The sequence below is a fragment of the Aulonocara stuartgranti genome (assembly GCF_965226115.1).
Source record: "Aulonocara stuartgranti genome assembly, chromosome: 14".
Classification (NCBI taxonomy): Eukaryota; Metazoa; Chordata; class Actinopteri; order Cichliformes; family Cichlidae; genus Aulonocara; species Aulonocara stuartgranti.
The window spans coordinates 10,327,173-10,462,264 of NC_138950.1; the positions used below are offsets into that span (position 1 = coordinate 10,327,173).

A 135,092-nucleotide genomic window follows, 5' to 3' on the forward strand; every position below is an offset into this window, starting at 1 on the left:
AGCGTTACACTAGTGGCATCATCATAAGCATGTTATATGTTTTAGAGAAACTGGTAACACAATTTCTATCAAAGGGTCTTGTGCTAGTATAATTATTTTATACCCATGCCAGCTGTTATATTTTCATGGATTTATAAATTAGTCAAACAAGCCATGTGAAGCATTAAAAGAGCATTGAACCCTCTCAGGGTTCACTGGAGGCCTTACTTTCTCAGGACACCACCATAACCATAGTAACTGCTTTTGATTTAACTGCTTTGTCAGATTTTGGGTTGGAGGAGGGCTGGAGCCTATTTTAGTGAGGGGTGGGATAAACCCTGGGCACATCACCAATCTATCACAGGGCTATTCAGCTGATTTTAATCTCTGCAATCAACCTGACACGTGTGTCTTTGGACTGAGGGAGCAAGCTGTTCGCCCAAGAACAGGGAGAATATAGAAGCTCCACACAAAAAAGCCTCAGGTGCTGACTGTTTTGAATGAAAAACCCTCTTTCTGTGACATGACAATGATGACCACTATATAAAAGTTACTGTCACATCACGGGTTCGTGAGGTCCCATTTTGGACCCTCTATTTGAAAATTATGGGCATTACCATTTAGGCTTTTTGGAGACAAAAGTGACAACATTAGGTTCATTCATAGATCTATAATTAACCTTGCATTACAGATACCTGCTAATTAGTGCAGATACCCAGTCTCATTAAGTGAGCAATGCGTCTTTAACACTTTAATACCTCTTGCATAAGTCACAGTGCATTTTAAATGGGTGAGCCATAAAATAATAAGAAATAATTCAAATATATAATAAATCACCCTGTAAATGGGAATTTTTCCCATAGAGACTTAAATGGTTTATGAACCAGGACGAAAACATGTTTATTTCTGCTCAAAAGTTGTGTTTTTCAACAGTCAGTCTCAAGTGGCTAATTAAGTATTCAAGGAAACTGCAAGTAACAGTTTTTGCTGCTTAAATGATCTGTATGTTTATTTCATCACTTCACTATTTCGTTTCGTATCAGTAAATTAATTGATTCTTTTCTGGAATGTGGACATTTTAAATTTTCCTGCAACAATAAGACATTTCTTAAGCAACAGCGGATAATATTTATTTGTTGCTTGTTGATATTAGTTTATGAACACCTTAAATAAAGGGGAAATAAAAGTTGCTGTATAGAAATTAATCTGTATTTTATTTTTTAAAAGAAGAACTCAATAGTGAACAACTGAAAAAATATCATTATCATAAAATATATAGATTTGACAAAAGAACTTCCCACTTCTTGGGTGAGTGGAATAACTTTCACATAGCAAGGGGAGAAAGTCCATAAACAACAACTTTATCAAAGATTTAATTCTACTCACAAAAAGGTTTGTAATAGGAGATGAAATCTCAAACATTCCTGGAAATATGAGAAACTTTTACAGAATCTGATAATACTGGATTATTCCTGTCCTAACCTGGAATAATCTTTATGCTATTAACAGCATTTCATGCTGTCACCAAACCTTCTGAAAAGGTCTGCAGTTATATGGTTTTGCCCATGATGAGAAGGCTCATGAAAAACACCATAATGAAAAAAATCCACATGAAGAAGCGGTCTAAAACTTTGGCCACCTTCTTCCACTCTCCAGTCCTTTTCTGCGTGGCCCTCTGATCTCTGTGGCAGTTGGCTATATACTCTATGTTACGCAAGAGCTGTGTTTCATTGCTTTGGATGCTGCAGGAAATCTCTCTGTCTTTTTTCTCTCCATCACTCACTCCTCCCTTCCTGCATCTCCTCCCCTCCCCTGAGTCACCACAGTCCAGGCTTGCAAAAATGCCATTCTTCCAAGAGCTGTAGTTGCTAGTAGGGTTCTTCCCGATTGAGCCTATAGGAGACAGCATCTGATCCATGTCTTCTTTTTCCTCTGTGGGCATAGGTCCCACTATCTCTTGTCCTCTCTCCATTCTGAAGATGCAGTCCTCTCTGCCCGGTCCCGCCTGACCATTCATGGTGCAGTTGGTGTTCTGTACAGGAGGAGGCTCCTGTTTCTCTGGCTGAGGTGACATGCAGTTCTCCCCAACTTCATACACAAAGCACATTCTGGCCATGTACTGCAGAATGACTTTCTTGGCCCATTTGGGAACAGGCTTGGCATCAGGGCCACAGTGGTGTATGTTCATGACAAATATGGTCAGAGCAGTGGAGGCTGTAATCATTGTCATTGTTGCAATGTAATATTTTCCTGTGGAAGGAAATAAGATGAGAAAATCTGTGAACAGATTTGTAGTGCATTACTATCACGCATACTGGGATTTGATTCTTACCAATTAGTGGTACATTCTCAGAGGGGGGCATGATCTCTGCAACCAGTAACTGAAAGACAGTGAGTGCCAGCATCACTGTGACACCCAATGACACCTTCTCTCCAGAGTCAGCAGGAAGGTAGAAACCAAGTGGTGCCAGAAAAGAGATCATCACACATGGTATGAGCAGGTTGAAGACATAGAAGGATGCTTTCCTCTTAAGTTTCAGTGTGTAGGTCACATCTGGGTATGGGTCAGCACAGCAACCATAAAGAACAATGCTCTTCTTAGCTGGCATACCAAGCACCTCCCACTCAACGTTTTCCACCAGGTCAGCCAGGTCAGCACTCTCCATTGCATTAAGGATGTCAAGCTGGTTACCGTTGTAGGTCCAGGAGCCGTAGGTGAACCGGCATTGCTGAGCATCAAAGGGGAAGAAAGACACATCCACTTTGCATGAGCTCTTAGTGATTGCTGGAGAATCCCACATTATCTGTCCATCATGTCGAATCACCACATTGGTGTCCATGGGACCAGTGAAATGATCATCTGCGCTAAAAAACAAAGAAATCATTGCTGAAAAAACAATGTTCAACAACACTGTAAATTCATACTAGGAGCAAATTTTGAATAGGTCTTTTACAAAAACAGCTTTGATTAGTTTCAAACTGGAAAGGCACAAGTACACTAGGTAAGGATCGTGTCTGTTTTTATTGCTTTTCAATAATATAACATGATTATGTTTAATGTTTCAGCATCCTTTAGTTTCAATGACACTTTTAAACCATGGGAGGCATCATTATATGGAATTACTTTACACCTACTTACCTAATACTTTCTTGCACTTTCAATCACTTTTCTAAAATTCTAATTTTATGGTTTTGTTTTTATAGTTGCCTAGACTGTTGTATATGCTGCATTATTGGACTATAAGAAGCAGTCGGCATAGGCCTGTACACCTACAAATGACAGCTTCAAAGCATGTTTAGCTTGTGTATTTCATATTGGGCAGAATGTCGTCATACAGTATTGAATTTGTGAACTCTATGCCCATCCAACCTACCTGTTATAGAGAACTATATCAGGTCTCCATACATAACTACCCGGTATGCGGATGGTATCAAGGCCGTCATAATCATCTTTATTCCATTTAAGGTGTGCATCAAACCACACTTGCCGTATCCATAAATATGCAGTTAGAATTTGGTTTCGCTCATCCTGTAATATATTGAGAAAGGTGATCATAAAAGGGGAATATTACAGTTAAAACAGTAAAAATAAAAAATAAAACACAATAAAATAAAATACAAAACAGCAATACAGATATATGTGTATCTGCATGGATCAATTTCACTCATACGGTTATGTGCACTGTGGGAGTTTACCATGTCAATTATCTGGGAGAGTGTAACCTGTAGAGTTACATTCAGGATGGTGTTTGTGTCCTCTACAGGCCTCAGTGCGCTAGTGTAGTTTGTGAACAAATCCTTTAGGAGTTTCTGAGCATATCTTCCATGAGCACACCAACAAGCTAGGGCAAGGAACAAAACAGTTTAAAGCTATGTTAACACAAAACATGTGATGCATTTCAGTATTCATGTATTTCCATTTTAATCGAGAAAAATATGTGTTTGCTATGAAAGGCATGCTGGTGTGATCACGGATCATTAGATTTTCAAGCCAGTGACATGCACAGCAAAGGCAGTGCTGTGGGTTTAGAGGGTTGCAAGAAAAGGGAAAAACATGTGGGGCATGTGAGACAAAATATGGATGGTACAGCAGATGGTGGTAGGGAACAAAGGGCAATGGCAATCTATATTTCCCTTCTATAAGGCTCTAGAAATAGACCAAACACATCTGCCAACATGTGCCAACAGTGACTTTCGCTGCTAAAGCTCAGTATATAGAGTGCAATATGCAACATTAATCCAGTGAACAAACAACAAATAAAAATGAGCCTAAACCTGGAGGCAAAGTATTGGGAAATATTCGTCAAACGCACGAAGCCATTATTCACGCATTAAAATAAAATCTAATTAAAATAATCACTCATCAATCAGGAAACGAGCAGGAAGAGTTTTCAACAGGAAACGTAGTTTATAGCACTAAATTTATTCCCAGTGTCAACAATGGATTTGGACTAACCAGATGTTAACCTCGAGTCCTGTTTCAATAAAGCCTCTGAGCTGGATGCAAAGAAGGTCTACAGGATTATGATGACAGCAAAATCCCCAAACAGCTGGCAACAAGTTTGCGGATTGCGGGAAACAGCTTGAGGGGGAGAGGAAATATGAGGTGAAAAGGATGTTCTATAAAATATAATAGATGCAATGAAATACAGATGACTGGGATCACACGTCCAACCACACTTTATAGAAAAATGTTATCTAAAGCTTTCTTCTCTGCTAGGACAGTTTTAATATAGTTCCCTTTCATATGATATTAAACCAACCTAAATAGGAACGCAAAACTGATCGACATACCGACATCGTTTTAGATTATACGAGGTAAACAGAAAATAAAACGAAAGTAAACTTACTCGACAAAATACCGACACACAGCAGCCAGCGGAATAAAGTCTTCGCCATTCGCCATTGTTTCATCTTGCTGAAGCAAATGCCCTCCATCCGAGAACCATTTGAACTGCTCTGTCCCCAAACACGTTTTATTCGCCGAAAATAGTCTTTACAAAAACACACCGATGGGGGAAGTCAGCAGCGATGTAATCCGGTGCTGTACAAGCCCAACAAGCGCTCAGGAAGGGGCGGGACAGAACGAATCCAGCTGATACGACCACGTGTACACCTTGCACAAACACGGCGAGTTAAAGGTGGTGTTGTGTATTATCTTTGATGGGGTTTTGGTGGCGAATTAATGATAATAAGAACAGTCCCCTGTTTGCTGTGATTCAGCACCACGGAGAGCTACCGGCAACTAACAAACAAATAATAACACATTTCTCGCTCCTTGTCTTCGGGCTAAATCTGGCCAATGATTTTTTTTTTTAAAGATAATAATTACATAATACATAATTTGCATTATGTCGAAATATATATGCTGTAGCAATCACAACACTGTCCTCCTCGACTTTCTCTTCCGGGTGCTGGTGGTCCCCACCTACTCGTTTTACACGACAAGGATGCTAAACCCGCAGGCCCGTTATCATCTCATCGGAGCATTCATCTGAGGTGCAAACAACAAAACAAACAAAACAAACACCCCCTAAAATGCGGGAATTTAAAATGACTGGATGAGCCGAGCAGTGTTTTAGGCGATCGACGATAGCTGATTGAGAAATGCACGTCCACCGCCCTGCATACTTAAATATTATTGTTACAGCGTAGGTATTGTTGGGAGAGACCACTGGCAAACAGTAAACAGGGTGAAGGTAGGATGGATTTAGCCATTACATGTTCAGTAAATTCACGCGAATGTTTTAAATCTGAAATGTTCCCGAGTGGTTCAAGATAAATATTGACCTTATGGATGTACTTGACATGTTTACTCATCTCCAGTCTATTTTCTTCTTACCTAGCATAGCTACAGATGCCAAGAGCGTTATATCCCGTATGTGATCATCTTTACACGATTGTTTCTTTTCCCGCTGTCGCAATCTAAAATGCTACAAAGTTCAAATATTTTGGGGCATGAAAGACCCCTGGTTATTAGGGTATCCTTCGCCACCTGTGTTCTGGCGACTGTGTGCCTACCCCTGCTCGGGCTCATCACTTGTGTCTTCATATCCTCTGTTTTTCATTTTGAAGATGCCACTGGTACACACTGCCAGGTAATGTGTATGTTTAGTTCTATGGTAGTAGTTGCAATACCTTATTATGTATTGATTATATATTTTTAACCTAAACAAAATTCTTGATGTGTGTTTAGGTTCCTAATTACCTGCCATCTATAAGTGCCTCTATCAGCTTAAGTCCTGAGTGCCACATTTGGCGATTCTGCATTGGACTACACTCAGCACCAAGGTTACTGGTGGCTTTTACCTACTTCAAGTTTTACAAGGCTCGCTTTGCTACCAGGTTTCCAGAGAGTTTACTCAGCTGTTTAAACCTGGGCTTTTCTATATCTGAAAACATTGGACTCTTGTTGCTCACATACGTATCATCCACTGAAACTTACTGTGAGTATTCTGAATTTAGTTTGCATTTTTGTACAGGCCTTGTCTGCACAAATATAGTGTAATACTATAATAATAATACTGATAATACTATTACCTATTCTTGTACATTAAAAACAAGCAGTTTCAGTTGTGCTAAGTATGATATGACTGGTGGTTGGTGCATTTATGTAAAGTTTAATAACATATTATCACAAGTTCTCCCCATTTGTTGGTCAAATTTCCCTTCCTCTTTGTGTTTTTGCTCCTTAGTTGTGCATAAGGAAGGTTTTGTCCTGTTCATTGTAAGTTCTCTAATCTACATGTTGATAACCTGCCGTTTATGGAAATCTATTAAGAAATATTCCTTAAGTCCTGAGGTAAGAAATAGCAAATGAGGCACTAGAACTTAAAAACTGCCATATCATTTGTAGAATTACAGTCAATTTCAGTATTTGTTTACTTTGTTGTGCCCTCACAGGATGCCAAGTCTCACCACTGGAAAGTGCGTTTCTTACTTCTCAATGTATGTTTCTGTGCTTTTGCCGGATTCTTTTACTGGAAACACAACATGTACTGTGAATCAGGGAGTGAGTATTTAACCCATCCTTATGTTTCTGTGTGGATTGTGTGCTGCTTTATTAATATTAATCATCAACCATCATATTTACAGTAATGCAAATATTCACAATATTCTGACCAAATTATATTTTTTCTGTACTCTGTTTCTTCTTTTATCAGGTTACACATTCTTTGCCCTGTTTGAGTATCTAGTTGTTTTCTCCAATATGGCCTTCCATCTTACAGCCGTGTGGGACTTTAAGAGCCGGGAGGTCATGCTCATTTCATCTTCAGAGGATAAAGACTTCTGACTAGAAAGTCAAGGACTAGGTACTACATGTACCACCCCCCAACCACCTGATGATAGCAGCCTTGATCCTGCTGAAGCGGAAGAGTGGGATGAAGGCCTTTTCCATATATTTCCATGATGACCAGTCACAAATCCTTAGTGAGTGATGATGTCTGACAAATGAACATAAGATATGCACATGTGCTACTGTAGGGGTATTAGGATAACTTTAAGTGCATTCTTTTGCCTCAGTGTCTCATTCATGGATGCCTTCACCAACCTACATGATGTTATGTAATGTGACATTTTAACTTTTATACACTGCACAGCAAATTTGTGGTCATACCAGAAATGTGCCAAAGTAAAGTGATAGTTCTTCAAGTATGCTTGGCTTTTATTTTGAAATATAAACTCAAGGATAGGAAATGGATGCATTCTGAATTCTAAGCCTTAGTGTCCAGCTTCAGAAACACTGCACTCTATTTAGAGTCCTCAAAAAAGATTGGCACCGATACTCACTTTCATGTAATAAAATGCAATATTCAGGTTGCTGTTGACAAAGCGCTTTATTCTATGTTGTTACTTATTTATGGTTTATTTTTTAAGGGCAAGTATATTACATGAACCACATTACACACCAGAGTATTTTTAATCTTAGCTAGTTTGCCATGCCCATTCCTAGTCGGGCTTTTAAAACACAAACAGAGACATAATAAAGTTCAGTAAATCATAACTTTAAATACTTCTGCAATACTGGCAGTTGAAATGTTAATTTAACACTTTTCAAAACAGATTTCCTCAGTAATATGTGAGGAACTGTGCACACTATTGTGTCCTGATTACCTAACTCTTCGCTGTGCACCAAAATTAAATCCCCCAATAAAAACCTGTAGATTTAAAGATTTTAAAAAAAGCTATATAATACTGAAACCTATGAACCATGATGTGATGACAGTAATTTTCTCCAATATTAATTATTTTATTTGCACTCAAACTTAAGGATATTTACCATAATATACTGGCATGACTTGGAAAATACCTCAGTGTGCAGGTTTACTCTACAGGAAAGCTACAGGACCCTGTGTTAGCCCAAACAGTCAACATTGCAGACATATACTCTGCAAAGTCTGTACATGTGTTTAATAACAGGAATTCTAAAAAAAAAAAAAAAATGAGTAAGAAAAGTAACAACAAATAATATATTTTTCTTTTTAATTCAAGCACCATTATTCTTTTAAATAGAGGTCTCTATCAAACAGTCAAGGTTTCCCTTTATAGTATAACTCTGAATTGATAACCAGATCAGTAACAGTCAAATAAAATTTTTGGACACCTAAAATTTCTCAGCAAAAGCCATAAACCTTCTTTAAATGTATCTTAGTTCAACAGAGCAGCATGTTTTGGGGCATTAGATCCCCTTTACTTCAAGGGGTGTCCTGCCAACCTTTGCTGGTGTGCATGCAGGAACGTATTGCACTTCTTGGATTTCCACCTCGACACACCCTTTGGACAGAGGTCACACCATTCCAGCCTTTCACAGTGAAGCAGCAGATGTCCACACCTGTCCTAACACGCATCTAGTTGTGTTGTTGCTGTGAATATCCTGGGATGTAGCCTTCCTTTTGAAACAACACATGTGGTGGAGAATATGATTACATTTATCCAGCTTAAAATGCTGGCATGTTGACTTGCTTAAAATTGTGAGCAACTGCCAAGCAAAACCTGGATTGGTGTCTCATTCAATAAGACACAGATGAGCCAGCAATCTGAGATGCACAGGACGAGGATGTATCTAAGCAAGGCAAGGCAAGGCAAGTTTATTTATATAGCACGATTCAACAACAAGGTGATTCAAAGTGCTTTACAGAGACATTAAAGAACAAAAACAAATAAAAAGCATGATTTAAAGTTGATTAAAAAAACTGTAGATAAAATCAGAACAGTTGATCAGCTGAAACACTCAGTTTATTTAAATCCAGGTTGAAGACTCACCTGTTCTCAGCTGCATTTGAATAAAGCACCAAATCCACACTTTAAGCTTAAATTTCAAAACTTACATTTAACTACTGATTTTATCTACTGTTCTGATTTTATCTGTTTTGATTTTATATACTGTTGTTTGTTTGTTTGTTTGTTTGTTTGTTTGTTTGTTAATTAGTTAGTTAGTTTATTTGCTTGTTTTAATCAATTTTAAATCATGCTTTTTATTTGTTCTTGTTTCTAATGTCTCTGTAAAGCACTTTGAATCACCTTGTTGTTGAATTGTGCTATACAAATAAACTTGCCTTGCCTTGCCTTGCCTTGATAAAATCAGTAGTTAAAATGTAAGTTTTGAAATGTAGCTTAACAGTGTGGATTTGGTGTTTTATTGAAATGCAGCTGAGAATAGGAGAGTCTTCAACCTGGATTTAAATAAACTGAGTGTTTCAGTTGATCTGAGGCTTTCTGGGAGTTTGTTCCAGATATAAGGAGCATAAAAGCTGAATGCAGCTTCTCCGTGTCTGGTTCTGACTCTGGGAACTGATAAAAGACCGGATCCAGATGACCTGAGGGATCTGGAAGGTTCATACTGGGTCAGGAGGTCACTGATGTATTTTGGTCCTAAACCATTCAGAGCTTTATAGACCAGCATCAGAACTTTAAAGTCTATCCTCTGACGGACAGGCAGCCAGTGTAAAGACCTCAGAGCTGGACTGATGTGGTCCACTTTTTTGGTCTTAGTGAGGACCCGAGCAGCAGAGTTCTGAATGAGCTGTAGATGTCTGACTGATTTTTTAGGTAGACTTGTAAAGATCCTATTAGAGTAATCAAGCCTACTAAAGATGAATGCATGGACTAGTTTTTCCAGGTCCTGTTGAGACATCAGGGCCCGTATCCCTAAAGAATCTTTGTGCAAAAAGTGGCTCCTAGCGGCCAAATTCTAAGAAAATTCTCAGAGTCATGACGTTTTCTTAGAATTTCCCCTAAAAGTGGCACGACAATCCCAGTTAATATAAAAGCTATTCCTCAAGATTCCTAGCGCTTAAAAGGGCTCCTAAGGCGAGATCTGCTAAGAGCAGGGAAGAGGACTTTTAGTGGCTTAGGAGTTCCCCTAAGCAGCTGCACAAAATGGCCAACAGAAGAGGCAGGAGAGATGTCCTGCAAACACTGGATGACTGGGAATTATTGAGACGCTACAGATTGGATCGTGCAGGAATCATGTTTGTGGTGGATCTCCTTAGAGATGCAATTACTTCACCAACTCGACGCCACAACGCTATTACACCGGAGACGAAAGTAATCACAACCCTGAGGTATTTGGCAACTGGGAAAATGCAACAATGCAGCAGTGATGACTTGGGTCTGTCCCAATCCTCTGTCAGCAGAGTCATCACCCAAACACTGACAGCTTTGTCACAACCTAATATTGTGACACAATTTGTTTCATTCCCGCTGGATGCCCGCACTTTACACACACATAAAAGGGCATTTATGGACATTGCAGGATTCCCTGGCGTTGTGGGTGTAATTGATGGAACACATGTGAGAATAATTGCGCCATCAGAGGACGAGGCTGTCTTTGTTAACAGGAGGAATTTCCACAGCATCAATGTGCAAATAGTCTTCAATGCGGCCTGTAAGATTTTGGACATTGTGGCTAAACGGCCAGGCTCCACACATGATGCGAGAATGCTCTCCGAGAGTGGCATCAGACAGCTTTTTGAGAGACGCTATGTGCCAGCTAATTGCCACTTGTTAGGGGACAGTGGCTACCCATGCAAACCATGGCTCCTTACACCTTACCTCCAGCCATGCCAAGGGCCCCAACTAAACTATAACAGGTAAGCCAAACAATACAAAAATCATGGAAATGAAATGCAAGCAATATGTTAGAGCATCCAAGTAGTGCAATATTTCCATCAAATAATTAAAGGTCTCTGTATTCTATTGTAGGGCCCACAAGACAACAAGAGCGGTGGTGGAGCATGGCATAGGCCAGCTTAAGAGGCGCTTTCATGTTCTCCACGGAGAGGTGCGGCTGAGGCCTGAAAAAGTCAGCAAAGTCATCATAGCCTGTGCAATATTACACAATATTTGCAAGGTTAGACAGATTGCAGAACCTCTGGAGGATGGCGATGAGGATGAGGACAACGATGAGGATGGTGGTGAAGAAGATATTTACATTCCACAGGGGAACCTAGCCCAGAGTGGACTGCCTTACAGGGCAAACTTCACAAATTTACATTTCAGGCAAGCTGTAGCCCCATGTCTTTTGAGAACTTGTGATGGTATTAAGAACTACCACAGTTTTACTGCACATCACCTGCAATTGTTAAATGCAAGACACAGAACACAATCTGTAAATGGTTTATTTTTTAGGTGTTCAATTTTAAGGTGGTAGTACTCCTCCTGAAGGGAAAGGACTTCTTTTTGTTTTTCAAACACATCAATTGTGAGTTGCAATCTGCTCTCCTGCAGGGGTGCTGACGGAGCAGGTGCTGCAGATGGGAATGGTGTTTGATCCGCTGGGCTATCCTGATATTGTGTCCCAGGCGCGCCTCTTGCCTTGGCTAGTGACAGTTGGGCCAAATTTTCCTCGTAACATACCTTTATGTTCGTTCACCAACTGGGCCAGCAACAAACCTTGCTCCTCAGTCCAGTTCGGCTTGCGAGTCCTTTTTTTTCCCTCCATTTTCTGTGTTTGTAGGATATTTGTTAACAAGCCTTTATAAATAGACCAGCCAGCAATCACAGACATTGATAAAAACTGAGCCGTGTTACCCTCGTTAAGACCACACTGGACTTGTAACGTTGTGATTTCCACTTCATTAAGGACAGCCCCTTGAGATAGGCCATCTTGTTTTCAATGGGGTCCATATGGGAGTGAAAGTACAAAATATGCCAGCTAGGATATTAATATGAGCAAATAAGACACGAATCATTATTTGAACAGGGTGTAATGAGTTTAAGTTTTCACATATTTTAGATTCTAATGTTAGGCTATAACCCCTACAGCTTACTATTCATTTTCCAGATATTTTCTTGAATGTGAAATATTATTTACAATTACAGTCAGCATAAGATTAGAGTGTATAATTATGTTTATTGATTTGAGGGTACATCCTTTGCTCATTATCACCAAAAGCTCATTTCCATCAAACTTGTAGGATCAACCAATCACGGCTTTTGAAATGATGACTCATACCTAGCAACGGGGTCAACCACACCTCCTCACTAAGATAGGATTTCCCAACCATTCCTTGCTCAGAGTTCAATGAAAATGTTCTGGAATCACTTCGAAGCTAAAACTCCTGGCAAGGAATTTTTAGGTTAAGTTAGGAGCTCTCTGAGAGGATTCTCAGAATCTTTAGGGATACGGGCCCATATCTTTTGTCCTTGAAATATTTTTTGTTTTGTGCACTTTATGTTCAATATATTTATTTTGTTGTGCCTGAAATGAATGAATGAATGAATGAATGAATGAATGAATATTAAGCTTTTTTTGAAAGCAGGGGAAAGTGCCATCGCCTTGACCTTGCTGTTGTCAAGACTGACGACCTGTCCAGGGTGAACCCCACCTCTCATCTCATGGTATCTGGGATGGACTCCATCAGCCATGACGGCTTGTGTAAAATCTGGTTATAGCTTATTGAATTCAGCTGTGTAACTCTACAAAGAGCAGAGATTGAAAAAGTCAGAGTTTTTGTTTTAATCAGCCGGCGAGCACTGTGAGGGTCATGTTTTTTGACTTTTCCAGTGCTTTCAACACCATCAGGCCGACCCTCCTGGGTGATAAGTTAGCAGCGATGCAGGTGGATGCTTCTCTGGTGTCCTGGATTGTTGATTACCTAACAGGAAGACCACAATATGTACGTTTCCCACAGTGTGTGTCTGACAAGGTGATCAGCAACACAGGGGCACCACAGGGGACTGTCCTCTCCCCCTTCCTCTTCACCCTCTACACCACAGACTTCAGCCACTGCACAGAGACCTGCCATCTTCAGAAGTTTTCTGATGACTCTGCAGTGGTTGGATGCATCAACAGGGATGATGAGACAGCGTACCGGGCTGTGGTCGACTCCTTTGTCACGTGGTGTGAGCAGAATCATCTGCAGCTCAACGTGGCAAAGACCAAGGAACTGATTGTGGACTTCAGGAAGACCAGGAAACACTTGACCCCTGTTTCAATCCAGGGGGTCAGTGTTGACATTGTGGAGGACTATAAATACCTTGGAGTATACATTGACAATAAACTGGACTGGGCTAAAAACACCACAGCACTTTACAGGAAGGGCCAGAGTCGTCTCTATTTTTTGAGGCGACTGAGGTCCTTCAACATCTGCCAGAAAATGCTCAGGATTTTCTATGAGTCTGTTGTGGCCAGTGCGATCCTGTATGCTGTTGCATGCTGGGGGAGCAGGCTGAGGGTCGCAGATGCCAACAGACTCAATAAACTGATCCGTAAGGCCAGCAATGTTGTGGGGATGGAGCTGGACTCCCTCAAGGTGGTGTTGGAGAGGCGGATGCTATCCAAGATAAAGACAATGTTGGATAACACCTCCCACCCACTCCATGACATGCTGGTCAGTCACAGGAGCTCATTCAGTGAGAGACTGAGATTACCGAAAAGCACCACTGAACGACACAGGAAATCTTTCCTGCCTGTGGCCATCTCCCTGTACAACGCATCCACTTAACACACTGTTTGCTGCTATAACTACACATGTTTCTTTTTCAGCTATTTATTTATGAGTGACTTATGTATGTATGTATGTATATATATGTATATATTGTACTATTCTTAGTTAGTGTATTGTCTGTCTTGTCTTAATGTTGGTTTATAATGGAGCACTGTAACAAAAAATAATTTCCCCCAGGGATCAATAAAGTATCCTCATTCTGATTCTGATTCTGATTTAAATGTTGTATAATATTCTATTATAGTAAAAAAAAAGGTGATAAAGAGACTAAATATTTTTTTCCCTCATTATTGCAAAAATACTCGATGTCTTAATGTCTCTCTTCAGCTTGGACGCTTGGATCAAGTATAGCCTATACTCCAAACGCTAGGGGGCGACATTAGCCGATGATGACTATACGGAGGAGGAGGGAGTACTAGTGCCTTTGCACTGTAGAGGAAGACAGTTCACGTCTGTCCACATTCTGCGGCTTTTTCGGTTCGGTCTCTCGGTCGGTGGAAGAGCGAGACCTCTCACAGGAGGTGGAGTTCGCCGTGCTTAAGCTACGCGGGACCAGTCGTCTCTTGCGATGTTAACAGAGAGCTGAAAAGACAGACCTGCTTGCTCCAATACATGACAGGTAACTTTATCCTGTGTTGTGGTGTGCCTGTAGTAGCATCCAGCGTAGATTAAAAACTACAATCCCTCGTCGGTAGCGCTCTCTCTTGTGGTTAGCTAAACGTCAGCAGTCGCTAATGTGCGCCTGTAGAAAATGCAGCAAGTCGACAGTGAAATAAACACCTCCATCTGAAAACTATAGAAGCGTCTATATGAGGCGGGTTAGACTGTTATTTTTCCATTGGAGGCTATTACACCCAATTGTCGAGTTAACGGAGATGTCGAGCTAGCTAGCTAGCACGCCAAGCCCTTTTTAGACATCAAACTACGAGACGGACCAGACTTCTGTCACTTTCTCATAATCTTTTTACTTCTCTTCCTGAAGTGATATTTTGGGGAATTATAGGGATAAAAAGGCCACATACCAACTAAACCAGCATAGTAATGGCTTAAAGGTTACCTTAGCTACAACCAGGTATTAGTAAGCTAATGACTGTTCGATGGCTCATTCAGGAAGAAGAGTCACACATGACAAGTGAGCTTTATGTAACAGCATTTCTTGGTGTGCTATAAGCTGCTTAACATAGTTCCCTGTCCCTGGGAAAGCGGTCATATGTTGTAATATACCACCACTACACTCCGAATGTGTTATGCAAGAGTTGTCAGAGTGTTTGATGGACTCTTATCTTATTTCCAGCGTACACAAGTCATGGAGCTCCACAGATCCTTGAGCTTGTGGATATTGTGTTTGTGTCTCGTTGGAGAAAGTTGGACTGAAAAGCCAAGTTCACCTACACCGGTGGACAGTCAGCTTGCTGAAAATGGAATGCGAGGTGAGTAATCAATCATGGCAATAATTTGTTATAGCAAACCGTGAAAGATGTAATTGTATCCCTCTTGACACACACTATACCGCCTGTTTGAGGACAGCAGTCTGTGTCACAACATTGCGATTGTGTGCAGGCACTAAATGTAGCCATGCTGAGAATAGTCTGGCTGGCATTTGCCATTAAGCCCTGTCCTCCTACTTCGATCTAGCCACTGAGTCAAACAATAAGCAGTTCATCAAAAAAAAAAACATTAGTGGAAAGAATGACTATTGGGTGAATGTAGGCATTTTATTTCCAGTAAATAATAGATTAGAATAATTATTTTCCAACTACTTGTAGCACAAAAGACAAAGGCGCACCAGCCAATTATAACCTTGTTATTTAGAAGTCCGCTAGTTTAATGATTTTTTTTTTATTGGATTACAATGGATTTTTTTTTTTTTTACCTTGTAAATCGTTTCTATACTTTTTTGAATAGCAAACCAGTACCACTGAATTAATCATTTCTGCATTTTTATTATTGAACAGTGCAGTGAAATGGGAAACTGCCCAAATCGTCTACACGCATCAGTAGAGATGATGCACTTCAAATGTATTTTTCTCCTAAAAATTTCAGTGTGCCATATAATTTATTCTTGATGTGACAGTGATTTTTAAAGCTTGACTGGTATTCTAAATTATCATGGGAGACCGTGGAAGAAGGATTTATGGGGTGGAAAAGCTATGGGTGTATTCTTCATCTAAATGGAAGCTCACAGATTGACGTGAGTAACCTGAGCTCTTTTTAAAAAAAAATATATATATATATATATATGCAAATATCTTATCTTGTGTCTCTGGAGGTTTGCAAGCCAAATGAGAAAGAGAGAGAAGGCCAAGTTTGGCATTTGAGAGTGTTGCAGGTGGTAGACTTTTTACTAGAATAACTGTTTTTTTTTTTTGTTTTTTTTTTTGTTTAACGCAAAGTGTGTTAACGTTGAAAGTGAGTAATCACTTTGTGGTATGTGGCTTTGCAAGTTTGCTAAAAGTTGAAAGCGTGCATGCTCACAAATGAACTTATAACTACACGGAAGTTCACCCACACTATCCTTCCTATTTCTATCTTTTGTGTTGTCATGTAGACCATAAGGTACATTTTGCAAGTTAAAAAAGTTTTATAGGCTTACAGACACAATATCATGGACAGAAATTATTTCAGGTATTAATCTGTGACATTTTTACTCTCTGTTCTCTGTCCTTAATTGCTAAGCCTGCATGTCAAAACATCCAGTTCTGGGAATTAACAAAACATGGATTGGTATGATGTGTTGATCAGTAGGAGGGGGCATTACACTGTAACCTCCGGCACAATGCAAGCCAAATGCCTGCAGTCTGTTATAGTTGAGAAAAAAACAAAAAAAACAATGTGGGTGTCATTGATTAATGATGAAGCTGCATGAGCTCATTTATGAAAGGGGAAGTGAGGTTATGTTTGCATACTGCTACACCATGTTATGGGAAAGATGGTACAACAAAAAGAAGAATCCTTGCCTGATAGTCAACACTGCTCAGTTTTCAACCTAGAATCAAGGTTTTTGTCAGTAATCTGTAGTGTGATTAAAAAGTTCCATAAAAATGTTTCTCCAGGAGTATGTTGTTGCTGTAAAAAATCCAAGTTCAGACCCAGAAAGGAAGTCTTGACCACTATTTCTTGTTGGCATGCAGGCAAGGCGTGCTTCCCTTTTAACTCTTTTCTTCATCGTTTCCTTTTGTGGTTAAAATTTAGTCAATTGTGTAGCAAAGCTTACTGCTTTAATATATGCTTCTTAATCTTACTTATGTTTTCTAAACTTGTTGTTTTGTAATATTAGTCATTCCCTTCATTGGTTAAAATAGTGTCTGAGATATACCTGAGATCAGAGCTGCATATAGTTCATACAAGATAGATTTAGAAGATAGATTTGAAATCAATAGAATATGAAGCTTTCATGAGTACTATTCTTGTAAGTTTACCTGAACTGTGCTGCATTCAATCAAGGAATGCACACACACTCTTAAATCTGCCATTGCTGCACACATGCAAAAATGTTTTCCTCTTAATGGGAGTGGCGTCATCATCTCATATCTAGCAGAGGATCAGTAATCCCTCAGGAAGCAAAGTGACACAGGAAAACAGTGGGCACGCAGGGACATCATAAGAGATGTCCATTTTGATTTCTGTATAATTAGAGTCCTACATACGGATATTTTTATACAATACTAAAGCCTGTAGAATAGCAAACCTGAGTTTCTTGACATTAAACAGAATAGTGACAATGACATCTAAAATTATGATGCCTCTACACTCATCGATTCAGTTCAGTGAATGGTCTGTTTTTGGTCTACACATAGGTGTAGCAGATACAGTCAAAAGTACCTGCCTTTGTAACAGCCCGCAGTAAGTGAAAGGCCTTATATAAACAAGCCTTCCTATGCAGCCAAGGAATGTTGCAGTTCAGTTATCTTTGCTAAAGAGAGTGCTGTGGGGAAGCCAATTCAGCAGGGGACATTGAGAAGGTTTTCTGTCTTTTCTGCAGGAAAGTGCACACAAGATTAAAAGCTATTAGCCTTTATTGCATCACAGTGTTGCAGTGTTACAAATGAAGTGCTAAGCGCAAAAAAGAACATCTTAGACATTATTTTTTACAAAAACCTCTAATGTTATATAAATGTTTTTTGTTTATCTGTGCATAGTTACATCTACTCTTTATCCAGTTGTGCTTTTTTTGTCTGTTTTTGTTTGTTTGGTATTTTTGGTGATTGTAAAAAGTAAATTAGTAATTGTAGAATAAGGAAAAAACTAAATATTAGTCGACGAATTCGTGGACCTTTGTCACTTAACAACTTGTGGATATGACTTCTGTTTCTTCACCAGATTTTTGTCGCATTGATGAGCCACTATGCAAGGATGAAAATGCCTTTCTCACCTTTGAAGCTATCCGTAATATCCATAAGCAGATGGATGATGATGCAAACGGCAATGTAGATGTCGTAGAGACAGATGGCGTAAGTAACAACCTGAAAAGCCCTCTAAGTTAAACAAGACTGAAGTGTTGCTATACTCTAACAATATCAATTCTGCCCTCTGTGTTGGAGAAGTGAAGTGATATTGATACAAAGGGTTATCTTTTGTGTTTTATCTCACTGACACAGTTTCTAACTTGCTCTAAGAATAAGACATCCTTCTTTGGTGGGGTTTTTCTTTCTTTCCCTCTTCACAATTCAAAAGAGAGCTCTTTCTCCTGAAGTCTGTGAGTGAGGGGCAGGGATACAACCAGCTGAGATCCTGCTCTTAGTGAGGGAGTGTTCTAAGGCTTGGACACACTTCACTAGAGCTGAAGCTGACAGTGCTCGGAGCCTTATATACTCATTGTCATTCTCAAAATGCTAGTTTGAGAGGATTTGAGCTTTCAGACATTGCACATTGGAATGTGGGCAAACTGTGGTTATAAAGGTACTATTAACAATACTTAGGTAGGCTGTGACATATAAATTACACTCAGTTGGTACTAAAGGCCACAAACTGTGCCAAGAAACAATCACCCACACAATTACACCACCAACAGCAGCCTGAACCACTGATACAAGGTAGGATGGATCCATCCTTTCATATTGTCTCTGACAAAGTCAAATATCTAAATCACAGTAGGAATTGCGACTTATCAGAACAGGCATAGGTTTTCTTATCATGGTTTTTCTGTCCAATTTTGGTGAGCCTATGGGACCAGTAGCTCTGCATAAACACCACTGAAGTTGCAGCATTTTTACAAACCAATTCTGGTTCATCCGTTTCACTCAACGATCCGCTTTCCCCTTTCTCATTCTCCGTTGCCGCCATGCTTTTTCGGCCATGTGCGTATGAAAACAAAAGCATTGCGCATGCACGTTTTACCCATATTCTATCGCAATATTTTATTTTCTTATCGTTGCCTAACATTGTACCGGCATTACCATGAACGGTATGATATGGCCCAGCCCTAGTTGAATGAGTGTACCTAATATAGTGGCTATGCTGTTACTTTAAACCCTCTGTCATCTAAAATTTTGTAGATTTTGCTCCAAAGGTGGCCAGATAATGACTGTCTAACTGGTAGGTTCATCCTGTTGCACGCCAGTGCTCTTGCTGATATACCTTTTTCCCTTGTCAAATAATTAACCTGGTGTATTTACTGGCTTAGAAAGCATAGCTGGCATTCTTTCTACCCTTGCCTGTCAGAGTTGAATCAAAGGTATTTTTGAATACTCTTGACAGCTTTTGTCATTACAGTAGAATCACAACCATGGAAAAGACAGTCCTAAAACAACACATGCAAATGAAGGCCTAGTATGAAGATGGGTGTGGTGTGGGAGAGTATTTCTTGCACTAAATCCTGTTGTAACTTGCATGTGATTTGTAGACAATTATGCTGCAGTTTCTTTAAAAAAATGTAGCACAAAGGGGATTTGTGAAGCCACAATCTGCTTTGTGCTTATGGTAGAGTAATACTGCACAGTACAGTAGTTCTCTTCAATAGCATAAATTATAAGCAAAACAGAAAAAAAATACATATGCATATGTACAGTAGTGCAATGTTGCACTGTAAGCTTTAGTGTAAACTACAAGTTTTGGCCTCGAGAAAGCCGCCTCTGGTGACTTGATTCAGGTATGGTTCGGGCTCAGTCTGTGTTATGCAGCTGAGGCCAGATCAAAGCAGGTGGCACGATCACTGCTTTTAAGAGGGGCACTTGGCATGCAACCCCCCTAAAGCAAATAATGAAGAGAAGCACAGTGAGCAATCGTATGTGTAGTGGCTTTTAGCCAAGAAATGGAAAGCTCAAAATGATGATGAAGAGTACTTCAAGACAACCCTCTTTTTCTTGTTAATCATACAGTGATTAAATAAGGTGGGGAGTTGCTTTCTTTACGAGCAAGATGAAAGTGTACATCTGGTCTCTTAACAGTAACCTTGGTGACTCTGTCACATTATACAGGTCCTGCTAATTTTCCATTGAATATGTTCGGGAGTGCTGTATTTCACCTGCAGCAGAGACATCTTGCTGCACTGTAGTGAAATCTTCCCACACAAATCTATCAAGAAAGAAAGGCATCATGACTTATTACTGTCTTTCACCCATGACTCTGCTTTTGTGGGAGTGCTAGATGTTATGTAGGGTTCATTTTTAAAAACCTGGTGAGTGGGTTAGCCTACAATACAGTGGGCAATCAGCAATGTGGTTCCAAAAGCAAGTGAGGGACAATTACCATTTCAGTGAGAGTGCAAGTGGAATTTACATTACGATCAGTCTTTGGTACAGTTTAGTGAGCATGACACTGTCTTATTCTAAAAGGAATACAAAAAAAGCTGTTTTTATGATTAAATGTATAATAGTTTTGAACAAAAGTGAGAATGGCATTCTGTGTTGCACAATTAAATAATGAGGGGAAAATCCCTGGTGAGGTATTTATTAGGTTTTATTTCATGTTAAGCGAGTGAAGGCAATGGATATATCCCACAGGAGTTGCATTTAATTGCACTAAAACGATGGATTAACTATTACAGCAGTGAAATGGGTCACAGTGCTCACAATCAATAGAAACCCTAAACACCATTTACAAATGTGGTCTTTCCGCATTGTCACAAAGCAATGCACCTCTTTGTAGTAATGGTTTCATTAGAAGTGATCATGTTTTGTGGTGTCACAGCTTTGCAACATGAGAAGTTTGCCCTCATGGCGTTCTGTCTGAAAGGCTTTTTTTTTTTTTTTAACTATATGGCTAATGTTTTGTACACAACTCATGATATCGTTCTAAACATAGCCAAGTACTTTTACTGCCTAAATGTAAACAAACCCTAACTGAGAGCTCACCGTTTTTTCCCCACAGCCTCATCTTCATATGGGGTTTGTGACTTAACGTTTTCACTCTCGGTGTGAACCATGCATTTGCATTTTTTTTCCAAGTTCCAAAGCTATCATATGACAACATGGCGATACCTTAGTTGTAGTGATTGCCCTACAGCAATATTGTATTGTAGGAGCAACATCAACAAGGTAATATACGGTGACACTCCCTTTCCTTTCACTCTTGATGTCACTCGCCCCTTTTAGCAGCAACATTTGTTTAGATAGTTTGGAGAACATGGCACCGATTACAATGGGTCTGATTTTTGTCTTACAAAGTTCACACCACTTCAATTAAGCAACTAAGTTTGATATACAAAGGTATCATCTTTCAAAGCCAACTTTAAGGACTTAAAGATGTGCTCAAAGTTTGGTCAGAATACGCTAGCCAAAGTTTTGAATGCACTGTCAGTTTCAGTGGTGAAATTGCAGTTGTAAAACAAATGTTTTAACAGTGTAGCTATTTTGTCATGCAAGTCTTGTAAAAGGTTTTTGTTTGTAGCCATTACAAATGTCTTTGTCATACTGCAGTTCCTGAGAGAAGATTTAAACTACCATGACCCTAAGGCCAAACATAACAGCTTCCATGGGGATGACCAGTTCATCAGTGTGGAGGACTTGTGGAATTCATGGAAGGGCTCTGAAGGTACAGTTTTGTTGCAAAAAGGGCCTTTCTTTCACATCCATTTCTATGTAGAGTTGTATGTTGTAAACCTTTTTCTGCATACTTGATACCTCCAAACACTACTTAATGTTTGATATTGTAGCAGTGATTTTCATTTTTAATGAAGCAGTCTTAGTGACTTTGATTACCAGTCAGAGAATGGCAGAGCTTTTATATGCCTGTAAATAAAGGTTTATGTGCTTCCCTCTGACTGAAAGTGTGTGTTACAGCTTATCCATGCTTGACCCTTTCACTCAATTAACAAAGGCACAAAGTAGTTGATAAGATTGCATGCCCAGCAAAGTGCACTGTTCTGCCAGAGTGGCCCAGAGTTAAGATCGTTGAAGCTGTCAGCACAAAATTCAGTCACACTTCTTTCTGACTATGTCTAACCATACTAATGTATTCTATTATACTCACTCAGAGCACTTTCATGTGCTGTATCTGGCACTCACCTTTTAGCATCCTTTCCTCTGACTGCTTTTACCACAGTTTTGTTCACAGTACTGACTTACACTGCATTGCAGTTTCTTGACAAAGTTTTAGAGGTTCTGAGCAAGGAAACAGGGTTATTGTACAAGGGAGCAATGTATTAACTTAGTCAACTCACAGTTTTGACTCTCTGCCAGGTGCTGGGGATCAGATTTGCCTTCCCCAATTATTCCTGTCAGCATGTTATGCTGCGGGGATCTCGTAGATCATTCAGGATGTGTATGCACACAGTCAAACAATGCATTTTGTGTCAACCTGTATTATGCAGTTGCAATAGTGATGCATTTTTTCTCGGCTGCAAGTGTTAGATTTGAAATGAATTGATGTTTATGAGGTTACAGCTGTTTCTCAGATAAGTTTTTACAGTGTAGCTAGAAAGGAGAACATTGGTTAAATTACTCCAGCCTTTGCTACAGTAATAGTTAATACTTAGTTTCAGATGTTGTGACTGCCTGAGGTCTATGAATCAGACATCAGGAAACACTTGGTTTCTTCCCTCTTGAATCTCTGCTGCCCTATATTCAAACATGCTTTAATTATTTCTGGTTTCAGAATTATATATTTTTTGCCTTCAGTCTGTTTTTAAGCAAGTGAAACATTTTCTATCTAGTCGAGGTCATCTAACCAACTGCTGGCGTGAGAAAGGAAGTGTAATTCCCTTTCTGGATTGCTTTGACTAACTGTTGTGCTACACGACTCTTAAATTTGTCGCTGGAAAGCTACAGCTGTCCACATGATTCCTTGAATCTTTAGAAGTTGTGTATCATCTGCATAACAGTGGAAGCTAGCACTGTATTTGTGGATGGCCCAATGGAAGGCCTGTGGGGAACACCACATGAGAAGAGGGCTGAGAATGAGCTGAATCATCCATTTAGGAAATAAAACAATCTAACTGACAAGGAGGATTCCTTGAACATCCTCAAACACAGTGAAAGATTACAGTCAAAGTTTCTCTTTTAAAACAGTTGTGTTAGAAAATAGCAAGACAGTAAAATATACTGCAGCTATTTATTGAGTTCTCTCTATGAAACGTGAATAAATATGAATTCTACTATTATAAAATGAATAAAAAAACAGAACGAATGAGGCTGGAGGACAAGCTGGCATGTAATTTGGTCTTTATATCTGGAACATTTGTGATTATAGAAATCCTTTGTCTTATATGTATTCACAGCTAACACTAGTGACAAACACTGCTATAATGCCAGACATGCTTTTATGGGGTATTTTAATTTAGAAGCAGGAAGTTTTAGAAAGGAAATCCTGTTGAGTTACAATTGATTATTATCTGTGAAGACTGATTCAAGTTCTGATGTTGTCTTAAATATCAATCATGATATTTGTTAGCAGAATGTCCATCCATCCATTTTCTGTCATGTATCTGGGTCTTAATCCTGGGGCAGCAGTCTGTGCCAAGATGCCCAGACTTTCTTCTCCTCCACCTCTTCCAGAGGGACACCAAGGCATTCCCAAGCCAAACCATAAATCTAATCTCTCTTGTGTCCTGGGTCTGCCCCGGGGCCGCCTTCTAGTAGCACATGCATGGAACACCTCACCTAGTAGGTGTCTGGAAAGGCATGCTGGTCAGCTGCCCATAGATTCCTGACTTACTGTGGGGAAGTAAGTTTGACTCCGAGCCCCTCCTGAATGGCCGAGCTCCTCACTTTCTCTTTAAGGTTGCGTCGGCCAATCACTGGTGGAAGCTCATTTCCATCGCAGTTTAACTCTTTTGGTCACTACCCAGTACTCATATTCATAGGTGAGGGTGGAAGCAAAGATCAACCGATAAATCAGCTACACTCTCTTATTACTAATACACTCGTCTTACCAGCAGAATGTATTTGTCACATTTTTTTATTGTTTGTAGGTTGTTATAAGAGTTGAAGGAAATACTTTTCATTGTAAATAATTGATCCATTATCTGTAGTTTGATTGGATTTTTTTCATAGTGTTTATATTTTGGGCTACAGAAAGAATAATTGTCGCTTTGGGAACAACTAATGTGGTGCAAAATAAAGACTGAGAATTGTAATTATAGTGGATATTTTGTTTCTTCTTTTTGCCAACAGTGTATAATTGGACAGTGGACAAGGTGGTGGAATGGCTCATCAGCTATGTGGAGCTGCCACAGTATGTGGATGCATTTCGCAAGATGAATTTCAATGGAAGTGCCATGCCAAGGTGTGACATCATCATGACTTTATTTTCCTTTCTTTCTTTTTTCAAACTGAACCGATCTATGAACCCTACACATCACTGTGTGTGATAAAGTGTCTTGGTTTACTGATTACTGTGGAGATATTTTTATGTACTTAATACAACTTTTTAAAGTCATTAAATTGGCTGTCTTTGTTAACCTGTTTTATTTTGATATGGGTTACTTTAGTTTACCTTTGATGAATTAAGGACTTGTCAAGCGATCGCATTACAATCTTTGTTGTGTCTGTGTGTGTGTGTCCCCCGCTTTCTTCCTGCGAAATGAATGCACGTCTGGTCTCTTTCAGGCTTGCTGTAAAGAACACCACTCTGACACTCTCTATTCTGAAGATTTTGGATCGAAGCCATGTGCAAAAGTTGCAGCTCAAATCGTTGGACACCGTACTCTTTGGAGCACCACTGAGTATGTAACTTTATTTTTTGCAAGTCGTGTCTGACTTTTAGAAACACGGCTTCCCCAGCAGACAGTCTACTATATGAATCTCTTGCGTTCAAATGTTTTACTGTGGAAAATAAGTTTCATTACCAACATGACCAACATCCTGCCCAATTTGGTCTACTGCTCTCATTTTCATTCGCTCTTTGTCCCTGTGAAGTGTTGTGGCCAGAGTCACCAGGTCTATGCAATGCTTGATTTATAGTACTGCACTAAATCTTAACTGTAGCTATGCCATAGCACCTTTCCAGAAACGCTACACATCACAGCAAAGCAGATCTCAATAACTCTTTGGTAATGAAATGTGGCGTATTGATTAGTGGAAGGATTATACCTCTGTGAAACATAATGTAATAGACTGTAATTGTGGCTAGCTTCCTCATTAGACTGAAGCAGTAACTCATAATTTGCCAGTTTAGCTTGTGTTTGTTTCTTCTGACAGGTGTAACAATCTGTGTATAGACTCTGTAAGTCCTACAGTCTTCTCCCCATTCTGAATTCCAGTTAATTTAACTATTGTTAAAGATTAATTGGCTTTCACTCATGACTCATGTTAGTAAAACGCAGACACAACAGTGTACGAGTATAAACAACATAACCCACAATTGTGAAAGGTGTATGCTCATTCAACCCAGTGCTATCATTTAAGCTTAGGAAATCCTGTACCACCTGTATCAATTTCAGGGACTCAGGAAGATTTAGACTGTTAGACCACACTACTCTGTATTCCAGACACATCACTCTGCGTACAGAGGCAAATAAACACTCCACTCATCCTCTTCTTCTCCACTATCTCTGCTCCAATTCTGCACTTGTAGATTGTAATCCTTTAGGGGTTTCTCAGTTTTTTTTAGCTCCTTAGGGATTTGTAACATCACAATGGATAGGTTGTCTTCGATATCATATGTCCTGTCAGCAGTTTAGATGTTTTTTTTAAAAAATTGTTTTGATACTGGAGAATTATTTCCCAGGAATTTCAAAGTAGAGTAAAGGTGTGTATTTAGAAGAGTTTATGAGACGTCAAAAAGAAAAAAAGAAAATCTAATAAACAGTCAGTGGAACCAGGTATTTGCTTTAAGCACACAGATACACACACACACACACACACACACACACACACACACACACACACACACACACAAAAAAAAAAAACAGGAAAGGGGAAGAGTGTGTAGTGGTGTGTGTCTGGCATGTGTCATTGTGAATGTGTTTTGTAAGAGTCACCCGCAGGAAGACATTAGCAAGGGCTGTCTGGCTTTGACAAGCTCTCAAAACCAGGGGGTCCCACTAACAGCCAGACTGACCAACTGTGAAGCGTAGCAGCATTTTAAGACACACTGCACAAAAGGTTGCACCTAATCTGGCCAACAGTTGTGTAATAATTAACCCAAGCTCGTTTGGGTCCTGTTATTTCCAGTTCTGCGGCTAATTACCTGTCACTTGATGCGCTCTTGGTGGTATTCCTGAAAGAAATTGAATGTTTTGTTCACTGTATGTAAAAGGAAATTGCCTACAATAAATAGCCCAGCAGAGGAGTGGCATCAGGAAATTGCATTCTCAGAGATAATGCCCTGTTTTTCATTTTGGCGTCTGTGCTCAGTGAAGAACTATGATGCACTAGACATGCATTTCAGTAAGCATGACTCATTTTGGGTTATTGTGTTCCAGGTCATTTAAGAGGTAAAGATCTGTTACTCAAGGTCACATTATTGGAGGAGCAACCACCAAAATAAGGTTTTTCTTCTGTTGCCTGTCAGCTAGACGTTATTGACCCATTTTGATCAAAACGAGGTGAAAAACCTATCTGTGTGCTTTTATTCTTACATCAATGTAAAAGGAGTTATTCTGTACATTATCTATGTATGGCAGGGGCAGAGAGTGATTAAAATTCTGTGGTTACTATGCATGGTTCTCAAGTGCCCACAACTTGCTGTTTATTCATCTTATTCTGACAGGTGGTCTAAATATTTGGCCTGGAATAGGTAAAAAACTTACAGGCTTGTACTTCTGGATTGTCCAGTGTTGGCCTTCATTTTAAAAACTGTGTTTCTGCCCTCCAAGGCTACATGCAGGTCAGACTAAAAAGATATGGATATATTGTATGCAAAGTGCATTCCTGTTATTCTTACTTATTCAGTGGAACTGATAAGACTTGAGCTGTACAGGTACTTGAGATTTACAGCTTGTGTTGTAGAAGTTCTGTCTGTCGAGCTGGCACGATCTACTGATATATTCATTTTATTTCCCTTTGTCTCACTCCAGGAAGTATACTGTTCTTTCCTGTATACTCCTACTCAGGTTTTGCAAGAAAAACTTGTGTAACTTGCAAAACTTTGAGAAACTACGCTAGCTGCTACATACATGTTATTTCTTCGACACATCAAATGACAAATATCTGTTGTTAGTTCCCAGCTTGGGTTTAACTTTAAGTTATTCTGTTAGTGGTTGTAAAGGGATCTGAATATGGGATGTGTTCTTACAAGTAGGATACTTGATTCCAAGCTATTGTGACTCTGAAAATCTATAAAACCCTCACAGTGATAACGTCAATGAATACTTATAGTTGCAGCTAAAGTTTGAGCTTTAGCTTCACATCTTCCCCAGATTAAAATAGGTCGTGTTAAGCTGTCTTTATCGTGGTCTTTTGCACTGGGTCCCTCTCACCGCAACCTGAAATTGTGCTGGTGAGCCTTCTATTTGTGTCACTCCACAGCAGTTGCAATATGACTATGAGATTCAAGTTTCACACCACATTCTTGTAAAATTTCTGTGTTGTTAAACAGCTTTATCCTATAATACATGTTGCTGACCAAAATGCATCTCCTCATCTATAGGCCTGCTTAATGACTTAGTTTCTTGTCTTACTAAAATGTAACCTCATGTCTTTTTATTTCATTCAGTGAATAGACATAACCACTTGAAGGACTTCATGCTGGTCGTGTCAATAGTCATAGGCATGGGTGGATGCTGGTTTGCCTACATCCAGAACCGCTACTCTAAGGACCATATGAAGAAGATGATGAAGGACCTAGAGGGCCTGCAGAGAGCTGAGCAGAGTCTGCATGACCTACAAAAGAAGTGAGGGTTTTTCCCAACACCAACACAAGCTCTATTGCATTTAATTGTATTTTCTGCACATGGCGTTCATTTTAGATTTAATATGAAACTGTTATTTTTGTCTTCACATGAGAACTTTTGAGCTTTTAATACATTTAAACTCATCATCCACTTGTCTGAGGATAACTCTCATACATTAAACTGTGTGCTATAATAATCAGCTGTAAACGGTTATTTCTGACATTAGTAGCTTATTAGCTTATTGAGCTGTAAACCTCCAACATTTACTGATTCTAAATGGTGGAGGTCACAAGTGAACAGAAGATTTTTAGTTTCCACTTGAACATTCTGCTGATATCCAACCTTGAATGACAATCAAAGCAACGGCCTGACTCGTTGTAGCATGTTTGCAGGGTTACTCCCTAGTTCTTTTGCTGTCAACTTTCAATGTTTTTCTGGTTTGATTGTTTGGATTTGTATATAGTTTTTCCAGGTTTGCACACAATCCTGGGAAAGGTTTGATTAATGGCATTCATTGTTCTCAAATAGGAACTTGTGTTATGTTATAAAAGACTGGCAGACCTGCTCTAGCACCGGGCACTTATGTGTTTATACTTAGTTATCATCAGGCCTCTATGGACCCATTCCACGGAGCGTTTTTATGTTCAAGCAGGTGACTAATTTAGTGAAGCCAAAGTCTTTGGATCAATGGTGGAAGGTTTGCTTCATGCATTCGTGAAGCTGTCTGATTGCATGAGGGGTTTTTTTCTGCTGTTTTATTTATTTTTCTGGCTTCATACACGAGCATGTCACAGCAAGTCACACATTAACTGGCTGCAGATGCATGTGATCAAGGCATGCTTACTTCTTTATTTAACAAACTAAAACACTGCTTATTACTGGTAGCATTGGCTGCAGTTTTATAGCCTCCATATCTGCGTAGTCGTAAAGGTAATTCTTAATTTAGTCTCCAGCCATCACTTCTGACTATACTCTGACAAATTGTTTAAAAGTACACATTGTAAGTACCAGTGATCAAAATCACACTTTTCTTTTAGAAGAGAAAAATCTTGGGAATTTGTAAAATGGTGGCCAAACCTCAGGGCTAAACCTTTTAGAATTTTAGAACTCTTTAAAAAACAACTTTTGAATCGCACGTTTTATACTTTGCCCTTTCTTATATCTTATAATGCAAAATATTTCATACTCTGAGGAGTTTTTTGGCCATCGGATCATTCCAGTCTGTCTTGTGATTTAAGATTTGAAATGAGATGAAATTTCAGTGTTTTAAAGTAAAGCTACATGAATTGGTGAATAAAAGAAAGGCTAATCTAACTATTTTAGTCCTGCTAATACCTGAAGGAATGCTCAGAATGTGCTTTGAAGTGCATATCCTATTTTGCCTTTCAAGGAGACTTGAACTCAGTTTTGACGTGATACATGAACCAAAGGTTTTTGAGCTTGAAGGTGCAAAGAGATTCCCATTTTATGGTTTTGCATCTCTAACACAGTTTATCCACTGGGGGAGAGGTCATCTTCAGGTAAATTTAAAAAAGGAATAAGCTCAGGCCACTGGAAAGAGCCACATAACTGCGTAACATTCTTGTCTTTATTCTTGAGAACAAAGGGAGAGGTGAACTCTTGTTGCAAATTTTTCTTTGACTGCCCTTATTACCCACATACGTTAATGTTTGTATGTTAAATGGGGGATAAATGGGCTGTTCAAGAGACAGGCTTTTGAAATATTCATTTTATGCTTTGTCAGTGCTTACTGACTGAACTGAAACTAATGTTTGTGTCTGTCATGGATTCTTGATTTTTTTACAGTTGCACCTTTATCTCCTGCATCAGCATATTTTTGTAACAGACATGTTCTTTGTTAGTTCCTTTTCCTTTCAGTACACTAGGTGGAGGGAAAAGTGTTTTGTGGGAGTTTCCTGCTGAATTCCAACAAACAGTGCAACTGATGGCTTAAATGGGGACAAATCAGTGAGGTCAAACTCTGTCCTTCTGACGCTGCCAAGTTAGTCTTTGTGTTGACTCTGTGGATTTATACTTTGACTGTTTGTAAAACACCTGCCACTAGCATCTTTGAAGTGGATTTTGACTTTCCTTTTTTTGCTAAGCTAAGTACGCATAGTTAATTCTCCTCTACAGATCACAGTGGCAAACCTCAAGTAAATATTAAAGGCCAGCAAGTGCAGACATAATTTAGTATCCCATGCAAGTAAACAGTCTGCACCATGGTTGTGCGTAATACTTATTAGTAGTTTGTCTGTCTGCAGATAGTAGTATAGTGCTTTACAGGAACTGCTCAGATCCCTGAATTATGCTTGTTTGTTCAGCACTGCAGTAAAATTTGCCTGTTACAATTCAGCAGTGTTTTGTTCAGCTGCATTTTAAACTTCAACTCAGTTCATTTTGGCCATAGAGGTCATTTAAATTCTATTTAATTAAAAATATCTGAAATGCAAGTTGAGAGCTTCAGTGGGAACTGCAGCTGCCTCAAATCGGTGTGCTTTGAGCTTTGACCCTCTTGCTTTATGTGTAGTTGGCTCAGAGGATTGTGGGTTAGAGTGGCAGGAAAAGCATGCGGGCTTGTGCAAAAGTGTGACTGCATGCAAAAAGGGCGTTCTATTTTTGGCAATACTGCATGCGACTTTTTCTAGCATAATAAATGCTATGACAGAAAAGGCTAGACCACGGGATCAAATACTTTTGTTGAGTCAAGTCATTTCAAAACCAATAGTATGAGGTCATGAGGATTATAGGGCTGCATTACTGTGCAAGCATGGGTATTGTGTGCATTTCTGAGGCAATATGAATGCCAAAGAATATGCAGGTTCTGGTATAATAGGCTATCAGACAGGCAGCAGGTTTTTCAGGCATGCTTGTTTCAATAAGACCGCCACACAAAAATCAGCAGCTTGAGAGGTTTGTGCTCTGTCTTTAGTTGTGTGTTTCCTACTGATCCCTGCAGCCAGCTGCTCTCTTTCCATACCTTTAAGCAGATCCTGCGATGCTGTCAAGTAGCCTGGTCCAAACATGGCTTCACTGTTGGGAGACAGTGTAAGGAGGTTGTGACGAGAGCTGGATTTCCTGGGTGACTTTTACAACACTCTTTGACCTGGCCTCCCCCTTCACTGGTGGGCGAGTGTTTTAAGCATGACTGTTAAACATGTCAGCTCTGATGCAATTCACCCACATTTGAATTTGGGTGTGGTGTGCAGATGAAAGGCCTGAAAAAGGACAGGTGACAGGGACAGCTTGTATTGCATGTGAAAAAAACTTAAAGGTTGGGCATATAAGGCTACGTATGTCTTATAATATCAGTGTGTATTCAGTAACATTACCTGCAAAGTCTGCAGAGACGTGTCTGCATTCTTTAAGCTCTGTAATTCAGGTCATTTCATTCAGGAACAGAATTTGGCATCTACTCTGTGGACACTGTTACTCAGCCAGTGCTTTCAAATTTTAGCTAGAGAATGGCAGAGGTCAGGGTCGAAAGCATTAGCAGGACTGCCCACCAGCAACATTTTCCATAGCTCATGGTCTGGATCAAGTTTCAATTCTCTGCACTTGTGTACTACTTCTGCTGTTGTGTTCAGCCTCAGTGGGGGAAAGTGCTGCTCCCTGGTGACTGAAATGTGTTTGTACGTTCTGCCCTTGTGCCACATGTTTAACAAAACAACAAAACAGAAATTTGAAAACAACAGCATTTATTTTGTTGTATCACAGTATATGTAGTACTGTAGTTCTGGGACTTGTCATATTCATCAGGCTATCAAGCCCAGTGACATTTTTCAATTGAAAAATATTACAAAGTCCTGCATAAATGTAACCACATCACGGGTTTAGTTGGACCTGAATGGTTACAGATGAGAGTATATCGGAATGGTGTGTGTCTCAGTGAAAACAATCGTGTTATTGGTGACAAGCCCGCTTTCAAAGGCTTTTTTTTTTCCCTTTTTTTGTTTTTGTTTTAAAGGCTAGTCTAATTATATCCACCACTTGCATGTTCAGAACTCTACAGGAGCACTGGGTGCCACACTGTACTGTTCTAAACTTAAATCCTGACAGCTGTTCTCTTCTTGGCTCTGCTTCCTCTGATGTCAGATTATTGTGAGCTGCCTAGCAGCTGACCACAGTCCTTTGCTCTTCTACATGTTAGCTGTTTCTGGTGATGCATGGCTGATGCAATGCCTACTATGGCATGCAATCTAGGCACCCCTAGTAAACATTTCTGTTGATTTCAGCACAAGATAAACTTTCTAAAATAAATAATGTCAGAGAGAAAACTATCTCCTTAATGTGTTTTGCAATTGTTGAGTAAAAAAGAACAAGAAACACAAAAGATTTAAAATTTGATTCCAGGTACCTTTTACCAAAAGTCAAAGCTTTATAAATCCTCTGCCTCTCTAATACTTGTCATAACAACTAGCACTCAAGGGCTCCTTTAAGCCGGTGCAGCACTGAGCACTGCCCAGAAGGCAGGAAAAGCCTTTTTTGAAGACGCCAAAGCATTTAACCTAATTAAGAAATGGTATTTAGCAGGATCGGTGGTGGTCAAGTTAAGGTCTGGAACACTGAAAAAAACTGATGCTACTAGGATAGCTGGAAAGGTAAATCAAAATTTCTCTTTGACTAAAAAAAATCCTTGGCAGACTGATGGTGCATTTTTTCCACTGTGCAGTCTTCAAAATCCTGCTTGCTTATCACAAAATTCAGCATTAAAGCCATGCATATAAACCTCTAAACAAGCCTGATACAGTCTAGAAATTAATCCTGAGGTTGGAGGATAAGATTAAAATAGAACTTATTTGCTGTGATGAGCAAAGGTATGTTTGGAGATGAAAGGGTGCTACAGTTACACAAAAAGAACTTTCCAACTGTTAGTACAAGGGTTGATTGATCATGCTTTGGGCTTGTGCTGCAGCCAGTGGTACATGGAACATTTTCACTGATAGAGGGAGGAATGTACTAAATAGCTGAATAATATAAAGGCAGTTTATTCTGGGAGCAGTCTGTTGCTAAAAGCTGAAGATGACAAGAGTCTGGATTATACAACCGGATAATGATCCTAAATATACCCTAAAAAATGCACCATGGACTACCTCAAGAGGATCGACCTGAATGTTTTGCCTTGGCCCTCTCAATCCACTGATTTAAATATAATCCAAAATTTTTGATTAGACAACAAAAGAGCAGTGACTGCTAGACAGCCAACAATCTGTAACAGAAATTTTGACCAGGGTTGCTCAAACCTAAGCACATCTCCATAGTTCATAGAAAATAACAATAGCTCCAACACGGCTTCAGTTGCATGGGCTTAGTAAGCAGCCACTGACTAAAAATTGAGCATGACCTTTGGTCCTTTTTTCCTTAGGTTGCAGATTGCCCAGGAGGAGCATCGAACAGTTGAAGTAGAGAAGGTAAATCTCGAGCAGAAGCTGAGGGATGAGATAAACGCTGCTAAGCAGGAGGCCCAACGATTGAGAGAGCTGCGTGAAGGCACAGAGAATGAGCTGAGTCGCCAAAAGTATGCAGAAGAAGAGCTCGAACAGGTAATGGTTGCAGTCTGATCAGTTACATTTAAACGCAATCTGTAGTCCACAAAGTAGAAGCAGTGAATTTGAGTAAATAGAGAAGAAGACTTCCAAGGTGGCATCGGCACAGTATGTTTAGGTCTTTCAGATTCACACTAGCTATAGTGTAAATACACCCACTCAAGTCTTTGTCCTTTGGAATTTGGCAGAAGCAGCACAGTTCAGCCCACGTACATAAGTGAAACTGTTTGTGCTTGGAGGATTATCACAGTGCACTAATTCTGATGCTTTTGTCACATTTGACTGTCCTGCTAATTTGGGATTAAGCAGGGCTTCTACAGTCCATATATGTGCTGTTTTCATTAAATACAAGCCTGAACTTTACTAGATTTGAAACCCCTGCTGCGTAGTACCAGTTGTACCCATTTAAAGAATAGTGCAGGTAATCGTGGATATAGGTAATTAACAGGTAAATGGTGGCCAAACCTGCGTGATGCCGAGACTCTCCTGATGTGTGCAGTTGAGAAGGGGCAACTATGGAAATGTTCGGACTTGATTTTACATAAATTGTCCAAAATTCATGTTTGAAAATGGGGGGCCATTTACGTAGACACCTTTATTCAGGTTTGAGGTTACATCTGAGCTTTCAGTGTGTGGGATTGGGTTATTTGTGGATATGGAAAAGGCTAAAAATTGTTGGCAGATTGTGGGTCCATTTTTCCTTATGTGCTCATCTAGTATGGCTAATAGTTGAAACTTGTTGCAGGTGCGCATGGCATTGAAGAAGGCAGAGAAGGAGTTGGAGTCACGGAGTAGCTGGTCGCCACCAGAGTCTCTACAGAAATGGCTGCAGCTCACCCATGAGGTGGAAGTGCAGTACTACAACATCAAGAAGCAAAATGCCGAACGGCAACTCCTGGTGGCCAAAGAAGGGGTTAGCATGAAAAATATATATACATTTCCTTGTGTATGTTAAACAAATAGAATATCATAAAGATAGAGCTTTATGCTAATAATTTAATATCCAAAAATGGTAAACTTCCACAAATTCTGTATTCATTACCCATGAAGCTTTTCCTGTTCTTAAATATTTGGTCAGTTGTTGTAACCTGGGCACCACTTTCCACTTCCTCCTGCTTACCTTGATAAGTCTTTGGTCACTTGCTTTCGCAGGCAGAGAAGATAAAGAAAAAGAGGAACACTCTCTTTGGGACTTTCCATGTGGCTCACAGCTCCTCCCTGGATGATGTGGACCACAAAATATTAGCAGCCAAGTAAGTTAGAGACTCTTAATTGTGCGTTGATATGTTGTTAAAAAATAAAAGCTGAGGAAAGATGATTTCATACATACATTTCATACATTCTCCTCTTTGCAAAGTTTTCTTTTAAATACTTTCTTCTGATCTTTTGCAGACAAGCCCTTGGCGAGGTGACCGCTGCTCTGCGAGAGAGGCTGCATCGCTGGCAGCAGATAGAGATTCTAACGGGTTTTACCATCGTCAACAATCCAGGCCTCCCATCACTGGCCTCGGCCCTCAACCTCGACCCCACTTTCATGGGCGGCAGAGCTACACCTCAGCACTTCATCATGTCTGACGACATGGACGACATGGACGAGGATATCGTACCCGGAACTCTGCCATGTAAGAGTTCCTCCGAAACGCTCAGCCTTTCAGTGGGGATTAGCAAAAAAATCCCTAAACCTTCCTCCAAGGCTCTGCTTGGGAAATCCAAAAATCAGCTCACATGACAATTTGGACCTAATGCTACATGTATTATTGTTGCCTCCATGGTGCTGACGGTAGTGGGGGTTAGACATGTCGAAAATGAGTATTGAATGGTGTTTTACACTTCACACTATGTAAATTCAGATAATTGTCTTGTTGTTTTACACACGATACCACTTGCCTTTTTGTTAACTGTTATTTTGGATACATTTGTTTATTTCATTCAGTAAATTATTGAAACTGAAGATTGCCATGATTTTCCTCTGGAAACTGAAACCCAAAGAAAAATATACTTCTTAAAGAGAACAATTTTTTGTGTTGACCGATTTGTAGTGCTTGTGTCATGTTACGTGTTATAGATATGTTGGATCAGTTTTTTTTTGTTTTTTTTTTCGAAGGATGCCAAAAAAGGAAATACTTCAGATGTAGTCACTGCCAGAATTATATTCCTATTTAGGACCAAGATAGGAACACCAAAAAACACAACTCAAATTCTTACACACCTTACAGTTCTTGTAGAATTCATACATTTTTATACATATGTCAGTTTCAAACCATATTTGACTTTATATGTTAGGTTATGGGTTTAGGTAACTGGAGCTCCAATTTGCTGCACAAGTGAACAAGTGTTTAATCAACATTAATTACACTGCCTGTCTCACTCCCCTCTCTCCCTCCACCACTTCTCTGGTATTTGGCTCCCACTGCTGTCTCATTGGTCCAACTACAGATGGCAATCGACTGTTGGAACGGCGAGCTAGTGACCTGTGGTCCATTGGTTCAGACTGTCAGCCCGTGTGGAAATATCCTGGTTGGCCATTTATTCATGCCCCACTTCAGTCCTCAGTCTGACCTTCCCATCTCCACTTTTGCCTAAAAAGAGTTTTCATACATTTTAACTGGCAGTATGCTCCAGATGGACCCAGCTGTAATAAAAAAAAAAAAAAAAAAACACCTTCTCCATGCTGCCTTCATTTAAAAACACCCCTGACCTGACCTTAGTTGCTTGCTTGGTATTGAAATCCTCCTCCTAAATGTTGCCCCTCCTCCAGACAAACCCCTTTTTTCTACTCCACTATTGTTTTGTATTTGTTTTTCTTTTTTAAAGAAACAATTTTTTCCTATTTAAACTTATTATATTCTTATAATTTGCCTTTATTAGATGGAAAGATTAAACAAGTGTTGGGATTTTACTGATATGCATCACTATTGTGGAGTAAAGAGGCTAAAATTTGTGTATTTTTATATTTAATAATGTGTAACGTTTCCAAAGACTAAAGCATCTTTTCAGTAATTTTCTCATTGTTCTCACTTTTTCCATCAGCCATTTATTTTATGTTAATGTTACTACCGCTGTTATTTTGTGCCAACAGCTCCCAGTATGATGTCTCTGCGCCAACGCCACATTGATCCCCAGCTGGCCCTGGGCTCCCAGAGGTTGGTAGAGAGTTGCCTGTTGGCAGGGCAGCAGGGCGAGGGAACCCCCTACCATTCGAGGCCTAGGGCTACCTTCAGACATTCACGCAGCCACTCGTTTGGGCAGCTCGATTGTCTCCCTCTGCCTCCCCTCTCCTCGGCCGTTTCTCACCCGTCCATAATCTTTACTTCCAGCCAAATTCCTCAGTCGTCATCATCCTTATCCTCATCTTCTTCCTGCTTACCCAGCTTTGTGGGTGGCAGTGCAACCCCTCATTCCCATGCATACCATGCTTCTTTCCAGCCCATGGATCCTATTCCTGATTTGTCATTCTCAGATGTCTCCAAAGTGCACTCCTCGTGCAGCGACAGTTTCGGGTACCCATCTGTCTCCATTCTCCACACACTTTGCATGTGCGTGGGTGTTTTTACACCACCTGTCATGGTTTTACCTTGATAACACATGTAGAGTAGATACACTTCCCTTAGTATATTCATTTTGTTATGTTTCCATTTTATTTTGTAATTTTTTTTCTTTTATAAAATTTCTCATCCTTTGCTGTTTTTAAGCCATTACAGAGACTTTGCATTTACTCTCTTTCAACCTCTCAGTGTTCCTCCTGTTCTTTGCCTGCTCAACTAACAAGTGTGGAGCCGCACTATCCAGCCTGTGCCCTGCGTGTCCGTGACTTTCAAGGCATAGTGTAGATAAACTCAAGCATGCAAAGCTGCTTTTAAACATTCCTTGGATCTGATTTTTCCTTCTCTAACTTGTGAATTTTTCTTCCTGCAGGGATCTAAATCGCTCCGACTCAGACTCCTCTTTGTCCCTTTCACAAGTTGGTGATCGACTGTCTGCCTACAGCTCCAAAGGCCACCTAATCAAGCCCACTTCTCTCATGCACGGCCTGTCCAACCGAGCAGATGATGCCGTCTCACTGCATGCTCACACCCCCAATGGAGGGACCCGTGTTCATGAGGGAGGTCCCGACAGCCCCATACTCATGAAGAAGGTGTACAGCCTGGGAGAGATCAACAGTCTGTCTGAGTCATCTCGCTCACTCAGCCCAAACTCCACTGAACCTGACACACCATCACCAACAGGAGGGCAGGTAGGAGTGGTGGGAGCTAAAGCCAACAGCCGCATCCCACAGCTGTCCTCCAAGAAGAGCCCTCTAGAGGAAGATAGTGGTTCAACAGGAGAAGACACAGATTCAGCTGCCAGCCGTAAGAAACATACCTTCAAGATCTTCAAAAAACAGAGGAAATAAAAGCTAAATGAACTATGGGCTACCAAAGCTGTCTGACTGTATTCCTCTGTCTAACCTGTTTTTGTTATGTTTTTTTTAGTTTCTAGTTTTGGGGGTTCATTAATGGTCACATGATGGCAAGATTTTTTGTCATTGAATCTTTTTGTAGGTTACAACACCTACTTTGAGAGACTGTGGACTGTTTTACCCAGCTTTATCTGCTTACACTTGGTCAATGTTGAGTATGTGGGGAATGGGCAGGTTTGTATATTGGAATGTAAAGTATTATTTATTCTGCAGGAACTTGTGCCAGTGTCAAAGGGAAATATGTCTCCCACTTGTTGTTTCCTTTTTTTCCTTCTTGTTCTACAATCTATAACATTTTGCATGTCTTCACTTTTGTTTGACAGATACTCGAATGCTCTAAGTGTTTGCTTGGTTCTTGTTGTTAACCTGCTTAGACAACACTTGTTTCTTTTATTACTATCAAAACACCTACAAGTCCAAAGTGAATGCGCACTCCTGACTATTTTCTTTTTAATGATGGGTACACTTTGTCTGTTTTCTTTTTGTTGATGTCTTGTTTGCGGAGAAAATGACACATTCAGGGGATCTTCAAATACAAGAGGTGTATTAGAATGCTCCTGTATATTACCTTTGGCTGTAAAAACAAATGTTGCGTGTTGCTATTTGAACTCAGTATATTACGATGCCTTCTTAGGGCCATTCTAGGGAATAATAATAATAAAAAAATAATAAAAAAGGATCAGGGAGGGGGTGATACTCTGAAAAAGAAAAAATCCTAACTTTTATGATGTCTTAGGTGGAAAATTTCTTTTTAAAATGAATGCAAAAAACTCCAAAAACTATAGTCTCACATTGAAGTCACAAATATAGAAAAATAAAAATGTTCCTCTTTTTGTAAAGCAATCTCATCACACTAGATGGTGCTTTGCCTCTATTATTCCTACTGACATTATTCAGATGCAGTCAGCAACTATCTGGGAGCCCATAATATCACATTAAGTATAGCTGTTTATTGGGTTATTCAGAAGAAATATACTGATTTGCATGAGATGCTTTTGTGTAACAGTTATTCTTGCATCACGCCTCAACTTGGCCATTTTCTGTTTAGCAATAGAAACCACATTTTTAAAAAGATAAAATAAAAGATAATTATTAAGGGTTTTAATGTTTTTCTCAGAATATTAATCAGTTATCTTTTTTCCACATAGAACAGCCCTAATAAGCTGTCCTACTGTATCAGCATTAACTGCTGGGTCTAAATGTATTTATATTGCACCCTAGAGGTAAATTCTTGCAAAGTATCTAAAGGACCAGCATCAGACCTTTTGCGGTTTTGAGTTTTAGTGCATTTGAAAAATGGGAGAGTGAAGAATGTCTCTTCTCTTTGCTGAAATATCCAGCTTATCTTAAGGACTATCACTGATTAAACTGGGGGTTTACACACACCCTCACTGAACCATACGGTTATCAGGTGTTTGAAGACTAAAAATAGGGTGTATATAGAAAAAAAAAAATTTATTAGGCAATAAATTACCAAAATGTTTGAAGTGGCAGCCATGAAATGCAATGGTATCTTTAGGTATTTAATTTTAAAGTTAGGATACACATTGTGAAAAGAAAATGCTAGAGATGCTTGCTTTCTACACCTGTATATCATAAGAAAATGTACACCTTTGGGTTTGTTTTGTAAGAATAGCCCCTTGAAGGTTAACCAGGATCCCACAATTTTCACGTAATGTGGATTGGGCTATGCTGTCCTGTCTTTTAGTTTTATTATTTTGTTTGTCTTTTTAGTGGACATTAAAAGATCCACAGCAGTTTTTCAGTGAGGATTGGTTGTTGGTAAGGGCTATAATTAAGGAAAGTATTTTGCTCTGTACAAGACTGAAAATTTAAAGTTGTAACCACTTCTGGTTAACGTTTTATGGAGGCAGGAAGTCAATCATGTAAAAGTGCCAAATTGTGATTTCTGTCAGAGGCCTTTGTATTTGTAGTGTGTTCTAAACCTTGAGCCCCTTTTGCACAGAAGACAAAAGTGCATGATGTATACAGTAATGTATATTCAAAGATGAAATGCTGAATGTCCGAGGGTATATCCTGTATCAGTACCGTATGTTTACATTTGTAACAAATAATTATTCTCAGATAAGTACAACAAAAAAAAAATACCTTGTGCCAGTTTTAATGTTGATTGCTTCATTTGAGCACAAAACTATGCATCTAGTTGTAGGTAATTACTAAAGTAGTAGGGACGCCAGTACACTTAGGGTGCTCCTGACCAACGAACAACCAAAAAGTGCTGCAGAAGACACAAGAAGTCTCCCCCAGCCTCATAATGTAACAGGTGGTTTGGATTTATAAGACACGTTTAAATATTTTATTTTAAAAAATAAGACGAGCTTAAAAAAAATAACAATTTCCTACTGGTACTTTTTTTAAAGTGTCATTTGTACCTTTTTTGCACGACAGAGCTGTAAATTGATTATGCCATCTGAATGTGTGAGTGTGTCTGTCTGCTCCCGGTATAATGCACTGTAACGTTGATGCATGTCAACTGTCATAACGAAACCTATATTGGGTTAAAAGAGTGGATCAGCTTAAGCTCTTAAGTCCTTCACCCTACTTTTCTCGTTGTCTTTATTTTGAGCTTCTATTTATGAAAACCTACAGTATATTTGTACAGGGAAAAAAATCATTTTGCATCTAATGTTGTGGTCTAAACTTTGATGGCACTCCTGCATGAAAGCAATAAACTATTTTGAATGAAAGGTGAGCTTCTTCTCCTAATACACAGCACTTTGATTTCCTGCTGTAGATTCTTTTTGAATTTTTAGATTTGACTCTAAAGTTCGCACCAGCACAAAGAATTCAAATGTAGGTTGTGAAATGTAGATTCAGGAAACGGTGAAAGATACTGGGTTACCTTTTGTTATATTATCAGCAGTGAAATGCAACCAAATCCAGAGAGCTCCACGGAGGTGTATATAGTAAGTGGGTGGAGCTTTGTGCTGTCAAATATTTACCTAGGAGAGTAGCTGAGTTAGAGCAGGATAAGATCCGGGTCTTGATGCTTCTGTTTCACTGCAGCAAGATTATTGCTTGGGCAATGGATTTTCATACACTGTACAAATATATCTATCAGCTTTGCCTCACGATGCAGGTAGGAGAAGGTTTGCCTTCATCAATAATTCACTAATACACTGGTTCCTTCTTGTGTAGTCTTCTCAGGAAAATGTATGCTTGTCTTCTGTCACATACAGGTTGTTTGGGGTTTAGATGAGGTGAAAATCCTGAATCCTCCAGAGGAGGCTTTGCCAGACCATCTTTTGCAAGTACTCTACTCTTGTGATGAACCTGCTACAGTACAGCTGGACTGTGTTGTATCCTTTGAAACTGGCACCATAAGCACATTTCTGCTAAGACAGTGGAACTGTGTCCCAGGTGTCAATAAAATAAGGACTGTGAAGCTGAATCTGCCAGACTGGTTGGTGTATCAACCTGATGGGATTGTTCCAGACTCTCAGTGGGTGCTGAGTTGTATCCTTCGAGCCTCAGTCAGACACACTGGATATGATGATACTGAGAAGTCTGTCAGAGCTCAACATGTGGCAAATTTGAAACCTAAGCCCTACTTAAGTCGACGTGTCAAACAACATCAGCTCTGTATTGCCTGGGGCACACAAATGCTCCAGCTAACTAAACAGTTTATCCAGAAACAGTGTGCCTTGGAGCAAGGTGAGGTTGGAGAAGTACGAGTAAAAGTTAACTCTATATGAAGTTAAAGTGAAGCTATGAAAAAAAAAACATTCTCTCACCGTATTTGACAGCAATATTCTGTGAATCTTAAAGATTTCAGAGAAAGATGAAAAAACTCACACAGTCCTCGTTTTTTAAACTTTGCAATAACCATGCTAAATTGTAGGCTTCCAAATTTCATTTAGAAACGCTTCATTTGCTGTCTTCAATCTATGCTTCAACTGGAGAAAGCTTTGGTATCACAAAGACACTGAATCCCCACAGGAATGAGGTTCTGGAGTATTTACGTGTTAAAGCCATCTCTTTCCCATGGTATGATAGACTGTTTACAGTATATCTGCTAGTTTTCCATTCTGTCATTGAAGTTACCATTTAAGGTCATTTAAACAAGTCTTTTTTTATGGGGGGGTTTCTAGGTGTACGCTTTCCATCTGGATATTTGTAACCAGACACTGCCAGGAAGCCTTGTGTGGCGTGTTTCATCATATAAATTCCCAAAATAGTTATATCACACCAGCAATACTCCTCACAAAGTCAGGTATAGTTAATTTTTCTTACATATTCTATTTATCGCATTATCTTGACTTCCATAAGGCTCATCTTCATTCACATTAAACACAGGTCACCTACACATCCAGACGAATGGAGAGTCTCAGGAATCCTCTGCATTTCTCTCTTCATTCAAGGTCCCTTTAAATGTGTGGTGCAATCTTATTGTGATGGTGCAAGGTAGAACAGTAAGTAGTCTTTTGTTGACACAGCATACCGTTTATCATGCACATCATCATCATAATGAAAAAAACATGCTCATTGTCATTGCATCTCAGGTGGCTGTCAATATGGTATGCTTGGATAACAACCAGAGAACAGTTAAAACTTCTGAATATATGTAAGTCTATTTCTAATGTGACATCATGATTCAGTTTTTACCCAGAGGAAGAAAATGCATTTGAGGTGTACTATAACACTATGTGCTCTTCTGCTGTATAACATGCTTTACAGGTTTAGATTTATTATCATGTTTGATGACACAGAGGGATATTTTGTGATTGGAGGAGGGAAGTATATACCAGGAGTGAAAGGCTATTTTGGACCAGTGATATACCACCGGAACCGAATAGTGTCTGACATTATGGTACTTCTAGTAATACTGTACTTACTTAATACTTGTAGCTACATCCAACTCAACTGTTCACTGTGTTCAAGTCTGATTATATCTTTCTTTTTCAGTCTGAGTTTTATGTTCCAGATGTTATACAGAATTTAAATCTCACCAGGTGGCTGCAGACTTGTGAAGAATTTAGCTTTGACATGAATGTCAAGATCAGTGGCTATTCAATCAAGATCCAGCAGAGGACAGAAGCCGGTAATACCAGCAGTAGGGTTTACTTACACTAGATGGTGCAAAAAATAACTTTTCAAATAATGACACTGTGAGTAATGTGTTTGTGCTGCTTTTCTTCAGAAACTTGCTCTCATGCTTTCCATAAGTGGGTGGTAAAACACAGACAAACATCAAATCCACAGTGTGCATCGTGGGAAGCAGCTGCTCCTCGCAGAAGACATGCCGCTAAACTGGCCAAATTATTAGTTTTAAAACATGGTGAGAGATGAAGTATAATATTTTCAATTGCCAGGGCATTTTAAAATATAATGCGGTCTGAATTAATGATGCTTTTCTGCAGTTGTAATAGCTGCTGTTTTGGATTCTGCATGTCATTAAACACATTAAAGTTCAATTTGTTCCTTGCAGAAGGAAGAGCAGTTGGCCTGCATGATTTGGGCAGAGCACTATACTCCTTATCACTCCATAAGCTGGGCAAAGCGAGAAGCACGGAAGTGGTCAGCAAAGTATTATCACTGCTTCTCCAAGCTGGCTGTCTAGCTGATACCCGAGCTCTGCACATGTCATCTGTGCTCTACAGTACTGGCCCAGGAGTCCAGAAAGAGCCTTTTAAGGTCTGTTTTATCAGGTCATTTATAGTTTAATTAGTTATTTGTTTTTTAAAAGCTTTTTTTCAATATATTCTCACATGTTTAAATGTATGATGCAGGCTTGGCTCCTTGGCCTGCTGGGTGCCCAAAAGGGTGATCGATTGGCATTGCTGCATCTTGGGCACCTGCACCACCTTGGACTGCATGGTCAGCCCAAGGATCATGATCTGGCCTATGCCTATTATGCTAACATTGCTCAACAGACAACTATAGACCGTCACAATCCCTCACCACAGCAGGTTTGGAAACCATTGTTTTTTTCTATATAAATAATTTTTTTATACAATGTATGACCTGCTTTACCAATACATTTAGATTACTTTTTATCATGGCTACAGTTTTTCGATTTCTGTCCTCAATAAATGTATCTTTGTTTCTTCAGTTCATAAAAAAGCAGCAGTATAATGAAAGCGGAATTATTACAGTGATCAAAATTAGTTAACATTTAATTTAAAGCAAATTTATTTTTGAACCTTAGCATTTGTCTCCTCTTTTTTTTTCTCCTTTTTAGACAACAGTTGAGGCTATTTTTGTGAACGATGAAAAGATGTTGAATATCCAGACCAATGAAAACCACCACATCTTTCAATGGCTCAAACATCAGGCCCGGAGGGGAGCAACTGAGGCTGAGGTAGTCTACTGACTTTGTTGTTGCCCTTTTGTTTCAAGTATGCTTCTCACATTTCATCAAGCCAAAGACTGAGTTAACAGGTTTGTCACAAGACTAACTGCTGATATAACTGTTGGTATAATTGTTCTTCCACAAAGACAAAAGCAGAAGTAAAATCACTGATGTTCATTAGCAAGAACTACAGAGGCTACAGAGGTGGAGCATGGGCAAAGGAAACTCTGCTGGTGTTGATCTGCATCACTTTTTTTTTTAAAACTCGACTCCTGGGGGGATTTCAACATTTAGATTTTAGTAATACTTTGAAAATTTTCTTACAGCAAGCTATTGCCCGCATGCTATTCTGGGGCCAGCAAGGAGTGACTCCAAACATCCTGAAGGCTGTGAGACACTATGAAAGGGGAGCTGTCCAGTGGGAGGATCCAGTGTCAATGTATGACTATGGGATAGTACTTCTGCAGGTCAGATTTGTGTTTGATATGCAATATGGAACAACATTGACAAATATCTTAATCTAAAGCATTTTCCTTCCACCTGTGTTAACATTTAGTCACATCTACTTGTAATATATGAATGTTTCTCTCTGTAGGGACATGGAGTGGAAAAGAACATTCCAAAAGCTGTCACATTCCTAAAGAAAGCAATGGATAAGGTGGCTAAATGTTAAAAACTTCTTTATGATGTATTTGTTATCTATGCTGTAACATCTGGAGTCCACTTTAAGTTTGCATCTCATTCTGGTTCTCAAAATAATCGGTCCTACAGGGTCATGTTCCTGCAATAAATGCCTTGGCTTGGTACTATGAGCACTTTGAGAAGGACTACAAACAGGCCATACAGCTATGGGAACAGGCCGATCTCCTCATGTGTCCAGAAGCAGCTTTCAATCTTGGTGTGATTTACTCACAGGGCCTTTATCCAGGAAAACCTGCCAACCAGGTAAGCTCAACCGTAACATCATCATCCACTGTAACGTATATTTCATGGGTCCTGTAAGTGGTAATAACAAATATATCTTATAATATAACAAATTTATCTGTCCTACAGTATATAGCCTATAAGTACTATCTGAAGTCTGCAGAGAGAGGAAATATCAGGGGAGGGATTCTGATTGCTGACATTTGGACCACTGGGATGCCTGGCTTTGTCAACAGACATCCATCCGACGCCGTTTTGTCAGCAACTTACTTTTTTATTTATTTTAATTCACATGCATTTCTATTTGTCTCTTAACCAGAATGTATTCTTAACTTACTGCAGGTGGGTAAAGTGGGCAGCGGAGCACAACGGATACTTGGGCAGCATCTTACACAAAGCTTTGGATGCCTATCTCAAGAACGACGTGTAAAGTCTTTCTCTAGTCACAGTTGCCAAAATCCTGATCAGATCACTAGAATGCAATTACAGCTATTTCATCTTCTGACTTCGCTACAGGTTCACATCACTATTATATTACATGATGGCTGCTGAAGCAGGATATGCAGTTGCACAGTTTAATGTGGCGTACCTGTGTGAACAAAATTCGGTAAGTAACAGAAATGTAAATCTGAAATGTGCCTCTATTAGCCTAAATGTTATTGTCACTTTCCTGCTTACTTCAGCTCTCCCTCTTTATTTACTACTTTTATGTCAATAGGGAGGTTTTCTGGATCCTGATTATGCATCAGACTGTATGTGGAGATATTACAACATTACGATCCAAAGTCAAAATCCTAACACTTATGGTAAGTCACTAACTTTAAATGCAACAGAACAGTTGCAGACTTGTGCACTTACTATACCTGATTTGATCTCGAAATCTGTTTTCGCCCCAGCTTTTATTAGGATGGGCGACTTGTTTTACGAGAGGCATGGTAACAGGCAGAAAAACTTGTTTTCTGCAGCACAGATGTACACACTGGCAGCACTAAGGAACAATCCCCAGGTTTACCTGCTTTTACATTACACCTTTGCTATGTTTTTGTATATATTGTGTGCGTTTGTTTATGTTTTAGTAAGTCATACCTGTCATTTTCCACAGGGATGGTATAATTTAGGTGTCCTTGGTGAAGAAGGTTACAAGCTGCCACTGTCTATACTGATTAAACTTGGCATCTCAGAGTTATACCTGGCAGACAAGGAATTGCTTCTAAATGCCCTGTACAAAAGGTTTGTTTGAATACTGTCTGTATTAAAAATGCAGCTTACTGCACGTACGTATATGCAACAAAAAAATCTATATTTCTTTCCAAAAGATGCAGAGACTCGGAAGATGCAGACTCATTCTTTCCTTGCAGCCTTGCCCTCTTCAGTGTATACGTACAGACATTTCAAAAGCACTATAGCGCTGCTATTAAGGTAAGTGTAATATCCATATCTACAACAAATCAGTGATCAACATAAGATTTAACAACCCAAAATTAGGTTCAAACACAATATGTCATAACGGAAGTACTCAGTGTCTTTAAATTATTATTCTTTGTGTAGCCTGTAACATGTTTCTATCATTATACAATATAATGACATTCACACTGATAAGAAGTCATCAAATTTTAAAACTTGAAAATATTAAAATCTAAATCTATTAGGTAATGTGGTGTAGTATAATATTTATCTATCAAATTAATATTAATACTGCTTCAATCTGAATTTTGTGTTCCTGTTCCTTTTATTTCCCACAGTTCTGCACTGCTCTTGCTGTGGTTGCAGCTCCAACAGTGTTTTTAATCATCCGTGGTATGTTCAGGAGACGCTTGTCTCTCCACTAGAACCAAGGTTGTTGTGACACTTGCCTGCAAACAAACTGAAGGACTATGTGGAAAAATCAACCTTCATTAGCACAGAAACACCACAGTAGTTTACCTATTGGTTACTTGGGACAACTGTACGGAGCAAAGCTGACATAAAAATGAATGTATTTTTTGTATATGTCTGTGTCTGTAATCTGTTTACTGCTGTTAAAAAGACTCGCTTTTATTTTATTTTTTAATTGAATAAATCATAAAGATTGCTGTTTCCTCTGTTGATTATTTCATCTTGGTTCATTTGTGAGTGAATGACCAGATGGTCAGATGGTCAACTCCACCATCACCACTTTATACTGCATCATGAGAAACACATATCTTATAGTTCAAAATTAATATTTGGATTTATATAAAGTAAACAAACTAAACACATTTGTTTAAAAGCAGTAATAATATCCACAGCCCTGCCACTTTCTGGTTTAAATGTAATATTATATGTATGTACACTCAACAAAAATATAAACGCAACACCTTTGTTACTGCTCCCATTCCCCATGGGATGGACGTAGAGACCTAAAATTCATTCCAGATACACAATATAACCATCCCTCCCAAACAGTGGTCACAAATCAGTCCAAATGTGTGGTAGTGGGCACATCTGCTATATTGAGATAATCCATCCCACCTCACAGGTGTGCCACATCAGGATGCTGATCTGACATCATGAGTAGTGCACAGGTGTACCTCAGACTGCCCACAACAAAAGGCCACCCTGGAATGTGCAGTTTTGTCTCACAGCAAAATGCCACAGATGCCACAAGCAATGAGGGAGCGTGCAATTGGCATGCTGACAGCAGGAATGTCAACCAGATCTGTCGCCCGTGCATTGAATGTTCATTTCTCAACCATAAGCCGTCTCCACAGGCGTTTCAGAGAATATGGCAGCACATCCAACCGGCCTCACAACCGCAGACCTCGTGTAACCACACCAGCCCAGGACCTCCACATCCAGCAGGTTCACCTCCAAGATCGTCTGAGACCAGCCACCCAGACAGCTGCTGGAACAATTGGTTTGCACAACCAAACAATTTCTGCACAAACTGTCAGAAACCGTCTCAGGGACGCTCAACTGCATGCCCGTCGTCCTCATCGGGGTCTTGACCTGACTCCAGCTCGTCGCCGTAACAGACTTGTGTGGGCAAATGCTCACATTCGATGGTGTCTGGCACGTTGGAGAGGTGTGCGCTTCACGGATGAATCATGGTTCACATTGTTCAGGGCAGATGGCAGCTGAGAATGTCCCAGTTCTTGCATGGCCAGCATACTCACCGGACATGTCACCCATTGAGCATGTTCGGGATGTGCTTGACCGGCGTATACGACAGCGTGTACCAGTTCCCACGAATATCCAACAACCTCGCACAGCCATTGAAGTGGAGTGGACCAACATTCCACAGGCCACAATTGACAATCTGATAGACTCCATGCGACGATGTGTTGCACTGCATGAGGCAAATGGTGGTCACACCAGATACTGACCGGTTCTGGGTCCCCAGACCCCCAATAGCGCAAAAAACTGCACATTCCAGGGTGGCCTTTTGTTGTGGGCAGTCTGAGGTACACCTGTGCACTACTCATGATGTCAGATCAGCATCCTGATGTGGCACACCTGTGAGGTGGGATGGATTATCTCAATATAGCAGATGTGCCCACTACCACACATTTGGACTGATTTGTGACCACTGTTTGGGAGGGATGGTCATATTGTGTATCTGGAATGAATTTTAGGTCTCTACGTCCATCCCATGGGGAATGGGAGCAGTAACAAAGGTGTTGCGTTTATATTTTTGTTGAGTGTATGTGTGTGTATATATACAGTAACACAATGCTGCTTACAAACAGAAAACAATCCAGAGAATTTCTATAGCAATTCATATTCTAATAATCAGAGTTAAACAAGTAGTCACTGACAACTCTCCTCAGAACAAATTAGTTCAGCCACATCTTAATTCCCCTGGTTCTATTTTGGGGAATAATTTGGCATTTGTTGGGGGGGGGTGATGATGGTATGACAAATGTTTAGTTAATTAATTTTACGATAACATTGCATCCTTTGATATTGAAATATAAAAAGAAAATTGTATTTTTTTTTATTTTTCATCGCTCAAAATAAGCGTCACACTCGCGGAAGCCGGTATACCCGCCGAAACGCCGTGCATTTATCGAGACTTTCAACCCCAGATAGGCCAATTATGGATCTTCGGATCCACATTATGTCAGCAGCTGTTCTCCACCGTGAACTATGTTAAAAACAAACACCGCTCACGCCTCATAGATGATAGCTTACAGTCCTGCGTAAAGATGAAAGTGACTTCGTACAGCCCCGATTTGCAGACGCTGTGCGCAGAGGTTCAGGAGCAGAAGTTCCATTGAAAACATATCATGGCAGACCCGCTGCTTTTCAGCATCTCTTTATTGACCACTTTTCATACACGGTTGCTGCACGCATACAGCCGGCTATAGTTTTTCAGCTCACAGCCCGACAACACAACAGCAGAGAGAGCACAGACTTTAAGGCGGCGAGGCGTGATTGCGGGTGCCGCTCAGGTGCGTCCGACTCCCATGCAGCGGAGCTGCAGACCACGCCCCGCCACACACATTAACCAGGTAAAATACATATTTAGGCAGAATTTTGCAAATATCTATTTTTCATTTTTTAGCAGCATAGTGCTTCTTTTCCAATTACTTTTTAAAAGTCAGGTCAAGGCTCCAAAAGCCCAAAGGCGATATAAGGGGGGCGGCTCACAACAGTTTTTGTTTGCTACATGGATCATTTTAGTTCAGCTGGGTGTCTTTCCTTTTGTTATATTTCTTTAAGAGTTCAAAATGTGTTAATTACATAAATAAAATATAATTTTCTCATTAGCACTTCATGGATTTAATAAGCAACACACTTTAGTTGTTCACACAAAACATAAAGGTAAAAACAATATATACAGTGTTGTCTTCATTTTTTTTCTCTCACTTGTTATTTATTCAAATGTCTTTGATGTGAATTTTTCCCTCGCTGTCTTTATTTCCTTCTTTTTTTTTTCTTTTTTTTCTTTTTTTTTAATTTTTAGTGTTATCTTCATTTTAGACGTCAAAAATTTTTTGGGGCTCCCAGTGTTTTCTTCTGCGTGGAAACCGGGTCCAAATGGCTCTTTGGGTGTTAAAGGTTGCAGACCCCTGGGCTAAGGGATTTGACCGGACAGGCTGAGCCATGTTGTTTTAAGCTAGCATTACCCAAGAAGTTAGCCAATGTTATTGGCTACTCTTAGCTCCAGAAACAAAGGAATATTTTTCCCCCTTTTTTACCCACATTGCAAAGCATAATAACATTATGACTGTTGCAATGTCGAACCTGTTGAATTAATTATTGGATAGGTCAATGCAAGCTTTTTCAGTTAGTTTTTTTTAGCTACATTTTTATAGTATTTCTCCAGCTAAGTGCAAGAAAACTTACATTTAAACCGGGTTAAAATAGACTTGAAAAAACAACAGAATTGTCTTAACTCTTCATTGGATGGATTCAACAAAGTGGTGGAAACATTGCTCGGAGATTTTGGTCCTTGTTGAAATGATAGCATTACACAATTACTGCATATTTGTCATCTACATAATTGTGATGCCACCACATCCCAAAGGTGCTCTATTAGACTGAGCCCTGGTAACTGTAGAGGCAATTTGAGTACAGTGAAAGTAGTACCTACCATATAAATGTTACAGCCTTTAAAAAGACTCATCAGCTTTTTTCCAATCGTCTGTTGTCCAGTTTTGGTGAATCTGTGTGAATTGTAGCCACTCCTGTAAGCCATCAGCTTTAAGGTTTGACAAGTTGTGTGTTCAGAGATGTTCTACATTTGTTGTAGCAAGTGGTTGCTTAAGTTTCTGGTACCTCCCTGTCACCTTGAAACAGTCTGGCTATACTTCTGTGAACCCCTGCATCAACAATTCAGAGATCCATCCAACATCCAGAGGAGCTGCCATTCACTGGATGGTTTTTCTTTTTCGGACCGTTCTCTGTTAACATTAGAGATGATTGTGTGATATAATCCGGTCATTTTGACCGTGTCTACATGACTACACTGAGTTGCAGACATGTAATTGGCTCACAAAATATTTGTGTTGACAAACATTTGAACAAGTGCACCTAATAAAGTGCCTGATAATATAGTGTCTGTATTTGTGCATCATAGGCAAATACCCCAACTAAGTACAATAATTTGACAGCATGAAAACAAAAAGTAACAATTATTTATTCACTCATGAATGTACACTGAATGTACCTTAAATTTCAGTTGAAATGCCGCTTCGTGGTGTTGGAGATTTTTTTTTTCATTTACTGGTGATGGAGGCTATGACTAATGTACCTATTGGACAGCAGCTTGCAGTCAGCAGGGAGACTGACCTTCAGCCTCCAGACCTGGATTCAAGTCCGTGCATCAGCTTATGTTTTTGAGAAAGTTCCAAAATTCTTAAAACCTGGAGCGTTTCTATTATCCAGGTGACCTCTGTTCTTACCACAGTGCTGAAAAGGGCAATGACGTGGTTACAGAGGGTTGACAAATTAATGTCATCACCTCACTGATAATGACGTGAACCCTAAAGTAATACATCAGAATTACAAACACTGCCAAAATGGTTGGTTAAATTACAGGAGCCTGTCTGTCAGTTTAATATATGTCTCAAATTCCCAATAATACCCTGAACAATAGCTGTATTATACTGTGTGAGACATTAACCTCTCCAATTGAGCTGTGTAACAGACAGAGGCAGAATGGGTAGTTGGACAAGTGCTTTTGAAATGTAGAGATGGATTTTGTGCTGTGTATTGCTTACATTATAAGAGAGTGGTGAGTTCTGTACTTATATTAGTGATGATAACTATTTTGGCATGATTTGATAAACCTCTAAATGGTGAACTGCCTGTTATCATTTTTAATTTATTCTAATTTTACTGGGTCTAGTAATTTAACGGTTGACATATATGCCAGTAACAAAGAGAAATATACATGAGAAAAGCCAGTGATGTCTGAATAGTTGGTCTCACTTGTTCTTCCACTATTTTTTGCTGCTCTGATATATTACCACTATTTCACGGCCATTTTTATCTTGCTTCTTTTGATTTAGGACAGGGACTGTTATACAAAGCATATCTGTTTTTGTTCCCCTTACTGTGACTTTAATATGTTTTCAATTACTTTGTACAAAGAGAGGTTATAGGGTACGCTGTCCAAGCTTCAATAAGGTTCTGCAATCATTGTAATTTAAGTGCACCATAGCCAGGCTTGTGATTTGAAGCTCAAAAGCTGAAATGTGGAGAGAAGTTGAATAGAAAAGGAAACGCCAGCACTTGGGGAATTTGAAATCAAATTAGTGTAACTCTGCAGCTTTTACTTTGTGCATGCTGGTTTACAATGAATGCAGCTCCTGACAATCTACATGATCAATGCAATCTGTCTCGCTTTTTCTTTTCTTCTTTTTCCCATCCACTGGTTTTGATCTCCTTTTTCTCTTTTTTTCATTTTTCCCATCTGTTTCTCTCCCTCTGTGTTTGCAGAGGTTATTTGGCTGGTGCAAGGAAAGAGAGCTGTGGCAGTTGAGTGTGTACAGATAAGGCGAAGGGAAGAAAGTCATTCAGGCGGTGAGCTTCACTCATTTGTGGGATATACAACTGAAAGGCTACACAGAGGTGCAGACACTGTGAAGGTACTGTGTTTGTTAGTGTGTGTGTATGTGGTTGTGTGTCTATTGTATTTGGGGACGAGTGTAAAGTAGTACTAACTGCAGCACTTGTGGGCATTTTTAATCATTTCTTGTTTGCAGCACTGAAGACTTTTAGTTGGATTGAAGCTTTCCTTTTCAGAGACTTAAAAAGTTAGTTTTAAGTTCAAAGGAACATGTGTGGTATTTGTCAACTGTCATTATTTTTTAAGCTAAGTCTCCACATAACTGTCTTCAAGGATATCTGCTGTCTTTTCATTTTGGGTCTTCAGCTAAAAAGCTGTCTTTTCACTTTTGGTTAATATTCTGTTATTTAATCTTACTCTTACAAGTTAGGGTTATTATGGAACATTGGTATACCGAAGCTATAGTACTGTGTGCTCAGTATAATTAACTATAGCCTTGAAATATTTTATTTCCTTTAAAAATGCGATTCTGGACTAAAATCATATTATTGTATTATTTATTCATTTTTCCTATTTCTGCTCAAATCTTAAGCAAAATAGTGATATGTTTATGAGTCACTACGTTTTTCCATGTTAGAAATTATATGCCATAATCAGTGGGCCATAGATATCATAATGTAAGTGGTGTGATAAAAGCTATTTGAAAATTTGCAGCACACTCATTTTCTGGTAATTGTGGGGATCAGAGGAACTATAAAGAAAACACTGATCAAGCATCTTAGTGCACCAATAAGGCCTTCTTTCTAATGTGGAGATATATTGAACGAAAGCCAGCGACAATATTTAAAATGTCTTGGAGGACTTTTTAAAACCACTGATGAGTTTTTTCTACTTACATTTACATGTAAGAAAGAACATTTATCCACAAACTTTGTAATGCTGAAATTTATTAAGTAAGTTGAAATTTAGTGTTATCTTCCAGTTCACACACAGGATGCAAATCTCAAGCATGGATTGGAGCTGTCACTTGAGAAAACGAAAAACAGAGGAAATCAGTTTAGGCTTAAGGGAAAGAAAGTTGATGCTCACAAAGTAAGAGATGGATAAACAAAGCTATCACGACATTTTCAAGTGTCAAGAACTATAGTGAGAAATATCATCAAGAAATTCACACAGTGCAGAACATGCCTGCCAGAGCAAACATTTCAAAGACTCTAGTCTTGTTTGAAAGAAAACTAGTGAGAGATGTGTCTTAAGACCCCAGTACAACTGGCAGCACATGAGTGAATCACTCAGGCAAGTCGGGAATTGTGGTATAAAAGAAGACAATCAAAAGAACCCTACACAAGAATGGATTCCGAAGTTGCAGTGCAAGAAAAAATTCCACTTCTGCACAAGAAAAAACCTGCAAGCTAGACTGAAGTATCCTAAGGACAATCTGGATGGAGAATCTGCATCCAGATTGTCTGACCAAGTGCATCCCTCGGTCAGATACGATGAAGCTAGAGCTAGAGCTCTTTGGCCATAAAGACTTGAAGCCCATTGAAAATCTGTAAGTTGAACTGAAGACCAAGCTCCATGCCAGCAGACCATCAAATCTGGAGGAGCTTGAGAGATTTCCCAAGGAAGAATGGGCGGATTGCTCAGGAGATGTGTGTGAGACTTGTTGAAAACTTAAAAATAAATCACTGCAGGCTGTTATCAAAAGCATGTTATCACACTTTGGATAACAGCATCAGTTAGCTGATGCTAACTGACTGTTAGCATCAGTGGGTTTAATAATTTTAACCCTGGTAGTTCTTGTTTTTTGTGAAATAATTTTATTTTTGCTTGGAAAGTAAAATAATGTAAGGATCCAAAATAAAACTAGGATGTTTGGAAAAGCTGTGTTTAAAAAAAATCCTTGCTCTATTTAACAGCACTTAGGAAATATTTGAGGAAAGAAATTTCATTTCATAGGGAATCCTAGCTAATTCTTCCTTAGCTGTACTATATGTTGCAACTTTTCTAATCCTGGCACAAGAAGACAAAAAGAATGTTCTCGTTCTTTTTCTGGATTTCTGTGAGGGAAATGAGACTTTTCCAACCCAGAAAACACACTAGTGAACATCAGAAAACACACTAGTGAACATCAGAATATGAAATTCAGAAAAAAAGAAAAAAAAATCTGCAGGTTTACTTGTGTTTATTTTTCTTGCTGACTTTCTCAGGAAGCATTGAAAACTGACTCCTTGCAGAACTTAGCAATTAGGTGAGAGTAAGTTCTCTTTTGTCAAATATGTTGTGTATGTGTATTATTACAACGTATAGGAGTTTAGGTTTCAATTATATATAACCCTATAATAGTCACAACTCTGACTATTACAAGTTGTAATTACATTAAATGTTCAGTTCTCCATTGTGGTTTTTGTATGTTGGATTAAGCAATACTCTACCAGACTGATGTGTTGTAATGGATGGTGATCAAGATTGTCTTCATATTGTTTAGTATTTGCAAGTCTTTTTTTTTTTTGTCTAATTATGAAATGGAGCCAAATCATCTTTTTCTTCAGTGTCAAGATTTGAATAAATGAGTGCATAAAAGTGTTAGGGTATTGATTTTATTCTTCCTTTGAAAGCTCGTTGTTAAATGTCAGAATGAATGATAGCACTTAGTATACCTTGCCAGATAGTGTCCATGAGTTATTAAAGTGGGAAGATGGAGCTTTGCCCACATTTTACTTCACTTCATTGCTTAGTGAAGATAGAATATGTGTCTTTGCAGATATAAACACAGTTATGAGTATGCATCGTTTAATTAAGAGCAAGTAATAATAAGTATTTAATAGTGGTTATATACCGCCCAACCTCAGCTTTATTATGTATTTATTAACACATTAATAAATCTTACACAGCCAAGTAAGTTGCAGATTATCATTTGAAGTGTCTGCTATGATCAATTATGATTATTATTGTTATTGTCTTGTACTACTGTTGTCTTTTCAAGTAACTTAGAGGTACTGCTGGATTGAAATGTTTAATCATTTCCTGATGGTCTTACATTTCGAAAGCACATTTTGTTTGTTTCAGATTTCACATTATTTTTATGTATATATTTCTGAATGTCTTAATTCATCAAACTCTACATTTTATTAAAGGTAAACTGATAGATTTTATCTGACTTAGAACAATTGTACAAGTATAAACCTATATTAATACTGTGCACCCGTGTATTATGGGCACCTTCATCCTGCAGCTGTTGTTTGTCCTGAACTGATTTTTGTACCATAAGTTAATTTCAGCTGTAATATTGTTATATTTTTCCAGGTATCAGAAGGTACCATGGTCACAAGAAGCTTCAGTACTGCAGGATGCAGAGCTCTCACAGTGTGTGTAGCGCTTTCCCACTTCAAACTTCCTCTCATTTTCTGTGGTCACTTCCTGGGTGTCCATGGTCAAGGTAAGAAAACCCCCCCAAATTAAACTCTGTTTCTACTACACTGTGCTATGAGGTAGGAAACATGAAAAGGACCAGCTTTTATTTATAGTTCAGGACCACTGTAATCAGAAGAACATCGGTGTTTCCATATACAATCATTTATATTTCTTAGTAAGGCCCTAGTGAGGCCTTTCCTGCCCTTCGACTTGCATATATCAAAAGCATAGGGAAGCATGGGAAGCATGGGAAGAACTCACCTCTCTCACACTTTCTGCTTCAATTGATATCAAATTTGTTATTTATAAAGTATCAATTGTTCTCTGGTTCCAGGTGGATGTGTTTTATTTTGCATTGTATTGTTGGAAGGTCATTTTCACTTTAATTTTTTAAAAATTCATTTTGGTCCCAAAACACAATAAGAGTAAACTTAAAGACTCTGCAACATCATATCCTAGGTGGAAGCACCAGTGACGCTATATGATGAGGTATGTAAGAATAACAGTTTGAATGTTGTTTTATATTTTGATAGATAAGTAATACAGCATGTTAAAATCTGTACATAATCTATATAATGTGCAATAGCACACTATATGAGATCCATAGTGAGCTGCAGAGCAAATTTAATCCCCATATCCTAGAGAGACAAGGCCACTATGCCCTCTGCTGTCAAGGCACTCCACTGGCTTCCATCCCTCCCTGTGACTGGTGTTATTTATAGCATGGCAGGAATAGGTACACTAACAAGTGACAAAAGCTTAAAATATACACGCACACGTATACACACTCACATATTCTGAAGAACAGACACTAGTGCACACTAGTTCCAACTTTCAGGGGTGGTAAGGGGCAGCAACAAGGTTAATGCATGAGAATCGAGTGCGGGGTATTCAGTCTTTATAAAATTAGCTCTGATTAATGGAGCTCAGCTGTGGCATGTGCCAGGGTAAAATGTGTGGGAGGACAGATGAGGACATTCCACACCAGAAAAAATAATTGATCCATCTTAAGAAGCAGATATTAAATACTTGCCACAGTTCAGTTACTATTCTTCTTTAAACTGCTTTGTCTGTCACAGTAATACTGAAACATTTTTACTTAATGCTATAATCCACACTTGCTTATCAGATGCTTGCTTATCAGACAAAGAAAGCTTCCCACAGATCTTTTGACCTTAAACCCTGAAAGTTAGTTTTATAATTGGCTGAAAGCTAAAAAAAAACAAAACGTGTTTGTGGTTGACATCTGGTTATTGGCTTCCCATGCTTCTATGCCTTCTGTTGAGGATATGGTATTCTTGTCAAGGTGAACTGCCTGCTGCAGAGACACAGGCAGGAGATTTAGCTTGTTCTCTGTGCTGCCAGTTTGCTATGCTCTTCACATGTAAGTAATGACACATCACATTATAAATAAATAAATAAACTGAAATAACTAAATCTAGTAGTTTTTACCCCTCAGTCATAAAAGGCTGATAGGGTATGGTAGTCAGCCTACTGGCCGGGCGGGCGTGTGGGCAGCGTGGACACCTAAGATTTTGAAAGTAATAACTCGAGAACAAGGCGACATAGGATTATCAAATTGATGCAATAGGTGCAGCTAATGAAAATCTTGGATGAGTTTGAATCTCAATGAACTTGACCTCAAGGTCAGAGGTCAAATTTTCTGAAAATGTTGTGAATGCACTAACTCAGTTAGAAAGTCATCTGGGCTTTTCAAATTGATACCAAAGGTTAAATCTTGGACAAGTTCGAATCACGGTGTCCTTGAGCTCAAGGTACAGGTCAGAGGTCAAGTTTTCTGAAAACTTTGTGAATGTGATAACTCGGGAGCAAGGAGACATATTTTGAATTAGTGTGTCTACTAGGAGGCTGAAGGGTAGCACTGCCAGTTGCTATTTTTTGACTATAAACATTAGACACTAAAACCACCAACATGGGTCATGGACTGCACTCCTTTCCTGCAGTTCTCTGCAACCTGCCCAGTTCTCCATGGTTATAGTTGTCTTTATAGTTGTGGCTCTAAAGTTAGTACAAAGCACAGCAGCAAAGCTATTCACCAACACTTCACTTGAGTCCTTGCAAAATTACTTTGGCTTCCTATTCACTACTTCGTCTTTTTCTAACTCGTCTCTTTAGGGGTCGCTACAGCAGATTATCTGCCTCCATCTCACCCTATCCCCAGGATCCTCTTCTGTCACACCAATGCTCTGCATGTCTTCCTTCACTACATCCATGACTTTTCTCTGTGTTCTTACTCTTTTCCTCCTGCCTGGCAGCTACATTTTCAATATCCTTTGCCCAGTTAATTATCTTTTCATTGCAAAAGCCATCTCAGCCTTGCATCTTTAACTTTGTCTCCACAGCTGTGCCTCTGATGTAGTCATTTCTAATACTGCCCAGTTTTTGTTCACTCCGAGTTAAGATTTTAGCTTCTTCAATTCTGCCACTTCAGCTCAGCCTCCTGTCTTTTTGTACACATCATAGCAGATCTCGCTACCATCTGGTAAACCTTCCTTTTAACTCTATTCTTCAGCCACAAATCACTCCTGAAATTCAGTTCACCCTGCTTGAAACCTGCTTGTACATTCTGTTGCTGTGAATTGTTGACCCCAGGCATTTAAACTCATCCACCTTTATTACCTTTGCTCCTTGCATCTTCACTTTAATCTTCACTTCAGTGCATGCTCCACTTTATTTCTCAGAACAATAACTGATTCACCCTCAGAGTGGAGAATCAATTACAAAGGGGGGACTGTGTATTCACCATTTCTTTGGAACAAACTTTCTTTTATCATTAAATCAATAAAAGCTGTTCCCCATTTAAAAAAAAGAAAACAAAAAACGCCTGTGCAATTTGATTTTTGTGCAATTTCTTATAATATTTTCTTAAAATTTTACTCTAGCCTCTTTTTCACTTGTTTGTATTTATATTTTTCTTTCATTCATTTTATGTATTTTGGAATGTTATTATGTGTTTTTGTAAAATCTTTGAAGCAACTTATAACTTACACATGACTTTGGTCAGTATTATTATTATTGTTATTATTTTAGATCTTGCTGATGATAGGACAGCCTTCATTACAAAATATGTATAAGTTAGCCAACTAGGTAAGGTTATGCTGATTACTATGAGGTCAGAATGATGCCTTTGGCAGTTCCAAGTATACAGTAAGTAGTCCTGTTGTTTGTTTTATTTATTAATTTTTTTTAAATATCCCACACACTCCAAAATTTACTATATGATGAATAAACCTCTTTTAAGAAAAATGATGAAATATGCAATATGATTCAAAATGACCACTTTGGCATTTTCCAGTGTAAACACTGTTTTGTAAGATAAGCATTTTTGTCAACACACTGTAATACTTTTGGCTGATGTAAATCAGCGTCACCCAGAGGTATGAGCTCATGTTACTGCTGCACTCATTCTTAATTGCACTGGTTAACTGCATCATCAAATAGCCTAAAATAGGAAGTGTACTGTATGCTCATCTTGTGCCATCATATAAAACTGTCATGCAATTTTAATACATCCGTTATAGTAATTCTGCCAAGTCACGATCTCTGATTAAACAATCAGTGTAAATGATATGCAAGTAATTTCTTAGACACACTGGACAACCCCGGGAACAGCACTGGAGGCACTTCAAATGCTTGTAATGTGCCAAAAGACAACTCTGCCTTATAAGTAGCAGTGGAAGCCTGCCAACCACCTTCCAGATTGATTCTTTTCATTACCAAGAATAAATGGTTATAGAATCTATGAGTAACGTTGTGACTGGCACTGAAGACGCTAATGTATTTAAGTTGAGTGTGGGAAAGTAGAGTTTGACAGCTAAACAGATTGTGTCAGGTGTAGTGTTTTACATTTACACAATGAAAAGTGCCCAAAGCTGCAAGAGGGGACATCGAAAGGCTTCACTGCACTGGCACTGCTCACATTTTTCAACCCCTTCCCGTTAGTACTCTTTGATTTGCAGTGCTATATATTTGTGGTACCAATCAGCATATATAACAGTAGCTGCTTTAGCTTTCGTGTAATATGCAAACACATTCTTAAAACATCATTGCAAGAAACTTTTTATATAATTATCCTGTTTACTGTATGTTTTATTACAGGAGAGAATTGCAGTGGTTTAGTTATTTCTTCATAGCTTACTTTCTTGCTTATATTAAGTAAACATACCAGAGGGTACAGATAGAGTCAAGATACAGCTGTGGCTGTCGTACCATTTGTCACTGCAGGCATTTATTTGATCTAGACGCCTGGGCCAACCTTCAAAACCTTGAGAGAGCATGGCAGACATTCAAAGCGGGAGCATGGTGGTGCAGAAATAAAACAGGCCTGTAGCCTTTCTGAAAGAACACCTGTAATAAGTGAAGCAGAGTCCTGGTACATTTGGCACTACTTACAGAAATCCAACTCTGTGGTAGATCAGTATGACAGTGGGAATTACAAAACTGTCAAAAGTAGTCTTTAAGCATGAGCATGCAGCATTTGCTGGGCAGGCTCAAGTGATAATTACAGGATTGTGGTACTTTAATTTCTGCTGGTCTCTAAGCTTCAGAAGTGAGGGGCACACACAGCACACCCAATCTGCTACTTGTGTTATAAACACAAAATCTCATCTCAATACAAGCCAGTAATTTTACTGCTCGAAGAAACAGGAAACCTAGTCTTACGTGTGCCTCAGTGGAATTAAATCAGAAAAATCTGTACCATTTATATTTCTTACTTTAGGTTGTTGGTTGAGGACATCAAAAACATCAGAAGGGGAAAAAAAATGCAATTTCCACACTAAATGGCTATTTTAATATACTTTACAGCATACCAGTGTATTCTCAACTATGTTAGCAGACACTAGTGATAAAAGCAGTCAAAGCAGTCAGCTGTATCGTCAGCTACTGCTAACCCAAACAAGTGCAGCAGCACAAGAAATCCACATGGAAGTTTTGATCTGCTAGTAAAGAAGCATCAATTTTAAATACTGAGTTTGACAAGCAGGCATCCCAGTTGTGTTAGCGTGTATCTTAGTTAGCAAACAAACCAGGATCCCTCATCTGCTTCTGTGCACACTGCTTCTTTTTGATTCTGGTCATCTTGTTCAAGTTTCCTGCTGCAGTGCCTGCTCTTCTTTCAGTGACCTTTTAAATGTGCTTATGCAGTGTAATTTTTCCAGGAGCTTTTTTTGGCTTTCCTAAGTTACAAAGTCCCAAAACAGGAAGTTGTAAGGTGGAAATGGAAATGAAAGTGGTTCCATACCTAGTTTATTGTGTCACATAATACATAATATTAAAAAAGGACTGTGGTGCTAAATTTCTCTGTATTGTTAATAAAGCCATTTAATTCCCCCTTATCTGCTTTTAAAGAAACTTATTGAATAATATTGATATTAAGACTCTTTGTCATCTAATAATACATGTTGTTGCTTTGAATGCTGTCATTGGCGTCGCCTGTGAAGACGTGTCCACTTTCATTAAAACACTAGGTGGCACTATTGCTTTGTTTCAAATTAGTAACTATTTTAGGTAGAAATGATGTGTCAAAAGGACAGGGATTTAATTATTTGATAAGTACTATAAGGTGACTTAGTCTATAGTGTTTATTCCTTGAAGTTGAATCCTTTCCTGAGATACTTTACTGTATTCATATTAGTTTTCATTTGAAAGGTAATGTAAATCAAACCTCTTAATATAGAGAGATTTTTACAGTTTAATGCTTGATATTAATAACAAATTTGTTTAACAGAGATGCTGTGCTGTTGAGAGTGGGGTGATTTTCTTCCTTTTGTTTTCTAGACCTCTGTGTCTGCAGTGTGTCTTATTTTTTTAATGAAAGTGTGGAGTCATCTAACATTCATTAGCCCAAACACTGGTGTTGTAGTCAATTGAAAAAGCCCACAGCTCAGCAGGGTGCGGCTCCATTACAACACAAATGACTTCAGAAAGCCATCTTACGAAAACCACTATTTAGGGAGTTCATTTAGGATGCCTGGTTGCACTTGCTTATTCTGATGACCTTAATGTCACTGAGCCAAAACACATCACGGTGGAAGGGTTTTTGTAGCAGTGTTTATTTTAGGAGACTGACTGGTGCCGCTGTGTTTTTCATCTGCTTCACTCTGATTTACCAATGTATAGGGTCATGAAATATTACGGACTATAAAAGTCATGGCACATATACCGCCCAGTACAGAACTGGGGGAGTGAAGTCTCAGTGGACTATGTCACAGTCACAGCCTGTGACTCCCTGCACAGAGCAAGCCTCATTAAATCTGGCTTTACGCTTCCCACGAGCAACACCTCTTTTACAACTGAAATTGCTGTGATAGTAATGTTTATTCAGGAATAAATGATATAAATGTGACACAGTAATTTTGTGTTATGAGGTTGCAGCCTTTAAATTGTTTTCTCGAAGAGTCGCAGCATAAAAAAAGACATTTGAATTTGAATTACATTTTGTCATTCAGCTAGAAACTCCTGCCCAGATCAACCTCAGCGACTAGTTCGTCTGCATCATATAGGAAACTAGCAGTGAGACGTTCAGGGGAGGAGAGACAAACATTAGCTGCAAAACAAGACAAAGCGAATTATTGTGGCACTCCTGGAGACAGTGTTGCTATCACACTCTAGTCATTTTCTGTCCTCTCTTTGTGAGCTTTTCTTAAATCGAATTGTATCACATAATAATGTCAAGATGGACCTCCTAAAGTTGTTATGGAACTGCAGATGTTTAGGTGTAAAAGGAGATCCAGAGACCATGTGTGAGGGATTGTGTAATTCCTTTTGTGGCTCGTGAGCTTTCTAAAAGCGGATAAAACGAACCTGATTCGATGACACCACCAGAATTTGCACATACGGGAAATGTGCAACATGGCATTTTTGGAGCCAGAGTTATTCTTGCAGATCAAATTCTAACTCTACAGCTTCAGCTTTTGTCAGTTTAACATATCTAATATAGGCCTCCTATCATAGATTTCTAATCCATGTAGACTAAAGATTCCAGCGAGATTTGTTTTTTGCTGTCTACCTTAAAAGAAGTAGTATATAATAAAATAAATCAACTTGTGGATGGGTGTTATCATTTCTATTTCATTTGATTCTTTTCTGCATTTGATAATTACTTAAATAACATTGACCAAATATTTGTTCATGTTTTACATTTAATATTTCTTGTATAAACACTAAAGTTATGGTTTATAATTCTACTGTAATGGCATCCACATAAAGGTCAAGCCCATAACCCTCTTGAGAAAAACAAGATGAAAAGTGTGCAACAAAAATAAATACCTACAGCTATAATGGAACAGGTTTCTGTAGCTTTACCTGCCTTGAGGGAAGCATTGAAGCTGCAGCATAAAAGGTCTAGTGAACCTTGTCATCTTGCACAATGACCCCTGCATTGTGTTCTCTTGTTTAATGCACCTTTTCCCCTGAGAGAGCCCGGCTTTCATTGACCCATTGTGATCCTGCAGCAGTCGTACCTGTGGGCTCAGGAATTAGGTATGTTATTGCATACTCTTGAGACACCAATTATGGAGATCTTTTGGTTTTTGAAATCATACTCAGTACTTGTGCTTTTGTGACTCTGACTGTGCATGAGGATTTATTTGTGTGCTGCTCTTATAAATTTAGCTCTGTTGCCAAGTGGGAAGACTCCAGATGTCCTCTGAGTGTTTAAATGTTTGTCCTCTGAGCATGATGGTGTTGTGGCGGGGGGTGTGGCTGCATGACTGGGCACCTGCTTTGGTGCTAGCATTGACACTGTTCTTCAAAATGACATCTGAGGGAGGGACCTTTCTCCATATGCATCACAGTCTCATCAAGTCTTGCAGCCTGCCCCAGATTAATGGAGCTGAGAGCTGATTATGCAGGGCTGTACATCATGTCTTTCTAACTGCCTGCTGCTCTTTCTGCTTGTCAATGATCCACCCTTCTAGAGTCTATGCTTTCATGGAAAATGTATTCTGTTGCTTTCAGAATGAAAAACACCTGTTGTTTACTCCCAGACGTATGATATGTTTGAGCAGTTTTCATGTAGTTGTAGATAAAACTACATGGTTGGTGAATCTTCCTACTATCCTTATGGTTGCTACTACTATGCTGGTACTATAGTCACTTGTAAAGATGTCTGCCAAGACCATACAACTTGGAAATTTTAATTGGAATTTGAAAGATGTGGTTTTTGCCACATGTGGGAACTGTAGTTTCCAGTATTTTATTGGACACCTGTTTTTACCCCCAGAATTATGCAATATTATATTCTTAAACAGTTTGTTATTAAACTGTAAAGAAAGTACCAGTTTGGTAAAACATCTCCACCTTTGTAATTGATATACATAATTGTAAAGCCATCTATCAAACACAGTTTAAATACAGTTTTTAAAGCACTTGCACCATATTGTATCCCTTAGTTGACAGGACATGGACATAGTGTGGGTCTAGGAGGTTGGCATGGCATCCTTTAGGTCATTTGGGTTGTGGGATGGAGCCTCGAAGGTTTGGTTTGTTGCAGTGTATTACGTGGATGCCCAGTCAAAATTGAGTGCAGGAAGTCTGGATGGCAAGTAAAATATCTTAGACCGTTGACATGTCCTTTGTTGATGTTGAATAGTTTGTGCACCACAGGGCACGCTGCAACTTTGACAAGTTGTGATAGTAAAAACAAGATTATTTATAAATGGCATTTTTCTTTTTGCATAAGTAAGGATTAGGGATGTTCCTTTGGACTAGTTTCTTAGTGTTGGGTCTATGCAGGGGCCTCCTCCAGGTAGGACATGCCTAGCTGGAACACTACACAGGAGGCGCCCGCTCACCCACCCCCTGCTTGGGTTTTATCATTGTCCTCCTGGGAGAGATCTTGATTATTAGGGAGTACCATTTAGGTGGCATGTGCCGAGGTAATACCAACGTCAGTGCCAGGCTTCAAGGTTTCAGAACATTGCCACATGATAATGAAATGGACGTATTATTCAAGTAGTTTTAATCGTCTGTCAAATCAGTGTACATCATATAAATGCTGGGGGATAATATGCAAAGTATTTGATGAGTAATTTGTTAAATGTGCTGCAACAAATTGTATTTTAAAATTTTGCAAAACATTAAAAGGTACGGGATGTATGGCATCTTGTAGATTTAATTCATGACAGTGTCACACTAGAAATTGTAATTAAATGGATTGGAAATACTAATATACAGACATTTTAACTCTGAAGGCCTTAACTGCTGAGTTGGGTTACCTGCATGTGTAAATTACCTCAGTCGCGGCACCCCGTGAGCCCAGCCCAGTGTGGGGGATGGATTAATCTTCCCAGCACATTATTGAATGTGTTCCCTTGCTTGGGAGCAGCCGATAAATTGTGCTTGTCACAATGGCCCTGCACCTGCTCTCCACAGCCTTGGAATTTCTAACAAAGCGTCACATTTCTGAACATAGCACTCAGGGACATAGGGAAAAAAAACAGTCACAACATGGATAGAAAATGCTTGAGGATGATATGAAGTGTGTCATTTGGAGGTTTACCAATAGAACCATAGCAAAGCCAGGTAGAGAAACCTAGTTGTTATTTTACATGGCATACTATACTTAATGTGAACATCAGGATTTTAAAATGTAATTATTTAGAGATAAATAATTGTGTGGTCTTAAAAATCAATAGTAACTGCCACTGGACTATTTTGAGCAACATGGGTTGCATAGTCAATGAAATATTCTTAGCAGTGACATTTTATATAACCATTTAGAACAAAATTGTTTACATTTTGACATCTAAATTAGCTACTGTTGTCTATTTAAAATCACCGCCGAATCCATATCTTTGGGGTTGCACAATTCTGTGTTACTCCTTTTTTTTGGTGTCTACAGCAATACTGCGTTTTAGTGTCTTGCTGAAGATATGTGTTCTGGCTGCTGATGTTATTGAATGTTAGTTTGGATGTAGACTCCTACATACACTGGCCTTTGCAACTATAATGTCTGCACATGATTCATGCAGACTTGAAATTCTTGGCTATTAACAGCTACAAACAGTCCACAGAGCAGAATTAGCCAGCCAGCTCAATCTGACACGCTTAAACACACATCGACTATGAATATATTTCATTTGGAAACAAACGCAGAAGAATGAATGGACTCCCTTTACATCATTTGCACTGCTCAATAATTGAAACAGCTCCCACAAGTATATTTTTTCCACTGATCTCCCCGTACCTCTTTTCATGCAATTATTGTCATCCAGATCAATAGTCAGTACACTCCACTGAGCGCACTAAAGACTATTGACTTTACAAAAGTCTTGGAATTTTTTTTTCCACATTGCTCTTTTTGTTTAGTTGCTGATTCAACAACTTTTCTTATATACTAAGCACATTGCATAGCTTCATTTGAGCCTGAAATGTTATGTCCATCTGTGACTTGTACTAATATGCAGTGTGGTGTAAAATTTCAGTGTCACCAATAGGGGGAGCTTGCACACTTGCCATCGTATTTGTTTCTTGCAAGCTCTCTTTCAGTCCTTCGTCGAGCAGTTTTATTCATGCCATCCCATGTAGCCCTTCTGTAGCCTTTGTTTTTCTCTCCACCCAAAAAGGTCACATGCTGTATATTTTCCGTGATAATTTTTATTGTTTTGTCACATTAGTGCTTGGTGGTTTGCAGTGCTCAGACAGCAATGCTTATTTTGCTTCATTGTGGAGTCACTAAACAAGACCACTGACACCAGTTGTCAAATGAATTTCACTACATCTCCTACTCCATCTTCACCTTCGTCATTCATGTCTCTTTGTTTTTCACTCACTTCTCTCTCTGCGTTGACTTCCTACACCAATACCACCCATCCCTATTTCCCACCCTGGCTTCACTCACGCAGTTTCATCCCCAGAGGTGAAGAGCAGACTCCTATAATTACCCAAGTGTCTGTGAAATGAATCATTGGGCGGCTGATTGAGCTGCATGATGGGAAACATCCATCCTGAGTAGTACGACTGAGTGTTCTCCGCCCTCTACCCCATCTCTCTGCTGATGCCCAGGGCTGGCACGTGTGCATACTCATTGCCACCGCTGAGAGAGAAAGGGTGTGGTCTGCAACCGCTGCATGCTGTACTAGAATCCCTGACAGCTGACAAGGAAATTTAGTAATCATGAATGCTCTTACATAAACAACTCAAGCGACACACGGATTACTGCGCTGGCATGATTGCAATTATAAAATTGTGAGACTGTGCAAAGATTTGAAATCATGCATGGCATAATTGCATGGCCCACCTAATAAGATGCACATGTGTGTTCGAGAGTTTCTTTTACCTTCTTAGTCTCTTTGGTTGTATAATTTGAGCACATGCTCCTACCTTTAGCTGTTTATTTAGAGGCTGTGCACACTGTTGTGTGACATTTCATTGTTTTGAAAAGAATATGAGGCTTATCCTCGTCCTTTTAAGTTCATTTTGATCCCTCACATTACCCAAGACTGAGTAAAGATACCAACAGTTTTTGATTGTTTTGATTAAAAAAAATAGAAAGATAAAATATAATAGATGGTTATCCAGATCAAAGAAGGTAAATTCTTGTTCACAGTTTGACTTTTCTTGTCAGACAAACATGGCAATTTCTGCAAAGCTCAACCTAAAATAAATGTTTATTTTGTTGTGGTTATTGGTCTGTACTTGTACTTTGTTATTGTTAAATTAACTATCCAAAAGCAGTTTCTTACCACAGTTACTGCTGAGTGTAGCAAACTAAATATGTTTATTTTTATGTGCCAATAAATCTGAGCGTTTGTGACAGAGATGAAACAGCATGTGCAAACTAAGTGCCTATTTTCCTTGACTGTTACCAGACTAGATACACCACAAAGTTGCAATCTCTTCCTAATGTTAAATGGATAAAAGGCACCACTTTTCAGATCTTAGATAAAGGCAGAACTGTTTACTTGGGTCAGGTGACTTGTTAGCAGTAAATGTTCTTTCAACTTGACAACATGATCAGTCTCTGTGGTGGCTCCTCTCGCAGCTTTCCAAGTCGACAAAACCAGATCATTGTGAAGTCACCTGATGATTTCCCAGGAGGAATAAATGACATGACTGTTTACATTACTGACTAGTATAAGTTCCTGGGGACTTAGTCACCTTCAGATGTAATAAAACCTGCATCTTTAAAGCTTCCTGACAGATACTCAGCACACCCTTAGTGTACACATTGGAAGGATTTTAAAACATCATCAACATTTTTTTTAAATGTTTATTTATAAGATTTTAAGTTCAAAGTTACATAACGTCACACCAGACAAAGGACATAAGATTCAAAAACAATAACATTTAAGCACAGAAAAAAAAGAAAAGAAAAACCAGAAACCAAACACGCAACAAAAAAAACCCAACAGGAAAACAGGAAAGAAAAGGAAAAAAAATTATATAAATAAAAAATAAATAAATAAATAAATAAATGAATAAAATAAAAAAATAAATAAAAAATACACCGGTTAGCCAGTACAATTCAAAAGTTCAAAAGAAACACCATTGTACAAAGAAGATGATCTTCTGTGTGAGTTTAGACAGGGCAACAGAGAGTTCACCAAGACCAAAAAATGTGGGAAACAAGTCCAGGAAGGAATCAGGGCCCGACAGAAGTGCAGTTTCACACAAACACAAAGTGCAGTCAAATGGGTTAAAGTTTATGTTGAATTCACATTAATATGATTGAGAAAAGGGCCCCAGATTCCGACAAACTTAAAATGGGTGTCAGCCAAACGATAACGAACCTCTTCAATATACAAACAAGCAATCATCTCACGTAGCCAAACCCTGAACAATGGAGGAGATGGTGATTTCCAGGCTCTAAGAATAAGTATTTTAGCTACAATCATGCCAAACATTAAGGCTTTCTGAAGAGGATGTCTGAGTTTCAATATCATCAACATTTTTATGCAGTTTACTTTCACTCTTACGTTCTGTATTTAAAGAGAAACACTCTTTAGTAAAAACATTGCTACACTAAGCCTTCATGGTTTGAAGGCTGTTGACACAGACAGTGTTGACGACTCTCTGTGTGCCAATGGAGTATATTGCATTATACAGTAGATCCAGCTGAAATTATGCCTTGTACAGTATGTTACAGTGGGGCAAAAAAGTATTTAGTCAGCCACCGATTGTGCAAGTTCCCCCACTTAAAATGATGACAGAGGTCAGTAATTTGCACCAGAGGTACACTTCAACTGTGAGAGACAGAATGTGAAAAAAAAATCCATGAATCCACATGGTAGGATTTGTAAAGAATTTATTCGTAAATCAGGGTGGAAAATAAGTATTTGGTCACCTCAAACAAGGAAAATCTCTGGCTCTCACAGTCCTGTAACGTCTTCTGTAAGACGCTTTTCTGTCCCCCACTCGTTACCTGTATGAATGGCACCTGTTTGAACTCATCATCTGTATAAAAGACACCTGTCCACAGCCTCAAACAGTCAGACTCCAAACTCCGCCATGGCCAAGACCAAAGAGCTTTCGAAGGACACCAGGAAAAGTATTGTAGACCTGCACCAGACTGGGAAGAGTGAATCTACAATAGGCAAGCAGCTTGGTGTGAAAAAATCAACTGTGGGAGCAATCATCAGAAAATGGAAGACATACAAGACCACTGATAATCTCCCTCGATCTGGGGCTCCACGCAAGATCTCATCCTGTGGGGTCAAAATGATCATGAGAACGGTGAGCAAAGATCCCAGAACCACACGGGGGGACCTGGTGAATGACCTGCAGAGAGCTGGGACCAAAGTAACAAAGGTCACCATCAGTAACACACTACAACGGCAGGGAATCAAATCCCGCAGTGCCAGACGTGTTCCGCTGCTGAAGCCAGTGCATGTCCAGGCCCGTCTGAAGTTTGCCAGAGAGCACATGGATGATACAGCAGAGGATTGGGAGAATGTCATGTGGTCAGATGAAACCAAAGTAGAACTTTTTGGCATAAACTCAACTCGTCGTGTTTGGAGGAAGAAGAATACTGAGTTGCATCCCAAGAACACCATACCTACTGTGAAGCATGGGGGTGGAAACATCATGCTATGGGGCTGTTTTTCTGCCAAGGGGACAGGACGACTGATCCGTGTTAAGGACAGAATGAATGGGGCCATGTATCGTGAGATTTGGAGCCAAAACCTCCTTCCATCAGTGAGAACTTTGAAGATGAAACGAGGCTGGGTCTTCCAACATGACAATGATCCAAAACACACCGCCCGGGCAACAAAGGAGTGGCTCCGTAAGAAGCATTTGAAAGTCCTGGAGTGGCCTAGCCAGTCTCCAGACCTCAACCCCATAGAAAATCTGTGGCGGGAGTTGAAAGTCCGTGTTGCTCGGCGACAGCCCCAAAACATCACTGCTCTCGAGAAGATCTGCATGGAGGAATGGGCCAAAATACCAGCTACTGTGTGTGCAAACCTGGTAAAGACCTATAGTAAACGTTTGACCTCTGTTATTGCCAACAAAGGTTATGTTACAAAGTATTGAGTTGTATTTTTGTTATTGACCAAATACTTATTTTCCACCCTGATTTACGAATAAATTCTTTACAAATCCTACCATGTGGATTCATGGATTTTTTTTTCACATTCTGTCTCTCACAGTTGAAGTGTACCTCTGGTACAAATTACTGACCTCTGTCATCATTTTAGGTGGGTGAACTTGCACAATCGGTAGCTGACTAAATACTTTTTTGCCCCACTGTAGTATGAGGTAGCTTCATTCAAGTTCAGTTAATAAAACACGTATTTCTGTTCCAAATTTCTTTTAACGTTGATTTAAATAATATGTTTGTGGATTAGTTTTGCATCAACTTCATATCGTCTATTTACTGTGGATGACATTGTATTGAATATGAAATAGTATGCAAGGTCCTGTTTATTCCTGCATCCTGTTATGAGTAAGTGCTGTGCCAAATGCTTAATTTCATGCATCCACACATCGAGAGAAAGTTATTTCAATACACTTTTGGAGTGGCAAGTCCGCAGTGCAACTTCAGTCACATTTGCGCTCAGCGCTTTAGCTTAAACTCAACACTAAAGCTTTGGTTTGCTCTGTCAGAGCTCAGTGCGGCTGCTGCTTTGATGCTGACTCTGTGCTCACAGAGACGAGGAGAGATAGGGGCACAAACAGTGTGTGACAACAGCCCTTCTCTCTGACTGGCATTAGACATGGGACTTTATACTGGGGAGAGGATGAGTGCTGTGACAAAGTCAATAGGACAGAAGGGGAATGGGACTGCATGGGCCTGATTGTTTAATTAGACTTTACTTCATGGCATGCCAAGCCAAATGAAAAAAAGGGGGAAAAAGTACTGGGGACAAAAGTCTGATATTCTTGGCCAGAACTCATTCTCACAGATTGTGATGGGCTCATGAGATTCTGGTGAGTTGCTGATAGTGTTGTCATTGTAGAATTAGCACTTGTGTTCAAAGCCAAGACTTTTCATATAAACAATCACATTTTTTTACATCATTTTTATTCATGCTTTATGAACTTGCTAGCATAGTCATGTAGTGTGACAGTGTGCATTTACTAATATTTCCTACACATTTCACTATATCGGACAGTGTATTAGCCACCTGGTATAACTCATTGGTAACACCCATCTCTATCAAGGATTGAGGTAGCTATTGATACTTGGAGCTCCAATACTCTCACTTTGGGCCAAGAGGACAAAGCTTTAGTTTGCTGCCACTGAAATCTACATTTTTTACCCTGCCTGGCAAGTGTGTAAATGACAACACTGTCTCGCTCTCAGTCAAATAAGAGCCAGACAAAACTAGAAATAGGATAGGATAGGATAGGATAGAACTTTATTAATCCCTCGGGTGGGTTCCTCTGGGAAATTCGACTTCCAAAAAAGCACAGCAACGACCGAAGTTACAGTTACAGAATTGTTATATACACACACACACACACACACACACACACACACACACACACACACACACACACACACACATATATAAATACAGAGACAAATATAAATAAAATATACAAAGGGGATAAATAGAATAAATAGGAATAAAAAATAAAAATACAAGTGAATTGCACATTTCAAGTATTGAGTCTATTGCACTGTTGACTATTTACAAAAAGTATTGCACAAAAGGTATTGTACAGTGAGGTGAAGAGGCACTACAGCTTAGTTGTTCCCCCCTCCTTTGTCCTCCTGTTTCCCCTCCCTCTCCCCTCCAGAGAGGAGTTAAACAGTCTGATGGCGTGTGGGACAAAGGAGTTTTTAAGTCTGTTAGTTCTTGTCTTGGGGAGAAGCAACCTGTCACTGAACAGACTCTTCTGATTGTTTATGGCCGTGTGCAGAGGATGCCCAGCATTGTCCATAATGTCCATCAGTTTCTTTAATGTCCTTTTCTCTGCCACTGTCACCAGAGTGTCCAGCTTCATGCCGACCACAGAGCTAGCCCTCCTGATCAGTTTCTCCAGCCTGGATGAGTCCCTCTTTGCTGTGCTGCTCCCCCAGCACACCACAGCATAGAAAAGTACTCCAGCAACCACCGACTGGTAAAACATCCTCAGGAGCTTCCTGCAGATGTTAAAAGACCTCAGCCTCCTGAGGAAGTACAGTCGGCTTTGGGCTTTTTTATACAGGTGCTCTGTGTTGCATGACCAGTCCAGTTTATTGTCCACCCACAGCCCGAGGTACTTGTACTTGTTGACCACCTCCACCTCCTCCCCCTCTATCTGAACCGGCAGTGGACCTTCTCTGGACCTCCCGAAGTCCACAACCAGTTCCTTAGTCTTTGAGGTGTTGAGTTGCAGGTGGTTTGTGTGACTCCATGCGAGTCACACAATGTTTGTGTTGTTTGTTAGTTCTGATGATATTCTGGCACATACAGTCAGGTCCAGAAGTATTTTGAGAGTGACACAGTTTTCTGTAGTTGTATCTCTGACACCACCAAAGTGGTGGTAGAGGTCGTCATCTACTAATCGGAAGGTTAATGGTTCGAACTTTGACTGCTTTAGTCTACATGGCAAAGTATCCTTGGAGAAGACACTGAACCCCAAGTTGGTCCTGAATTGTTCAGAGTGTGAATGTTAGCTAGGTAGCACATGGACGGAGAAAAAAAAGTTGCTTGTATGAATCTGTGTGAATGGGTGAGTGAGACCGCGTTTTGAGTGCTTAAGTAGAAAAGTGCTACGTACAGTAAGAACCAGTCCATTTTTCAATCACAGCGGATTTGAAATTAAACAACTAAGATCTGATTGATGTACAGACTTTCAGCTTTAATTCACTTGTTTTAACAAAAAATGATTAACCATTTAGGGGTTATAGTCAGTGTTTATATCAATATTTTTTTGTTATAAACTCATAGTTTATAACAGACTGGCGACCTGTCCAGGGTGTACCCCGCCTCTCGCCCTATGACAGCTGGGATAGGCTCCAGCGCCCCCCGCGACCCTGAAAAGGATAAGCGGAAGCGAATGGATGGGACTCATAGTTTATAACATGACAAACTAACATTGTACACAAGTTGTTTACTTTTAACTCAAAGGTTAAAACAAGTCCAGAGATCTATTAACAGTGATTGCCCCAGCGACTCCACAGTAGGAACAGGTACAGGTAGAAATGATGGTACATTTCTACAAGTCTGACGACTCATCACTGGTTTTGTTACACTTTGACATTCAGGCTACGTCCACATGTACCCGGGTATTTTTGAAAAGGCAGATTTTCTATACGTTTGCACCTTTCGTCCACACGTAAACGGCGTTTTCGGTCACTGAAAACCGAGATTTTTAAAAACTCCTGCCAGGGTGGAGATTTTTCAAAACTCAGTTTTTGCATTTAGTGGACGAGGAATACGGAGAAAACGCAGCGTCAAAGGTGTGCGCATTTTTTGACGTCGCACTGTGCGCCACGTTATTATTTCAGTGAAATGGATTTCTACAATGGTGGACTTAGACAAAATACTGTTAACTTTACTCTCTGCAGTGTTTACATGCTTACATATACAACACAGTTTCTGTCCCTCCACACATAGGACTCAGTTCTGCTTCTATGCGCCATCTTTGTTTACTCTTTCCCATCCAGGTTTCTAGACTTCTGATTGGCCAACATTTCTACACGGTTAGGAATATATTGCCACCTGTTGCTTTGGCATGTTCCTAGCAGCGCTTTCCTTCATTTTTGCGTTTACGTTTGGACAGGATTAAAAAGAAAAAACGAAAACGGAAAATCTCAGTTTTCAAAAATGCCCGTGTGGACGTAGCCTCAAGCTTTGGCTGCTTGTCAGAGGTCAGTATGTACTCATGTTTAACATCATTCTGGGTTGATGTTCTTTGTTACAAGCTTTGTGTTAGCAAATTGTCTTTGCATATTATTACAAAGAGTTGATGTCTTATTAGTAGACCCAGTTGTTTCTAGTTGTTTCTAGGCACGGTTTCCCATCATGTTCTTGTTCTTACGTACAATAAAAATACCACTTATGTTCATATTTCCTTAATTGAAATTTGGATACAGTTTTTCTCCTCCTTCCACATGAACTAAAATCAGCTGATTGTAGCACAAGTTTATAGGAAAAAAAAGATTAAAAAAAAGATACTTAGTCATCGGTCTGTCCACAAGTTATCTTTACTTGATTCTTCTGATTATAGACCATTACATCCACCTTTTCATAGGTGATCTTGTCACAGCGTTTCCTTGATGCCATATTTTTGTTAACTTTTAACTTAATAGTTAATAGTGTCACTATTCAAATACTTTGACCTGGAAGTGCAGTTGACACATAAAATATACAAGAAAAACAATTCTTTTAAAAGTCCTTGTTACTTACCCAGACAGCAATAAAACATAATTTTCGTAGACGGATCCAAAATCAGTAATTCACCTCAGTGTTGCAGTTTCTTTTACTGACTTTCAGAGGTGATTGGTGTATTAGCCACCTGGTTTGCCATATGCTTTGTGAGTTGACAAAAAATGACACCTGAGTAGATGAACTTTCTATATTTTTCCACGTCTTCATATGAATAAATAAATAAGTAAATAAAACAAAAAACCAATAAAGGGACAGTCCTGTGCAACTATATAATTTACAAGTAGAGAAGTGTTGAAAGATGAGATCCGTATCTCTTGTCCAGTATGCTCTGCTAATGCAGTGCATGTGCATGTTTGTGGACTTTGCTGTTTGACACAAAGAAGTCCAGCTTGTATATTACATCCTTGTTCCAAGGTATTTTTTGACTGTATTATGGCTTGTATCTCTCCGCTGAACATATCCATATAAAAAGACACTGGGTATTTCCCCACAGGCTACTCTAAATATACTACTTTTCTGAAGCACACCTGTTTTAGCACTAAAGATTGGGGAGAGAGATTCCCACCTGTCCTCGGAAATTGACAGTGCTGTGTTGTGTGACATCTCTTTGCTGTTACTGGGTTCTCTGGGTAATCCAGTGCATATGGAGCAGTACCCTGACAACTGCAGCAGCTCCCCAGCAGCCTGAGAGAGCTTGCAACTGTGCAGTTGATAGAGTATACCTGACTATTGTCATTGCAGTTACCTCCACCTACACACACTTCAACACAATTTCTGCCAGTCATCACAGCCTAAAGAAGAATGATTGAACTCTCAAATTATTAAAGTCCTTCATATGCCCTTTCTTCTTCCAAGCTTTATTATCTGCAGTATTTTCCATCATCTGGATTCAGTGAATATGCATACTTCTTTTCCAAAGGGGATGTTTAATAAGAAAAATGAAGAAAAATGTTAACATCCGCTTTTATTTTAATTATTGCCTTTGCTTCTGCTGATATGGTATACACCATATCTGTCTGCAAGAAGGACCATATATTACATTTTTTTTAATAAGGATTGTGTTCTGAAACAAACAAAAGATATTACTTCTTGTTTTTTTCCCTATGTTTAATGCATTGCTTTTTGAATATAAGTGCTTATGAGGCCTGATAAGGTCTGAGATGTGTGACACAGAGTGTAATATCACTGCTGTGGCCATCGCTTGACTAGTCTGAAATTGGGACAAAATGCCTGCAAGGATAAGCTTCACAAAGCAGTTTGAATGTGACAGCGTGAGAGAATTGGCACGGATTTATTGAATTTTCAGTAGGATGTGGAAAAAAAACACAAACTAATAAAACAACATGAGCTTTTTTCCTATAGGGCCATATTTATGACTTTTTGCCATCTCAATAAGAACTGAGAGCTACGGGTTTGTGCATTTGTCTTTAGGCTATGTTGTAATTATGAACCCCCATCACCCTGCTAAGGAAGGGGCTGAGAAAGGGCCAGTCACGCTGCATCTAAAATGACTTTGGGACTGCCTTTATTCTGCTGTCATGCTGACACAGTTATATTTAGTCTTTCTTTTCATTTGCTTTCCTTCAGTGGAGGATAATTTACATATGCTGTGCTTCAGAAAGAAAATACAGAAACAATAGAAGTCTCTTTAATATGAGTACACCAGAGTAACATGTGTGGGTGGGAGTGTGAACAGAATACAAATATTTGCCCAATTAATTGTCTGTGTATTGTGGACTATATAACATGGTCACGTTTTTACCCATTTGGCCACTTTTGTCAGTTATAAGAAGTAACTCATTGCTACCTTTTAGTTGTGGTCCTGTTTGCGTTCATGGTAAACTTGAAGTGTTAAACTACTTTATTAGACCATTATTGGGATTGCCATCCTGCATTACGTCCCACATGGGAAAATCACATTTTGGTGACTGTTAGTTGGTCATAAAGCTCTTTATGGCTTCTTTTATGTTGATTGTGGTCCACAAGGAAGCAGATTATGGACACTATTAGTTAAAACTGACTCATGTACAGTTTGCTCATTTAATTATATAGGGTAAAATCATTTTTACTTTCTTGCTTGATTATTTCTATAATATAGATAAACTAATATAATATATTTTATATATATATTATATATGTGTGTGTGTGTGTGTGTGTGTGTGTGTGTGTGTGTGTGTGTGTATAGTAGCTTTTTGAATGTGTACTAAATTTGTGCTAAAATTGCACAGATAGTATCTGACACGGGGTGCTTTGAGTGCAATCTGACCTCAGTTTTCAGTTGGTTAAACTCTGACCAAAGTTTGACTGACAGCTTGTATATCAGCATAAAATAATTGAACTAAACAAGCGGCTGCACCAATTTGATCGATATGCACTGTTAAACTGCACAAATGCAAAGTTAGATGTGAGGCAAATTATTTAAAGCAGCATCAAACATTAACATTGAAGTGTGTGTACTAGAACTTGCCTGTAATTCTCTTGATTGCAGGATCTCAAGTATTTCACATGGCACCATTATGGTGATCTACGCCATACAGAGCAAGACATTTCAATTGGATAGAAAAGCCTCTTCCTTTTCCACATTTCCTCTTTTTAACAGTGACAACTCTAATCATCAGAAATTGATATTTTAAATGCCAAGTCTTGAGCTTCATTAAAGTGGTGTCAGGGGCAATAATAAATATCTTTAAAGTAGAAAGAAATGTGTTTAATAATGACTTTAATCTAATTCATATCAGCATGTTCTCTTGGGGAAACTGTTTAATTTTTATGATTTACACATAGTTCCTTGTCTGGAGGCGAAAATGAGCAATGGCCCATATTTTTGTTAGCATGATATGAAAGCATTAATTTTCACCCACAAACCTGACAGAACAGGGCTCCTAGAGGCAAGTTAATACAAAATGATCACATTTTCACTCATAATCAATATTGGTCAGTGACAGTAGTCTCCTATTTTTCATTCCACCAGTTGTCTGGAGAGAATGATATGTGGCTCTTTCCTGGTAAAGGGCCCTCTCAGCGACTTGGAGATGGAAATGGCGTTTTTAACAAGTGGCCTGGGAAGCTATTGATTATAGTGCCATTTCTGGAGCTGCAGTTTCTACGCCCTGAGAGCCTCTCCAGCCTTCTACGCCGGTTGGTTCTTAACAGTGTGAAAGTAGGAATGTTGAAACTGTTGCCACTGTTGTGTGATGCTTTATTTTCAATATTTGCTGTGCAAGTTGGCTTTGTGGATTTGTCAGTATCTCCAGTATGTTGTTAGTTGAGGTGACCACTTATTCATTTCTTTCATTTTCTGGTTTTTGATTTTCTGTTTTTTTTGTTAGTGGGATGAAAGTCATTTTTAGTGTTTGGAACTATTAAATTGATTTATACTATTTTCCTTAGCTAATTACTAATTACTAATTACTAATTGACTTTTCTAATGACTTTTACTACCATTGAGCTTCCAGTTGTGTATGTTACTGTGGCATGTACAATCCACATAAATGTTGTCGTAAACCAACCCTAGGCCCCCAGCCCCAAGGGAACAATGGTCCTAAGCAGCAGCCAGCTCCTCTAGCAGAAAATGCTGAGGGCCACCTCAAGGAACAAAACAAAGAGACCTAAACTTTGATGTGCAATCTTACGCTGAGAGGCCACAGACACAGCTCATAACATCCACAGCTACCACTTTTAACAAGGAACCTCAGAGGTGTCATTGTCGTGCTTGATGGGAAAGGCACACGGAGGACCTAAACATTATTAGGTAGATACTGATCAGTATATATGTCAGGATCTTGGCACACCTACTTAGTACAAAACTAATATTGCTAGATTATTTTCATATTTAAAAAAGATAAAAATATCAAAATAAAATGTCATCAGTGATTCAGGATATAAGAGATGGTGATTTTCAGCCCATCCTTGTACATGCATATAGTAAGGCTAAAATAGTTTTTCTCTTGTAACTTGGGCGTAACATGTAAGTAGACCTCAGGGCCTTATTATTGACCATTATTAGCTGTTTGGCATTTATAACAACTGAAAAATGAAAAATAAACTAAAAGGAGACAGGAGAAACATCCTTCAACTGTGTGTGAATATTGATGTTGTAATGTTTGTCCACCAGATGGCACTCTGCAACTTCCCTGTTGGAAACTCATGTGTTGGGAACTGCTGATCCGGGTAAACAATTTTTTAAATGACCAAATAGAATAAGTCTTAAAAATCCTATATCAGCCTGGCTCTGCATGTAACAATACAAGACAACACTTAAGACAGAAATGGATATCACAGTTTGTTGACAAACAAACATAACATAGCAGAAACAAACTTCAAAGTAATAGTACTACTTAGTGATAGATGGGAGGAATAAAGTAATTTGTAAAAGTATATAGTAACTACTGATATGTAAATATACCAGAATATGAAGTGCATCACTAAGAGATGAAAGCATAAAGCTCCTCTTAATTTAAAGCGTAGCTTGTCAGTGTCTTTCTGGACCTCCATCCATTTTTGTCTGCTTGTTCAATTCAGACTCCCAGAGTAAGGGTGGAGCTCATTCCAGCTTTCATAGAGAGGGAGGCAGGATAGACGCTGAACAGGCTAACACAGAAAGACTGACTAAGGCCAGTTTAGAATCACCAACTAAGCTAACGACATGGATGTCCTTGGACTGTGGGAGGAAGCTGGAGGACCTGGAGAGAACCCACGACCTTCTTGCTGTGAGGCAACGGTGGTAACCACTGCACTGCTGTGCCGCCCACAATGCAAACATACCGTACAAGACTGTAAACATGTCTGAGTTAGCTTGTTGAGTCTCTTGATGCAAAGAAGGACCCCCGAGGTGTTGAGGAACCTTAATGCGTGGGAGAAGAAGCTATTGCAGTGTCTCATGGTGGTGGCTGAGATGCTCTGAAACCTTTTTCCAGGCAGCAGAAAAGTGAATGCTTCTCACACACGAGGGGTCTGCAACAATGCTGGTAGCTTAGCGCACAGAGAGTGTTGTTCCTTAGGGGAGCTTAGAGCCATATAAAAAAACAAACACTATCTTCCAAAATTGTTCTCTCATCAATGTCTGGGTACAGGTTTTCTTCGCTTTTGTTAACAGATTAAAATGGTTAGTCTTTTAATATGGGTATTACAAATCTGTTAAGATTGAGTACACACCAGAGGATATGTGAAAACCTCTCCACACGGTTTAGTTGCTGTATCCCAACCTCTCCCAAGCTGTGCATCTTAGGTGACATCAGTGAATTAGATATGGAAGTAAATACATCACATATACTCCTTAGTTTTCTTAGTGATGCATAAATAAATATTTTCATGGACTGGAAATCAAAAAACAGTTTCTATGGGTATCTATGGGTGGTTGACTGTAGGCATGGTTACCGGTATCTGACATAAACGGTAGTAACCAGACCGAAAAGCAGCGCACATTTCGGTGCTTTATTTTGGTGCTTTTTTTTTTCCTGAGATGTCATACACTTTGGATTCCAGCCAATCATTTTACCTTTGCAAGGATAGTAGTCGGGCCCAGGTACGTACGTTCTTTTAGAGCTACAGATTAAAAATGCCCAAGGCGAAGCGGTCAAAAGTCTGGCTGTACTTCACATGCAAACTCAGCAGCCTGCAACAAGTGCTTTAAGGTGATACTGTGATACTGTGCAAAGGAGGTAACACCTCGAATCTGACGACGAACCTGGCGACGCATAGCGTTTTTTTAAAAGCCGAGAAATGTACTACGTTAGCAACATCCCCCAAGAACCCGAAGAGGAGAGTCCTGGCCCCTAGCCCTGTCAGTGTAGCAGAAATGATGATGGCAGCAGCAGCCGTTCTTCTCTGCGTGAGTAGCTTAATGTTGTTCGTGTATAATTTATGTTGAGTAGGCTAACCACGTTATTAAATTAATGCATGTAAGGTGAACTAGCAAACACCGTCGTAGTTACATGCAGCTGTCTTCTTGTTTGATGGCAGATACTCCCTTCACCCTGGCCAAAAAGGCTAAAATGACCAAAGAAAAAGTGGAAAACAGCTAAACATGAGAGGTTTTTGGACAAAGTTTGTGTTTTTTCCATTGTTTAAGCACTGCTTCCAGCCAAGAGTGATACCATATATGCCCTATAGCTGCAGAAAAAGCTAACATTGTTATCTTTTTACAAAAAAACAGCTAAAAATAAGAGGATTTTGGACAAAGTTTGTTTTCTCTATTCTTTAAGCACCGGTTCGAGCACCGTTTATGCACCGGCACCGTTTCAAAAGTACCAGTTTGGCACCGGTATCGGATAAAACCTAAACGATACCCATCCCTAGTTGGCTGTAGTCTTTTTTCCGCCTTCATCCACCTTGCAGGTGTTCACTGTGTTGGGTGGGTTGGCCAACGCTGGGAAGTCCGTTCCGCACCTTGGAGGCTTGTGGGTGCACCAAAGACCTATGGTGTGGATTGCTGGGTGAAGCTTGTCCCAGACCCAGACCTGTGTGTGTTGTCCCTCTTGTAATAAAAGGATAGCGCACAAATAGAAATGTTCACGCCACTAAATTACATCTTCCTGAATCCCCCCCCCCCTTTTTTTTTGCCTGTCCTGCCTTAGACATTGTCATACTGTATGCCACATGTAATGTAATAACTTAAATAACACGACTAGAAATGAAGAAATAAGCAGATAAACCCTGAAGAAGAGGAGCCTATAGAGAATTTATACAGCTGATCTTGGAAAAGCAAAATGTATTTAGCACAACAGTGTATTCAGATCATGATACTGATTACAAAAGCTGCCAGATAGGACAGGATTTTTTTTTTTTTTTTTTTTAAAGATTGAGTTCACAGAAAACGCTGGTAATAAAAGTTCTTGTGTAAAGTCATTGTTAAGCTGACTTTAGGCACAGCACATTTTTTTATCTTATTTCCTCTGTGACACCTTTACCCCATTGGTCCCAAGCTTACTTGATAATCTTGTAGCAGCTCAATAACAACTTACAATGTGTTTGCAATATCATAACCTGAGCTGAAAGTAGAACTAGAACCTTTGGATACTTAGAAATGTTGGGTCAGGTACTGGTCAAGGTTGGCAACACATAAAATTCAATCCAAAGATAAATTATCTACCCCTTTTATGACTCTGAGCCTCAAGTCCATTTGTTTGTGTTGAAGATTGAAATCTTAAGCCTTAGAGCTTCTTTTCCTCCCTTAATATACTATAGAGACTATACTATATACTACACTCAAGCTACAAAAATAAAATAAATCCATCAGCTTTAGAGGGATCACAAGAAGTAGCCAAATTAACAATTTGGTATATTTTGAGAATAAAGACAGTACTAGTGGGCACACTAGTAACTTAAAACTAAGTCTAAAAATTGTTGTAATTCTTATCAGAATTTTATTACCTTTTTAATGATCATCACTCAATCAAGTTACGTAGGTAAACATGTCCCAGTCTGCTCAGAGCCCACTGTGTTTCTGCAGGTTTAATTACATTCTTATTGTAGATTTTATTGGCCACACAGAAAGAAAACAAATATTTCAATCATAGATGGGCAGAAAAAATGTGTCATTAGTCTGTCGAGCTTCTCCCAAAGCCTTTTTTTTTTTTTTTTTTTTACCTTGGAGTCACCTTACCATTGTATAAATTCTTACAGAAGCATCTATTTTCATTGCTCATTAATTGCCTAATTACTCCCCAACTGTCTTTGTTTCAGAGGATGGCTTACTGACCAAGGGGGTAAGTCTTCCAGCTGGTGTCTCAAAACAACCTATTAATCCTGTGTCACAGCAATTCTATGAACTTGTCAGCATTAGCAATTCATTCAACTCTAATCACAACTTGAGCTTTATTTTTAAGAAATTTCAGGTTGCTGAGTTGAGTGGATCTGGTGTTATTATAATGTACCATTGGCTAATCCTCTACCTCTCTAAAATATTTTAAAAACTGAACAAGGAGATTTACTGCAACTTGCTATAGGAAAGACCATATTTTAATATATACCCAGGTTATAAGAAGGGGAAGTTTTTTTAGTTGCTACAACAGCTTTAATTGTATGCCATAATTAATTGACTTTCCTTGTATCCTTATTTATTACTTGATATTTTCTGCTTGGTCTCTTCATTTCCCTAGAGATTTGGTTTATTGGTGTAGACTATAATTAGGCTGAGTTTTGATTCCTGTACGTTTCTTTTATTATTCCTGTTTCTTGTATTTTAGAATTGTAGTTACTGTGTAGTGTTTTTGAAGTTTTGGTTTCTTTGGTTTTCTCCTGGTATTTTGTTATTTCTAGCCTTCCCAGTGTTCTCCTGTACCTTGTAAGGCTGACTTTTGTCTCTATTTGGTTTAGTGTTCTCATTATTTCCTATTTTACTTTGTTTGTTAGTGTCTCTTGTGTCTTGTTTGCTTATACCACCTGTGTGGTGTTCATCTTGATTTTGTTCAGCGGTGTCTCGATCACTTCCTGTTTCCACTTCCCCAACTAGCCCTAGAGTATATAGAGTCCTGTCTTTCCCTTGTTCACTGTCAAATATTTGTTGTGTTTTTGTTGTTCATTCCATTTTTCACTTTTTTTGTCTCTCAGCTTGCTTTGTGAAATTTTGTGTGCAGGACTTCAGCTCTCACCCTAAAAAAGGTTATTTTTTTCTTTACTGTGTTTGCCTTGGAGTATTGTGTTTGGATCCACTCTCTGCTGAAAACATAACAGATGAGTGTGTGTAGATCATTAAACTATTGTTAGTAATTTAAAAAAATATATTAATAAATAACACCAACACACTTCCACACAGTTCCGATTGGGGTGAAGAAAATGGATGCATCCCCTGGCTTTTTCTTTTAGGTCTACCAGTCTCCACACTCCATGGAGTGTTGATGAATGATTTGCTTGGCTGAGCGTACTAACAGCAACTAGAAAGAGAGATTATATTTATCACATAGTGGTTACTCTCATTGGCTCACTGTAAAATTCAGAATAAAATTTAAAAACCTTCTCCTCACATACAAAGTCCTGAGTGATCAGGCATGATTATGTATTTAAGAATGCATGAATTCATAGTAGGATTGTTTCTCAGTAGAAAATATTACTTTCAGAGTGAAGGTTCCTAAAGCTTCCAAAAGTAGAATGGGAGGTAGATCTTTCAGTTTTCTGCCTCATTTCCTGTAGAACCAGGGCCCATTTGAGGTTAGGAAGAACTGTCTGTGAAGGTTCTCAGGAAGAACGTTCTCTTCTTGTCTTAGAACTCATGTTTGTCATAAAGCTTAAAGTCAGGGCTATATCAAATGCCCCTGAAACATCCCTTACTTATGTTGCTGTAAACTACTTTAACTTAGTTCATATTTATATTTAAAGTATTTAATACTTAGTAAACATATGACATACGGTATTTATTTTTAAAAGTTTGACAGTGAAACCATGATAAGATGTTTTGAGCCTTTCTAACTAAATCCATTTGTAGATTGAACTTTAGACTTTGTGTTTGTAACGGACCATGGATAGTCTTGATAACAAAAATACCCCCTCTCTAGACCCCAGATCCCAATTTGATCCAGCAGATGCATGGAGACCTCACATGATGCATTGTGCAGTGTATTTTGCCTCCACTGCTTTCAACATGTGTTGATATGCTACTATTGCATGTTATTGGCTTTGCTCTTCTCATCTGTACATACTTTTGGCCTGGCTGTTTTTCACAGTCTGTCTCAGTCATGTCAGATAGCTGAAGCTCTCCGAGTGTGGTTTTGCCTGAGGTCTCTTCCTGTTAAAGGGAGTTCATCTTCTTCTCTGTTGCCAAGCATTTACTCACAGAGGATCATCACATCTCTATGAAATCGCTGAATATGAAACACCTTCAGATAATTGTTGTTGTAAACTGCTGCTGTATAGATAAAAGTGAATTTATAGCAGCTCATCAGTCTACATTTGATTAGAGAAAGTAGCAATACAGCTATACTATAAGCCATTACAATAAATCCAACTGGCATTTGAGGGGAAATATGGACCCAAAAGCAGATTTACATGCAGACAAGATTAACGAAAGGCCTTTGATAATAGTCCACAAGATGGGAGTTCAGAAATCTGAAGAATAACACAGTCCGACTCTTACTGAAAACTCAAGGGGCAGGGTAACATTGGATGACTAGAAACAGACAGTACAACAAGACAAAGGATAGACTCAAATTGAGGGTTTAAGTACACAAAGATCGATTAGGGGCAAAGGAAACAGGTGGGTGAACAAACAGGCAGAACCAATCAAGGGAAACAAGAGAAAAGCCAGACATGGGTCAAAATACTATCAAAATAAAACAGACAGCGACAAGACAACAACCACCTAACAAAGAGACTGAGACCTGACAATAAGATACAGGCAACACAGGGGAGTCCAGATAAACTGAAACTGAAGAATTCTAACCACAAACAGTTAGTCTGCAAAAAGCTAAGAACAAGAAAACAGAGACAAAACTGAGACGACTAAAAAACAACAACCTGGAATTAATTCTAATCACCATAAAATTAATCTAAAAATAATTAGAGAAGTCTAAACTTGTGCAAAAAACCAGGGACAATTAACACCAAAAAGCCTTGAGGTAAGTTATCTCGATATTTAATGTGATATACACATCACAAATGGATGACTGAGTTTTGTGTCTTGAAAACAATTGTAATTAACTGAGGAGACATAGATTATGTGAATGGGCTGTTTTGTACTGTTGAAGATGAGTGGCAGCTTACAACTGCAGATCTGTTAATTGCCACTGATAATGCTGGTAACATGCCAGAGGCTAAACAACTAAGTAACTTCAAACACATGAACCTAGCTGCTCAGTGAGTTCTGTAGCAGACCTCTGTGTCACCATTACTTGGAAGGATTAAACAAATCTCCACAGCTAATCATACCTTGGTGGTAAAAGCATCAGCTGCAGCATATGCCACTTGCTGTTTAGCTTGAAATTTGAATAGAACCTTTAACATAATGGAGAGGCATTTTTTTTGTTTTGTGCAACAACCTGCCATTTGTGTTGCTCTCTTCTTAGTTGTGAAAAAGCAGAGCTGATATTAACACTAATCCAAATTGCCATCAGTGGCTTTTAAGCCACTGAAATTAGTGGGCATCATTGCACCTTTCCATCATCTGAATTATGACACATGAACAGGCTTTGGTGGTACAGCCACATAGGACTTTTGGGAAATTATTCCAGATATATACGTTGGGTTAACTGACTCACATAGCCTTGTTTAACCTGATGTTCATGTCATTGATGTTCAACTGGACATACACTTGGACATTGGTTTTTTTTTGCCAGTCCCGTTTGGTTCTTCTGCCATCAGAATTGTTGTCTAAAGGCAAAGAAAGATGCCCAACGGATTTACTTTACCAAATGGACCATCCCAGCCTTGCCATATTGGTCTATTTGATTCACCTTTGCTTTTATTGTTTATTTTATTATCATTTGCTGAAGACGGGACAGACTTGACTGGGGAAAAGAAAAGGGAGAAAGAAAGAGGGAAAGAAAAAGAGCGGGGAACATTGTTAAATATCCCAATTCTTTGATCTTTGGGCTGAAGGAAGAACAACACTCTGTATATAAATGCTCAATCAACAATCTCTTTATTCCATACAACACTTTGAGCTTTAAAAACGTCTAGACGGGAGATGTGGACAGGAGGGTGTCCGCCAGATCTCGAAGTGTCTGACTGTTTCTCACATTTTTATAGCTTCAGCCCCCCTCCAAACTAAGCATTCACATTCTTTCTCTCTTACGGCGCCTAAATGACAGCCTTGGCTTTCTGTTTTATCTCCTGATGAGATGGGGCAGAAAACCTCTGTTCTGTTCTTTCTAATCAGACAAATAAGGACATGATTCTCTGAAAACAGTGTTTCTTATAAATCCGCAGTATAATGCATCATAAAACAATGTCATTCATTCACAATAAATCAGCAGTCTACTGTAATACAAATCAGTCTAATAAATGTAATAGTTATCACCTTCTTCTAAGTCAGGAGTATAATGCAACCTAAAACTACATAATGATTTCACAATCTTAGAGGTATAACGTGGCATAAGATAATATAATAATCTCACAACATACACTTTATAATGAGAGCTTAGACTGCAACACTGTGCAGTTTCTGCATATTTTGTATTATTTTGTATTTTTGCATTTTCCATTGTCACAGGAGGCGACCAAGGACAGTTCTGAAAAACTAAATCTTTTATGATTATTTGATTAGGTTTAAGATGAAGGGCATGCACCAAAATGAAGAGTATCTTCTGAGATGGATAAAAGTAAAAGATTCAGTGAGGTTGGAGTAACTGCGACTGCCAGCTCCCACTCTTTTTTTTTATTCTTTAGTAAGACTCTTGGGTGGGTGTCTTCAGCACACTTAAAAATACTAGATACTCCTGTGCAAAAACATACAAAGATTTAAGAGATTTAGGAGCTGTTTGCTTTTTAACTCTCAAAATATGAGGTGATGAGGTTTTTCCATTTCTCTCTACATCCTATCTGCTGTTAGAAACATACTATTTATAATTTATTGTTAATATTTTTTTAATCACAGACCTTGCAAATGTCTAAGAGCCTTTCATATTTCAGAACCAGCTAGTTGGAAGTAAATACAGATTTCAGGCAGTTCACATTCAAATAATTTCTATTCAGCTGTAGCAAACACTTGAACATCGCCATGTGTGTGAGATTATAATCACCTTGTCATTGTGTCCTCTGTTGTTGTTATGTGTTGATCATAAAGGTGCTTAGTGTGGGGCTGGGCCACAGCTATACACATGTGGCCATATGCAGGGATCCTTCTGTCCTCTCTCCTGTTTGACATATAAGCTCTGTTGGTGCCAGATGAGCTCTCACTGAAAACTGGATGTAGGCCGGTCAATCCTCACGGGCTCACCTGTCAGCCTGTGTTTCTCTTTCCCTTCTAAAGCAACGCTGACACTTCCTCTGTCCCTTGTCTCTACTCTTCTGCTGTCACTCTTTCTTCTCTCCTTCACATTCTTACTGACTCAGTGACTAGTGTCACCAGTACAGGGTTAATCATGTACCTGGCACAGGTATTTCCAAGATGCCAGATCCTACCATGTATCAGTCTTGTCTGGGTCTATATCGTTAGTTCTCTTTAATCCATATATGCCGTGATTTTGGGCAGCAAACAAATTTGTACAAATTGATCAGTAGGAAGGTTGCTAACTGGCCTTTTATACTTCTTCTTCTTTCTTTTTTCTTTTTTTTTATCTTGCGCAATATTCTTGTTGTTGGTGGTTGTGGCTGTCTTTTTCTTTAAAACCACATATTTCTAAAAAAAAAAATCTTAAATACATATTTCAGTACAATCTATCAACAGTGCATACTGAACAACAAATAAAATAGTAGTCAAATAGTATTTCATTTCTGCTGGAAGTACTTAATTGTTTATCCACTAGTCAAGTCAAGTTTATTTATAAAGCACATTTAAAAACAACCGAGGCTGACCAAAGTGCTGTACAATAAAATACAAATATAAAATACAATAAAACAGAGCCTTTCATATTTCAGAACCAGCTAGTTGGAAGTAAATACAGTTTTTAGACAGTTCACATTCAAAGAATTTCTATTCAGCTGTAGCTGTAGTTTGTTTAGGTTGCGTAGCTCTGGTTTGCATTTGTTTGAGCCTTGCTTCCCTGTAGTGGTGCAATCATATACTCTCCAAGCGCATTTTAAGTTAGTGGGACTCAGTACTTTTTGTCATAGATTCATTCCAATTACACTGTTGGAAATATTCCTTTGAGATTCAGATTCATGCTGACAATTGTGATTGCAATACAATTTTTGCAGATTTGGCTACTGCTTCTTCATCCTGATAATCTCCCATTCTGCCACATCCCATTGGGTTTTATTGGATTCCGATATAACCACTGAAAATCACGAGAGTCACTGTCATGATATAGCTACATAGACATACACATAGCAGACAATAGAATTTGACTTTGGTATTTATGCCGTGATTGATTTGTATTTATTCCATAAAACCTTTGTTTCCACAAATGTGCAGAAGGCTGAACTTTGACACTAAACAGGTTGGGATCAATGGATTCAAGCTGTTGACACTAAAGTCTGACCCTGCCATCTGCATGCTATAGCACAAATTAAGATTAATCAAATCCATGCAACCAGTGCAGTCTGTGTGAGCATTATAAAGAGTGTGAATTTTGAGTAACTGTGTGCCAAGCTCAAAACAGTCTGGCTATTCTCCTCTGACCTCTTTCATAAACAAGATCTTAGACAGCCGGCTATCTCCAGGTTCTGTTGATTCTTTTGCTTTAGATTGCACACAGATTTCTGTTTCACCCCTTTGCATGTTGAGATGAAGTGCTGCTATTAAGCCAGGCAGACATATTGGAGGAAAAAGGAATGAAGCAGCATCAAAGAATAACGGTAAGATAATACAGTAATAGAGAACAGCCAAACCTGAACAAGCAGGCTATTGGCAAGCAATTATAACTTACTGATCAATGTGCGATATGACACTACACAATGGTTTAATTGCTTGATTAAGCATACGAAACTGTATTACTTATAAAAAAGCTAAAACAAGAGAGTGTATCAGGTTTTTATTTGTTTATTAGTCTAAGTAATTCTTTGGCACATGTTTTGTGAGGTGATCTCATTCATCTCACTTAATTTGTTAATGTTTCATATGACCACTTTGAAAATATTTATTTTTCTGCCAAATCCTGAAATTTTTCAGTTGATTTAATTCATGTAACATAATGTCGTAATAATTAATTGACCTATTTTTTCAGCATAATATGATTAACTGCTCCTCTGCAGAGTTTCTGTGTAAACAAACAACATATGGGCATGTCATTTATCAAAAAAACCTGCTGTGGGTATTAAAGTTCAAAAACAACATGAGGATAATTGATGATATTATGTTTAAAAACCAAGCAATAACAATAAAACTACTGAATGTATTTTACACTTGACTATAAGTACAGTAAATGCATGCATACATACACAAAACTATATTGATTGCATGTAAAATGCAATTATTAAAGCACAGCATATCCAGCTTATTGCTACAAGCTGCAACAACCCCCCCCCCCCCCCCCCCCAAAAAAAAAAAACAAAAAACCAAAAAAAACAAAAACATTATGCAACATGTAAAACTTTACATATGGATTCAGTTAGGAGACTTTGTTACTAGTACTTTTGAAATCCTTACAGGGCTAGAAATTAAATATAAATAGATACTTGAACCTGGTGGAGCAAAAATATTTAATCAGTATATGAGTACACACTTTTTGTATCAGTTAGATAAGAGCTTGTCAAATGAGTTTTCCACCTCTCCTATCACTCTATCTCAAGTTCATCTTCGATTTCCTAGCTGCAGCCTGGTGTTAATGCTAATGTTATGTGGTATCATTGGAGACACTAAAGTTGATGGCTAGCTTTAGTGGACTTGTGTCCTGTATAAAACCCTGTCTCCAGATATACCAAGAAAGATTTAGTGAAGAGCGAAGGGGTCTTTTAAATGAATAAGTGCTGGAAATGTGGTGACACATCTCTACACCCAGCCATTTGGATTGAAATTGCAAAGAGGTGAGCACTGAGGTCCTGTCCATTTGGAAGACTGACAGCACAATCAGGGACGTCTTAATCACATCTGGTTGTCTCATTAATCAAAGGAAGTACTATTGTTAAATGTTATGCCTCTGTCCATCACTTCACCAGTACATTTCTGGTAATAATTTGGCTAGCATTCAAGGAAAGTTCTTTGAATTGACACAGCATGTAGCTGACCTGCTGTCTGTTTTAATTTTTAGTTTGCAAATATCATATGGCTACATTTTCAACTACTGAGAGAGGGGTAGTAATCAAGTCCACAAAGTATATGTGATTGACATGACACTGGAGGCTCTGTAGCATGAGTATTTTCCAAAAAGGCAAAAGCAAAGTGTGCTTACTGAAATAGTTGCTGGGGTTTTTGCCAAGTAGAATTTCCAAAGTATTTTTATTTGATTGAAAAGAAGTCAACACTCCCTTAAACGTTTAAATGTTGCATAAGCTGTAGAAAGTGAGCAGCCATCAACATGTATTTGACATCTCATTTCAGTATTTTTTACTTGGTCCATCATATAAAACTTACATGATTGATCAGTTTATTAGGTTGTCCTTACTATTATTTTAAAAGTTCAGAAATTGCTAACCAACTACTCCCATTCCCAGAGCAATGCATCACAAGATGGGTAAAATGAATTGCATAGCCAATAGTTCTATTTATCATTAAGTTGACGTAACCCTTGTGGTGTCCTCGGATCAAAAATGGTCCCTAGGTGAATGGCAAACAAGCATATGGGAATCCCGAGGACACCAGTGTCAAGAACTGGAGAGAGAAGTATCATCAAGAAAGCGAGAGCCACGCTGTACAGAACAAGCCTGGCAAAAATATTTCAACTAGTCAAAAATGTATCTAGGAATCTCAGAACAACAAAATCTATCTTAAATTCTGTACTATGTTTAACAGCATTTGGGAGATAATTTAAAAAAAATCATGGAGGCTAATCTGTCCTCTATGGTATGTTTTTTGGTTTACACTTTAGTTTACATATTCCTTTATCTACTCAGTCTAATTGACTTTTATTGATATGCAGTATTGTCTCAGGGTTTTGGCGTAATGGAAATATTTGCTGTGGAGCATGTTATTTATTGCATTGTTTAACGATTCATTTATCAAAGTACATGAATGGCCGCTAACACCACCACCACCCGCCGCTTAATCCACCACAATTAGAATCTAATTGTTCGAAAATCCCTGCACAGTATTATTGAGAAACTCTTTTGTGAATGACAAAGGGTTATTTTTTTGTTTTTAGTTTCTATTTGACCTGCAGAATATATTTGCCATTGCATGTTTATACTTTTATTATGCATGCTGAATACAGACTTTTCAGTGCTGTGAATTGTACAGTGGAGATTTCATGTTTGGTATTTTTTTTGTGTCAGATACCTGTATCAGCACAGCTAATAACATTCTGCCTCCATGCTTGGGGTCGGCCATCTTTCTAATTCACTCCGATGTACTTTCAGTTACAGTATACTCATTTTCACAAACTGCACTAATCTGTCCAACTACTATCCCGTCTCACCTGTGGACAAAGCAGGCGTCTGACTGCCCAGAAGAGTAATTCTTAAAGATCCTGCTGAATGCTTCCCTCTTTTGGCTGAGGTAGCTTAATCATTACAGTTAATGGAGATACTTGACTGTCTGTGGGTTTAATACTGTACTAGATGGAATCCTCAAATTTTTAAAGCAAAATTGACTTGTAGAGTCAGTTGTCGTTGATCCTTTCATTGCAGTGTGGCACAAGAGTCCAGGGTTGTCAGTTTCAGGATCCTCCTCTCCTGCTCTTCTGCTCCCGTTGTGACATAGCATGCTGTTGATATGTTGTAGGAGAAATGTCATTTTTTTAAAAAAATATATATATATAACAGGTTGCCTTCAACTAGTGTTGACATTTCGATGTTCAGCTGAGGACAAACACTCCATAAACCCATGATGAGGGTCGACTTGCAGAAAGCTATGACGAGCTAACAAGCAATCTCTTCATATTCAGTCTCGCATCATCACTGCAGTGCTTATGATAAATGCATAGCGGTCAGCATTGTTTCAGGCAGGTTACTGCTGCGAATGGGATTTATTGACTAAGACATAGTTGTTTGTATGAATTAAAGAATAATTGTTTTTTCATGTGTAAGGTTTTTGATGAAAACAGTGCAGTAAAATCATAATGTTAAACCCTCTTGAACAGTTTGTAGGCAACGATTGACTGACTTTCTGCAACCTTCAAGTTGGTCTCATAAAAGCTGGCTAACTGTCACCCCTGTCAGCACAGCCTGAGAGGTGGACGAGACATGTCATCCCAACAAAATTTAAAATGTGTTTTGAGGCCCCTTAGTAGAGTGGCTGCCACTCTTTCTCATCCCCAGGCAGATTTAATGCCCAACACTACTCCAGAGAGCAATGTGCCCACCCCAGCACATCATGGGGTGTATTTCTGTCTTTCTCAAACTCTCTCTCTCTCTCTCTCTCTGTCTATGTGAAGGGACCCAGGTGAGGCTGTTATAGAGCTGAACCTTGAATTCCCTCCAGAATGTTTCTGTATATCAGAAGTTTGACCTCTCTGCTGTCCATTGAAGGCATCTGAATAAGAATTATTACTGTAGGAATTTGTTTGCTTTACCTGAAACCATAATAAACTGTGTGTGCCTGTGATGGAAATATCCTCAGAAATGCACATTCATTGCTTAAATAAATGTGAAAATTTTGAAATTGCATCTGTGAAACTTCGTGCATGGAGCAGTTTGCCTTTTACCGTAATTTAGTTTATAGTACAGGCAGGTTTAGCTGAAAAGGCTCTGCTCTTTTTTGGGAGTTCTCTACGAATTTGAATAGGAAAAACTGTTTAGCTTGTGAATCACTTATTTTTATTTGGAATAGTTTCCTCATTTTCTGAATGCTGGAAATGAATTGCCATCTTAATTTGACCAGAAAAGTCTGTTTCTGTCCTCGGAAATCACTTAAAGACCTACTATGTTTGAGAGTATTCTCACCTAATATACTCTTCTCTCTCTTTCTTTAGTCATCCCCCCACCACAGCCAATATTTTGTAATAACATTCTAACAACAGTTTCGTATTCAACAAAGGAACATATCCTGAAATCATAGCTAAATAATTAACTGATTAATCAAAATGTTCTGATTCTTTTATTGATAAAGGAAATTATTGCTATTTTCAGTCATGCTCTAATATGGTCACTGCCAGTAGCAACATTTAAAATTGCGGAAAAGATTGTGCCATTATTAAGAAAGCAGTCCAGAAGCCTTATGTTTTATTTAAACTACCAAATGCAAAACATTAAATATGCCAGCTACGTGCAGCCGTTGAGCTCATGCTGTTGATTTAGATGCATGGCAATACAAGTGTAATTCGAAATGCGTCACTGCCAGTATACCTGCTCTAAGTATTCACAGTAGTCCGTATTATCAACTAGGACAGGTATGATCTGTCAGTTAATCAGCTTTTCAAGTGTCAGAATTTATAGGTGTGATACAAATGTACTAGTACTAGTACACCTTTCATGTGTGACTAAGTGTGTGGTGGTAGACTACACTTTCTTACCATGTGACAAGTGTCCCTTTTTCCTGATGGTGAACATGGAAGTTCAGGGGAAAAAGAATATCATTATGGAAACATCGAACTGAGTCTGAGTGCACCTCTCCACTGCTGATTCTGTGTAGTCATCATTTAAACAGGATAGGGGGATAAATTTCATATTGACTGGCTGATTATACTCATTCAATTTGCAGTGATCAAACGGAAGGATGAGCTGTAGGCTTCGGTGACTGTATGGTTGCTGGGTTGGCAGCTCAAATAAAGCCTGAGGTGCCTCACATCTACCTGGAAGTCTCTGTGAGATGATGTGATTGTTGGTGATGATATGGGGTAATGGATGTGTATAGCTTTCAATCTATTGGCAGTCTTTCTTACTCCTGTGCCTGTTGCGGGCAAACTCATTTTGTAAACACCTCAAGAAAGTTATTCAGAGAGACAGGGGTTCTTACTCCATCCATCTGACTAAATAGCACTCTGACAAAGCTTTGGGTGTGTATTTTTATAATGAGAGCTTCTTTCCATGATCCCAAACCACCTTTTGGCATTTCTGCCACAGTTATTTTGTATTTGATAATAAATAACCCCCACACAGTTACTTTATATTCTTAGAGCAAACAAGCCCATGGACTGTATACACCCGATGATCAATTGGCTACCAGTCTAATAGTCTGCAAATGTACAGTATTCAAATGAATGAGACAGTGCATCAGCCCGAAGCAGAACTGAGCTAATGATTTATGTCTGCTGGCACAGTGACTTCAGTGCAGCCCATTTCTCACCTTTCCATAACATTACCTATTATGGTTCCTCTCTACAACTATATGATAGGCAGTATGAGTAGAAGTACTGTGTTTCTGTATGCAGTAAAATGATAAAAATCCCCACATGAATATTAAAACTTTCACAGAGGGCAAAAGATGTAATGTTTTAATCTGGAAAGGGTCAGAAGCAGTTATTTAGGTATTCATAATTCTGAATGGGCAAGTACTAATAATTAAAATTGTGTTCTGCTTAAAGTAAAATGTCATCCCTAATAAATAAAAAGAAAAAGCTATAATCGAAGCTGAAGGTAACCTTTATCTTCTCTTGATTTTCATGACTACTTAACGTTTAGTTTTCTGCAGGGTCAAGTACCAGTTCACCATGATGCTTACTGAGATATTAATATTATCACTCTTTTCACACTTTCCTGGAAACCATTACCTAAATTAACAATTGTCACAAAAATTTAAAAAAGATAAGCGTTTTCTGTATTTCTGCCTTTATTAGTTACTGTAATTTAAATGATAAAGTAGTTCAATAGCCAATGAGACTTATAGCTCTATAATATAGAGCCTGGGAGACAACATTATTGTGATAATGCCATATGTAACTCAACTCAATTTTACTCTTGGAAATAGTTAAAGCTGGCAAACTAGTTATGTATTGATCTGTGGTGCTAAACTGTGCAGGTTAGTTTAGCAGAACTATACAGCTCCATCTAGCATTAGACTATAATTATAATGCAGCATAGGTGTAACAAAACCACAGCAGGAGAGAACTCAAATGCAAACCACCAGTTGGGACAGATATCCAAAATGCTGGTCTTTTAATCCAGGCAGGCAGTGCATGCACAAATGTTTATTACATCAAACACGTCCAGCAAGGTACCAGACACGGCAGAGACCAGAAACAAGCAAAAGGTTATACACGAAGAAATTGCAGTTTGCACGAGGTAGCACAGAACATTCACTAGGAAAACTACAAACACTGGTGATGATGCACATATGAGGGAGAGAGAATTTTGACAAGGGAAAAGGGCAAGATGAATATGAATTATGAAACTGAATCAAAGGTTGAAATTGAAAAAGGCAGTCTGGCAAGTGGGAGGGGAAGGACATTAGATATACACTGAGAAGACAAATTGGCTAACTAGAAACGGGTAGGAGAAATTAGACACAGGTGAAACTGGTGAGGAGAGGGCAAACAGCTGGAAAGGAAGAAAATCTAAGAGTGACAAGAACCTGAGAGACCAGGGGTACAAAATAAAACAGGAAATCACTTGAACAAAAAACCCAGAGCCATGCTTAAATTTAAAAATTCCAGTAGTCTGATGGCAGCTTTTGCCCCAGAGTCTTGCCCCAGAGCACCAAAACATGCTCATGTGGTTTTATTGATGTATTTTGCTTCGCTTGGTGTCGCTTGACGCTTTCTCTGTGTGACTGGAAACCAAAGCATGGGAAAAAGGTACAAGTTTGCAGTTGGTGTGAAGACAACCTAAACAAGATTGCAACTCGCATCTTCTTGTCAGCACTTTTAAAAGAAGCATTTACTGTATCAAGATGCCGTTTTGTTTTTAATTGCGCCTAGATTAACATGTCTATGATAATCACCACCTTGATGATATCACCTGGTGATAAAATGTCTTAATTTTACCTAAATTGGTGCTTTACAGTTTTGACTTAACTTTGTCTATTTTTCTCACATAAGGCAGCATACGCTCTAAGCTTTCAGTTATGGCAAGCAAAAATAGTTTAGTTGAGGAGTTTGTTACAGTAAAAGAAATAATTGTAGGTCATATTTTGTTGAGTTTTAGATTTATTCTAAAAAATTATAACACTTGACATCTCTACATAAACTACATTTACCATTATTGGAACTTTGCAGCAATGCAACAGTGGTGGGATTTATTTATTCTACATTATTTGTTTTTTATTTGTTACACTCTGTGCCACCATTGTCTTTATGCCATTCTAATAGCGTCATTGTGTCACTATCTTGCAGGACTTTGTTGTGAACAAGCGAGTAATTGCAAAGTACTCATGTGACATACTGCTAATGGGCCCACTCAACAAAAAAACCAACAAAAAAAAAAACAAGCTGAAATGCTGTGTTGAGCTGTAAGAGGATATAGCGATTTGAAATATGAGTGAGGCAGAGAAAGAGACAGAGAAGGAGAGAAAAACCGTTGAGAACAAGATTGTTGAAACATGTTATTAAATTGATTGTGTGATATAGAGTGCACAGTGCTGTTGGTCTGAGGAGCTTGTGACCTTCAACAATGAGACCATTGATCAGGTGAGTGGAGATAGGAGACTTGACCACATGTACAATAGTCTGTCCTGCTAGTGGAGAACAAAGCACCGATAGACTGATTCATGCCGTTACAGTTTTGTAATTGTTGCCAACTTTTTTGTTGCCCCAGTGGATTAATGCGGGGTACAAATTATTTAGATTTTTACTTTGATACTGTTGACTAACAAAGCTGATGGATATGAATTTAATGCATGCTTTTTCGGTTATGATGTATTTTCTTCATCACATGAAAATAGATTTTGTTAAGTATAAAGCAGTTGTAGCAGTATCATTATTCTTATGACTTTGTATTAGCATTAAAATCAATCTGTACAAATTCACTTGTTGAAAATGTGTTTCCAGTTTCCACCTTTTGTTGGATTACAGATATTAATACAGATGTTACAGACATTTTTAATTGCCATTAAGGTTGTTTCTGTCAAAGTGTAAAAAAATAAATGCAATGGTCCTTGTTAACGATGCGCATATAAGAGAGAGCAAAAACACCAATACCAAAGCAGTTTTAGCTAATAATTCCTATATTAAATAAATGTGAATTTATCTGCTGTTGCAGTTAAAGATAAAGACAGCTCTTTTTAAAATTAATTTAATAAAGAATATGACTCACTTGCTGTTAAATTCAGAAAGTCAGCTTAGCTTCATAAAAATGTTATGCAAAGGGTTTTATTACTACCCATAAAAATCTGATATGTTTAAAAAGTATCAGAACAATAATGTCCCAGTGGCAGACAAAACCTTACAACCACCTGTTGTGCAGGTTATTTCAATGACAATTAACTTAATCTAAAATAAAGTTAGGGTTGAGTGCACCGTAAGTTATGTGTTTTGTTAACCGGTCAGTCCAAAGTTGTTTCTCTTGGACTGCAACAGAAGATATTTTTAATATGTCCCCACCTTCTACTAACACTAAGATGCATGCCAACTTTTTTGCCCATTATTCAAAATCAGCTTTTCTTTCCCCCAGTATAGGCCGATTGAGGATAACACTGCATTAATACTTGATTGTGTTTTTTAATTGAGGATGAGAAAACAAAGGAAGACCTGAGCACGAGGCAGCAGTTTGGGTTGGTCTCAGCTGCATTTTCGAGTCACGCTGCCACCAGTGTTCCATACAAGCATGGAGCTGTTGCTTTTTTTAGCGCCTGCTTTCCAGTTTGCAATGCTCTATTAGACAGAATGTCCATCTGCCAATATATTCAAAATGCACAGCGTAGGGTATTAACATGCCCTTGGAAAAAAGGGTTTGGCTCTGTAGGGCAAGCATTTCCATAAATCGCAGCAGAGGCAGTTTTATTACAGGTTGTAAATAGAAGTCTCTGCCATATTTTATGACAGCCATCACTAACTCATTCTGATTCTTATTACCTCTCTGTTCTTTGACTTGCAGGACCATTCATAGACACATTCTGTGCACAAGTTTATGCGGCATAAAGGATTGATTGTAAAGGAATTTATTCCCAGTGTAATTGCGCCTTTAGCTTGAGCTACACTTTTGTCTTCAGCTGCTGTTTTCACGTGCATTATAACAGGACCAGGCACTTTTTACACATAAAATTTTCATACGGATGCCATATGTACATATGTACTAGGAAATTGATTGAAGAGCCATCAAGTACAATATGTTATGAAGGCAGGGAACACAGTGATTAGATTAAAGATTATTAAATCTACATTGGGCTTGAAGGGAAAAGTGACTGTTTGATTTTTACTGAATTGATATTACTATAAAGCACTTTATTGTATAGGGATAATTGTTTGTGTAATTTTGTGATTAAGAATTAGCATGACCTTTAATTAAAATTAAACTACAATATCTAGTCTTGTTAGACACTGTGCCCTTGCATTTATAATTTTTACGCTGATAAGTCATCAGCCAGACCAGCCAGGCTCATACATATGTGCATTGCAAATATATTTGCTAATCGTTTTTTAGAAGCACTCCACTTTTCTAGTCTAGCTTGTTTACTTATTTGAATTGGCTGGCAGAGCCATAATCAGCTTATGATCTTTATCATTTTGTTGCCAGGAACGATACTGAGATTATTGCTTTATTCAAGTATGGTGATTTGTTGACCATAATCTATACGTTTTAGTGAAAATATTAACAAAAAGAGAGTGGCATGACTTTCTCAGCTTTGCTATCTCAGTACAGTTGAATTTAAAAATTAGGGAAAGGGCAACATTCAGCTGCTCAAAGAAGAACAGCTCTACCACTGATTATTTGATTGTTGTTGCTCTGATTCTAGTGAATTATAATTAGAATGTTGATCATTTCCCAGAAGTTAGCAGTGCAGGGGAAATAATAATTTTAGTGCTGCGTTTCAAGAGAGGAAAACAACAAAATCTCTTCCATTATAGACTTCCAAACTACACCCCTGTTTTGTGCTGGGACACACATGGGTGGAGTGAATGGGGATGGATGGCTGGATTAGGAATGCCGGGAGCGAGTAGATTATCCAGTATCTGGGCAGGCAGATGCGCAGAGAAGAAAATGACTACACAAAGAGCCAGATCTCCATCAGGGGATCAATTCATGTTGCTTGGTCTGTCACTTCCTGTGAAAAAGCAAATTTCATGGTGTGTTTTTCACAAGGCCAGCTCTGAAAATAAACATCACAAAGACAGTTTCTCGCTCTCTGTCTCACTCGTTTCCTCTGTCCTCCTCCCTGTCCCCACTTCAGCTATTTCTGCTCCACACTCACCTACCACATTCTTGGAGTAATAAAATGTGCAATCAAATATGCACACATGCACAGTTACACTTGAGACACATGACCACATGCGTGCTGTAACCTATATTTGCTGAGTATGGTGAATGCCGGTGTGTAAATTTTTTAAGAGGTTTAGCCAGCAAGAGCTGGAATGAGCATTGCTGTTGGCTGAGTTTCTCAGCCTGGGGCCCCTTGCTTTGCTCCCCCATTTCGCCCAGTAGAGCTTCGTCCTTATCGCTGTCCTGCACCCCATCACTGCTGAAGCTGGGTTCCTTTCCTGCTTGACCACATTTATCCAGGGGGCTCTTGTCTGGGGGTGATAAGCTGTTAGACTTACCAGTATGGACGTTGGGGTTCCCACATCCTCTCCTTCACTCCACTCTACAACTCTTTACTTCTTTCACAGTAGTGAGGACCGTTTTGGGGACACTACCCAATTCAACAATACTTTCACACTTAATTTTTTTCCTGCTTTGGCTATTACACACTGCACAGGTTCCACTCTCATCCCACTTATCCCATCTCTTTCTTTCCTCGTCTTTCTTGTGCTAATGTGATAAAGCACCTAAAAGTGAATGAAACAAAAACTACTTTCAGTGATTAGTTGTAATGAACACATTGTGATCATATTGTTCAGGTACTCAAATTTGTATCTGTGTGACAACAGATTGCGCAGACCCCACCTTTTTGGGTTCTGAAGGCATGCACAGTTTGTCTTGAGTTATTTTCCTGTGAAGTTTGCATTCAGCACTTTCTCACGTAGTTTAAAGTCTTTGTCAAATTTCTTGTGTGGTTGTGTCACTTTGCTGTGTTTAAAAGGGATTGTGATGGGCAGAAGCCTTGGTTTTATAAATATTTAAAAATAGGGGAAAAAAGACTCCTCGTCTTTGTTGTAGTGTGATGAATCCTTTGCTTAGTATGGGAATGAGAGCTGTAATTATAGCCTTAAAAGTAACAGTCAGAGTTTTCAAGGTTCTTGCTATCCAGCCTTGGGTTAAAAGCAGCAAAGCCATGTGACACAATCTCTAACAAGTTGTCAGTGTAGACCACTTTCTATTTAGCACAAGCCATACCACATCCTTCATGTGTTTTCAGGTTGTCCTCCACTAACCGCTGGCATTGGAGTTACTTGTTGCTTAGGCTTGCCAGCTTCATTTAAATTTGGAGCCCAAGGAACCATCCCAGGCTTTTTATGTGTAAAAAGAATAATCTCTGAGTATTACTGCTTAACAAAAAAAGCTCCAGGCATTTGATGAAAAAGTACTGCTTAGAAGCGTAGACATGCAACTAGATTTATTGTGGTATTACAGTTTGAGTTTGCCTTTTCTAGTCCCGATTTGCTTTTGTAATTTTATATCTCAATTAACAGGAGACTGTCGTACTTTAAATGATGTACTTTAGTTATTGTCTAATAGCCCGTAGAGAGACAAACATTGCACTTGTTTATTTCTCATTGGAAATGTGTATTGCCAACATTGTAACGAGATGTTACAAACACATGCTCCTGCTGGTGTCATCTCTTTTCTCATGTGCAGGGAGCTTAATTATAGTTCTTCGTGTTGTTGCAGGTTGTTATGAAGAGAAAGCGAGATAGCGTGAAGAAATGGGAAAAGGAGAGGGTAAACCATTAAAGACTGTGTGCAGATTCAGAATGTTAATTTGGGCTGTGTATAAAAAAAATTATGGACTTGATCATGGGTTTCCTCAGAAGCTGTAATTAGGACATTAAAGCCATGGTGTGTGTACGACAGCCTGTTCTCACTCCCCACTTGTGAAGTACTTGTTTTATGAACTTGGAAGCATACTGACCTTGGAGCTTTGAGATATCTAATATCTTGATCAGCTACACACCACCAAATATTCAGAATAATCTGTTTATCTACTTAAGATTTTGTATTTTTGTTTTTATCTGTGTGTCTGCTTAATTTAGGCACGTACTGGAGGACCTGCGGTTTTTACAATTCTTTTAACTTAATTGTTAAAAGCTATACTGTAGAATACAGAAACTAGTTTCTTTATCTCAGTGAGCAAAATCGCTAAAATCATCAAGTGTAAGTTGTAGTTTTTGGGCCTATGGAGTCTAAAGCTGATGTGATCAGCTGTTTGCCCAGTCAATAAAAAGACAATCCAGTCACTTAATCTTTATTAGCTGTTTGTGAAGAGAAAATGGCAAATGTCCTCAGGTTTGGGCTTGCTGCTTTTTTCAGTTTTATGCAACACTGAATCAAAATATTTTTGTGTTTCGGACTGTTGATGGGGCTGACCGTACGCTTTGGAGGTGTCACTTTTGCTACTTAGTTTTAAATATTTCAACCCCAAAAAAATGTAAGCATTGCAACAAATAAGAATAAAAATGTAGCTGCTTAGGTTTCAGATTGATTGAAAGATTTAGTTTGACTTCATCAGCAATGTTTCCGGGATGTCTGTCACAGCTTTTCTGAAGAGCTGTCACTAAAGGGGTGGGACAAGAGGTGAAATCCCTACAAATTCCCTACCAGAGTGCTCCTTGGTGATCCCTCCTCTTTTCTATCTGTTCTTCTTGCTCCTTTTGCCCTTTAGATCCCTAGACCTTTACATTCTCAACGGAGAAACAGTCTCCATGCAAATTCCCTGCATCTCAACAAATATGGACCTTGTTCCTCTTCTGTCACCTTTTCTCACCATGCTCCTGTGTGCTGTTTACGGTATCAGACAGCCTCAGTCAAACACACCCACGGAAACTCCTTGCCACAGCGCTGAAGGTGGATTGTGCTCCTACCTCTTGTTTTCTCTACAATGTGAAGCTCTAAGCCAAAGACAGAGCTCAGAGGAATGAATTCCTCGTGAAACCCAGAGTGAGGAGAGCAGGAAATAATTCAGCAGCAGCTCCAGCAGCAGCATCAGCATCGATAGTGGTGGCAGCAGTGAGCGTGAGAGAGACGGAGAGAGAGGGAGTGTATGTGTGTGTGAGAGTGTGTGAGCAAGCTTGAGTGAGAGCGAGTTCCTATGCACTGAGCCGAGCGTAGCTGAGCCGTGCCGTCGCATGGCAAGCTGTGTGTTCCCCTTTGGTTCCCGCGCGCTCTGATCAGGCAGAGCTTACAGAAGGGAGAGATGTGGCTTCACTCGGATCTCCAGCGTCAGTGAAGACCAGCACCCAGCCGGGGCATCACACAGCAGCATGGTAGGACTAGAGACCCACTGCTGACACCAGCGTGACTGATGATGACAGCCCACGCGTGGGTTACCATGCGCCACAGCCGCGCCGCTCTAGGAGGAAACACAGCCATGTGAAAGTGACTCGGCTGCCAGCAACTCTTGGACATGTTTTCCAGGGCAAAGTCTGGATTTCTTTCTGTTTTGAACTTGTTTGTTTTTCTCTTGGTGCTGTCTGGCTGCCCCGAACTCACCTATCAGGCAAGGACTAAAGGCAGATGGAACAAGGGGGGTAAGTCATGATGGGCAACCGTGATTTCGATTTATTTTGATTATTAATTGGAAAATTGGAGTAGTGTCATTGAACTGACCTGTACCAGGATATTTTATAAATGAGACATTGGACATTTGACTGTGATCTTGTGTGGGATAGTGTTAAAATCTCATCACAGACTGACGTTGCCTTTAAACACATTTGGAATAATACAACTGTGGATTTAACTGTCATGCTTCTTTTGCAATAACACACTCTGGTAGAAGTGTGTGCAAAGAAAGTTTACCCTTTTTTTTTAACACAGCACAAAGTGATGACCGCTTACAACCACAGAATGGTAGCTCCCAACTTTTCAGAGCTAGCCATTGAATCGCTGTCCAACACAGAGGTTAACATTTTTCATAGATGGGATGTTATTTTAACTGTCTACCTGTGATCTTTTAGATTTTTAAAGATCTAGCTTGAAATCCCTTCACATACACGCACACCCTTCTGTCTCCGTGTGGCGAAGGTGTGTTGCGTGAGATCACATTTATCTTTGCACCCTGGAATATTTGGTTGGCAGGACATGCCACCGGTGTCTTAGAACTGTGATTTTTGGTTTAAAGACTTAGATCACTAGTCTTGAGGGGAGGTGTAAATAATTCATCTCAGCCCCTCCGTGGGAGCGGTCCTCTCGCCTCTCTTGTAGCATTTAATCCCCTTTGTCGGATTAAAGGAACCTCTAATCTTAGTGCTAGTGCTCAGCGAGAAGGCTGAGAGATGCTCCCTGCAGCCTATCGGCATTGTTAGCACTCAAGGCTCATGCTCAGTGGGTGTGTGTCTTCAAAGAGGCAGTGTCACCACTGTGATCTATGTAATGATTCCTTGTTACTTTGCTCTTTTTCTGCCTCACCCACTCTCCACTTAAAATTTCTTGAAATCCAGCTCTTTCACACCCACCTTGTACATGAACTTCTCACTGAGATGCATCATTAGCACCCAGCAGTTCTAAATTAATGACTTGGACCAAGCTTTCAGGTCACTAATACACATTTTTAAAAGAATATTAGGTAATGAAAGAATTTCTCTTTCCATTTCCAGTGCCTCTCACGTAAGCCGCTCTACATATTCATCGTTTAATTTTTCATAGTTTCAGCTATTGGTGTATTTTCAGCCCAGTTTTGAATCACTTGAAATGATAAAGTGTGCTTAAGAGTAGAGCTTGATTTTTTTTTTTTTTTTGCAAATATGAATTAGCAATCAGTAAACCAAGAGTAAAAGCAGTTACACTATGAAATCCCAGCTATCACTGGCCTCTGGTGAAATGGAGGGCAGTGACCTCCCTCGGTGTAATTAGGCCATAAACTCCATCCCTATCTGTGCACTGTTGAACAAATCATTCCACAGGCTTGCTCTTAATTTTAACCTTGGTGGCTTAAACCGGTAGTTTTGTGACAAAAAAAACTAATGTTTCTTCATATTTAAGATAAGATATGTGTGGAGTTAAGAAATGTTTATGGATGCTGTTTCATTCGCTGTAAAGATACTAGTTGTGTGTAATTTTGTGTACGTCATTTGTGTACCATCACAGTGTAGCTGGATTTCTCACATGATCATATAATTTGCCAGAATTATTTAGGTTGTCAACATTTACCCTGCTGTTACTTATAGCTAACAGTCCTTTGGAAAAACGTGTGCACACTGCATAGTTTTATATGTTCAGACTGAGTTTCCTGTTGCAAAAATACAGCATGAGCAAAATATAAAATGATATAAAAAAACATCAAAAAAACATCAAAATGACCCAATACATTGAGGTTATTGGCCACCCAATATCTTATGAATGTCAGACACTCGCCATCCACCTTCCAGAGGAATGAAAGCTGTTTATAGAAATTTGGATTCCACTAGGGGCAAGTTGTCACAGTGGAAAGGTGATCAAAACTCTCATAGAAATATCTCAAAGCACTTCTGCAATCTAAGGAGACTGGCTCCCATATTGTGATATCTCACTCCATGAGCTTTGAAGCTCCGCTGAAACACCACTGCTACTGTTTTTGAGTGAAGGAAAAAAAAAGACTATAATATTTCTCTGCCTCCTGTGATAAGCGGAAAAAGACTTGCGTTGCGTTGATTTGGGTTGCATTGTACTGTAAAGGTTGGCAACTGAAAGAAATGTACTGATATAAAACTGAAAGTCTGTAAGTTAGAACTTCCAACAAGAAAGTCCATCCATCCATCCATCCGCTTATCCTTTTCAGGGTCACGGGGGGCGCTGGATCCTTTCCCAGCTGTCACTGGGCGAGAGGCGGGGTACACCCTGGACAGGCCACCAGTCTGTCGCAGGGCTAACACACAGAGACAGACAACCATTCGCACTCACATTCACTCCCGCATTCATACCTATCGGCGATTTAGACTAATCAATTAACCTGTCCCCACAAACTGCATGTCTTTGGACAGTGGGAGCAAGCCGGAGTGCCTGGAGGGAACCCACGCAAACACGGGGAGAACATGCAAACTCCACATAGAAAGACCCCGGCCTGATGGTGGAATTGAACTCAGGACCTTCTTTCTGTGCGGCAACAGCACTAACCACCGTGCCACCAAAAGAAAATCCATTTATCTATAAAATTACAGCAGAAAAACTTGCATTGCATATTTTTGCTGTCAAATTTCAAACGGACTCGAGCATCGGGCTTTGCTTTGCAGCTCAGCGTGGCTGTAGTCGATATTAGAGGTGCGAACTTCTTCCCACAGATTGATGTCTTAGTCAGTGGTATTCTTTGGTTGTTGCTTTAATCGTTTATCTTAAAGGTAAGAGTAGTTAACCCTACCTGCTCGCATGCCACTGATGGGTATTTCACTTGTCATTCCTGCAAGTTGCTAAATTTCTTTGTTAATTCATCCATTGATCACCACATGACCTCTAATCTCTTTCTAAAGGTCTATCATATTTTAGACATAGGTACAAGCTAGATATGATAACTTATAAAACAACCTTTATCTTTATCTATATGTTGCATTGCTTTTATCTGTTCTGACACCTGACTTCAAAGGTAAAAAGAACACAGACTATTCCCGACTGCCAACTAGCATTATGACAGAAGAATGTGACAGAAGTGAAGGCTTTTTGTAGACACATATTACTAGTAACTTTTAGCAGGATTTTGAGATCAAATCAGAACTGGTTGGTCCAACTTGTTAAAAAATCTTAAATCAGTGTTGTCCAATAAAGCTGCAGTCGGAGCATCTTTCATCCATCTTTCCGCAGCCTGGTTTGTGCTGACGGTGTTTAGCCATTTGATTAACACCATGTGTACAAGGTGTGCTGCTGTGTAGGTAAAAATCAATGGTTAAACATTATTTGCTTTCATCCAATCTCAAGAGAGTGCTTGTTCTGAGTGTCTTGTGATCAGGAAAGATTCCACTTACTTCCTATCCATGATGTCTGACACGACACTGGAGAAAATCCAACAAATTACTATTCCTTCATATTCTTACACCACCCTGCAGAGACATCCTCCATAACTAATATCACACAGGCACCCAGATCAGGGACAGTAGAGATTGAACTGAGCCCAGCAGTGGGGGAGAAATCCAATTGAATGTATTACAATCCCACCAAACTACAATAAATGGAAATGTGAAGACAGTACCAGGTGGAGAGAAGCCTGGCTGTGTTAACACAAAGCTATGAAGACAAATGATATTTGGAATACTCCAGGTTTAGAGACGGGGTCACTTTTTGTAATGTTTTCAAAAACTGATTTACTAAATGGGGGGCCTGCTGAGGTGGTCAGCGATGAACACACATTAGAGAAATAACACACACTCCAACAACAGAGTATCTCTGGCGTCTGGGATGATAGTGAGAGTATCAGATTTATAGAGCAAGAGAGGAGATGGGGAATTAATATCATCACTTCCTACTCACACAGGAATAATATGTAGCCTACAGATCAACAGCACAAATTGCTTGCTTTATCACTGTGTTTGCACATGCTCTGCTTCATAACTGTGCAATTAGTAAGTGCCGGTCAAGGCCGATCAGTCCATTAGAAACAATAAAGCGATCATCTGAAAACGTTGCATACAAAACAAAATTAGCCAAACAAAATGACCTTTTTACAGATTTATGTAGGTAGGCACCCTAGTTTTAACAGACAAGCGCTGTTATGGGATAATTTGTCTGTTTTGCACATATCAAATTCATACATTCAAATTATGAAAATACACGTTCATACCTTACTGACATGACACTGGGATATGGATAAATCAGCTTCTATCAAGAAAAAATGACGCATCACTGCATAGGGATCGTAAATACATTAGAGGGTAAAGTATACAACTGGAGCCTGAAATATCACCTAATGACCAACCACCAGCGACAAAACAGGAAATGATTTCCATTAAAATCGGATAGGTGCATTAGTGTTCTTACTTTTAGAGTAGTTAAATGTCCCAGGAATCCACAGGGTAGAGGCTTCTGGCACAGTTTGACCTGCGTGCAATGTGGATGGAGAAGATTAGAAAGTCTTGCTCCAGCAAGTTACTGCAAGTTTATTGTTTAAAGGATGTGTTGCAGCTTGTGGCCAGACAAAAAAAAAAAAAGAATTACTCCTCTCTCATATACTTACACTACCTACTCTATAAATCAACCCTTTTCCAGACATTTCCGCTAGAGAAATCAGACACGGGCACATCAGTGGGCTGAGCATAGAGATGCATTTTGTAGTGTTTCCTTTTCCCCCACATCTTTGAAATCACAGCTCATGCAAACTTTGTCTCTGTTGGCTTGCTCACAGTTATGAATAGAGTCAAATCACAAATACTCCCCGAAAGTTTAATAGTTATTCTTTATTTACTACCGACAGCCACCACATTTAACAGCTCAGTTATAAGGCAGAGCTCAGCTGACTATTCAGCAGCAGAGACTGCCCGATGTTGTCGTGTTTATGCTGTTTACCACAGTTCATGACCTCAGTATAGCATTTCCATACGAATTTGATAGAAAGAGAAGCATTTATTTTTGAAGGTAACAAAAGTCAGTAGTATGAATAATAGATGATAGTATTGAAAAAAAAATGCTTTATGCTGGTACTGTAGTAGATTTAGTCTTCCGTTTTCCTCAGAATTGGGTGTATTTTTTGTGAACCAGTCTTTATGTAAAATTGCTATTAATGGATATGCCTGAACCCCCAATGTGCCAGTCATGCTGTGGCCCTAGCAGGAAGTCAGAGCTGGCTGCAGGGATAGAAATATTATACAAACTAATGGGGGGAAAATTAGGCAACAGCCTGACAGGAAAATTAAATCACTGTCATTATTTTTACAATTAATAAGCTTTGACTTGTGTCTTGGGGCAGGGAACACATGAAGGACTCTCACAGAACAAGCAAAAAAAATTAAATAAATAAAAATCACTCACTATCTGTTCCTGTGACGTTTTGCTGACATTCTGTGACTCAGTTTGATTTCATTATAGAGATTTCTCAGAACAGTTTTCACCCTCTCGTGTATGCTAATGTGAAAATGTAGGCCGAATTTTCAGTTCTGCTAAACACTTGATTTTATTTTAGAAAAAAAAAATGCTTACAAGACAGCCAAGCAAGTACATCTGTAATGAGTGAAGTAGCTCTCCTAATTACGCAATCATGAAAAAGGCTCAAAAGGCAAAAAAATATGCCTGCTGTTTCTTGTTCATTCCAATTAGATCATTAAGCTGTGTGCCACTGCAAGTTCAGAAGAATCGTTTTCTCAAATGTACTTGCCTTATGTACGCCTACATGTGGTTAGGAAAAAAAAATGCATTTGTACAAGCTGAAAAGTGTGGGCGAGATTACAGATACAGTGGTAACAGGATTGAGTCAACATTAGGTAAATGTTGTTGCTACCCAGTTTAGAGTGTTAGAGGGTTGATGATAAATGAAAGCAAAGAAAATTATTATTTTATGCGTTCCGACGCTGCTTTCTTTACTGTAATGTATTTTTTTTAAACATAAAGCATACAATGACAAACATACACACACAAAGGTAAAAAATTCAACATTGTTATTGAAATGCAAATTTTAGAAGTAAATATATAAACACATCTATCGCTGTTTTAATTTGTGATTGTGTGGGTGTCACAATTTGTCGTGCAGTATGTGTTTATTTATATTATCTAACAATCTTTGTGTTGTGACTCATCGGGTTGTAATGAGGGACTGAGGCTATTCATTTATAGATAGGCCAGTGTTTTTTCTCTCTTCTGTGTGAATAGGAGTTTGTCTCACTGTAGTTCGGCCTTCAGACGAACACAGAGCTTGTTTTGAACCTTCACCTTTCTTTCACCATTTTTTTTTTTTTATTGATGGGTTTTTATGCCACGAATCTTGTTGCAAGAAAATTGCCTGCTTTTGTCACTGATTTGGCTTTTCTTTTTACACCTATGGGAACAGAAGGATCAGGAAAATTGTAATCTTTTAATGCTTGTATGGGTGTTTTGAAAATGATTTTACAGGTTAAATACAGTTAGGTAAAGACAGAAAAAGGTAAGGACATTTGTGGGATAATAGAATTCAATAGTAATATTCAGTTATCTGTCATTCCCATTTTGGTATGGTTTAAATAACATGTATGAAAATGTGCCACTAATTTTGCTAATGTGACTTTGGCTGCCAATCAAAATAATAATCCATCTGTCTGATTAAGTCATCTAAATATTATGCAATTAAATATGTCAGTCCCTGTGTTGTTGTTACCCCTAGCTATCTTAAACTTTTAAGTGAAGGGGTTTATCATTTTTGATAAACCTGAGGAAGATTATTTACTGTGGACAATTACAAAGGAAGAGGCAGTGAAATAACTAATTCTGTAAATGGGTAAAGTGTCATCACTGTACTTATTGCTCTTTTGCCACTTGCCATGTAAACAGCTTAGCTTAATTTCCACATTCTAGTCTTCCAATGAAGCTGACTTCTAATAGCAGAAGAAATTACACAGTACAATAACAGTGTTTGTGAGTAAATTTCACACCGTAAATATGACAGCTTAGCTTGACGGATAGAAGAGGGCACATTTTATAGCTGCAGATCCTTTCACCCTGTCGTTATCTGACTTGGCTACAGCCACGTTGCAGAGTATCTGCTTGATCACATGTGAAGATGGTCCAAGTATAATAGTGTATGCATGATTGCTTTACTGCACACAATATCCTTTCCTCTTGCATCTCGCTCTCTCTCTAGCTTGGTCTCTAGAGATGATGATGGCTATGATGTGATGATTGTGACGAAACGCAAGTTTTGCTGTTTAAACTTTGGATTTAAATATTGTATTGCAGCAGAAAAACTGTGCTAGTCAGCAGAGAGTGTGGAGAGAGTGTAACGCCTTACTGTTCAAGGTAATTGTATTGTAGGGATTCTTTATTATTTCTTTGGAAATGTCAGGAGCTAAGCTCTAACATCAGAGTCTCTGGCCAATTGAATTTTTCTACTGTTGCCAGGAAGATGACGCTGTCACGATCAGAAACAGGAATCCTTCACAAAGCATGTCAGTAGACAGAACTACATCTCAGTAAGCTTTTCCTTTCTTTCTTTCTTTCTTTCTTTCTTTCTTTCTTTCTTTCTTTCTTTCTTTCTTTCTTTCTTTCTTTCTTTCTTTCTTTCTTTCTTTCTTTTTTTTTTTTTTTACCTTATCTGTGACTCTCTCCTCCACTCTAACTCACTTTCTTTTGATATACCTCCTTACCGCTCTTTGCTCTCCCCAATAAAACTTTAAAGAGATAAGAAGCTTTTTTCTATTTCAGGGTCACCATTAGCCTGAATAATGCATTGACAAGAGAAGAGCAGTTTGAGTTCTGTGGAGGATAGAAGCACAGCCTTCAATTAAATTATACATCATTATCACAGCTGGCAAGCCTGGTGCGACCGTACCCACTCCATCCTCCTCTAAATGTTCCATGTTACTGCCTTGTCCAATATTGTGTGTCAAGCAACAGCCTCTTCTTGTGCCAGCATAGAGCTGGGATGCAGATAGCACCGCCTGTGTTGGTTAGAGGAGCACATAAAAAATGGGAACAGTCTAATACAGCAACTTAACTGAAAGTACTGTAGTGGTGTTATTCTGACTTTCTGATTACGCCCATCTTTAATGGACCGTGGTATGCAGATTGTTAAGTTGTTCCAGTCAGTCTGTAAAATAATGCAATATGCAGCAATATGTTTAAATAAAACGTTAAAGCAATCTCCTGTTTGTTTGGGTTTTTTCAAAATTTCCTGCAGTGTGTCCTTGAGTAGTGTATTTGAACCTGTGACTGCTAATCAGTAAGGACATTTTAAGAATTGGGTCCATTATTGTTTCTGGTCTGTTTCATTCTCATGTCTGTAAAATCTCTGCCAAAGGAGGGAATTTCTTCAAATTTTGCACAAACAATAAGCTTGTCTAAAAGATAAATTCATTAGAATTTATGGACTATGGTCGACAGTAAGTATTGTTGTGACTTTACAAAACCCATTTTGTCCCACTGTCACATCTCAATGAGTGGCACACATTATCGGCTATCATGTGTGACATAAGCATAAATGACATACTGCGTTTTTGTTTGTTTTTTAACTGTTGTTTTTTGACTGCAGCAAACACAACAGATTTTAATATGATACCAGGCATCTCTTAGCCATACATTTGTGGCAGCTAATTGCTTCTTTCGTAAAGAAAATGTCAAATGTAAAGATCTTAAATTGTTCGCCAGCATATTAAGAAGTCTGAGCACTCATTTGAACAGCATCTTGGACAATAATCTGTTTGCAGGTACAACAGTGTATATTTTTATTGCAGATTTATTAATGCCAGTGGCTTTTAAAAGCCACTGTTGTATAAAATGATAACTTTCATTGTACATCCTACTTGTAGAAAAACTGAAAGCTGTAGTTGAGAAGGACATTCTCTAGTGTGTTATTACCTGCCCTATATTAGTGCTGCATTATTAACATTGTCCTTAGCCCACTAGTTAATTAACCCCAAAGACCTTAATTTACAGACGAATAATGCATAACAATGGATTACCTTCCTGTTCTCATTACTAAGATTGATTGATTAAAATCACAGTTGTGTTATCGGTCATGCTTAAATATGAACATATTATCAGTGAGTTGCCATTATTGAGCTATTACTAGAAATTAACTCTAGCGTACTGTATTCAGCTTTCTCATATTCTGACAAAGCTGGTACGTTAAGCAGTTTTGACTATACAGACATGACTCCCGCCCTTTGTGAATTATTTCAAGTCAAGCCGTGTTAATACAGTTTAATCTCAGAGTTGTCTTGTGATTAAATATTTGTAAAACACATATGCCGTACCATGGTACTGTAGAATTAGGTGTCATTAAAAATCTACGGAGTGTCATTAAGCAAGGGAACTGAAATTTTAATATTTTCATTAGCAGTCCAAGTTCTAATAACCAATCATGTTTCCTCAGGCTACATGCATAGTGAATAAAACAAACAGAATTTGCCAAATAGCTTTTTTGAAATTGCCAGCTTTAATCTGACTTCAATTTGACCCTAGTGGATAGCTGATGCGTTTCCTGGCTAATGTTAACATTTCAAACTTACAAATTATACAGTCTTATATGCGTTACTACAAGACAAAAATAAATAAGAAAATGCAGCAAATTATTTGTGGAAATTTTTTTTCGTTTCTCTGTTAAAAGGAAAAGCAGCCTATACTCAGCTGGAAAAGATCCGCTACACTGTAAAAGGTTCGGTTCGGCGGTTCTATGACACATGGCAACCTTTTCTTACTTACTTTGAAAGATTAAGTCCGGATACTATTGCTTAATGTGCGTGTGAGTGGGTTTTTTTTTTTTTTTTTTTTTTTTTTTTTTTCTCTTGCTGTTGTTCATTTATTTTATTATTTACTTTGTATCTGTAACTTTATTTTATTTTATGTTATTTTGTCTCTCCTTTCCTCTCTGGCTGGGTTTTAGTTACACTGTTCTGGGGGGGTAGGGGCACAACTGTCTGTTAATTTTGCCATAATTGTTGTTGGAAGCAATTCTTTGTTCAATAAAAAGACCTTGATCAAAAAAAAAAAAGGAAAAGCAGCCTTAATAGCAGTCTTGTTAAAAAAACCAGTCCTTTTTATATATGTACCAAAGTAAAAAAAAAATCTATCTGCATGTGCTCATACTCAGTTTTAATACCATATAAAATTGTTAAAATTGTAAAAAACATCCTTCTGTAACAGGACACTGCATTTTTGTTGCATTGAGCTCATATTTAGTGCAGCATTATTTCTCTGTGCACTTTTGTGTCACCGGATTAGTGTGTTTATAGTCCAATTTATCATGTTGGATTTACCTGCCATGAAAAATCTCTTCCTATCTCTGAATATGTAATGGCTCTGCTTTGCAAATACACCGAGATGAATATTAACAAGTGGTCTCTGCAGTCTTCCAGCTGATGCCCTGCAAAGGTTTTAGAGCGTGATGTCTTGCAGAGACTAAAATAACTTGTAGAATATTAACCCAAAGCCAACAAATGTAAAACAAAGTAATTCCCAGGATCTCACTATACCTACCAGAACCCCTTTTCCTTAAGCATATAAAATACAAAAAGTTGGATCACTGGGAGCTGCAATCTTTAGCTTTTTGTCTGCCATAAATGATCCAACAAAGGTTTCTCACCTTTGCTTTCTGACAGAGTGGGTGGCTATGATGCAGTGGATAAAATGAAGTGATATGTGACCATGGATGCTTTGAAAGATGAGGTGGAAGTCTGCACAGTGAGGCTGGATTAAGAGTTTAATGACTGGTAAAATTGTGGCATTTCGTCCAAGGTGACCCCTGTGGAGAGGTGATCACGCCAAAGCTAGATGGAAAGTGAAGGTAATCCTTCCTGCCTCATTTTCAGATAGATGTCACCAGCACAGGCTTTGTCACCAAAGCCCAAGGCATGTAATTACACTTTTATTGGCTTTAGGGAGCCTGCATCATTCATTTAAAGAATAATCTCACTTCTGAGCACAAGCCACAGTACATATAGATCATACCTGCATGAAAGCCTCTTGTTCTTACTTGCTGTGGCTTAATGGACTTCTATGAATATAGGTTGGATTCATTGCTAACAGCACGTAGGGCGTTAATACCTGAGTGTTGCCCAGACGTTAGCCCTCTCGCTTCCTCAGTTGGGTGTTTCGTGAGTTGAAGAGCAAGGCCATATGAGTATGACAGCAGTAGCATGTGAGTGTCTGGATCTACTGCCAACCAGCCTTGACACCATTAGCTCTGGTGACACATTAAGGTTCTGTTTGCCTTGTAATTTGTTTTGTCTGTCAGTTTGATGGATGTCTTGTTTGCCGGCACTTCCTCACACATTGGAAAATGGTGGCTCGAGGACATTGTTAAACGAACTTCAGAAAGGGAGGCAGAAAGCATTTGTTTTCTTCAAACAGGTTTTTTTTGTGCGTGTGTGTTAATGGGTGTGTGCAACAATGTCTCCACTCCATACCGCGTCACACGCTGGGTAATTAAAGGTGAAAAGCTCATTTGAGGGCAAAGGCAGGGTAGGTACAGCGGTATGAGTAAGCTAGAAATGGAGATGGCGGTGACATTCCTTTGAGTAAATTTCCTAGCACTGAGATTTAAGTCATATGCTCAAATATGATTTGTACTCGAGCGTGAAGACTGTAAAACCACAAAAATGTCAATCTGATCTCATTTTATTTCCTATAAATATATGCTGGTAAGCACCGCTTTTAGTAATTCCGCTCTGCTATGCTTTGTTCATACTATTGACCTTACGTCTGTGACTGAGCAGCATGGCAGTATCCGTAAATGCAGTTTAGCACACTTGAGGAAGTGTAGCAGTATGCCAAAGAATGGTTTCACCTCTTTCTGCACAGCAGGTCACGCAAACGGCAGCATAGGACTGTTGAAAATTTCACTGCCTGACCACTCGCCCCCAGCTGTGCAATGTGGGAAGCCATCAGAGCCTTCTACCTCGACCACTCGGCTGTGGAAACATTTCTGCTACAGCACCAGCTCAGCTTAATGAGCCTCTTCGTCATTACCTACAATATATGTAGTGCCCCCAAAGGTGGGTGAATGAATAGATCTACAGTCAACACACTTTATTTGGTGCTCAAGCTTCAAGGATGTTTCAGATATGGGACATGCCATAACATCGTTGATGTTGTTGTTTGTCCTGTCTAAGTGTGGCCAAATATTGGAATCCCATAAATAGCTTAATATGAATGAATTTAGATACATAATTCTTACTGTTTAACACTGCGCTCATATGGTTTGATGTTTACTCAAAGTGGCAGTAAATATTAATATAAATGTAGCTGGTTTCAAACAAGTTTTGGTAGATGGGTCCAGCTTAGATTGATTCAGAATTTGGATTACTGAATTTTATGTCTAGGTTGTTTATAAAGGTGGACGTAGCTACTGTGATACTATGTATTGGTAAGTGAAATCCTGGAGTAAAGTCTCAAAATGAGTTTTTCTTAACTCACAGCTTCCTGTTTATAAATCAGATGTGACAAACGAGGGGCACTGACTGCACATAGACTAGCAAATCAGTAACAAGGTACTCCCACCCTAAAACATAACTTGCTTTATCCTTCTTTTTGACTTTACTGAGGCCTGTAATTTACAAAATGAACATTATGTTGTTTGAATAAGACTTGAAAACAGTGATTTAAAACCACGCAGTTATTAAGAAACTGTTTACCGAGGTCTTAGACAAAGATAGGTGGAGCACCATTTTCAAGAACAACTAAATAACTGGAATCTATTTTGCCAATGTTCCTTATTATGTGAGAATTTTGGTAATTACACTCTAAAGAAACTGCAGTATAGTCACCTGCTCGTCTTCAGTGCACAGTGATGTTAGTATGGAGCAGGTGAGCAGTCTGTGATGAAATGCTGCTCAGGTGCTGCTCTGCTGTTTTCTTCTGTCAGCCCCATTGACAGTGTACTCAGCTCACTCAGTCTCAAAACTTGACTAAAGTTGGTAAGCCCCGTGTGCTATCACTCTTCCCCTCTTTTCCTCGCGTGGTTTCATTTGTTACAACAGACCTTGAAATTTGAGAGACTGTGAGAAGAGCGGTGTAAGACTGTAACAGACATATCACAGTCTGGAAGCCATGGCTTCTCTTCCATTTTTCCTCACACGTGGAGAAGATAATATGTTACAGCTGAATCTCTTCACCACTCTAATCCACGGAGCAGGGGATGAAATCTTATTTGGGGATCAGCACCAGTGCATCACTGCCATGATAGCAACAACATGCAACTCTGCAAGCTCTTTTTTAAGAGCATTAGAGCCTAGGAATGAATCAGTCAGCAAAAAACCCCAAAAAACAACTTTTTGGCTCAATTATTTACTTATTTTTATTTTTTCAATTAGAACTGAAACAGCTGGATGCTGGTTTCTTAAAGTGTGTCACTAAAATAGCCATGCCTTAATCCCTCCATTCATTGAAAGTATCAACTATACTCGCCATTAAATTATGGATGTCTGTTTGAAACGCTATAGCAAAATATTTGAGACAGAGAGCGTTGGATTATTCAAATACAAAGGCTTGGTGAATGAGCTTTCCTTTTGTATGTGTTTGTTTCCTTTTCTGTCCTTTTAAATCTGAAGCCAAGCTTGTCTCAGAAGGATATGCAAATTTAGAAGAATAGCTGTCTGGCTCCCTGAGAAGCTCTTATCCTGCACTGTAGCTTCAATGGTGAATAGAGCTGGAAGATTTTAATGTGCTATAAGGGGCCGTTTTGACAAACTCTTCCTTTTGAACGATGGAATAAGCGTCTGTTCACTGTCTGAGCAACATAACTGGACCCTTTGGTAGAGATTAAAGCATTTCTGTTTCTCTGTTCTGTTGTTGATGGCCTAAATAACTTTGGATTGTCTATAAATAGCTAATATCTGTTATCCAGCATCCTGTCACCAGTTTAAATCTCAAATCTTATTTTAGATTTTGACAAGCTAGTCTTAGTCTGAATAACACCTGCTCACGTAAAAGAAAGGAGGGCACCTTATTTCCTATCATGTTGAATCACTGAGGGCTGAACTTGCTCTCCTCTGTTAAACTTGCATAGCAAATAAGGGTCTCCGAGGAGCTATGAAAAGCTGGAGGAGATTGTCACAGCTCATAAACAGGAGCTCGGGAGAGGTATTACAAAGCAAAAAAAATCGGAGAGGTAAAACTGCAGAACTGCAATTTGACAAGCAGGTTCAATCTTCATTTCACTCAAGTAGCTGCTGACTGTGATTGTTCTCCACAAAAACTCAAATGGTGTCGCTTTTATTTTCTGCTTGTAATGCTTACAGTGTTTCCAACACTTGATTTGCGCAGAGATGTAGTGATGCAGTTATTCAGTTTGTGGATGCAGCCAAAGTGTTTTTGCTGTAAACATTTGTTCGTGATTAAGAAGACACCATTAGCATATTGGAACTCTGTTCCAATTAATAAAGATAATTTCATCCATGCCCACACATGCCCCAAATCTGTGCATGGTGGCAGCCTACAGTAACAGCTGAGAGGATAGATTTTGACTCAAACAGATGAATGAGCAGATGTGAGTTGACAGTTCGCCACCACAGGTGAATCTGATGTTGGGGATATCATAGAAAAAAGCAGCCTACCCCAGAATCATTTTCAACAATGCAATCATTTATTCTAACAGGATTAAAAGCTACTTATGAGCCAAACTATCACTCGATTCCATTTTTTTCTTGGCTGGTTCCTTCTTTCTGCTACGTTTTGTTGCAGTGATGTGTATCAAAGTAAATACGGACCTTTTTATTACAAGAAGGGCTGATTTTGTGTTTTTTAAAAAGCTGTTCACGTGTTAATTTGAGGACCGAGTACAATATATATTCATCATACTTACATAGACTGCTTGTGCTTTAAGTAGATATCAACTATTAGATGATGGCCAAACTTCTCAGTCTCCTCAGCTGGACTGCACTAGGATGAAGAAGGTGTGGTGCTTCTGTGCTTCAGGCCATCGTGATCACATACTGTATGAATATTTTATTGTATGTGCTCTGATGGGTTACTTCAGTAAACCACAAGGACAGACCATTGCTAGCTGTAGATACACTGTAGTTTTGCCCATCGGAAATGATCTTTTATTATTCTCTTGACTCGATGGGTATATAACCATAGCTAATGATGCTTAGAATGTTTGTACCATTACTTTTGCATTAATGACTCCAATATCTATTGTTTTTTATAGACTGTAATGGTGTTTTCATGAATAGAGTTTAAAAAGGTTTTTTTTTTTAAATAGCAATTTCAGTTGAATAGTAAAACTCCATTACAAAGATTATACACTTATAGTTATGCAACAAAAAAAGCTGTCCCTTTATGAGAGTCACATATCCAGGTATTTCTACGTGTAACTGACTTGTTGGATAGTCTACTTGTGGACTGACCCTAATATATATATGAATTCTTTTCATGTGGATAGCAGTGGTATTTAAATTAAAAATTAGTTAGGAAAGGAAATGTAAAAACATTTAGGTAAGATTTCAAATTTCCCACACTATACTTTTGTTAACTTAAGCCCCCTACTCAGTAAAAAGGACTCAAGAGGCAGAGGGGGTGTTTTTTCTCTTAACTTTGTCCCATTGGGATGACACGCTGTCTTTGTTATCTTACACCCAACATCAAACTCCTGATCCCAATCATAGCCTCTCTTTTTTTTTTTATCTGACTGTGCACACTATTCTCCCACGTCACCCCAGCTGCTCCAGCACTGCTCCTCAGATTAGAGAACTCGCCAGCTCTCAGCTTTATCTACCATTGTTCCCCACCAAATAAAATTGGCTCCAGCGGGGAGTGGGAAGGAGAGTCGCTGGGGTTTATCTTAATCAGGAGCAGACATTAAAAAGTTACACAGAATTAGTTTTTTTTCTTGCTCCTCTCTGACAAGGGTCATTAGGGTTAACGCTGTAAAAAAAGGGGTGGGATGAAGTAGAGATTTGTCTCAGCATGTTCTGGCTTGAAGTACAAAGCTTCAAGGACAGTTGTGAATTGAATACACCTGGTAAGACATGGTGGGACAGAATGAAAAAGAATCAGCATGACGCTCGACAGCAGTTTGTATTTTGGATCTGTGTCAGAGGCTTTCAAAGGATGGTTACTGTAAAATGTTGTTGTGTTTTGTCATGAAATATCAATTTCTCAACTTAGCTTGTTTTACTCATGTTTTCAATGTAGATAGTTGCATGGTTGAACAAAGTGTCCTTTATCAAAGTCATCATATCGAAATTCTGCCATACTGAAACTACAAAGCCTTGTATTACTGTACAGTTTATATCTGAGCATGATATCTGGATAGGGAGGATTAAATGTTAAATGCTGATGTAATTAATTACAGCACATTACAATCACAACGTGGGTGGATAGTTCAGACAGGTAGACTTGACCACTAGACAATATTGGACAATTTGACCTAATATTCAAGATAAAAACCTTCTCAACATATTAAAAGGTCAACTACATCATCCACCTGTGAACTTTGTTTTGTATTGATATAAAGACTGAAAGTGATTCAAAACTCAGTCTTTTTTGTAATAGTGGGGCGACCGTGGCTCAGGGGGTTGGGAAGCGCATCTGTAACCGGAAGGTCGCCGGTTCGTTCTCTCTGTCCTGGTTGTTGTGTCCTTGGGCAAGACACTTTACCCTACCGCCTACTGGTGATGGCCAGAGGGGCCGATGGCGCGATATGGCAGCCTCGCTTCTGTCAGTCTGCCCCAGGGCAGCTGTGGCTACAACCGTAGCTTGCCTCCACCAGTGTGTGAATGCGAGAGTGAATGAATAGTGGCATTGTAAAGCGCTTTGGGTGCCTTGAAAAGCGCTATATAAATCCAATCCATTATTATTATTCAGCCACCATCTTAGGGTTATTGAATCCCTCCATTTGAAACCTTTGGCCCATTCAGAGTTTATTAAGTGAAGAGCATGAAAGTCAAAGTAAAATAAACATGTAGTCTGGAGCACTCAAACAGTGCCATGCAAAACTAACAAATTTAAGAGGATGAATATGGGTGGTATTTGTCTGTAGCAAGATTTGAGAAATGTACAATAGGTAGTCTAATGCAAACTCAAATGAAAAAATGGTTATAATGAGCTGTGTATAAGGCGAGACAAAAGAGAATGGACAAAAGGACTTGTAATAACGGGCTCGACGAAGAGATTTTCACTGGAAAGGATGTGCAGTAAGTTAGGTTGAAGGATTGAAATGGATATGTGCTAACAAGTAAGGAGTGTTGAGAAAATGGAAGGAGTACTCTGGGAAGTTGATGAGACAGAAGGAGATGTGACTGTGTCTTTGTGGATCTTGAGAAGGCATTTGATAGGGTGCCAAGAGAGGAACTGAGGTATTGCGGGTTTAAGTCAGGATTGGCAGAGACGTACAGTATGTGAGGCAGTTGAAGGACATTTATGAAGACAAACAGTGGAGAGGTGTGGTAGTACTAACGGATACTTTCAAGGTGGGGATAGGATTACAACAGGGATCAATTCTGATGTTGAGTTGACAATTTTATCTCAATTTTCATATTATTTTCATGACAACACAATACATTGCACTGCATTGAGTTATTTGTCATTGTCGCAAAAGTATTGTTTTTAATTTGAATTTTAATAAAGAAAATGTTTTTCACACTTTTTTTTCAGAGTTTTAGATTAATTTTAGTCCCATGTTCCCTGTGTACCAGAACTGTTGGTACTCAGTGAGCAATTCTGGCTCAAAATATCTTCTCTTCCACACTGGCCCAGTTGGCATTTCCCTGCCTGCACCTGCACTCCTATAATTAGTCATGTCAATGTTTCCTAAAAAGTTCAGGTGTAGACTGAACTATCCGTGTTAATGGCTACCAACTATATATTGTTTGTGTGCATATACACATTTACTGTACAGGTCAGGACAGACTGGATGAATTTGTGAAGAACAAATGCCTTTGTATGCATTCACCCATAGATTGCAAGACATTAGCTCACACAAATGGAAAATTTAACTTGGACATTTACTGATTTACTTTTGTAAATGGTCACATATGCTACAATTCTGGTCACAATCTGGAGCTCTGAATTTAAGTTTAGATTGTTTTAATTGGATGGTGGATGTAGATAGAGGAAGCTAGTTTCTTTAACCTTGACATGGGACCACCAAATCCATCAGATCCAACTAGGCTCATATGATACTGAGATATGACTGTAATGTAGGCAGCACTGATAACGAAAACACTTATTAATACCAAGATGAGGTAGGAACCAATGATCTGATGTCATTATGAGATAAAGCACCCCTGATACAGGTTCATCATTTTTAATTCATAAATTTAGTTGGATGTTTTGTTTTGTTTTTTTTTAAACCTGGTGATTATACCACACACCCATGTCACGTTACAAGTTTCCTGTGAGTGTGGACCTTAAATGGTTCTGATTCTTATCAATTCTCACTATGTCCTGGTTTCAGTCCTGACTCACACAGGGACTAAATGTGATGGAAAAAGTGAGTGAAGGACAGCCTGTATGTCCCTGTGGCCAGTGTCCAGTAAGATGGACTTCAAATATGACAGTGAAGGGCAGGGGTTATGGACAGAACCAAATCCCTCATCAGAATTTTGATTGAAACCATAAGACAGTGACAGATTCACTATGACCCTGACCCAAGCTGACATGGCCATGGTGAACTATTCAAATAGATCAACCACAATGAGCTTTTGGTTTTCTCAAAGAGCTGACCTAACTGGCACGTTTCTCTTTCAGTCTTTGTCAAGACACAGCTTACACTTCCTGTATCTCCTCTACTTATCCTTCATAACTCCATTCTCTGTAACCCCTCACGTCAAACCTCCCATTTGGCCTAATTTTCCCATGAGCTGCGTGTATTAATCAAGCTTAAGGCCTGATTGACAGGAGTTATCACCAGTGAATCAGTTCAGCCCTGCCTATCTAGCCCTTTCTGTCTGACTTGGAGACTATCAGAGCTTCTGCTATCTCTTGCGCCTGCAGCCAGTGTCTACCATGAGGAAGGGCTGCTACATCTGTGGCTCCCGCTTATCGCTTTCATTTTTAAACATCCCACAATCAAAGAGCCTGTAGCATTTCCTAGCTAATTGCCAGAGGATAATAAATTGCAAAATCCCACAACACCCCCGTCCTCTCTGTTAACCTCCATCTATGGTGCTTACAGTAACTGGCAGCAGGTAGCTAATAATCTGCTTCATTGGCGCCTCTCTTGATCGCCTGACTTGAGCATGTCCGCTATTCAGTTACAGGCTGAGTGACCCACTTTAATGGAAATTGTACCTGAATCCCTGGAACTCATCAAAACAAATGGTAAGTTATTCCAAGCGATGTGATGGTATACTGGTACTCTATCTGCCAAGATACAAATATGGAGCACTGTGGCTGAGCTGCAGTTTTCATTTAAAGATATTGGTCTCTGTCATTGCCCCAATTTACAGGATTACTATCTTTTCATTATGAACTGGTTATGTTAAACCAGATTTACTGTATTTAAACAGATGGCATACGAGGGTGTCAATTTTGCATGACAGGATTAGGCTCATCTCGCCATTTGGGGGTCTTTTAAAAAGCAGCAGAATATTAAAACATGAGCGCATTAGGAAAGATGCTTTCATGCAGAGTTGCTGAGTGTAATACTAAGGGGTGATAATTGCTGGGGATACACCCTTGGTCCTAATAATGTAAGGCTTAATTATTCCATGAAAAAGAAATGTTGCCTGATCATCTCGACTCCAGCATTTAATCTAAGCCTTATCTAGATTCCTATAGCCTTTTCTGCATTTGTAAGCATCCTGATATTAAACAACATTGGCCCGTTGAGACTTATCTGGTTCAGGATGTTCTCTCTGATTATCACTTTAACAAGAAGATTCTCAATTTTGAAGCAAATGTGTCAGTTTATTAACTGCATTAACTCCACACATGTATACTCACACAGAACACTGTGGTACACACAAAAGTGCACATTACTCTCTCTTTTTAAAAAATATCTATTTACACATAGAGCATTAAATTATTATCTAATGTTTTGACATGTAAGTGGAGGACTTTTTTATGTTTTTCATAACACAACGAACCTCACATTACCCTGACGTTTGTGTCATACAGTTTTCAGATCTCTAAGATTTGCACAGAAAGTGTTTTGACTTGGGATCAAAGCTGTTGCAAAGTGTCTGATGAATATGTGCATTTAGATTGGTTACAGTGGCGTAAATATGTTTTAGCTGGTGTTTTCTACTCCTGGAAGGTTAAACTTCTAGGAAATTTTACCAATATTTTACCGATAATTTTCCATAGTTATGAAATTTTACGTCACCAACAGATAAAGTGTTTGTGAAGGAAAGTAGGAAACAACCCATAAGTTGGTTTCAGAGATGATTTCATCGTAATTGAGAAGACTTATGGATTAACAAGCTAGTATGTGAGAAATAGAATTTTTGAATATTAAAAAACACCAGCACAGCTAGTCTCAGAGCACTAACTGTAACATGAACATAGGATTATAGAGTGAGAATCTACAGTTTTCTCTGGAGTATCTACTTTGCTGTACCTGTCATTAGGGGATCCCTCTTGGAACCCTCCAGTCATCCTTCTCACCATTCCTGTGTCCCAGTTCCCACTCCTATTTTTCCTCTGGGTACTAATTATTGTGTGGAGGAGGCTGAGAAGTTAACCAGCAGATACATTATAACAGTATCCCTATGTCTCTGTGACTCCTCCCAGGGACACAAGATACTACTTTTGATATCACTTCAAATCAGAAACACATACTGATACTGGTGTTTACATATATTTCTGGTAATTTTTTTTTTTACTTACTTTGCATTAAAACCGATGATGACACAATTTCATATAGTTTCATACAATAAAACTTTACCAAGTGCCTGCAGTTCAAAAAAGTGCCCCTCCGACAGCCAAACTCATCTGTTCTCTGATTGGATAGTTGCATTTGTGATTGACATGACATTGGCCAATCAGATGAAAGGAAGAAAAACAGGGTCAAAATTCGTACTTTTAACTTGAAATTTGTGTGCAGAGTTTCCCACGTATTTTTTGACTAAGTTCACACACAAATCGTTTTTACGCACACACAAATTCTTTTTACACATACAAATCTTTTTTTACACACACACAAATTCTTTTTACACATACAAATCCTGATTTACAAGTGCAAAACTGATTTACAAGTACAAAATATGTATGACCACAATTTGAGCCCATAATCAGGTCCTCTACCATAGGCCTAGTTTGAGGGTCCTGCACAGTATTTTTGCACATTTCCTAGTATCTGTTGGAGCCACTCACCTACGTCCAAGTCCACACACAAATCTTTTTTTACGCACACACAAATTCTTTTTACACATACAAATCTTTTTTACACTCACACAAATTCTTTTTGCACATACAAAACTGATTTACAAGTACAAAATATTTATGACCACAATTTGAGCCCATACCTGATCTTGAAGGATAAAGGCTGCCAACAGCTGCCCAATCACATGGCAACCTGTCGGTGCATTTAGGCATGTTCACAAGGATGTTAATCCAAGAATGTGTAAGACAGGTGATTTAAGTGACTGAACGTAGCATAGATGGTGGTGGCAGATGGGCTGGTCTGATCAGAAACCTCTGATATACAGGATTTCCTGCACAGCCATCTGCAGGGTTTAAAATACCCATGAGCAGAAACTCTTCTTCAGAAGCTCTTCTGCTGGCAGTGTAATGGTGTGAGGGAGTGTTTTTATATATATTTAGAGAATACTCTCAGTCACTATTAGCACTAACATCTCAGTGTGTTACAGGTTAAAGCGTTAAATCTGAAAAATATTAAAACATACCAAAACCAGCTGACCTTGAAACTATGTTCAGTTAGCATATGGGGAAAAATAGCTACTTGAACAAAGATGCTAATACATACATAATCGCAGTAATTCATAAAACATGTAACATTAATGGGCATGCGTAAACAACCTTGTTTATTCCACCAATGTTTTAATGACTCACCTTTGTTTTGACCTTAGTAGGCCATATAATGTGCATTTTTAATGAGGCCATAACATCCATTTTAACATAAGTAAACATATTTTTGATTCATTTAACACGGAGGCTTGTTTGTATGATAATGACCCGGATTTGTGTAATTGATCAGTTGTTATTGTTATTCTAGTTTATCATTAATATAGTCACTTTTATATAGTTTTGTGTGTAAACATTTTTCTGCCACTGGATGCATAAATAACAATAACCATTATATGTTTAAATCACAGTCATGTGGTGTCATGGACAGCACACGATAATAATCACATTTATTATGAATTTTAAATGAGGTGTTTACACTTTGGCGCTTTCATCCAAGTCTATATGGCACATAAAGAATGCAGCCACTTACGAAGCAAGTTGTTTTCTAATCTTGGTGTATAGCAGTTGCTGGATGCATTATTGAAGTTTTACCAATCTGTGTGTAATAAATCCTCTTGACTCCTATTATTCATTGCATAATGGCTTCCATTCATCACTGAAAACATAGGGTAAATTAGCTGCTGGAACCTGGTGTTTGGCTCTAAGGCTTTATTGAAAGAATCTTTCAGACTCTTTGTCTATTAGTTCATGTCTTTAAGAAAAGGAAAACTTTACTTTGTGTAATGAACCCTTTTAAAATATTGCTTTTGAACTTTAACAATAAGATATCCCCATGAAGTGGCAAACTGTTCTTTCGAATATGTTTTTTAAGACCTCACACATTTGAGATAAACTTCATATTTTCTGTTCATGAGCACTCCATGTTTTAGATCATCACATTACACAGTTGTGTCTCCTCCCATTACTTTCAACCCTTCCCCCCCAAATGATAATTAAACAAGGAATGCGTCAGAAAGCACAGAATTAACGCACTTGATTATGCATTCTTCACACATTAATCTTTCATGATTTGGGAATCAACATTCTTAATTATTCAAAACTGCAAAATGTATGAAAAGTTGAATGTGGAATAGGCAAAACACATGAATACAGAAATAAGAAAAACCAAATGCACGTGGAAATGGAGAAGCAAAAGTCTAATACCACATAGTGTGAAGCAAGCTTTCTCTCAATTCTCTCATCATTAAGTCAAAAATGTGCATCAGGGAAGAAGACTGGGTTTAATTACCTGATAAAATTTTAATGCAGGGCAGAGAACGGAATGGCCTAAGTGGTGCGGAAGAGATCTTTGACCTGAAACGGCAGTCCTGCAGGGCACATAGACCAGTAGGGATAGAAGGGCCTATTTAGCTATCATGTTGGATCAAAGCGAAGTCAAGTTAAATTAGGTGAATAGAATGTGTCAAGGTACCCATAGTGGTTTTTCTCATCTGTCCAGTTTCAGTTAATCTTATCTAGGAATTAGAGTAAACTTCACAAGGGATTATTTTGTGTATTTTTTACTGGAAATTGTTTAGCTCTAATTAATAGAGAATGAGAAGTGATAAATTTAATCCATTTTAAATGTCTGCAAAAGATGAAAGGCCACGTTTTAATCCACCCATATTTCAACAAATAAACAATCTCTTGCATGTTTGCATAAGGTCACACTAATGCTGTGTATGCTCTTTCAATCTGCTTGTGTGTATATATACTGTGCATTGTGTTTGTTTTTGGCTAACCCCAGTTAAAAAACCAAATCAATTAGTCACTGTGACAGTGAATACATTTCGACCCCGCTCTATTGTGGCCATAAATTGGTTTCAAGTTTATGTAGTCTAAAGGTCCTTCTGAGAACAAAACACTGACCTCTGCCTCTGAAATCTTCTGTAGTCTGACAGTGACTCTGTAAACCACAACCCTAGGAGAGAGTTGTTACTGTGGCTGGAGGTCACCCAGGCAAGTCTGCTGGGATGACACAAGGGCTCCCGGCATGTTTTCTGGCCACTGTTGCTTCCACTCCCGGTCACCAAAACAAAGACAGTCGCTAGAGCCAGCACTTGGCCTCTCTCTCCCCGGCCCTTGAAGGCAGTCACAAACATATGCACTATTGTGCGTGTGCATACACACATAACTGTGCATTGGAGTTGACCAAGGTTCCCCATGAGGGTCTTGGCTTGTCATCTGACAAAGCCTAACAATAGCGGTGAGCAGATGCCTGGGTTCCAGGGCCAAACAGATGGATTGGCCAAGTGGCTTGGATAAAGATCACCTTCCTAACCCATAAAGGCAGCTTGGGGTTCTGACTGTCATGGTGTTGTGTTTTTAGATAAATTAGCACAGTGAGAAGAAAAACAGTGGGGTTTGGGTTTGCAAAGGTCCAGCAACAGCTTGCAGGAAAGCAGGCATAAAAGAGAAGCTTGCTTAGGGCCTAGACTCCTACCAAGTCTAATCCTTCACCCATGGCTTGGAAGTCCAGAAGGGAGGACTGGTATCTCTCAATGAGGGTTTGAATTATTAAAGTAGATTTAAACCATCAGGCTGGCCTGTTCTATGGCTGATGGGCTGGTTTGAAATGACCTTTAGATGTAACATGCTATAGGCAGTGTGTCAGTAACCACGGTTCCCACTACTGCAACTGTGCCTGAGAATTAGGGATTAAATATATATATATATTTATTTATTTATTTACTGTGTGTGTGTGTGTGTGTGTGTGTGTGTGTGTGTGTGTGTGTGTGTGTTTTAAACCCTGAACAACATTTTTGGTACCTAAAACATGACCAACAAAAAGTAAAATAAGCAGCTAGTGAAAGGGAATTTTTTTAAACGGTCCAACACTAACTCCAGTCTTTGTGATATATAGTCTAGTTTGTGATATTTCTACCCCATGTACCTCCTAACATGGAATTTGTCACTCTCTAAAAATTTAAACACACTTGTGTATCTTTTATGGAACACATGGGTCTTTTGGGTTGTTCCGTTGTGTTCATTTATATACAGGAGTATTTCTGCACAAAAGATGTAGCAAGAGTTGCACCAGCCACACAGCTCCCTTGTGCCAGCTGTGCCACCCAGTAGGCATTATGGGAGGTGGATAGTGCTCTGTTAAACTAGTGTAAAATAAAAACTAGTTTGGGCTGTTTCCAAGCTGCATTTTTTGCTATTATTAGTATTCATATTATAATTTATACATTTTCTCTTTGATGTTATCCTTGTTTCACTCTATACTCCAAGCCTACTCCAACCTAAAAAAAAAGTTATTAAGAGATTAGTGAAGGAGAGTCTTTGCCTTCAAAGAGCCCCAATGTGCTGCTGATGTTACAGCTTGGCTTGTAATGATGGCTTTGTTGGCTGGCAGCTGTAATTTGAGGAAGAGGAAGTGCTGGTGTCTGACCTCTTGGTTTTCAGGCAGCCCTCACAGCACATATAGTATTAAAACTCTGGCAGTCAAACAGGGAGGGGCAGTCGGTGTAATGGTCCTGAGTAAAGTAGAAGAGGGTGCTTAGCCAGGGTAATTTAAGAGCAGGGCATACGGATGGAATTGGGGGCAGAGAAGAGACTCGGCAGGGCAGCAGTGATTAGACAGAAGGGCTCTCTTAAATGCAGCAATGGATCTTGCCACCATGATAGAAGAGCCACGAGAACAGGGGAACCCTCCTTGTGACGTCATCAAAGGGGTGAAAATGACCATGAGGTTTGGGAATTCTATAATTAAAGGGCTCAGTGAAGTCCTTTTGACAACGCTGATCATGCTGTTTGCTAAAAAGCAAGTAGGACACCGGGTTGCTATGCTCAGTAAAAATGTCCTCGTGGTCAGCAATGTACAACAAAGGTTTTCCCAGAGGATAAGAATACGGGAAGTTAAACGTTCAAAAGCCAAGTACTTTAATGCTACACTGCTGCATCAAGCCTTGTGCACACACAATCAGAAGAATTAGCAAAAAGCACAAGTCATCATGCAGTGGTGCTGCACCCTCAGGTTCAAGAGGTCGCTGTTGATAGGGTAGGTAAGCACTGAAGGCATGCAAATGTATTTCAGATGACTTGATGACAGGATGTTACAGACCTTCCTTGCCAAGCAATGAGTACACAATGCCTGCGGTCCTTATGCTGCCTGGCCCTTATTTATCTGAAGGTAAAACATAAATGGAAAGCTGCAAATGGCACTCAGCACCTGTGTGCATGTCTGCTTGGGCATTTAGTATAATGAAAGCCACATGTCTCCTGTCTGGACAGGTTGGAAATGATGCAGCTCAAATGAACCTGCCTCTCAGTTAAATGTTTTTACACTTCACACTCCATTATAGTGGTGCTGATGTGAGCAGCTCCAGGTGAGTCGCAGGGATGAAAGCTGTCAGTGGAGGAGAGGGGCGGAGGTCCTTGGAGTGGGAGTGGGAGAAAGGAATGAGAATGGAGCACAGCTCATTGGGAACATCAGCCTGCTACAGGGAGGACAGGGAACATGACTCATTAGGTATGGGCCTCTGCACTTTCTATACTGAGCTGCATGCTAATATAGGGAAGACATGGCTGTACTGGGACTTCAGTCATGGATTATTACAATGCTAGAGAGTGGGAAAAGGTTGTGGCTTTTCTTTGGAGCATATGTTAGATATATCACATCACCTTGCAAGAACCAATTGCATGTGATACAGTCAACAATGTTCATATTGTTATAAAAGATCAACTTTTCTGTGAGTTTACTGGAAACATAGTAACAACCACATGATTGATTTGAATAGTTAATGAGAAAAAAAGCCTTGGATCATATACATTATGACCATCGAAAAGCAAGTGAACCCTGATGGAGAATGAAGGAGAGTGAAAACCTTTATCATACTAATGAGGGATATTAGCCATACTTTCAGGCTTCAACGACATTGACAATTTTACACTTGACATTAATTGCCTATCTCAAGTACTGAAAATCTTTTTTAACCTCAAGAGTGCAATTTTATGAGCCCGAGTTAAATATGGAGGGGTTGGTAGTGAATGCAGACAGCCAAAAGTTTCCTATTTGCAACTTTGGGTTGTCAATAAAATGCTTCTGTGATGGAATTAATATATAAAAGTACATATCATCCCTGGGTGTCATATAAAAAAAAGCAAACAACACAGTTCTATTTAAGTCACATTCAATGTGTGAAGCCACCCTGTAAATTATCATTAACCACTAAACACAGCACATGGGGATGGACTGTGTTTAAACACCACAAAACAAATGAGGGTTTATTTGCTCTCTAATTTTCTTCCTTTTCCTGACAAAGACTAATTAGATGCTTGAGGATACATCCAATTAAACAACATGCCGCTCTCACAATTAAATGTCATGTGCAATTACTATGAGAGAAGTGACCATTCCTCATATCTCAGAACCCATTTCCATGAATCCCTCTGTCATTCTACAAGCTCTTCTTTTTAGATTTTGATTTCTCTCCTGCCCTTTGTAAATGCAGTAATTGCATCAGAAATCTGTCTGATTACTCATGATGTAAACTGTGTAAAATGTTCAATAATACTAATAATTTTAAAATACCATATCTTAAAAACAAAATGTTAGTAACTACTTGAATAAGAAGAATAAGCTATTTGTTAGTGGAAAATGTTCATTGTTGGATTTTGTTTTCTCACATGATTTGTTGGCAATGTTAAATATAGAATATCAACACACATATGTTGTATTAAGAAGTAGTACTTTAGATAAGTTTATGTTTTGCCTGTGGTCCTACATTCTTAACAGAGGTGTCCCAGTTTTAAAGAGATTTATGAGAGATTTGGTCCCCAACTAAGGCAGAAAACATCCCCTTTGGGCAAAACTCCCACTCACTCACACCAAAGTGAACAACAACAACTGAAAGCGAAGCCCCTTTGAAAGTTGCCTCGAGACCCGCGAGCTTACCTCTGCATTGTTGTTGTGTTTTGCTTGTTGTTCACCTGCAGTGATTTATGTGTGTATCTGGCGGCGTGTTTGCTACCATATTTTAAGTTCCATTTTTGGGGCATTTCAACTTTATCCTGTCATCATGTAGCACAGGCTAGACTCGAGCCTCAGTGCCCCAAGAAGCAGGTAGAAACCTGACCTTGCTACATGACGGCTATTTCCTAAGTATCAAATCATTCAATCCCATCTGGAGTACTTCTGAAGAGGCAGCTCATAGTGAAGTGTTTTTGATTTGGCTCACATGATGTGACCATTTCCTTTATCAAAGTGCAGGCTGTTTCAGTTAATCTCAAGGGTGCTCCTTTAGAGAACCCAAACCCACCCACACACACACACCCACACACCCATGCTGCTGCACCCCTGTGACAGTCACCTGTTTTCTGTTTCACACAAATCTTGCGTGGGTAGTGCAGTGTTCATCCGCAGTTGCTGCCGTGTCACTGGGAGAGGGTGTATTCTCCAGAGTAATCCAGATCTACTCCTCCGTAGAGCCCGCGCACTGCTGCCTCGATGGCTGTGGAGTTGAAGCACAAAGCTAGTTCCACCATACTCTTCTTCTCTCTTGCGCACTACCCCACCCATCTTACATGTTCCTCATCTGTTTCCAGAGGTGAGATTTGGAATCGGGTGGGAGTGTGTCCAATGGCATTAACCCACAGTGGAGGCTGAATCAAAGATTAGAGCAGTGGAGGGACTATGCAGACTGGTGCTGGGTGGGAGGTGATACTGTGGTGAGATGGGGCTTCAGGCGCCTGGGAAGGGTGGACAGCTCTCATCTGGGCCAGCAGGGAAAGAGAAATAATACAGAGATATGGGGCTTGAAATCCAAAAAGGGATAGGCCTAAATCTTATGCTATTGAGATGAAGCTTTGGGGCTAATAAAGGATTCCCTTGAAGAAAGAGTGAGAGCTCGGCAGCTTTCAGAGTTTGTAGTGTCCCTGCTGGCGCCATAGTAGACCAATTTATCATCTGTGTTCCTTTTGAAAGCTGCTGCAGTCATGGAAGAGGCAAATTTTCCTTGATGTCAGTAAAGTTTAGTTAAAAGTTTTACTGACTTGTCAGCATGTTCGGAAATTTGTCTTTTTAAACTGGCTTTCTAGTGCTGGGTTGAGTTATAGAGATATTGAAGCACTTTAAATTCAAGAGCTCATAAAAGAACAATTATTTGTCAGTGTCCTTCCCTTTCCTTTGCTTTCCTTTCCTTTCCTCTTTGCCCTTGCTGGTATAAATCTGTTTGATGGGGCATTAAGCGACGAGACACTACTCAGAGTATCATAATATGTGCAATGAGTAAATCGTCAATTTGAGGGCAGCACTATACCACACCGATTTCACAGGAAAAAATAATCAGGTTTTTTTTTTTTTTTTTTCAGATTCTTGTAGGTCGTTTGACTTTAACTGAATACCTTTAAACATCATTGGAATTCTTAAAATATTAACAAAATTTGTGAATATTTATCAGTGCCATAGCCACGATACACTCCAGCATTACAGGTAAAAGCATGAAGTACTTTTACTTCCTCTGCTTTTTTACAATATTAATGTCAGTCAGTAGTAAAAAAATTACCTTTACATTTGGGTGAACTTTCAAAATGGTAAATACATCAATCTTGAACGTTCTGCTCTTTACCCCAGATAAGTCCTGATGGATGATCACAGACGTCTCAGATGTCACTAAGATGTAGTGGATTGCTAAAGGCTAAGGATAAACTGTCAAAGGAGAACTCCACACATTTAACACATGCTTAATTTACCTGTGTGTGTGTGTGCGTGTGTGTGTGTGTGTGTGTGTGTGTGTGTGTGTGTGTGTGTGCAAGGTTGAATGAGTCCATCAGTCTTCTTTGCACTGATTAATAAGGGACACGCTGAGAAATATGAGAACTGGGAGGGGCTGGTGTTTGTATGCCAGTGGTACCTGCATGTTATCAGCACATTACACCAAGTAAAAATGCACTTTTTGTTTATACAAGTTACCGCGCTGTTTACTGAGAATCCCTGGGAGATCTGTCAATGATGAGGACCGGTCTAAGTAAGATAAGTGGCAGGAAGGTGATTCAAAATGTTTTAGTTATTTGAAAGCAGGAGCAAGTTGCGTCAATACAGAGGATGGTTCTGTGAGCATTAGGGTAAAGTGCATGAGCAATAATAATTTGGACTATTTCCTTGGAGGAATGTAGAGATGGTTGGTGATGAGTAGAGGGGTTTGCGTTTATGAAACAGCATTCAGTGATGGTTTGATAAGGTATCTAATCGAAATGTACCACTCACTTATTTCTCCTGCAAATCGATCCCCAGATATTTGGCTGCTATTACATCAAGATCAGCAATTATTTAATCTGATTTTTTCCCCTTTTCAAAAGTTCATAAATGTCTTTAATGTCTTTGTCTTAATATTTCCCCTGGCAGAAAATCCGTATGTATTGATTTACAAATGAGGGGTCAAAGGTGTTGTTAGAACCAGCAAAGATTTAAGATAGTTTGACTGATAACCTTTAAATGACATAAAACTAATATATTTAGTGGTGTTTAATTTAGTCAGTGTTGATGATTAACTGTGCAGTTATTTGAGTACTTATTACCTGTATCAAAGGTGTTCCTCTGTATCACTATAAACTGAGTACACTGCTGATTAGAACCACTGGGCTCAAGGAAATTGTGATCCCTATTACCTACTTCTGTGATTCAAAATCAGCAGATGACTTAATAGGGAAAATAATTACAAGTGCCAGCTGCATTTCGAGTTGGGCCTTCTTCAGATCACCTGGAATCGGTTATACCAACACTGATTCCATAAGGAGCCTAACCTGTCTCCTAACAAGTACTGAAATTAGGACAGTTAGCCTGCACCAGCCAGTTATTTACACTGCACTGAGCCAAGTAGTCATTATTATGCAAATTCATTCAATTGCAAAAGTGGGGAGAGAGTGGTCTTGTGAAGATGAGGAATTGAAGATAATTAGCAAGAAGGCATTTTGTTTGAACCCAGCCACTTCGACTTGGGATGCACTACGAAGATTGGGTGATAAACAAGCAATGAAAACACACAAGGGGAAAGAGAAAAAAGACAACAAGCGCTTTCATCTAAACCCACACAGAGATAAGTCTAAGGAATACTCGGCTGTTGTGTTGCTAAATGTTGCTGGTAGACAGCTTTGGAATTAGCCATCTCCAATCTGATTGTCCCCAGCACTTTAATCTGTAATGCAGATAAATATGGCTCCAAACTCTTTGGGAGAGTGGCTGCCGATGCCCCGGGTCTGGCCATCTAACAGCGTCTCTCTAAATGGCTTTGACTGGCGATGAAACGAGACTGTGGCAGCAGCACTGATGTGATGTTAGCTCGCTCTCTCTGTTTGTCTGTCTGCCTGCTTGTTGTTCGCTATAGGTATCATTGTTTCCATTCCATTTCACAGCAATCGGCCTTGGTGAGAGAAAGTGCTTTTCTATCCTTGAGCTGTGTCTTTGTCATATCAAGGCCTCTAGCTTGAGCTACAGATTTTTTATATAAGCGTAAGAATGTGTGTATTTGTATGCTTATCTAACGTATGTGCCTGTAGTTAGAGCAGTTTAACTTTACAGTACATAGATTTTTAATGTGTGCAAGTGAGTATGTGCAAAAGTGTGTTTGTGAGCACTGAATGGTTAAGAATGCTGATGGATCTATTTTAGGCTAAAGGCTCTCTGTCAAACGAAATTGCATTAGTATGACAACAGACATTCAAGGCTTGTTGAAAGCAGTCACTAGAATAAAGAATCTTTTATCAAATCCAGGCTTGCACATTTTACAAATTGTATGCAAAGACCTTTCTTCTGCTCTTTAATTTTTCAAAACTGACAAAACACATT

At 39.0% G+C, this 135,092-nt stretch overlaps 4 protein-coding genes and 1 long non-coding RNA gene across 12 annotated transcripts; 4 read left to right on the forward strand and 1 right to left on the reverse strand.

Moving 5' to 3' along the window:
• Positions 1 to 1,225: 1,225 nt before the first annotated feature.
• On the reverse strand, positions 1,226 to 5,046 carry chrna10a (cholinergic receptor, nicotinic, alpha 10a). 2 transcript variants are annotated; one of them, XM_082502996.1, is made up of 6 exons: positions 4,830 to 5,046; positions 4,436 to 4,561; positions 3,676 to 3,821; positions 3,354 to 3,508; positions 2,312 to 2,844; positions 1,226 to 2,229 (listed from the first exon to the last, which is right to left on the reverse strand). In XM_082502996.1, the coding sequence occupies exons 3-6, from the start codon at positions 3,676 to 3,678 to the stop codon at positions 1,529 to 1,531; spliced, it is 1,392 nt and encodes a 463-aa protein (XP_082359122.1). In that variant the 5' UTR covers positions 3,679 to 3,821; positions 4,436 to 4,561; positions 4,830 to 5,046; the 3' UTR covers positions 1,226 to 1,528. The 2 variants fall into 2 exon arrangements, with proteins under 2 accessions (XP_082359122.1, XP_082359121.1); XM_082502995.1 differs by lacking the exon at positions 4,436 to 4,561.
• A 46-nt stretch (positions 5,047 to 5,092) lies between these two features.
• On the forward strand, positions 5,093 to 7,790 carry LOC309687801 (post-GPI attachment to proteins factor 2-like). Of its 2 annotated transcripts, XM_082503007.1 has the most exons (6): positions 5,093 to 5,678; positions 5,826 to 6,077; positions 6,176 to 6,425; positions 6,675 to 6,781; positions 6,883 to 6,991; positions 7,143 to 7,790. In XM_082503007.1, exons 2-6 carry the CDS (start codon positions 5,910 to 5,912, stop codon positions 7,271 to 7,273), a joined length of 765 nt encoding a protein of 254 aa, XP_082359133.1. In that variant the 5' UTR covers positions 5,093 to 5,678; positions 5,826 to 5,909; the 3' UTR covers positions 7,274 to 7,790. The 2 variants fall into 2 exon arrangements, with proteins under 2 accessions (XP_082359133.1, XP_082359132.1); XM_082503006.1 differs by having other exon boundaries at positions 5,093 to 6,077.
• Positions 7,791 to 14,342: 6,552 nt separating this feature from the next.
• stim1a (stromal interaction molecule 1a) lies at positions 14,343 to 40,856 on the forward strand. 4 transcript variants are annotated; one of them, XM_082502991.1, is made up of 14 exons: positions 14,343 to 14,550; positions 15,226 to 15,361; positions 18,252 to 18,382; positions 21,788 to 21,902; positions 24,482 to 24,593; positions 24,917 to 25,032; positions 27,966 to 28,143; positions 33,509 to 33,686; positions 34,435 to 34,602; positions 34,842 to 34,942; positions 35,082 to 35,311; positions 36,126 to 36,206; positions 36,769 to 37,189; positions 37,605 to 40,856. In XM_082502991.1, exons 2-14 carry the CDS (start codon positions 15,238 to 15,240, stop codon positions 38,080 to 38,082), a joined length of 2,433 nt encoding a protein of 810 aa, XP_082359117.1. In that variant the 5' UTR covers positions 14,343 to 14,550; positions 15,226 to 15,237; the 3' UTR covers positions 38,083 to 40,856. The 4 variants fall into 4 exon arrangements, with proteins under 4 accessions (XP_082359117.1, XP_082359119.1, XP_082359118.1 ...); XM_082502993.1 differs by having other exon boundaries at positions 36,769 to 36,832; XM_082502992.1 differs by lacking the exon at positions 36,126 to 36,206.
• Positions 40,857 to 41,117: 261 nt separating this feature from the next.
• On the forward strand, positions 41,118 to 47,584 carry LOC309687793 (protein sel-1 homolog 3). 2 transcript variants are annotated; one of them, XM_082502989.1, is made up of 23 exons: positions 41,118 to 41,248; positions 41,349 to 41,823; positions 42,030 to 42,156; positions 42,261 to 42,382; positions 42,466 to 42,581; positions 42,672 to 42,733; positions 42,847 to 42,979; positions 43,075 to 43,210; positions 43,310 to 43,447; positions 43,598 to 43,803; positions 43,899 to 44,078; positions 44,351 to 44,470; positions 44,788 to 44,928; positions 45,057 to 45,119; positions 45,233 to 45,406; positions 45,515 to 45,642; positions 45,728 to 45,811; positions 45,902 to 45,992; positions 46,104 to 46,191; positions 46,282 to 46,391; positions 46,488 to 46,615; positions 46,702 to 46,804; positions 47,128 to 47,584. In XM_082502989.1, exons 1-23 carry the CDS (start codon positions 41,156 to 41,158, stop codon positions 47,212 to 47,214), a joined length of 3,105 nt encoding a protein of 1,034 aa, XP_082359115.1. In that variant the 5' UTR covers positions 41,118 to 41,155; the 3' UTR covers positions 47,215 to 47,584. The 2 variants fall into 2 exon arrangements, with proteins under 2 accessions (XP_082359115.1, XP_082359116.1); XM_082502990.1 differs by lacking the exon at positions 42,847 to 42,979 and having other exon boundaries at positions 43,122 to 43,210.
• A 1,995-nt stretch (positions 47,585 to 49,579) lies between these two features.
• LOC309687805 lies at positions 49,580 to 110,789 on the forward strand. Of its 2 annotated transcripts, none has more exons than XR_014270865.1 (4): positions 49,580 to 49,857; positions 52,793 to 52,941; positions 56,169 to 56,301; positions 110,693 to 110,789. It is a non-coding gene; the product is annotated as an uncharacterized lncRNA (long non-coding RNA). The 2 variants fall into 2 exon arrangements; XR_014270866.1 differs by lacking the exon at positions 110,693 to 110,789 and adding an exon at positions 78,036 to 78,491.
• Positions 110,790 to 135,092: the final 24,303 nt, after the last annotated feature.

What these genes read in the sequence shown, in the direction of transcription:
- chrna10a (XM_082502995.1), bottom strand. Translation starts at nt 4,917, where the DNA reads ATGGAGGGCATTTGCTTCAGCAAGATGAAACAATGGCGAATGGCGAAG. An exon ending in GTGTGTCGGTATTTTGTCGA is followed by an intron (nt 3,822 to 4,829) that starts GTAAGTTTACTT and finishes TCCTTGCCCTAG; the next exon opens with CTTGTTGGTGTGCTCATGGA. An exon ending in GATATAGTTCTCTATAACAG is followed by an intron (nt 2,845 to 3,353) that starts GTAGGTTGGATG and finishes TTTGTTTTTTAG; the next exon opens with CGCAGATGATCATTTCACTG.
- LOC309687801 (XM_082503006.1), top strand. Translation starts at nt 5,910, where the DNA reads ATGCTACAAAGTTCAAATATTTTGGGGCATGAAAGACCCCTGGTTATT. An exon ending in AATATTCCTTAAGTCCTGAG is followed by an intron (nt 6,782 to 6,882) that starts GTAAGAAATAGC and finishes GTGCCCTCACAG; the next exon opens with GATGCCAAGTCTCACCACTG. An exon ending in CATGTACTGTGAATCAGGGA is followed by an intron (nt 6,992 to 7,142) that starts GTGAGTATTTAA and finishes TTCTTTTATCAG; the next exon opens with GTTACACATTCTTTGCCCTG.
- stim1a (XM_082502991.1), top strand. Translation starts at nt 15,238, where the DNA reads ATGGAGCTCCACAGATCCTTGAGCTTGTGGATATTGTGTTTGTGTCTC. An exon ending in CGTACCCGGAACTCTGCCAT is followed by an intron (nt 35,312 to 36,125) that starts GTAAGAGTTCCT and finishes GTCCAACTACAG; the next exon opens with ATGGCAATCGACTGTTGGAA. An exon ending in GCCCGTGTGGAAATATCCTG is followed by an intron (nt 36,207 to 36,768) that starts GTTGGCCATTTA and finishes TTGTGCCAACAG; the next exon opens with CTCCCAGTATGATGTCTCTG.
- LOC309687793 (XM_082502989.1), top strand. Translation starts at nt 41,156, where the DNA reads ATGCTTCTGTTTCACTGCAGCAAGATTATTGCTTGGGCAATGGATTTT. An exon ending in TCCAGAAAGAGCCTTTTAAG is followed by an intron (nt 43,804 to 43,898) that starts GTCTGTTTTATC and finishes TGTATGATGCAG; the next exon opens with GCTTGGCTCCTTGGCCTGCT. An exon ending in ATGGGATAGTACTTCTGCAG is followed by an intron (nt 44,929 to 45,056) that starts GTCAGATTTGTG and finishes TTCTCTCTGTAG; the next exon opens with GGACATGGAGTGGAAAAGAA.